General features: G+C 37.9%; 3 protein-coding genes across 4 annotated transcripts in view; all 3 read right to left on the minus strand.

Annotated features, from left to right (window-relative positions):
- Positions 1-6,883: 6,883 nt before the first annotated feature.
- On the minus strand, positions 6,884-15,621 carry Cavin4 (caveolae associated protein 4). The gene is made up of 2 exons (XM_076843245.2): positions 15,102-15,621; positions 6,884-9,292 (listed from the first exon to the last, which is right to left on the minus strand). The coding sequence occupies exons 1-2, from the start codon at positions 15,507-15,509 to the stop codon at positions 8,609-8,611; spliced, it is 1,092 nt and encodes a 363-aa protein (XP_076699360.2). The 5' UTR covers positions 15,510-15,621; the 3' UTR covers positions 6,884-8,608.
- Positions 15,622-16,048: 427 nt separating this feature from the next.
- Positions 16,049-108,386, minus strand: Tmeff1 (transmembrane protein with EGF like and two follistatin like domains 1). The gene is made up of 10 exons (XM_076845750.2): positions 108,118-108,386; positions 86,368-86,477; positions 75,864-75,993; positions 66,041-66,067; positions 62,625-62,721; positions 42,173-42,321; positions 40,330-40,395; positions 29,636-29,759; positions 21,028-21,186; positions 16,049-17,134 (listed from the first exon to the last, which is right to left on the minus strand). The coding sequence occupies exons 1-10, from the start codon at positions 108,311-108,313 to the stop codon at positions 17,050-17,052; spliced, it is 1,143 nt and encodes a 380-aa protein (XP_076701865.1). The 5' UTR covers positions 108,314-108,386; the 3' UTR covers positions 16,049-17,049.
- Positions 108,387-125,099: 16,713 nt separating this feature from the next.
- The window catches only part of Msantd3 (Myb/SANT DNA binding domain containing 3), a 24,732-nt gene continuing 5,652 nt past the window's right edge, over positions 125,100-144,179 (minus strand). Inside the window, exons 2-3 of one of the 2 annotated variants that reach the window (XM_076845752.2) lie at positions 137,009-137,459; positions 125,100-130,124 (exon numbers count right to left, since the gene is read on the minus strand). In XM_076845752.2, the coding sequence (XP_076701867.1) occupies positions 129,715-130,124; positions 137,009-137,426 (828 nt within the window). In that variant the 5' untranslated portion in view covers positions 137,427-137,459 and the 3' untranslated portion in view covers positions 125,100-129,714. The remainder of the gene's footprint in view (positions 130,125-137,008; positions 137,460-144,179) is intronic. The other variant, XM_076845751.2, reaches the window with a different exon arrangement.

Here is a 144,179-nt window from a genome sequence, read left to right on the forward strand (position 1 = left end):
AAGGTTACTTGTGTTTCCTCTCAATAGTAAAACCTGTTATTATTTGCATACCACATGCTAGTATTATCAAGTTGTTTTGCATAAATTAACTGATTTAGTAAACATCTTTATGAAGTGGATATTAGAAACAGAGAGTATAACTAACCCAGGTTCTCTTAGTTAATGAAGGCAGACGTTCAATTGTAAAGCTAGAGATCTTGATTACTACACTGAAATGTTCCATCTATGCTTTGGGAAACAACTGACTTCAAGTGACTGTATTTCCCAATGTCTTGAATTTCTTCCCACTCCACCCCCACCTTTCATAAATCAGAGGCAACCTGACTCAAGCCCAGATTCAGAGCATGCACACCCTTAGACACCATCTACAAATGACAGACTACCTTTTGAGGGTCACCCCTAGAACCAAGGCACTTCTTTCTGGTTGATCCAACCCAATGCTCATTTGCTATCCCCTACACTACCAGCCCATGATTTTGATGTCCCCATCTCCTGGCAGTTGAGCCCACCAGCTCTAAACAACTAAATGCTAAAGAAATACAAACACCTGAATATGGGCCAAAAAGGAATGAGGCAAATCCACAGAAATCTCCTCCAAAGAAAACTATGATCATTTTATCATCCCAGGTTTGGTTTTCTATGCCAGTGTGTGCCCTCAATTCCTAACCAAGAGCTGGTATAGTCCAAACTGCAAGTGTAGAAACAATTATGTACATGTCCACTAGGTGTCAGCCTTGAGCTGCAGTGGTGTTTGTTAGACCACAGCCAGGTAAACTATTAAGGCATAAGCCCAGACTCTCTTAATGGCAAACACTTGGAGTCTGGGTGATTTCCTTTGCAGTGTGAACCAAGAGAACTATAGTTATCTCTTTGTATGCAAGGCATGATTTTATTTTTCAACAAGTAAAAATGCCATAAAGTTGAGCATGTCCCTCTGCTCAACATACTCCAGTGAGTCCCCTTCTCATTCAGAAGAAAATCCTTGCAATAGCCTAAACACTGGCATCCTCCCACTTTTCCTTCACTTCAGCCATGCTGTCTCCTGAAACACCCGCATGGTTAACTCCTTAGATTCAAGATGTGTGACCACCTTATCAGAGGGGCCTTCTAGACGCCCTTTCTAAAAGAGCAGTAGCCTTCTCTGCCCTGCCACAACACTTTACTCATCTCCCTCAGTTCTCTTCACAACACTTAACATCATTCACTATTATCATATTCATTTACCAATTGTCACTCTGGAATTCTCAGAAAACAGGGACTGTCTGCTTTAGTCTTAGAACAGTACCAGACTCATACGTGTTCAATAAATACCCATCAAAAAACAAATGACCTCAATCAAAGATACTCAGAGGTCAGAATTCAGAGACATTTGTTTTTATTCAGTAAATACTTATATTTAATATTAAATTAACTCCTAATATTAAAAGACATTGAACTGTGGGAGGTACAAGAGATGCCACCTTGCTGATGAGAAATGCAGCTTTTAAGTCCCTTCCACATAATTCAAAGTATCGCAGAGAAAGAACACACAATAGAATCAAATGCTTTACATAAAGAGCTATGTGAGTATGAGTCATAGTTGCACATCATGAAAAACAATGGAACAAAAGATATGATGCATGCATTCATCCCTAGACACTTCATTTATTACCTGCCTCCAAAAAGAAGATTGTGCAATTCTTAAAACCTCCCTGGAAAGATGTTTCTGTAGAGTAGGAGCCTTTGAATCCCTTCTCCTGCATTTGAAACCCATTTTCTTTTGATAGTCCCCAGTGACAAGAGACCACTCCATTACTCTTCTCCAGATTCCTCAGTGTGCACTATTTAAAATATTCCTGGCTTTGATCCTTAATTCACTATGAGAGGTTTTTTTTTTTTTTCCCTATAAGACTTATGATTAAGTTTCATGATATCCATTCCATTCCCTCATTCCTACACCTCATGCCACTGGTAAGAAAAAAAAATGTGATAGTCATATTTTCTGTATAAAATTTTGAGAAAAATTCAGGAAAAATAATCCAATAAATGCACACAGCTTAGTTTTCATCAAACCACAGGAGTGAACCACAGGCTCCTTTGGACTCTAACCAATTGTAGACTCTCTCCAGCGACTCTAACCTCACAGGTGCCATCAGCCTAGAAGGAAAAGGAAAAGGGGTGGGGAGAGATGCTTAAGCAGATTATTACTGGAAGACAACTTCTTTTAATATGGGAGAATAACTAGTAAATCTTAGGTGAATGTATTATCTAACACAGATTTCTGTGATTTCTCTGTGAAAAATGATGCATGAATTTCAAGCAAGAATATTTTGGTATATTTCCCTCATGAATTTACAATCTATGATTTATTTGGATATTTCTCTCCTGTTAAAAGAAAATTTAGTCCTATATTTTGACAGTTGACAAGCATATCAGTGCTTCCTTCTGAAATCTTCTCTATTGCTTTGAACTAGAACCAAGCACATTCCATGCATAATTCACTTAATTTATTTCTTCTCCTTATGGGAATGTTCTAAATAAATTGGCCACTTGAAAGGTGCTAACATAATTGACACATTCATTTCAATAGATTTTTATTTTACCCTAAAAAAAAAAAATAACCAGGGTTTGGGAATTTGAATCTTGTTCAGATAATAGATCTAATGAGACCCTGATAATTTATAAATACTGGCCTATGAGAAATTATTGGGATAACTTGGCTGCTTCACATTATGCTGTGGGCAAATTTCAGCCAGGACTGAAATAATACTTTAATGGACTCACAGCAAGAAACCGAGCCAAAACCTACAGACTATGGTGCTCATTCTTGAAAATTCTTCTTGAAAGGACAATAAAAACTATTCAAAAGAAAAGCTTAATTTGCAAGTTAGGCAGCTGTAAAATCTTTACTAACTGGATCCTTCTAACTGCTGTAATTTCTCTTGAAAACCCACATATCACATATTTATATTTTAACAAGTTGCATATTCTGCCCTCTCTCCTGGATTGTCATCTGTAATGACCAACTTGCCTTCCCACTTCCATTGGTCCTCGTGGAAAATTGGCACCTCACCTCTGTGCCAAACAGGTCTCGGAAGCAACAGCCAAGTTCACTGGGCTACATTTAACTCTGCACAAGTCCTCAAAAGCACAAAATAGGCAGCCTTCAAATTGGATCTTATATCCTAGTGGTATGGATTTTTCTGGCCCAGGGCCCTGACCCCTCTACCTCCTATCTCTTACTACATGCCCACTTAAGTTGGGAGTCACTTAAGAGGGGAGGCCCCCAATGCCACTGCCCTCCCTGGCTGAATGAGGCAGGCCTGTGGGCATCCCTGCCAGCTGATGAAAGGAATTGTGCTTCTGCGTGGAACCATGCTCTTCCCTGCTGCCACACCAGGACATGCAGGTCCCAGGGACAAGAGAGGATCTATCCTGTCTTGGCTCTATAGAGAATTTGCCTGATGCCCTATATTTGGGGGATTTATTGGACATTTACCCAATCCTGTATGCAATCCTGTATGAAGCCTCCATCAGTCAAAATGTTGGAGGGGCAGAAGAATGGTTGCTCCAAACCCATCCTGAATGCCTAAAACATTTTTGATGTTGTGACTCAGAACCAATATGACAGACACTTGAAGGGATCACATATGAAAACAAAGAACCCATGAGGAGCTGGAGGCTCTTGCTGCAAAGCATGGCAGCTGATTTGAGTAGCAACCTGTATCTGGGCAACTGGCCTTCACTGATGTAGCAGGTTATAGAAGCTCGTATTGTGGTGACAGCTGAAATAAAGAACAGCTTGGGTTGGAGTTCTCAGGTGCTCATAAATAGTTAGAGAAAAAAAAACACAATCCATTCTAAAAACCAGCAGTAGTTTTCTTTTTGGACCACACTATGAGCAAGCAGAACTCTGGCCTTGGGTAAAGAAAGAGATGGGGGAGAAGCTCTTAATGGCCTACAAGGACAGTTCTGTTTCTCAAGGACTCGGACGTCCAGGAGATGGAGGGGGAGGGCGGGGTGCTTATTAGAGCCAGGAAGGGAGCTCTTGGATGCAGGGCTGCTGCCAGGGTAGGGAGAGCCACCATGGCTGCAGGGAGCACACCTCTAGCATAGGAGATCTGAGCACAGGCTCAGCTACACTGAGGGACAAAAAAACCAAGGCTCAGAGCGGAGGAGCATCAGGAACGTGCCTAAAGTCACAGAACCTGGCCTTTCCTGTGTCACCGACTGGCACAGCTATGTGTCCAAGTCAAAAGCCAGCAATCCCTTACTTCCCATCATAACCCAGGCCCAAGTTTACCCCCTCCACAATCTCAGTTCCAGTACTGCTCTCCCAACTAGAAAAATGGTCTCTGCCCCTGGTGTGTTAAGGGTCTTCTTTCTGAAATAGCCTCTATATCACTCCTTGACTTAAAAATCTCTCCATGGCTCTCTATGGCCCTTGATATAAAACTCCAAACACCATACAACCTCAGTAGCTGCATCCTGTCTAGAATTCCATGTTACTTGGCTTCAGATTGGTCTTCGAAGTGTCTCATCTTAAACAGTACTTTCTCTAGCTGTTCCTGACAGCCTTCTGTGAAGTGTTCCCTCAGCTCCCCATCATCCTATCTTGAATCTGAGCATGACACATCTATCTCCTTCACCAGGAGAAAACTTCCTTAGGCACAGCGACCACATGACTCTCATCTGTAGATTCAGGATACAGTTCACCAACACATAGGAGGCTCTCCGAGTGCTGGTGACCCAAAGATGAGCAGACACAGTTCCTATCCTTGAGAAGCAGTCTAGTTTAGAAGACAGTTACACAAATAAACCACAGTGCACTGCACGTGCTAGGGCAGATGATCAAAATGCTCTATAAATACCCCCCATCTCTACAGTTCCACCGTCTTATACATAGCACTAGTCACATTGCTCAATTATTGCTGGATTTTCTGCCAGAACACTGCAAGTTCCAAAACTAAGGATTGGAAAGGAGATGATGAGATTCCTATTGTCTTTGAATCCTTAGTTCCTCACACAGAATCTGACACATAGATGCTAAATATACTCAATACATGGAGTAATTAAGCATGCCTTCCCTAGGGGATGACCACAAAACTAAAACAAGGACACTGACATTACTGCTGAACTTCAAAGTCATATCCCAGAATCAAAGGGAAAAGTGACCCTCCAGGCAAGACATACAGCCTAAGTATCAAGTAGCACAGCAATGAACAGAGGGGTAGGAGTGGGTGATGAGCACAGCTGATTTTAGGAAAACATACAAAAGTAAATACAAAGCCAAAAGATATTCTGCTACTCTATTCTATACTCAGTCCTAATAGACTCACAGTGGAGCAGCTGTTATCCTAGACCTCCTATCCACGACTCAAGAAGCACACTGATAGATTCTGACTTGGAAAGGAAGGCTATAAATCCCCCTCAGCATGACATAACTCAGAGATGATCCATAGAATGACACGAAATTTTACATGAAGCTGTTTCATTGTTCATTCACTACAGACCAGATACTATCACACCTCAAATTCAAACAGATCTAAGATAAAAACCTAACAGTTTCATTCCCCTTACTTGGGGATTGGAATCTATCCAATTGGAATTTTCTTTGCAGGGTTCAATAAAAGCAGCTATAGAAATGTCTCAGCAGAAGAAAAAAAAAACAGACCCATGATTTTATCTAATGGAATTGCACAGTTAACAATGGCCCTGAGAAATATTTTACCTAACACAATCCATGTTTTTTAGTTGATAAGAATTACAATGAACTTTGGGCCTTGTTCTAAACCAAATCCTTTAATGTGCATGGAAGGCAAAGAATGAAGTTAGAATGGTTTGCACTTTCATTCTGGTTTTATTTTCCATTTTTGGGGAGCTCACAGGACTCCCCACATAATACACTCTCAGAACGCTCAATTTTCATGTACTTTATTTCACTTCTGCCCTGTTTCTCTAACCTATAATGCCACTATCCATTGACAAGGAAAACACCTGCATTATCACATACAGGAGACAGACTTGCACTTCCCTTCCCTCCTCTGTCCACGCCAGAGTGGGCTCCATGTTCCTGTGTGAGTGTTGTACTGCTCTGCCTCGTACCCGTACCAAGAAAGGAGACAAATGTTGCTAATGATTTCATCCAAATAAACTGTTTAAAGTCTGTTATATATAATTTCTAAAAGAGATAAGTACATCAGTAATCTGTTCTGTGTTGTTTTAAGCTTTTAAAACAAGATATTGCCTGGAATATCCCTTACATTAAATAAGATGCATGATTTTGCAAATTATCATCTTTATACCAAGAAAACAGGGTGAGAGTAGAAGAAATTATCAATGTGGAATTTAGGAATGCCCTAAATATAAAAAGTGTCAAGAGACAGAAGAAACATGGAAAACCTGAGCAGCAAGAAAGCAGTACAGGATTACTATGAACCGTCAGCGACATGAAATTGTTTTAGTGGTTTCCAGGGTTGCACTAAATCTAACATGAAGAAGAGCTGACCGGTTTATAACTACTTCCTCATCAAAATTCAAATGCACCTATATGAGAAATGTCCCATAAAATGTCAAGTCTGCTTATATAATGGTCAGTAAGCAAAATTCCCTGACAGTAACATTTACAAAAAAAAAAATTGTTTTAACCCAACTGATAAATATTCTACCTAGTGATAGAAAAAAACTTGCCACTGCTTTACATTAACTTCTTTACATTCTTCCTTAGAAACGTACATGCTACAACAAGGTTACTACATCAGACTTTGTTTGCATGTTGTTGTTTGATTAGTAAAAAATATAACTAGGACACTGACAACAAACTTTGCAGTATGTCTTTTCAAATTCAAATTTATTATGGCTCTTAAGAAAATGTATGATTAAGGCATCCAAGCTCCTTTTAAGCTGTAATAAAAATGTTTTCAGATTTGTTCTTTCAAAGTTTTATTCAATGTTGTATATACTTTAGTTTTCAATATAAAAAGATAATGAGATGAACAATTTATGATTTTATGTATTCAGGCAGAATGAAGAGAAATCATGCTGAATCAAACTCCCAAACTCAAACATCTGGGTAACTGAGTCAAATATTTTAAGGCTGATTTGTGTGTGCCTGTGTGTACATGTCTATGTTTATTATTTTTAACTCTACATGATTATCTAAAAGTGATCTGAGTGAGGGAAATTAGTATAGCCAATTATTGTCAAACTCTTCAAATTCTAACAATTTCATCATTTCTTTCATAACAACAAAAAAAAAAAAAAAAGCAGAAGTTTTAAAATGCTGTAAGTACAGAACCAGATGACCCTTTCTTTCTTTAGCAAAAAAAGCTAACTTTCTGACTACACAGATCTAAAGCTAACAGCTAAGTGGAATCTGGTTTCCCCAAAGCAGCTATGATGAACGCCTGTAAACCCGTTTTAGACAGCTGGGCCCTGAAGGGCTCACTCTGGGAAACAGAAATCTTGGAGGTCATTTCCAAATCCACTGCATCACAGCTGACTTTAGAAAGGCCACTTGACAACAGAGCCACATTCTTACATCTCATGCTCTTCATACCAAAGTTGCTGTATGAGCTGGGGATGTGGTTCCATGGTAGAGCACTTGCCTGGCGTACGTGAGTGCTCTGGGTTGGATCCCCAGAACAGGGGTGGTGGGGGTGCTGCTACAGTCCACCACAGATCTAAATCCAAAAAAAATTAGAAAAGGATTTTCCGGGGAACATTATAAGACCCACCTAAAACCCAAAGTTTTGTTTAGGTCTTTGGTGAAAAAAAAAAAAAATGGTCATTTATTTTTCACTCTTGATTCTGTGAAGACTCCTGAAGACCAACTTTACTTTCTGTCCAACCGAGGCCTGCAGTGCCTGGTGCTCAGGGCTTCTTCAGAAGGTCTAAGTATTTGATTCTGGTTTTGAGGGAAGAGTGTGGTTTCTATTTCTCTGGATGTGTTTCTTGTTTCCCTAGAATGTGTAACATTTCCCCTGATCTCACAACAGCCCTCTGAGAAGAGTAGGACAGACAAACCCTTTCCATGTCTATCAATGAGATTCAGCAGATGACTCACCAGGTGTCTCACCATTAATAAAGCTATGACACTAAAACCAAATATTCCAGTTCAGAACTTCAATTTTTTTTAACGCAAAAGCTTCAAAAAGGGGTGTGACTCTTTACTTACAAAATAACCTGTTGATTCAAACATCTGGATTAGTTATAGTCTCCCCTTTGAGACTGGCTACAACATTAATCTAGACCAAAATTTAGAATTCACTAGGAAATGATGGGCACAAATTTGTCCTTCATTTATTTTGGATGCCCAAACATCTACCTGGCCTGAGTTAGGCAACCACTTTCCTGATGTCCAAGAGAAAGGTTAAACTTAAAAAGCCACCACTGCCATGAGAAAGAATGATGTAAGAGAAAAAGCTGCTGGAATCATACAGGCTCAGGGGAAACAGAATTCCCAAGGAAGTAACAAACAAAAGTATGCAACATTTATATGATCTTCAAGATTTTAAACATAAGAAATGAAATAGCCCTACCATTTTTTTTCCTACACAGCATAAAAATAAATAACTATTCAAACTAAAAATGCATGATTAAGGAGAGTAGACTGACTCTGAATTCTTCTTTATGAAGACTGCTTTAAATCTAACAAAAGAGACTCATCATCCTCCACTCTCACTTGAGGTTTAAAAGTAACCTTTAAAGGCTCTGGGGTTGGGATGTCCCCGCCTTCTCGGGGAGCATACCCCACCCTGGTGGCCTCCTGTTCTGTGTCACTGGGCTCATCAGTGTGCAGCTCATGGACAGGGCCCAGAGATGGGCTCCCTGCAATGATATCCACACCCATCTCCCTGTCCCCATCCAGACCTTGGGTCACTGTGGGGTCCTTTGCTTTCCTCAGGCTACGCATCTTAAAAGCTTCCTTTGAGGGAGCAGCATTAGAAATAGACTTCTTAAATCTCTCCCCTGACTGTTTCAGCCTCTCCCCTGACTGCCTCAACCTCTCCCCCGACTGCCTTAACCTTTCTCGCCTCTCTGGAGTCACTATTCTAGTTCTAATTCTGTTCACTTTCTTGTCAAAATTCTGTCGTGTCTTCTGCATGTTTTCTTTGGAAAATGCCTTTTTGATGTTATCAATGCGCTCCATGCCTGACTTTCTAAGCCTGGCAGATCTGCTTTCTTCAACATAATATTCTTCATCCGAAGAGAGATCTATTGGGGGATCAAAGGCTTCATCTTCCTCCTCCTGATTCTCAGTTAGGTTTCTGTCTTTAACAATAGACAGAGATGTTGGACACCGAATCTCTTCCTGAAGGACAGAAAAAAACAAAGCATATTAGTGCTTCATTTGTAGTAAAAAAACTCTTACCTATGGTCAACCTGCAGACCTCCTCCATAATCCTTTCTCTGCTGCTCCTTAAAATAGACTCCTATAGTGCAAGAATTAAAATCAAGAATCAATAAATGGGATGGATTCAAACTAAAAAGTTTCTTCTCAGCAAAAGAAATAATTAGTAAGGTGAATAAAGAGCCTACATCTTGGGAGCAAATTTTTACCCTGCACACATCAGATAGAGCACTAATCTCTAGGGTATACAAAGAACTCAAAAAGCTAAACACCCAAAACACAAATAGCCCAAAATAAATGGCCAAGGACCTGAACAGACAATTCTCAGAAGATGATAAATCAATCAACAAATATGTGAAAAATGTTCAATATCTGTAGCAATTAGAGAAATGAAAATCAAAACTACTCTAAGATTTCATCTCACTCCAGTCAGAATGGCAGCTATTAAGAATACAAACAACAATAAGTGTTGTCGAGGATGTGAGAGAAAAGGCTCACTCATACATTGCTGGTGGACTGCAAACTGGTGCAGCCAATATGGAAAGCAGTATGGAGATTCCTTGGAAAACTGGGAATGGAACCACAATTTGACCCAGCTATCCTTCCCCTCAGTCTATACCCAAAGGACTTAAAAACAGCATTACCAGGGACACAGCCACATCAATGTTTACAGCAGCACAATTCACAATAGCTAAACTGTGGAACCAACCTAGATGCCCTTCAGTAGGTGAATGGATTAAAAAAATGTGCTATATACACACAATGGAATATTACTCAGCAATAAAAGAGAATAAAATCACAGCATTTGCAGGTAAATGGATGGAGTTGGAGAATATAATGCTAAGTGAAATTAGCCAATCCCAAAAAACCAAATGCCAAATGTTTTCTCTGATATAAGGAGGTGTATTCATAGTGGGGTAGGGAGGGGGGTGTGCATGGGAGGGCAGAGGGGTGTGGGGGGAGGCATGAGGTTAGAAATGATGGTGGGATGAGATGGACATCATTATCCAAAACACATGTATAAAGACATGAATGGTACGAATATACTTTGTATACAACCAGAGATACGAAAAACTGTGCTCTATAATGTGTAATATGAATTGTAATGCATTCCACTGTCATATAACAAATTGGAATTAAAAATATTATTTTTAATTGGCCTTTCTCAGGTTTCTCACTCGTTGTCCCTTTTCTCACACTTTATCTTCACTTTCCCCCTTCTCCTAAGATGAAGACCCATCTAAACGATGATCAGACTGCTCCACCCGGATATAACACAGACACCTCAAACTGAGCAAGTCCAAAAATCAACACCCACCCACCATCCTCTCCACTTGCACTTTTCCTGTACCTCCCAGCACCAATAACCATCCACGTGCTACAGAAGACAGAAACCTCAGAATTGTCACATCAAAGTTTCCTCTTCTTGCCCCACATTCAACAGTTTGCCAAGTACTGTCACTAACTGTGTGTGATAACTCACCTAGTCCCCTCTCCCTTCACACTTTTCTACCAATGTCTTAATTCAGGTCCTTGTCATCTGAGGCCTGAACCTGTGCACTAATTCCTTACTTCTACCTCTTCAGTTTGAGCTGACCCTACTTTTCCACTTCTCCAGACCAGCAACACACAATACTCTCAATTCCTCCAGCACCAACAATGCCAGATATGTCAAAAGAATGAGAATTGAACTGGAAAACGTAACACACACGGATGGCCTTGAGAGTTAGACCAGACCTCAGATATAAAGAAACCCAACTCAATACTTACGGATCACTTCTAAAAATAAACAGGCAAAACTTAAAGACCATGAGGTTTATACACCATGAATGACAGTTTTCTAAAGAAACTGTTCCTACTTGAGATTAATTCTATTCAATTAAAAAAAAGAGAGAGAGAGAGAGAGAGCTGGGTTGTGCAAGCAGTAGTACAGTGCTTGCCTGGCCCATGTGAGACACTGAGTTTGATACTCAGCACCACATAAAGATGGATAAATAAAATAAAGGTATTTTATGTCCATCTACAATAACAAAAAACAATTTAAGATATAATAAGTACACTAGAGGGATTGGGGTTATGGTTAGCGGTAGAACGCTCACCTCGCACGTGCGAGACCCTGATATCAATCCTTAGCACCACATAAAAAATAAATAAATGAACAAGTGAAAGGTGTTGTGTCCAACTACAACTAAAATATAAATTTTTAAAAAAATATATAATAAATACACTAGAAACACATATACACATATTCTAAAACTTAGCCTGTCAGGAAGGAATCCCTGGAACCTTATTTCTTTGAATACTTACTTCAAATTAAATTCTTTGGCTACAGGATTGCAGTGTCTATGAGCTTAAAAAAAAAAAAAAGCAGAGGTGGGCGTATCATAACTCTCTGATGAATCAGAGGCAGCAAAAGTAGTCTCCCCCACCTCCTTCCTGACACCTGCTGCAGGGAGTAGCTTCAGCAACACAGTGTGGGTTGGGTTGGTCTGGCCTAAAAAAGGTATAATTAGAAAAGGAAGGAGCGGAAAAGTAATTACTGCTTGGTAGGGAAAAAACCCTCACAATCTTGCTATGAAAACTTCAGATATAGCTTGCCTCTGAAATCACACACTCCTCTCCTCAACTACACAACAAATAGTATAAAATCAGGCTTAAAACCAAAGCAAAATGCCAGGGACGGAGGTGTATGCCTGTAATCCCAGTGGCCTGGGAGAGGCTGAGACAGGAGGATCACAAATTCAAACTTAGCCTCAGTAACTTACTCAAAGTAAAAAATAAAAAGGGCTGGGGATATAGCTTGGTGGTTAAGCATCTCTGGGTTCAAACCCTGGTACCCCCACCTCCAGCCCCCAAATAAAAGTAAAACAGATGCAGAGTCAGAAAAAGTAGTTGCTATGGAAACTCTGTTACAACTCATTCTGAGTTAGCAAAACCATGAGTTAATGGGAAGAATCAAAGATTGTAGTTGATCTTCAATTATATTTGTTTATAAAAGTCTAGATTAAAAAAAATTGTAACATGTTTTTGACTCAAGAGTCAGAGTAAGCTAAATTTGACGGAACATCCATTTATCCAGGGGATTTTAGGAACATATAAGAATCTAAGGGAATAGTCAAATATCTCCCTTGGCCATTTATGTTTCTGATACCACAAGTTCAAGAAGATATAGTACAATTCCTAGCTTGCAGGATGAGAGGGGTCATGATGAAAATGTGTTCACATCGTAACTGTTTAAGAAATGCCAGGTATTTTTTAAAATGCCAATATTCAGGATTGGGCAGAAACTTAGCCATACAAAACTATAGGAGATATGAGATCAAAAGATTACAGCCAAGAAAATATTAGTAGAGGGAATGTCTCCACATAATCATTTATACACATTATGAAAATTTTAACTAATAACAACCAACTATGTGCATGTCATATACACTGTTCTAACATTAAATAAATTTATGAATCCAAGTTCTAGGTCCATTGTTAAATGTCAATATCTTTTCTCTATTTGCTTATAGAAGAATGGCAGTTGCTTTTTTTTAACTTTTTCTGGTAGTTGTAGATGGACAGTATGTCTTTATTTTATTTGTGGTGTGTGTGTGTGTGCGTGCGTATTTATGTGATGCTAAGGATGAAACCCAGTGCTCATATTTGCTAGTCAAGCGCTCTGTCACTGAGCTATAGCCCTAGCTCCAGCAATTTTTTTTTTTTTGACAAACTACTGTTTACTCTGAACAACTTAATTCACAAAATCTTAATGATATTATACCTTACAAGAAATGAGATTTGCCTTAAACTAGTATCTCTCAGTTCCTTTAAGTAACCATAGGGGCTCAAAAAAAAAAAAGTATGTTGCTAGTAAGTTATAGGGAATGAACAGGTGAATACAGAAACATAGCAACTTAAAAAAAGGAAATATGTTGATGGACAAACAGTCAGAACTTTTAGGAAACCTCTTCACTGTAAGTTGTGTAAATCTGGGCTAGCACCTGGTCCACTGCTTTGTACTAAAGTCCTCAAGAAAAATATCAGATGCCAAGTGTGTTTCCTGGCAGGCCATGCACAAACAGAGGATGAGATATACCCATTACTACAAATACCCCCAGAAGGAGAATCAAAGAACTGCTATCACATTGTTCAATATCAAATCTAGATCCTCACTACACATACTTAATCCTGGACCTGGCCTCTGAAAGTGATGTAAAAAGTTTCAGCCTGGAGAAGGGCCTCTAGGGACCTGGAAGGAAAGCAAAATGGTAAAGACTGCTAATGGAATAGTCCACTCTGTCCACCTTTGAAATCAGCATCCTTCTCTTTCCTTCCTATTCTTTTCCCTAACTAACCTACAAGCACAAGCTTTTAAAAACAGATCTAAAATACCTCTCTACTAACCTAGTGTAACTCTCATCAGTCAACAGAGGGCTATGGAGAACTGACCAACACATAGAGAATACTGTGCAGAGTTATAGGCCACATCCCTAGTAGTTTGCAAATATAATCCAACTGTCTTCCTATATCATTTTGTTTTTATTCTTCTATGGTTTTTCCCCTATGCACACAGGCATCCATCTTAAAAATATAGTTTTAATATGTATCGGTGAACATTCCTGCACATATTTCTGATGTCATGCTTAGAAAAAATTCTTTGACATGAAATTTTGGAGTTAAAGGTTTGGGTACTTTTAAAGTTTTTAATATATATCACGGAATTGCCCTCAAAAAATGTTGCATCAATTAATACTCCTGCCAGCAGAACATGAAACTGGTTGTTTTCTCCTACACTTAAACTGAGCATATGTTTTAGTAACTGCCAGTGTTTAAATATGTGAAAGATGAATTCTGTTCTTACTTATTTCATCCTTTGTGAGCTGCCAGATAATGACTTTCCTGGTTTTTGTTTTAAACTGTGGGAAGAGAGTTCCAACTTTTCCTTTTCATTTGTAAGAGTTTTAAAAATATATTGTACACATTATGCATTTGCCATGAATATGCTCCTATTTCAAAAATTTTGAGTGTTGAGCACGATTCTGGGAACTTCTCAATGTATTATTATATTAAATAAGCTAAGTAAAGAGACTTTGCAATCAGATAAATAGTAGTTTATGTGACTTCTGTATCTTTGGTATTATAATAACAATGTAAAAATGATTACTTGATTGTTAGGAAATAGATATTGTTTCTTATTATGACAAATGTAAAAATTCCCATAGACAAGTATATATTCTGAAAAGTTTGTATTTTGGGCTTTGTAGACTCTCCATGATGAGAAAAAAGATTATTGTTGGGGTACTGAACTCCAGTTTCTTCATTTTTTGTTGTGCAGCTGATCAAACCCAGAGCCTTGCACATGCTAGGTAAGCATCCCTTCCAGTTTCTTCTTTTTTGCAACAAGGAGGTGTTTTAAACTAGAGATCTCTTAGGTGGTCTAATTCTAACATTCTCAAAGACTACAAGAGGGCATCATGCTAATAAGGCTAATACACTAAAAGAGCTTCAGCAATATTAAATTTCAAAGGGAAGAAATAGCCTAAGCTATGAGCCACACAGTTCACATTACATGAAATGGTTGAGAGCTCAAAATACTGATATGATAGATAGTGCACTAGTTAACATAGAAATGGTTTTGTTCTGAGGTCCCTTCTAATACAGAATTCTACCGCATTAATATATACAATGGCTAAGATGTGACACTGGAAACCTCTGATATGACCTGTTGACAATTAAAGAATATAAGAGATAACAGAAATCAAACTGAACACAAGTGCAAGCTTACCTGGAATATTACCACACGGAATTTATTTTTCTTCATTATTTCCTCTTGCTTGGTTTCAACTTTTGTCACATGAACTTGCTGCTTCTCCACCCGGGCCTTCACATCTTTAATGTGAGCACTGACTTTTCGAGTTTTCTCAAACAGCTTGTTAATGACATAGCCTGTATTGCTATGTGACTGTGAAAGCTTCAACAGGTCAATCTGAACAGATTTTATGGCATTTTCCATCTCCCTGTGTCTTTCTTCTATTCTCTTCTGGCTTGCCTGCACAGTGTCCACAATGGTGGCTACCTTGTCCAGCACAGTCACAATGGTAAGAGCAGCATCTTGGTCTTCATCCTCAGTAATACTTGACAGGCGATTCTGGGGGATTTTATCAGCATTTGAAGCAGACCCATTCTGTTCCATTTTATTTATTTCTTAGTGAAAGATGTCCTACTGCAATCAATTCAGACACCTGGAGCACAAAGCCAGCTCAATAACAGGCAACAGAATTGCTGAAAGGGCTGGAAACCCCACCCCTGGAGAACGGTCAAGTATTTATAACGACAAATACCCATACGTGACTGTTCTGCAATATGAGCCCTTGCAAAGGACCCGGGACTGTTCCAAACATGCTTGCTGACTGACTAAGGGACTCAAATAGGACTGTGTGGGTAGAAGAGGAAAGCTTTTTTAAAAAGTTCACTAAAGCCACCATGTTACTAATATTAAGCCTTGAAGCCAAGTAATAAAGCAAATTCCAAATACTGGCTGAAGCTTTTGTCTTTAGATAATTTCAAGCAGTATTTGTAAAACCAAAGGGGTTTTATGAACTGAAATCTGCTTTTCCTACTAACTTTTTCTATTTTATACACTGATATATCAGTATCAAAGAATACTGTAAATAAACACACCGAAAGAGGCCATATAGTGAAAACATTATATTATAACATGCTTTTCCAAACCAAATATTAAAATTAATAATTTCAGTCATTATTCTTTAAATTCTACATGCATATTTTTGAGCATCTAAACTACACATTAAACAGCTCAATACAGTCTACTCACATTTCAGACCTTTAAACACTAACAATATACTAATATAGCTATGACTACAGGACAAATTTGGATAGAGGTCTTAGGTCATTTTTAAGCTCACTTTAAGAGCACCAATCAGTAACAATCATTTTTGTATTGTATTTACAAACACTGGTACAATTTGTTTATGCATGTTAAAACAAATATTTTGTTTAAAAATGAATGTGTACTAAAGTAGTTTCACTGACAGTGTAGGCTTTATTCCAATCTGTTTGTTAAAAGCCTATTTTAACAACACCTAAATCTACTTTTCAGTGATCTGTCGCATCATTACTACCAGGTACTTTTTCAAATTATGAGAATTATTTTTTCAAAGAGAGGAATAAGCAAATTCCAGTCCATACATCTTATAAATATTTCACATCTAACACACACAGCTTTACAGTTCATGCGGTAGGCAGTGTCTAAAAAAATCAGGTACTAAATCTCAAAAACATTTAAATATCTATTTAAACACAGTGTCTTCTAGAATTTTTTTTTTTGTAAGAAAAGTAATCTGTAAACATCTTTAATTTTAGTTCATGCTTGGTCATTTGCTGTGGTTATTGTAGAAGAAGTGAGTATGACTTTATAACCATTTGTGAAGTGGGTCCATTTTTGCAAAAATATTACATTCCATGGGTAAAGAACTAGTCTTGGAATTACCATGTGGTACAAATTTGTTAAATCAATTTCTGCATTTAAAAACATAAAACAAAGACTTCTAAACAGTCCAAAACTGTTGTAGCTGAATATTCTAAATACAGGCCAACAGTACTACACTAAAAATGTCCAAAAATAAGGCCTCTGAAATAAATATTCCCATTCTTTAAAAAAAGACATAATAAGTGTACATCACATGGTCAGTGTACATATAAAAGTCATGAATTTAAACCATTCTGGATGAAGTATCTGAAGTAAAATGACCTAGGTTTTGCTTCTGTCGACGTCCTCTATTGTTTTTGGGACATTTTCTGTTGCATCAAGGAAAAAAAAAAGGAAGAAAAAGACAATTTTGAGCATTTTGTTAAGGATATTTCAAACGTTTCCAAAGTAGCACACACTTCACACATAAAGCCCCACTGCATGCAATCACATGACAAGCAAACAAGAAGCTATTTGGTGCCAAGATAAGATGAGGGCAAACACAATGTCAGGTTGCTACCTTCCCCCAAAAGCAGGACACTGGAAGGATCAGACATATGGTTAGGGCCAGACACAAACAGAACTCATTCCCAGTGTCCATCCTACTGCATCTGTACCCCTGAGGGAATGCCCTTCCTGGCAACTCCCCAGTCACATAGATTGATAACATGAAATCAGTAACAGCAAAAAGGGCCTTGACTGTGTACTTCCCTGAGCATTGTGGCACCTTCAAAATGATTTTTAAAACAAGCTTAAATGAAGGAAGATATCAGGAAAAGTAAGCTTTTTAGCTTCAGATATGAATTACTCTACATGTTACTTTATTTTTATTTTTTTTAATAGTACTACGGATTGAACCCCGCTCTTTACACATGCTGGGAAATCACTTACACCATTGAGCTACATCCCCAGCCTGAATGCCTACTGATTTTAGAAAAAGACCCAAAAGGAGATGTTTCACACTGTGCTGGGCACACCACAGAACCCCTTGGGAACTGGGACCCCAAGGATAAGGGATATTCCTGGATTCTGCTCTCATTTTACTGTGATTTTTCTCTATGGCATTGTAACTGCTCTTATGCCTGCCTGCTAGATTGGAAACAGCTCCTGCTGTGCATAGGTGCCATATTATGTAGAATAGAATAAAGGGGCTGGGATGAATTCTGGTAATTTGGGGTTTAGACTTTGCTACTAACTTGCTATGCAATCTCAATTTTCCTCTATGTGAAATATTAGGAGTTAGACTAACCTCTATAATCTCTGGTTATAAAGGAATTCATAATCTGATGAAAAGTCCTATAACAACCAGTGTTCCTACTCTCACATTCCATACTTTTACTCAATTTCAAAGAGTTGCTTTGCCTTGACTTGAAAGCCTTAATGATAATACTTCCATTTTATGTACAGTTTTCAAAAGTTTCATCTTGCTAATCCTCAAAATTACTTTGAGATAAACAAAGCTGGAATCATCTCCATTTCATAAATTAGGAAACTGGTAGATCTGTTCAATCAGCACTAATTCACTAGGACCTTGTGCTGGAAAAGTTCCAACTTCCTGGGGCCACGGTTTTTCTTCTACAAAATAAGGGGAGTTTGGCTAGGATGACACTGAAGGTCCCTGCCAATCTGTTATTCTGTGAGTCTAAAAACATAAAAGATAATTTCAAGCATGAAAGAAAGGATGGCTCATGCAGTCTTGGTTAAGTTGGTCAGTGGGAACATTCTTTTAAAGGAAGATTCATCACAAGCAACACCATGTGATATGTGGACAGCTGTCCCACAATGGACTGTGTGGAAGAGGCACTCCTTAAAAATTCAATGGAGATAAGTTCAAGCATAATTATAACATTCCAAATCCAAGACTGCAAGACATTCTAGGGGAGATGTCACAACCAAAAAAACAAGGAAAAATATGTGATAAAAGCCAATGAGGGCTGGGGTTGTGGCTCAGTGGTAGACCCTTTGCCTGGTATGGGGCACTGGATTTGATCCTCAGCACCACTTAGAGAAATAAATAAAATAAAGGTATTGTGTCCATCTAAAACTAAAAATATTTTTTAAAAAAAGCCAAAGAGATGATTCTTTGGTTGTAGAGACAGTGAGCAGTGAAGACTGTGGTGTCCAAGTGGGCAGGAAGGCAGCAAATGGACGTGGTCATAAACTCGAGGGTACCAACTTAACAAGTACCCACTAGGTAATTTTAATTTAGGAATTGAAGATTACAGCACACTGAGAGTAGAATCACAGAGTAGGGCAAAGGTGAATTAGGGGTTACAAAAGGACTAAACTAATTCTATGACCTTGAAAAAGGTACTTCTCAACTCAGAGTTTAGTTTCCTCACTTTTCCAAAGGAAGAGGTTATCTCTAAGCCATTTCTCGGTATCTCCAACATCCGTTGATCCTCTTAAGTTGGCCTACCATCTGGCCTCAAAAATCTTTCCTTCCCTTTATTCCTTCTTTCATCTTCCAAATCACATACTCCCCCACTCCTGCTTTTACTCCAATGTTAATACCCTAAGGCATAATCCCCCCCACCCAATATCAGATATCTTCTCTATTCCAATGAAGTTTGCACATGACCCTTTGACTAATGCTTTGGAAAATGGTTTATACTAAACCCTTCTCTGCTGAAAAACCCTAGACTATTATAAAATCAAGTTTGAACCCAGCTCTCATGCAATAGGCATGCCTAACAAATCTATTTCCCAGCATGACTGCCATGGACCTTACTCTTGATGGTTCAGCAGAAGATGAACAATTTGGGAATCGACAGCACTGAATCCAAACCAAGACACTTCTATTTACTAGTTACTGGATGACTACAGGCAAACTAGTTAATCTCTGAGCCTATATTAAATGGCCACAGTTAGCCTGCTTTTATGTGGTTTTTCCCTATCTTTTCTTCCTATTGTCACTATTAGTATGTCTTTGTGTCCCCGCTTTGATCTACTGCCCAATTTTATACTCAGTAGTCTTGCCTAAGGGAAGATCGTCTGTTCTATGGAATGAAGTGCATTGACTTTAGTACCTGATTTTATGAAAAATATCTGTTACTCAGAGAACATTTTTTAATCATTTCTAGATTTATCATTTTAGCTCCAGATGGCTGAGACTACTGAAGGGCTGGCTTCTATTCAGATTTTAGTTAGAAGGGCCATAAATCCGATATGGACTGCCAATATCTGTACTTGATGTGCACCAATCCCCTTTCCAAAAAATGGAGGAAAGTATAAAAATGAGGTTTATCTGTGCCAAGCCTTAAAGGAGACAGAATGAGGTGAGCAAGAAGAAAGACAGGGGCTGGAGTTGTGGCTCAGTGGTAGAGTTTTTGCCTAGCATGTGTGAGGCTCTGGGTTCGATTCTAAGCACTGCATATAAATAAATAAAGTTCACTGACAACTAAAAAAATTAAAAAAGAAAGGAGACTGGGAAGTACAAGGACATTTTCTCTGACATTTCTCAGGTCTAGTTCAGTTTGACATACTCAGTTTGGAAAACACTCATTCATGCCAATTGTGCTCCAAATAAGTCCTTTAATTTATGATAAATGGTTTAATTTATGATGCAGATTTAAAGCCTATTACTTATCACTGTAATCTAGAGTATGAAACAATGTTAAGACAATGATGTAATAAGAAAAGTAGTTATGTTTAACCTCTGATTTCTTCTTTTGTTATTACAGTACTATAGATAAAGCATATTCTCAGGGCATAAAACACATTGTGGCCCATAGGGCTTAAAACATTTATGCATGGCTCTTCTGTATATCTACAGAACATTTTAGAAATTCTACTACTATTATTATTGTCCCTGAATACACTGCTCAAGTACACAGTTCCAAGATCCCTAAATTCCTTTATTTCACAGACTGTTCTCATAGTCTCTCTGCCTATAACCCTGATAATGAGTTCTGACCCATGTATTAAAAAAGCAAGACAGAGAGAGGGCAAACCCACATGGAAATATCAAGGAATGGACCCCTAGGCTTTTCCCTAATATACTGAAGCAAACTTAAAACATCTATCATGAAGGTTTGCTTCAAAGTTTTTCTGTATCTTAACAGCCACCAACCTCCAATTTTAGGGAGTCTGATGTTGTTTGGGTGCTGGAAACTGAGCCCAGGGCCTTGTGCATGCCAAACAGAGCCTACCACTGAGGTTCAGCCCCAGCCTACAGCTCACCCTGCAGATGAGAGCTGACATTTCTTACATCATTACCTACCTTGTTATGCACATGACAATCGCTACTATGATGGCAATCTGCACAGCTCCAATAATGGCTGCAATAAGAACATGAGTGAGCTTCTGCCTACTTGGCACTACATAGAGAATACTAAAGTCTGTCTTTTCACAGTGCTGTCCAGTGTAACCAGATTCACATCTGAAAGGGGAACAAAAGGAATTCCAATGAGAATTGCAAATCCTTATGTTGTCAAGTTTCTAAATTAAAAGACATAATAAAATTTAAACAGGAATAGAAAGTCACTTTCCTATCACCTGAAAAAAAAAAAAGCCATCTGTATATTTTCCTATAGTCTTTTTGACATGCCTATTTTACATAGTGCCTTTTTTATTTATTTTAAATCAGATTAATTTGAAGTTGCTATATTGTATAGTCTTTGTTACCATCATTTCAAAATAAAATTACAATACTCCCTTCAGTGACTACAACGCAGTTAACTGATCTGCTCCTCATTCTAAGACTTATCAGTAGCTTTGGACTTTTTGCAATTATAAAATAAGTATGGTAAGCACCTTGTGAAAGTGACTTTCTATGTAGGTATTCCACAGGCTTAGTTAGATAGCTGGGTTACTCAATAAACAGTCATAAACATTTATAGTTCTGTGAACACAATACCAAATTATACTCCTCAAGACTTTTCAGTATACAAAGCACAAACATTTAAGATGCAGGAAGGAGATGAAAATAAGTTATTAATGACAAACACAGCAAAGCAGTCAAGTAGGCACTAGGCTTGGAAATCATCTGAACTCTAATTAAAACTAAATACAGGAGCTGGGGTTGTGGCTCAGTGGTTTAGTACTTGCCTAGCATGTGTGAACACTGGGTTCGATTCTCAGCACCACATATAAATAAATAAATAAATCTAAAGGTTCGTTGACAACTAAAAAAACTTTAAAAAAAGTAAATACAAAGGCAACATCATTGGCTGATACTTTAAAAGGGGGGAATATTTAAGTTATTGAACAGAAAATTCACATTGGTAAGTTGACAGAAGTGAAGCGTATAAATTAGCCAAGCTTCCGTTTGAACTGATTAATAAAATATGTGATGTGTAAGGACAGTGTGTGTATTTATTGATGTCCCAGACCTTGTTAGAAAAGGATTTGAGGCAGCTTAGCCTAAAGCCCACATTACAATACCAGAAACAAAAGAAAACAAGGAAAGCCAGGGTGATATGAATTTACCAGCCCAGTCCCTGAGGTTCCTGGACACCTGTCAGGAAGATTCACATTGGGCTCTAAGCTTCCAAGCAGACAGACAGACAACAGGAGTGAGACAGACACACAGCTGAGACAGTAGAACTGACTACCCAGAAATAAAGCTGCAAATCTATAGCCAACTGATTTTTGACAAGAATACTAACACAATGCAATGGGGAAAGAAGGATGCTGGGACAATTGGATACTCACATGGAAAAGAACAAAGCCTCCTCCTCCCAACATACACAAAAACTGAGTCAAAATGGACCATAAATCTAAATCTAAGAGTTAAAGCTATAAAATGTCTAGAAGAAAATATAGGGGTAAATCTTTGTGACCTCAGATCGGACAGTAATTTCTCATATGTGACACCAAAAGCAACAGCAACAATAACAAAGATAAATTGGACTAAATTAAAATTAAGATCTTCTGTGCTTAAGGAAACTATCAAGAAAATGTAAATATAACCCACAAAGTCAGAAAAAAATTGCAAATTATATATCTGATAACAGACTTATCCTCAGAACATATAAAGAATAATAAGAAGACCAAAAAAACAAAAACAAACAAAAAACTTAATCGATTAAAAAATGGGCAAAGGGACTGCGGTTGTTGCTCAGGGGTAAAGCACTTGCCTGGTATGTGTGAGGCCCTGGGTTAGATCCTCAGTACCGCATATAAATAAATAAAATACAAGATCCACTGACAACCAAAAAATATTGAAAAAAAAAAAAGAAAGAAATAGGCAAAAGATCTATACAAACATTTCTCCAGAGAAGACATACAAATGACCAATAAGCACAAGATATCCACCATCATTAGTCATTGTGGAAATGCAAATCAAACCCACAATAAGATATCTTTTTGTACTCATAGTATGGGGCCTGAATCTAAAAGTCAGATGATCACAAATGTTAGTAAGGAAGAACACTGTAGGGAATATAAAATGGTGCAGTTATTATGGGAAAAAAAAGTCTGGCTTTCCTTACTTAGGAAGTTAAATGCAGAGTTTACTATTTGGCCTGACAATTCTACTCCTAGGCATCTACCCAAGTGAAATTAAAACATATGTCCACACAAAAACTTGCAAACAATTGCTCACAACAGCATTATTCCTAAGAGCCAAAATGTGTAAACAACCCAAACATTCAACTGGGGAGTGGATTTTTTTAAATGTGGTATTCCCCACAGATTATTCAGCCATAAAAAGGAACAAAGTGCTCAGACATAGTACAATATGGATAAAGCTTAAAACCATCAACTAAGTAAAAGAAATGATACAGAAATGTTCAGAATAAGTAATCCATTAAACAGATCAGGGGCTGTCTAGGACTGGCATAAATAGGAAGAGTTGAGAGCAACAGCTAAAGGAAATGGGATTTCTTTCTGAGGTGATGAAAATGTTCTAAAATCAAGGGAAGGAGGAGGCAGAGAGGTTGGCCACTGAAACAAAAAGTAATTTCCATAAAATAAAAGCAAACAAGTCATTTCAAATAAGCACATTTACAACCGTTATTAAACTCAAGGGAATTTCCTCTCATTTGGTCCTCATTTAAAGACAGCACCTTCTAATATAGAGAACAGTAACCTCAATGACATAGCTACAGTAAATTCAATAACATAATGAAGTCTTGGGATTTTAAAAATAATGCCCTTCATGGTAGGCTAATGGCCAAGAGTCAAAGCTCAGTAAAATCAAAATAGTTCCACAGAGAGCTATAACCATGTCCTAGATATGCAGCTCTCAGATGGATTAGTTCAGTCCAAAGATTAAAATCAGTATCAAAAAGAATCATTAGGCCGGATATCATTCAAGTAATCCTCCCTGGATATTATTTTCCATAACTGACTTTCAGCCACACTCTCTAATATCTAGAGTATTAAGTTCTAAGTAATTATTTCTTCTTCTGTCATTAAGAGCAGATCGGGGGTTCAGTCCTCTACCCTCTACTTCTTGCATTCCACATAACCTCCACAGGTACTCTCATTCAGTGGCCCCACATGCTGACTCACACACCCATCTGACACATTTATTGAGTACCTGTTAGGTGCTGGGCACTATTATAGTGAGTACATGGGATATAGCAGTGAAGGAGAGAAAGACAGCTGTCCTGCTTACTCTGTGGTGGGAGGAAGTGGGTCAATCAACATAATAAGTAAACTAATAGGTTATGTTAAAAAGGTTTTGTGTGTGTGTGTTTGTGTGTGTGTGTGAGAGAGAGAGAGAGAGAGAAACTGAGTGCTGTGTTTGGGCCAGAAAGGGAGGACTGCTATTTTAAATAAGGGGTTAGGCTTTATTCATTAAGAAGGTGAGATGTGAGTAAAGACAGTGAGGGGGAAGTGAGGGACTTTACCAACATTGGGAGGAGAGCAACCAGGCAAAGGAAGAACCAGAGGGAGCTCCCTAAAATGGGAGCATCCATGCATGTTGTGTCCAAGAACAGTAAGTGTGGCTGGAGTGAAGTGGCAGGAGAGAGAGGAACAAGACAGAGAGGTGAAGGAGCCAAACTGTGTAGGGTCTTCTGCACTAAGTGAGGTGGGAGAGGCACTGGAAGGGTCTTAGCAGAGGAATGGCATCAACTGACTTATTTTAAAAGGCTCACTCTGACTGCTGTGTTCAATATGGCCTATAGGATACCTCAAGGAGGCTGCTAAAATAATCCCAGAGGGAGAAAATGTTTGGCCTGGACTGGGAATAGCAGTAGACAATGGTGAGAGGTAATCAAGTTCTGGATATATTCTGAAACAGAAAAGCAAACAGGACGGGGCTGGGGATGAGGCTCAAGCAGTAAGACGCTCGACTGGCATGCATGCGGCCCGGGTTCGATCCTCAGCACCACATACAAACAAAGAGGTTGTGTCCACCGAAAACTAAATATTAAAAATTCTCTCTCTCTCTCTAAAAAAAAAAAAGAAAGAAAAGAAAACAGGATTTCCCAGCTCATTAGATATGGGTACATGAGAAAGAGAAGTCAAAGATGTAACAGAGATGTTCTATCTGAGCAACTAAAGAGATGGAGTTGGCATCAACTGAGATGGAAAAGGTTGCCTGGAATGACTGCCTGCAATGACTGCAGGTAGAACAGGTTTAGAGGAGGGGAAGCAGATCAGGAGATCAGCTTTAGTCCTGCTGAGATTGAGGTGTCAGACATTCATGTGAAAATGTAAAGGAGGCAGATGGATCCAAGTCTCAAATTCTCAGAAGAGAGCTTTGGGATTTATGTAAATCGAAAGCCATCATCATATGTCATCTAAAGCCCTGTGGCAGGATGGATTCACTAAGGGAGAACCAGGACTGAACACTGGAGCACTACAACCTGAGGAAGTCAGGAAGCAAAGGAGGAACCAGCCAAGAAGACTGAAATGTCCAGCAAACTACAGAAACCAAGAAAGAATATAACCCTAGAAGTCAAATAAAGAGTGCATCACATAGGAGGAAGCAATCAATCAGCTGTGCCAAATGCTACTGACCCTTCAAAAGTAATTTAAGATGAAGAATCAGTGACTGATTTTAGCAGTGAGAATGGTCTCCAGGCAGTACTAGGAACAAAAGCTTACTGGGGTGAGTTCAAGAAGAGATGGGAAGTGAGGAACTGAAGACAGATTATAGACAACTCTCAAGTTCTTCTACAAGAGAAAGGAATGTAGCTAATGGAAATGAGATGGTTATTTTCAAGATGGAAGAAACACAACTATTTGTAAATATTTGTAGCAAGATATATGATATGGAAGAAAAGGTAACAAATTGCTGGCAGGTGACAGTAATAGCCTGTGGAAGCTCTCTTCATACTGCTTCAGGTTTCTGAGTGAACTTGGAGACAAGATCATTTGTTGAAAGTAAGGATGAGAAAGGAGGTACAGTTTGAGGAGAGATGTGAGGGTATAAAGCAGCCATCCAGGAGAGCAGAATAAATGGATTGCAGTCACAAAATGACTGCCTGGAAGCATGAAGGGCCCACTTGGAGACTTACAGGCACACCCATCAGTGAGTAAGTTAACCTGGTGGTGTGCCTTTCAACAGCAGCAATTTTCAGTAGCACAGGTATCAGCATGCAGTGGGTGGGAAGCCGGAATGAATGAGAACTAGCTTTGTCAAGTGAATACGATGAACAAAAGAGGGATAAGGCACACACAGGGGATCAACTCAATGAATGATCATGAGGACCATCCAATGGGTGAAGGACATAGAACAGGTGACAGGATCAATAAACTGGAGGCCATCAGGATGGAATACTGCCAGGCAGAAACAAAAGGGTACATGCTAGAGATGAAATCATGCTCAAATATACATCTTCAACCCACATCTATCATGGGTTCTTAAAACAAAATACATTCAGCAGCCTACCAGACATCCACAAGTAGACATCCCACAGGCACCTTAGGCCAAGCATGTTAAACTGAACACATTCTTCTTCCAAACCTCTTCACTCTTCCCAGTCTATGTCCTGCTCAGTTTTTCTCTAGACTGAAACCCAGGAGACTAACCTCTTTATCCTCCTACCCTCCACCAAGCCCCCCATGTTTTCATCCTCATATCTAATCAGTATCTGCAGATTCAACTACTTCATTTTTCTGTCTCCAACCTATCTACTAATCTCAGGCCCAATACAACCCCATGACTTAATTCAGGCTGTTGCTTCTTTCAGTTTTCCTTCCTTCCTTCCATTCCTCCTTCTTTCCTTCTTTCTTTCCTTTTACTAGGGATTAAACTCAGAGTCTTGTGCATAATAGGAAAGCACTCTATCACTGAGCTATATCCCCAGCCTTTTATTTTATTTAATTTTGAGTTTTGAAACAGGGTCTTACTAAGTTACCCAGGCTGTCCTCAAACTCGTGATCCTCCTGCCTCAGTCTCCAGAGTAACTGAGATTATAGGCATGCACCACCACACCAGGCTAACTTTCAGGCTTCTAATCCATTTTCCAAGATAATACTTGAGTGCCTTTCCTATATGATCAAAACAAAGATATGTAAAGTAATAGTTTCTCACTGTCTTTAAAATAAAAGCCATGCCTGTAATCCCAGCTGCTCAGGAGGCTGAGGCAGGAAGACTGCGAGTTCAAAGCCAGCCTCAGCAATTTAGCAAGGCCCTAAGCAACTCAGCAAGACCCTGTCTCTAAATGAAATATAAAAAGGACTGGGAATGTGGTTCAGTGGTTAAGTACCCCTGGGTTTGATCCTTGGTACCAAAATAAACAAATAAATAGAAGCCACATTCCTGGGATGACACAAATATTCCTGTGAAACCTGATCCCTCCTTTAAAAATGTACTCTACCCCCTTTCAGACTGAAGTGTCTTTTGAGGTCCCCAAACACCTCATATATATGATAGCATTTACCAAATTATATTTTAGTTATTTATTATTTGTCAGTGTCTGCCACTGGACTACATGGTCTTGGAAGGTAAGATCCTGAGATCCAGGCTGGGGTTATGGCTCAGTGGTAGAGTGCTTGCCTAGCACATGTAAAGTAGTGGATTCAATCCTCAGCACCATATGAAAATAAATAAAATAAAGGTATTGTGTCCATCTACAACTAAAAAAAATTTTTTAATTAAAAAAAAATCCCGAAAACCTTGTTATATTCAAATTTAACACCCTAGTGCCAGAAAGAATTCAATACCAAGTAATCAATACACTGTAAACACTCAGGCAAAACAAAATTATCAGCTGCTTTTTAGTAATAAGTGTTTAGGAAAGAGATTCTCTAGCATTTAAGAAATTCCTATAGAGAAGAAGCAAAGTTGATAACCATCACATGTCATTCAAAAAATATTTACTGACTATCTACCATAGCCAAACCTATAGCCCCTGAGGTAATGGGCTTACAGTCTCATAATATCAATTTGTTATTTATGAAATACATCCTATATACCAGATACTATGTGTTAAGCACTTTATATATATGATCTTGTTTAATTTTAACAAGAGTATGAGACAATATGCTATTACCATTATGACTTTAGAAATGAGGAAATAAGACAGACAGCTTAAGTATCTCCCAAAGAACATAAAGCCAGTAACTGGCCAACTCAGTATATCTGATTCCAAAGTCTTAAATCAGCATACCATTCAATCCTCTTACAATCAATCATTAAAATACTAGAGAGTGGCCTGGTATCATGTCATTATCAGAATGTAATTTTCTCTCCTCCTTCATGTAGACATCTAGAAAGATGCCTCAAGGACATCAGGATAACAACTTCTTGAAGTATCTATGCCACCATGAGACAAGTATGAGGAATCCACTGTAGAACTGGTTTAAAACCTGGCTTGTTCTGTCTTATATGGCTATACGTTTTTAATGTTTAGAAAAAAGAGGAGGGGAAGGCTAGCTTCTTCAAAGACAAGGAGAACTTTCAATCAGGAAAGAACCAAAGGCTTTAACAAAGAACTATTAAACCATTAACAGTTTATAGTGCTTTGTTTTGTTTTGTTGTTTTTAAGCAAGAGAGGAAAATAACAATCGGGAGCAGAGAGCTAAAGCAGTAAAGGAACACAGGAGATGTGATGTCCAGCAGTTTGCTTTTACTTCTTGGGAAGACTCGCTGCCTTCTGGGATGAAAGAACAAAAGCAAAGTATAATCTCTCTCCACGTTTTGATGTTTTGATTAAGCGAGGAAAAAAAGATCCTGGCGCAGCTCCCAGAGGCAGGGGGAGCAGAATGAGAGCCATCTCCCCATGTCTACAGAAACCTGGCCTGGCTACGCAGGCCACATTGAGACAGAGGGTGAGCTCCTGGCAGCAGCAGCAGGAAATGCCATCAGTCGCCAGGCACAGAGCAGCAAAAGGCACTAAGATCATTAGGCTGAGTATCGGGAAATCTGAGATCTAGCTTTTTCCCAGTTCTATTTCTAACCTGCTCTAACCTGCTGTTAACCTTGAACAAGTTGCGTAACTTCTCTGGAATCAGGGAGTTGGATTTACACCCTTTCCATTTCCATCTCTCAACTCACACCTGATTCTTCATTCCCACTCCCTTATTTTTAGAAATCTATTTTAGCATATATTTTATTTGAGTTACATATTCTCTATTCTTAATATATTCTACAGTCCCTCAACCACTCCATGACAGATTGCCTAAAGACAAAAAAAGAACTGGAATATGACATATTTATTTTTTGTATTAAAAAATATGTAACATTATCTTAAAAATGATAAGCCCATAATCTCAGAACCTAAATAAACCATGTTTTTTTGTTTTTTGCATATTTCTTTCCAGGGTATTTTTTATTATTCTGCTGTGGTTTGTTGTTATTGTTACTGCTCTATTACAGATAAACACTACTTTTTGGTAATATTTAGTTCACATTTCACTGCCTTCTATAAAACAGTGACCACAGATGGAAAAAATTTCCCACGGCTGCTCTGGAGGCACTGACTTACCTACAAGAAGCCTTCCGAGTAGAATAGATGAATTCACATTTCCCATGGATGCAGTAACCATTGAGGTTTTCGGGGCAAGGCATGTGGTTTCCAATATAAACATCTTCTCTTTGATCACTAGCATCTTAAAAGAACACAAACCAGTCACTGAGCAGTGAAAAACAAACTGAAAAATATGGACTTTTCAAAGGTTCTGAAAAAGCAAATAAATTCACCCCTTGTCAGCCACCTGCTAGGCAATTTGGAAAGGAGATTTATCAAATGGGGGTTGGATGAGATCCAAGGTCCCTTCCTATTCCCATTACGCCACAAACACAGCAGGTAGACTGTTTAGATTCAATGTATTTAAAAATACCTGCAGGATGTGACTACTATGTGCTACTATTGTATAAGAACAATGTGCCAAAGAAAACTAAACACCATTAGTTTTCTTTTCGTCTAAAGAAATAATAATGCTAGGTCTAGAAGTTCACTTCTGTGCAAGAAAGATGGCATACATTACTTGCCCTAGGGGAGTGAAGTTATTTATTTACTTGGGGCCTATGAAACAGAGACCATCTAAGAACAATGAAATGGCAGAAAGCAAGTTATGGCATTCTAAATTTTTAAGGTAAAAAGTTTATTTTTGGAATAAAAGATCATACTGCTTTTTTTAAATGAAAATAATTTTGCTGTGTCTTCATAAAATTTTTCTTAGCAGATGTTCATTGTAAAAACAAGCCAAATAACATAGAGAACAAATTAAGATGAATTTAAAATCACTGACAGACCTCTATCAAAAGAGAACCACTCTGCAAACATTTTGAACGTCTGTTCATATTTAGGTAGAATGATATGAACTGAGCTGAGCTGAGCAGAGTTTACGTGAAGAAAATGAAGCAAGGTGAGTAATGCCACTGTCAGAAAGGGGACAGAGTCAGAGGGAGACAAACAAAGCAGGAAAGAGGACATTCTCCCCATCACCACCACCTCTCTTTTCTCTTTCCCCTCCATCTTAAAATAATTTTTTAAATCTCTTTTTTAGCATATACACCAATATAGCTATCCTCAGTTACATGGACCCAGAGTTCCACAATGGCTTGTCCATGTGCAGGAAAAATCACCAGGCCTCCTGCCATCTCTCTTAGGGTTACAGCTTACAAATTTTGTGCCCATTGGCTATGTGACCTTGAGCATACCACCCTAAGATTCTATAATCATAAAATCAAAATAACAGGACCTATACTTCATACAGTTTTTGAGAGGATCATGTAAGATAAATAATGCATGTACCATATGAGTAACATAACCAGTTATATATACTGCATACAATATAATGGCAAAGGGTTCATCTCTCAAACACAAATAAAGGCGTTAAGGAAATCTGAAGAATATTAATGGAAACAAATTTAAAAGAGAGAAATAGAGGCTTCTGTATATATGTATGGATGGGGAAGAGGAAGACCCAGGGAAAGGTGGGAAGAGAGGTTCAAAAAACTGAGAACTCAAAATACAGACGTTCTCGTGCTCAAAATTTATATATAAACAGGAAGGAAAACTTCAGTGAGGATTAAGCTCAATGATACAGTAACTAATGTGGAGATATCATGTCACCACTGCCAAGACCAAAGACATGCAATATTACCTTGATTTATATATTCATATTGTACTAATTTAAGTTAAGCCTAGAAAGAGAACTGAACTAGAAGCCAGGGAATCCAAGATACAAATTCTTAATTCTTTCTTTCTGCCTGTCTATCTATCTATCTACCTATTTATTTATTTGTTTATGATGCCAGGGATTGAACCCAGGGGTACTTAACCACTGAGCCACAACTCCAGCCCATTTTTTTTATTTTGAGACAGCCTCGCTAAGTTGCTAAGTCTAGCTTTGAACTTGTGATTCTCAGCCTCCCCCAAACTGCTGGGATTATAGGCATGCACCATCATACCCAGCTAAATTCTTAATTTTAAAAATGTCCTTGCTTGGTCAAGTCAGGTCTTCTCCTGAAGGGAGGTGAATGAGTTTAGCACTGTCCAACAGACACATGAAACTTGTTCTTACATAACAGTAGCTTATAGTGGTCACATCCTGCAGATGTACTTTTATATCTTCTAGAGTCCAAATTTTAAAAAGTAAAAAGAAACAGGCAAGTTAATTTTAATCATATACTTTAACCCGACATATCCAGTAAAGAATATCATTTATTGATATTATTTATTTATTTATTATTATTATTGTTTATTTATTAATTTATTTTTTATATTATATAAAAAAGTATTTTACATCCTTTTTTAAATAAGACTCAAAATCTGACACTTTACACTCACAACACATCTGAATTCTCAGTAGACACATTTTCAAGGGCTCTGTGGCCATCTGTGGCTCGTAATCACCATAGTAAACAGCACAAAATAGATGACCAATTTGTTGATCTTCTATTAATCACCTTCCACATGCCAAGTACTTTGCTAGGTGCTGGGAATATAAAGAAGACATATCCTGACCTTAAAGGGCTTCACGGTCTCCTCTAGCAGCCATGGCAAAAGAAACCAAGCATTCTTTGCCTGGCTGTGACCCTGAGCATTCACCCCTCTGTGGACACTCATGAAACTGTGGTTCAGCTGTGTGGGTTTTGAAATCATTCTCTGCCATGAGACTGTGAGCTCCCTTAAAGAGTATTGACATTCATGTCATCCCTGTCTATATAACTCCTTACACTTGGAACATAACTTAGAACTTAGACAGCTCTAGAGTCAGTCTGCCTAGGTCTGAATACAACCTGGGTTTGGCTAGCTACAACACCTAGTGGCTACATGACCTAAAGACATTTATTTAGCTGTTCGTGGCCCTCAAGTTTCCTCATTTGAGAAATGGAGATAAAAACAGTGTCCACTTCTCACAGTACTGTTTCAAAAACTAATAAGACAATATATTTAGTGTATTAATGTATATAAGATCTTATAGAACTCAGAATTGTGCATGGAAAACCATAAGCCCTTAATAAATATTACCAAGTATTATTCCATGCTCAATAAATGTTACATGAATGGATTCTAATTTCTACTTGTTGAAAAGCTGTACTATAAAAATATTCTTCTATTTTATGGACTAGGAGGATAGCTCAATGATAGAATGCTTGACTAGCATATATGAGGCCTTGGGTTCATTCCCTAGTAGCACAAAGAGGAAAAAAACTTCAGTTTTGCACTTTAATCTTTCATTGGAGGAAAAATAAATTATAAATTGACAAAATTATTATCCACATAGAGAGTCCACCTTGAATATTTCCTTAAACTGAACTGCTTTTAGCAGTCCTGGTTCCATGTTTCACAACAAATTAAAACTTAATTTTAACAGATCTTTTATTAATAAATACTTGTGATCAAACCAGACTTTCCTCATGCAATTACCATTCATTGACAAGAAATAGTGTAATAGAAATCAACAACAACAACAACAAAAATTTACTTTTCTTACAATGGCTTCAAACTAAAAATGCCATCTTCCATTCCTAGTCAAGCCATGAGGGACTTGAGGAAGCAATCACCGTGCTACATCATGGCACATCTCAGAATTTGTTTCTTTCACAGTGGGACACCATAAAAGTATGTAATCAGGGGACTGCAGAGAGTGAGATCATGTTCAGCTAAGCTACAGAGGACATAAAGAAAAAACATACATGGTCCTTGCCCTCAAGAAACTTATAATCACTGTAGACAATCACCACACACACACATACACACACATACACACACACACACACACACACACAAAGCCGAACCAAACAAAGAAATAGGGCCCCTCATGGCAGTTTACAATTGAACGCCACTAGGTGCTGTGGAAGTTCACATTCAAAGAAATCAATAGGCAAATTACTCAGAAAGGACTTATATAGATAGGGTAGGACTCAAGTTAGGCCCCATATTCTAAATAGCTTTAGATAGAGAAATGGAAGCCAAAGGGAAGATATAATGCACACTGAAGGAACGGATCAACCTACTAAGAAGAGTTAATGAGATGGGAAGTATGTAAATAAAGTCGGAAATGCAAGCTGAAAGCACTGAATTCTGGGTAAGACATGTTTTCTTAATCATAGATAAGGAAAATACTGAAGGTCTTCTAAGAACAACATAAGGTAAGCTCTGTTTTATGTAAAATTTAATTGACAATGGTTGCCTGGGGTTGTTGGTTAGGAGGATTAGACAGTGACTGGCTGGTAATGGATATGAAGTTTCTTTTGGGGGTGATGAAAATGCTCTAAAATTAGATTATGATCAAGTTTGGTGAACTCTGTAGGTATACTAAAAATCATGTGAACTTCATAGTATGTAAATTATATCCCAATAAAGGTGCTAAAATAGTTGGATACCAACATACCAGATAAAGTGGCAAAGGGACTAGGAAGACATGTAGCCAAGTAGAAAGTAAACAGAGCATACTCCAAACTAATGGCAGTGAAAAGCTAAGCTAGTGCTCAGCAGGAGGAATAAATACTAGGACATAGAAAATAAACAAATACAGTCTGAAGGTATCCGGAAAGTGAATGAGCTGAGAAACTTGGACTTGAAAGGCTCCATGGGAGCCATCTGGTCTGATGAAGGAATCCCTTTAAATTAACCCTGAGGGTCTGTTTCTACTTGAACAATTCCAGAGACAACAAACTCATCAAAATACAATAAATTCCAATACCATCAACAGATTTCATAATGTTGAATGTAATTTCTATCTTTATATAGATTTTCTACAGTCTATTCACACTCTTCCCCCTACCCACCAATCTTTTATTCCGATAGCCAAACTTCCCATTTCCATCCCTACTTGACTAAGCTTAGTGTGCAACCCAGTACATTTAGTAAGAACAGAACCGCCGTCTTTATTAAAAGGGAATGATGTAAAAATGGGAATGCTCTTAAAAGGGAATGATGTAAAAATGACTGTAAACATGAGCCTAATGATAGGTGGTCCAGGATATAGAATGTACTAAGCTGGGTTCAGATTTACATCTCATCATCCACTAAGTATTTGTTAAACTATTACATTCTAAGCACTATAATAGCTCCTAGAGTTGAGGCTACAGAAGAGCAGAGAGTAAGTACAGACTCACTAGGGAACTAAAATGTCAAACTAGTGCTCAGAGAAAGATGAGGCTAGGGAACAAACATGAAAGCTCACCAAAGTAACAGTGCCAAGTAGAATAAATATTCTGAAGGAGATTCAGAAAGAAAGCAAATGGACAGAACAGAATTCTGGAATAGCTGTGATTTAAAGAAAAGGGCTTAGGATCAGCAAGTCTAAACTCCAGTCTTTGAGCTGCCATTGTACATGAGCAACAGACACTCATAGTTTCGGTTTCTTCACCTGTAAAGTGAGGATAGCATGTTGTTATGAGGATTAAATAATAACACCAATATATGAAAGCACCTGGCATACAGTAGGATACTTAATTGATACTTGTTAAAAAATGGATGAATGTCCAACTGATGTCACTCCATCAGCCATAACACAAAATAGCAAGATAGGCAAACTCAACAACAGTGAGATAGGTCGACAACAGTAAAACTAGGAGACAAAAAGTATCACCAATAGCCATAATAACATCAATAATGAATTCAATAATCTGGTGTTTGTTATTCAGAGTGACCCTGGGCCATAAATATTACTGCCCCCATTTTGTGGATGGGATCATCAAAGCTCAGAGAAATCAAGCCACACAGCTTTTAAGTGTGGACCAAGTCTGACTCCAAAGGGCAAGAGTGTGGCCATTCTACTATCATCTCATCAAGCTACTGTGGAGATGTGTTAAGAATGTCTGAGCGCCTGCTTTCTAGACCAGATAAATTAGACAACTTCAAAATGGAAAGATAGAAAGCTTTTGGAGATGCAAAGAAGAATATGTGAGGTCCTAGCTTTGATCACCAGCAACCACTCCCTCAAAAAAAAAAAAAAAGCAATAATGCATAGTTTTAGAAACCAACACAGAAATGTGCCCTTCACACAGGAAGAACTCACCACAGAACAATCCTGTCTAAACAATGCCCTGGGGCAAGTGGTGACAGGCTCCACAAATAGCTGCAACTGCTAGTGCCTGAACAATGCTTCCATGTGTGCAATATACAAAGTGCATTTGGTCACCCAGTGGGTCCTTCTGTCCACAGATGTTTTCACAGACAAATCTGTCACCATCAGCAGTGTTTCCAAACACAAAGGTTCGCATGGTCCTAAGTGATGATGTTATGAGAAAACCTAGGACCAGGGGGCTAATCTGCCAAGGCATGCTGTCCTGGCTATCTGTCCCATCAGGGAACAATCCACACAAAGCATGAAGAGTTGCTGTCAGCAGCTGAGACATGCACCTAGAAGGTAAAGCGCTGAGGCAGAAACTACAGCAACACTGCATCAGAAACTCTAAAGCTCAGTATTTCTACAAATCCCTCGAGTGAAAAAACTCAAAACACTGTCTGGCTTCCCATAAACTACTGTGCATACCTACTTTCACCACTAATATCTCTCTCCACACATGCTTCCTTTTCCAATCCCAGTCTCCTAGGACCCCATTAAGGGGTCATCATTCCTACCTACTCTCCAATACCTCCCAGCCTCTCATTTCTAAACTTGGCTATTCTTCACCCCAGCCCTGACTGTTCTTTTTCCCACTCTGCCAGTGAAACACCTTTTCTAAGAAGTGAATAAATTCATCTATCTTCTCAACTATTCCCTTAGAAAATACTCCTTTCATCTTCCTGAAGTTCCAAGACCAAACTGCTTCCTCGATCTCTTTTCCTTCCACACCTCCCCGTAATGTGCTTACCAAGGTCACTTCCAGGCTAGCCTTTCACTCACATGCCCAGCCTCTCAGGAGACCTGAAACCACCCTCATCACGATGCTCCATCACACACAATCAGGCCTCCTTCAATGAGTTCAGCATCTCTGGCTTTGATCACCAGCAATCACCCCCTCAAAAAAAGGTATATCAAAAAGCTGCATTGAAATATATAAGCAACAGTCACCAAGAAATGGGACCCATGATACTAACATCTTGCTAATTATGGTATCCTTGGCCAGCAGTAGCATTCTTGAGCAGGCTCAAGAATGAGGTCAATCATGACACGAGGGTTGGGATGATGTGATCCTCAGAATGAAATGAGAATGTCTTTGTAGGAAAAGGCCATTTAGGTCTTAGGCTGCATGAAAATATCTTTTTTTAAAAAAAAAAAAAAAAAGAGAGAGAAAGAGAAGGAGAGAGAGAGAGAGAGAGAGAGTTTTTTTAATATTTATTTTTTCAGTTTTCGGTGGATAAAACATCTTTATTTTATTTTTATGTGGTGCTGAGGATCGAACCCAGTGCCCCATGCATGCCAGGCAAGCGCGTTACCACTTGAGCCACATCCCCAGCCCATATAAAAATATCTTTGGATTAAAATGTCTATACCACAAAGAAACTTCCCAGGTAGATGGACATGTTATCAACTTTGGTAAGTTGTGATGCACATAGAGTACATCCTTTTGTCAAAACTGGCACTTATTGCTGGGTGCAATGGTGTACACCTGTAATCCCAGCAGCTTGGGAGGCAGAGGCAGGAAGATCATGAGTTCAAAGCCAGCCTCAGCAACTTAGTGAGGTCCTAAAGCAACTCAGTGAGACCCTGTCTCTAAATAAAATATAACCACTGATGTGGCTCAGTGGTTAAGTGCCCCTGGTATCCCCAGTACCAAAAACAAAAACAAAAAATTTTAAAAACTGACACATGTAAGATTTGTGCATTTCTATATTGCAAATTATGCCTCAAAAGAAAAAAAAATCTACAAAATGAGAATAATGAAAATAATGTGGGTGAAGGTAAACAGACAAAACAAGAACAACAATGTTGATAAATACTGAAGGTGAGTTCTGGGTACATGGGGGTTCGTTCATTATTCTGTTTACATTATCTCTGAAATTTTCTATAATAAAGTTTTTTTAATGTCAAGCACCCATTTCCTATATACCTGATATTCAGTCATCACATCCTTAATGACTTCAACATCTGCAACAGAACCAGTAACACTCCTACTTCAATATTTACCACAGGATCCCAACAGCCCAAGATGAATCTAAATCAGCCACTATTTCAGACATTTGAGTGCCCAGTTTAACAACACTCTTTTCTAAGAATTCCACTCTCAAAGCTTTCTCTCACTGAGTACTCCTTCTCAATCTGTCTGCCTTCTTGCTGGTGCAAAGTTCCTGCTTGTCACTTTGGGGACCCATCCTAGGTCCTGTCTATGTACACAGTCTTGGCTATGTATTGCAGATGCAAATATTTACTGAGGGCTCCTATAACTGTTGTGAGAGGCGGGTAAAAAAAAGCAAATGAAGTTTTTAAAAATACAACCAAATAAATCTTTTGACCTCTATCTCCTTACTGTTGGAACACTTATTAAGTCTTTCACTGTTTGGATTTCATCTTTCTAACTATAGAAACTCTCTGGCCCAAGACTTTAACGATTCCATTTGCCTTCAAATTCAAGGCGGAGGATAACACTGTCTATTGCACATCATTACCCATCTTTTCCCCATGGCTTCTGTACCACAGAAAAGGTTGCCTTCCTCTTAATCCTTAATCCTGTCTGCTTCTTCCCAGGCTGGGTCTTCTTTCCTTTCTAAGTAAATACTGTCCAATAAAACTTTCTACAACTCCAGAAATATTCCATACCTGTGCTAAACACTGTGGCAGCCACATGTCACAAGTGGCTACTGAACACCTGAAACAGGACTAGAATTTCATTTTAATTCAAGAGCCACATGTGGACAGTGGCTACTGTACTAGACAGTGTAGTGCTAGAAACTCTCTCATTCATTCTCATGGCTTCCATTATCATATCTCTATATCCAAGGACTGCCTCTCAGATTTATGCTAAACAGTCACCTGGATGAATTCCACAAACACCTGAAACTCCAAAATGCAATTAATCACCTACACCATCAACTTTTTTCTTACCTTACCCCAAACACCTTTCCCTTCCCAGCATCCTTAGTCCTAAAAGAAGAATCCACGAACTCAGTCACCTGAGCTTAAGTCTTGGTGACTTTTAGCTCTTTGTCTTGAGTGTAAGCAGATGCCTATTCTGAGTCCACCCAAAGGTTTTCATTTCAATATATATAATAAGCAAAATGTTCCTGCCAAGTATCATTCATTCAAGTGGTTAACTTTGTAGGTTTGTTTTCAAATATATTAATGATTCCCTACTGCCCATAAATAAATTCTAAATATCCCAGGGTAGCAGATCTCACCCCTAGCTCTTTCTAGTCTGGCCTCTTTCTCTCTCCAAAGTCCTGTAATCCAGCCAAAAAGGATTCCTTACCATTCTCCAACACATTCTACCATAATGTTTATGTCCACAACTCTGTTCCTGCTCTTCCGTCCTCCTTAAATACCCTTTGACTCCTGTTCAAATTCTAATACTCCTTTCAACATTCACTCAAATTCTACCTCCTTCATGATATTTCTCAGACTTTCATTTTCTCCCACCAAAGAGTAATCTTATCTTTTCTGAATTCCCAATTCACTTCTTTACTACATTTTATGACTATAATCAATTTCTACTTCATTACAAATTAGTTAGATGCATTTTTTTTACTATAGCACAAACTCTATAAAGATGTAGAGATTATGTACTAGATATCTTTCTACCCACAGGTAATGTCTAGTAAGATGAATAGTACAAATTAGGTATATAATAAACTTAGTTCTAGATCAATATGCTGGGATCAAACCCAGGATCTAGTGCATGCTAGACAAGCACTCTATCACTTTTGGCTATATCCTCAGCCATTTTTATTTATTTATTTTGAGATAGGGTCTCACTAATTTGCCCAGGCTGGCCTCCAACTTGCAATCCTCCCGTCTCAGCCTTCCATGTAGCTGAAATTAGAGATATGCATCACGGCACCCAGCTAACGTTATAGATCATGTATAAAAAATACTAAATTATCAACATACAGTCATATTATTAAGTGATTTTATTAACAACCATCAAGTGTTTGAGGCACATACAGTTCCCCAGACTGCCTTAAATAAGAGCTACTAAATATTGAAAAATGGCCTTCCTGTTCTGGTCATGTTTTATCAGTATAGAGAATAAAACTGGAATAATCTATTATGACCCCTCTGGGAATACAGAAGATTTTCTATTTCAAATATAGTACTTTGTATCATCGTGGGAAACTGGTATTTCAGGGGCTCATGGATTATAACAGGTTCAGGCTTAAAAATTCAAGTAAAGGAAGTAATAAATTATTCAGTACAATAATACTTACCATTTATTGAGTACTCAGTAAGCAGGCCAGACACTATTCTAAGCATTTGATGTGTATAATCTCATTTAATTTTAAGATAGGTGCTGTTTTACTTTCTTTAAGATAGTTGCTATTTTACTTTTTTTTAAATTAGGTATATGAGGTGGCTTACATACATATCCTAACTGTCCATTAGGATAACCAAACAAATTAGTAGAAGATGCACTGATAATAGGACTATTATATGGAAGTCCTAATCAAGGAGTCCAAAATCCAGGTGGTCTTCAGTTAACTGGATCTAACACCACTGAGTCTCAGTGTTCCTGTGGGTATAAGGCTCTTCTCACTAGAGCAGCAGTAAGAATCAAATAAAATAATGCATGTGAGCATACAGAGCATTGGACTTATGGCTAAGGATAATCATGATTTGGTACCTTTCACATCTGGTCGATATTGTAGTCCATCATCTTTCTTTCCCAGTAGACTAGTATCATCTGTGTCTATAAGAGAATACAGTTTTTCAAATTAACATACGATATTGAAGTCATACCATGGAAAACTCAATTATTCCTAATGCTCCAGGTCCTTGTTAACTTTGTACAATTATCCTGCTTATATTTCTCACCATTCTCACTCTCTCCCTCTCTCTCTCTGACATATAACACTATGTATATTTATTGTATACAAAATGATGCTTTGAAACATATAACATTGTGAAATGGCTTTTACCTTCCTCTTTGTCAACTGTCCCTTTTCTGCCTCAGGCCTCAAGGGAGCACAGGTATATATGCTCTTTACTTCATGAACTGTAATTTCATTTGGACTTTAGCTCAAATATCATCTACTTTTTAAAAAATCCTTCCTGTGCAAACTAAAACAACACATACCATAAGGAGAAAGAATTTACACTCTCTCCAAGGAACAATGATCTAAAGATTTATCTTCTACCAGTTTTCCTGGAAAACTCAGAATAAAATTATTTTGGAATCTCAATTGTGTTATCAAACATTTTCTAAGGGGGAAAAAAAACACTTGATTTATGAGCTGCATATGAACTAGGAGACTGAATAAGAACCATAAATACCTGCTAGCACATAAGAGCTTTGGATCTCAATACATAGCCGGGGAGATAATAAAAAGGCACAGTTAGGCTTGACTGGAAAATTACTGAAGGGGCTAAAATAAAACTTAAAGCCCAATCATTCCAAAGTAGTCTAAAATCTGCATGAATTTCAATTTAAATTCTCAAGTTTGGTCAAATGCTCTGAATGTGCTATTCCAGGGACTACCAATCAGATACCAGGTTCCTCAGAGAAGATACTCTTTCTCTGAGCTATTCTTCTTACCTAAGCTCTCAATACTACCCAATGAATAAAAGAATTCATACTTCAAGATTAAAGTCAAGAAGAATATCTATCTGCAGGAGATCTTTGTCAGGAAATGCCTCTTTCTATCATACCCAAAACCATACATCTGTAAATCCTCTGATGAGCTTCTTGAGTATTTTTTGATACTGCAATCAGTTGGGAAGTATGTCACAAAGATTTATTCAAGATAAGGCAGCAAACTTTGGCATACAATCTTTTTCTTTTAGCTCAGTTAATAGCACACTCCTAAAGTACCCCTTAAGTAAGCCCAAAAAAGGAAGGAGTATGGGTAGGAAGTGGATCTAGTAAGCAGAAAAGATGTACAGTCCTCATCCATAAGAATGTGCTTCTCCCATATATGCTACTGAGGAAGTGCTCCAACACCCCAGCTCATATGAGTACTAGTGAGGAAAAATGATTTGAGAACCTCTGGCTTCAATGACTGTCACTATTTCTCACAGGGGTGGAAAACAAAACAAACCAAACAAACAAAATCATTCTTATACGGTATCTTATAACAAAAGTGAGAATGGCAAACAATTTTAAACCAAAGGGTATCATTTCTTTCTATTCTGTAACTTCACGCCAAAATCTTTAATTGTACATATAACACATAATGGGGCAAAAACTACATAGAGATAATATATTTAAAATCACCTTAGAACTATAAATGTAAATCTTAATCTCCATGCCAGGATCAGCTCGGTAACTAAATAAACCATCAAGCATCGTGATTTATGTCTTAAGAAGACAAAAATAAGTGAAAAAAATATCTAAGTAACAGGAAATTCTGAAAGATGTAAAAAAAGATAAAAAACTTTCAAGGAATTTCTCATTTTACAAATGTGGAACAATACCAAGTAAGATTATAGGCATGTAATACTAAAGACAGGTCTCCATGTGATCTTACCTGTGCAATGGCCAAGGTGCCTTATATCAATTTGTTCTTGCTTTATACAAGATGCTTCTCGAACAAAACAAGGATTGTTATATGAACTCCCATCAGAGGCACACACAGGATTAAAACTGTATCCACTGCAATCTATATTACATACACACCTGTTGGAAAAGACAATAATTACCTGTTTTACAACGATAGTACCTCAAAATCCTACAACAGCAAAAAAGAACATTTCTCAACTTTTTCACTGCTTTCTAAAACATAAGTCAATATATTTTATGTTTTATGTCACTGCAGAAACCTTAAGCAAACTGAATGCAGGGCTATAATTTTATACAGATATTATTATTTCAGTAGTTTCTCTTGAATTTTCATATTTAGATCAAAAATAATCAGGAGACATCAAATGTTAACATTGAAATTTTTGGCAAGATGACAAAGTGAAAAGAAAACTAAATTATGTTATAAATACAAAGTCAAGAATCTAAATCCTAGTCCTACTCATAGCCACAAGATATATATTCAGATTCTTCCTCAAAGTCTTAGTTTACCAATTTGTAAAACACAGATAATAAAAATATATCCCCTTCACCAAACAACTGAGATTTTAAAATAGAAAAGATATGCAATACAAAACCTCAAAGAATACAAACCCTCAAAGTGCTTCCTAACTACACAACTACTTGTGTGGCTGGATGTTCAAACAATAAAGTCTACGTGGGAATTGGGAAAAAGGGCCAGATTCCATTTCTAGCAACATGTTGTACCAAGAACCTTTACTGACCCTCCTGCTGAAAATAATAGAAAATATTGGATAAACCATTTTAAATGCACTCATTAGTTAGTAAGAAAGCCAGGAATATTCAGGGCAAAAGTTAAATGAAGAACAGAAAAAGTCAAATGAGCTCTCTATAGCTGATTTTCACCCTAAAGGATTTGCCAAAGTGTGGTAAACTCAATTACCAACTTTTTTGTTTTGACCCACCTAAAGTGGGGGTGGGGGCGGGTCCGGGACTCAAAAAGCTACAATCCTCAGCATGAGATTGCCTTACTCCAAGTGAGTTGCATGTTCCAATGGGACTTTTGAAAAAATAAGAAGAAAAGAAAAAGCACTGCCCTGGGCCATGGCATTGAAGAGAGGCAAGAAAACATTTCTCTTGGGAATTCAAAACCACAAACCAGACCTCACAAGGGTAATTACAATTTAAAATTCCATTTGGTTGTTCTGAAAAACCTCAAGCTCAGAATTCATTTTAAGAGGTCAAGAACTGGAAGGGGTCCTAGGCAAATAACAAAATAATGCTCTATTCTTCTCTGGAGAAACCCAACTTTCAATGATTCTCCACAGTTACGGAGAAAAATAAATTTTCTGAGAAAAATAAGCATTAATCGCTCACGTCCACACAAATAAAATAAATAACAAAATAAACACCATATAGCAGAACAAACGAATTTTCAAAAGAACCAAACAGAATTCCATGAATAAACAATGTATTACTAAAAACAAAAAATGTCAAGGGCAGATTTAACAGCAGATTAGACAAATTAAAAGAGAATTAGTGAACTGAAAGACAAAGGAAATTGCTCAAACCAAAGTAGTCAAGGAGGTTGGACATATGAACAAAAGGTTAAGAGGCATAGAAAACAGTATAAAGAGCTCATAAAAATCCAGAGTTGTATAGTCATTATGAGAAATAAGAAGCAAAATATTTTTGGCAATTTCTCTTCAAACTATAAAACTTAAAAAAAAAATAGTAATCTAAGTTTCTAAAAAGCCCAACAAATCTAAAACAGAATTAAAAAAAAAATCTAAACACTGAAATATCATAGTGAAATTTTATACCAAAAGAAGAGAATATTTTAAAAGTGACCAGAGAGATAACCTTCAAAAAAAGTAAGAAGGAAAGCTACAACTGAATTTTAAAAGCAATACTGAAGCCAAATTATTTATAGTCAAAAAATAGTGAAATAATACCTGCAATGTGCTAGATAAAATAGAATTTTATATAAAGAGAAATGTCAATCTGTGGTGACACAAAAAAGTGGGAAAAGGCATAAATATGTGGGTAATGTTAACAAAACACTCACAAAGACAATGATAGCACTCTGAGTAATTAGCTCTTTTAAAACAGGAAATTAAATGCATTACAATGATAGTATACAAGAGGGGTTGAAATTAAAATGTTTAAATAAAACAGACATTAATGAACTTAACACTGTGCTAATTTGAACATACATGATAAATTATTGAGATTATCTTGAAAAGCAGAATCTATCATTTTGAAACTAATAGGGAAAATGATTTTTTTTAGGCAAAAAAGGAGAAAAATATAAGACAAAAGCACAAAATGTTAGGAAAAAATCAAAATGCATCATTCATTATTCATGATATATTTAAAGAACTAATTTTTATACTTGAAATTACAAAAATAGGCTAGGTAAAGTTATAGAAGCCAGCTATATGATGCTTATAAGACACATGTTAAGATGTAATAATATAAAAAATTGAAAATAAAAGCATAATTAGAAATACCACAGCTAGTATGGTTATATTAAATATCAGATATAAGAGACTTCAAGGCAAAAAGAATAAGGAGAAATAAAGACAGTTCCTTCATAATAGTAAAACATTATATTCACCAGAAAAATAATTCTAAACATTTTAGAGTTAATTAAACAATGAACATTGACAAAATAACAATGAAATACCTCTCTAACTCATCAAATAGATAAAATATCAGTAAAACTGAAATCTCTGCAGGTTAAATAATTTGATGCTGAGATCTGCTTAAAATACTTCCCCCCCCCCAAAAAAAAAAAAGAAGTGAAGAGGGGAAAAAAAGATGAAAAATTGAACTTTTTGAAGATGAGTGATAGATATATGGGGAAGGGTCTACTTGATCTTATTTTCCTTTTCTATGTCTTTGAAGACTTCTTTAACTTTTCATAAAATAAAAGTGTAAAAGGCAAAAAGTATAAAGATTTAGGAAAGCAAACATAAGAGACTGATTGACTTTGAAATAAAGAATGTCTCATACAGAATATAAACACAAGCTACAAACAAAAAGTAATTATAGCCCATATAACCAAAAAATTATCCATAATACATAAATATAAATCAGTTTTTAAAAGAAGATGTAATCAAAAGGGAAAGGGGGAGGATAAGAAATAATCAGGAATAAAAGAAGCATTTAAGAAGAATGTATATGAAAAGATCTACTCATTAATAATTAAGAAAATGAAAATTAAAAACCACAAAGAAATGTATCCAGACTCACCAAACTGGCAAAAATTGAGAACAAGGACAATAAGTGTTGACAAGGATAAGGAGCAGAGGTGGATTCCTACTCTCTACTGGTACAACCACTTTGGAAAACAGGCATTACCATGAAGTAAGGTAAACCATACTTGCTCAACAACTGCAGGGTCAGACAAGGCCCTTGAAATTCTCTTATACAGTAAGATTATTCATGAGAACAAAAGACTGGAAACAATCTAAAAATCCATCTATAGTAAATGGACTGTAAAAGTATGTGGCCCAAACAACTAAATTCAACAAGAAGTAAAAGTGAATGGGTCACAGCTATGGGCTTCAACATAAACAAATCTCAAAAAACCTAACACTGTGCTAAAAAGGTAAAAAAGAATGCAGTAATATGCTTCTTTTTATCCAAAATTTAAAGTCAATCAAAGCCAAACACTATTTTATTAAGGGATCTATCTTAATATAAACACATTAAAACTATAGGGTAAAACTATAAAGATAACAAGGAAATTATTTGTAGAATATTGGTGGGTGAGAGAAAAGAACAAGGAAGAGCCTAATGTATTGATAAAATTTTATTTCTTGGCTTAGAAGGCAGGATTTACATCTAAGTCTGTTTTGTATATTAAACCAAACATAAGTTTTCATACAGTTTTGAACATCTGCTATGTTTTACAATTAAAATTTTCAAGCACCAGAAAAAAAAATTTAGTTTATAAGAATAACTTATTATAACATTGTACCAAAAGTTTAATTTCTAGAAAACAAGAGGAAAAAGAGGAGCCAGAGATCATAGTTCGAAGTCAGCTAATCAGCTAATCTGGTGAGTTCAGATTAAGAGAAAGGGGCAAAGGCAGATTGAAAAAATAACCAACTATGTGTGGGTGAAAACATACATACAAATATTTAGGAGTTCAGAAAAGGAGTTTAGAAAGTCATTTATTCCAATCTTGCATCCCATGCAGGGTTCCCCTGAGCAATCTCTATAACTACACTAATAACCCCTGCCAAAGCATGTAGTGATGGGTAGCTGGATATCTCATCAAGGCAGGACATATTTCATGGTTGATTTAAGCTGTTCCCTGGGGCTAAGCCCTAAATCTGCATCCTAATGACTTTCATCCATTGACTCTGATTCTGGCCTCTGAATCCACATGTAAAAAGTATCTTCCAGGACTGCCTTTTAAATATTCAGAGATGATCATCATTTTGCACATAGATTTTCGCTTCTCAGGACCAGTTTTCCCAGATTATTCAGTGATTCATTGTTTGTTGTAGTGTCCAAACCCCTCCATTCTGTTTACCCTCCACCTTCAGTATCTCATAATACATGAGGCAAGGACAAAATGCTACCACAGTACAGGAAAACTATTCCCTTAATTGTTCTGGATATGCTAGCTTTCCTGGTAACCACACAAATTTAGGCTCACTTTGAGGTTTTTCAAACATACTCAAATTTGTAAATATGGTCTGCAAAACATAACCACTCTACTTGGGAACTTGAGATACATGCACCTCTGTCAAACTTTAGATTGTTTCAGTATATTCAATCTTTTGAGCTCCAGTTCTGTCATTTAACATCTCTCCTAGATTGATATATTTGTAATTTTGACAAGACTACCTCATAGTTTTATCTAAGTCATCAATAAAAGCACTGAACAGAAGAGGATAAAGACAGGGCCATATATCATGTCATTAGAAACCTAATATCAACATTTCTAAAAAAATTAAGCCATCACTGAACATGTTTTAAGAAAAACTGGGGCTGGGAGTGTGGTTTCCATAGTAGAGGGCTTGCCTAGCATATATAAGACCCTGGGTTCAAGCCCCAGCACCACAGTAAAAATAAATACATACATACATATATACAAATAGACATACATACAAATGAACAAAATGCTATTACCCAGCTAGAAATGTTAATATTTGACCTGATGTACGCCAAACCAATTTGATGAATATCTTGCTTAGATTCATAGATACTATAATTAAAGCTCAGCTCTGCTACAGTAAATCTTATTTCACCATCAAAAAAGAAAATGAGGGCTTCAGGGTGTAGCTCAGTGGTAGTGTTTGCCTAGCATATGTGAGGTCCTGGGTTCAATCCCGAGCATTGCAGGAAAAAGAAAAAGAAAAACAAAGCACGATTTGTTCTTGGTAACCCCATGCTGTTACCAGAAACTTCAGTATGTGCTCAGAAACAGAGCCAATAAAACAGAAGACTTGAAAGAAATGTAATGATGAAAGGTCACTGGGGTTCAAAGATCACGACTTGTGGAGCACCAAATTTAATAATAATGCTTTTTGTATTAAATGTCCAAAGGTCTTTCCCATTACTTGAACAAAGCTTGAAGTATTAAGTTAATTATGAAACCTCCTGGCTTACAATTTACCAAGGAAAGGTCCCACTTCTCCTTTTTTGTTGTTTTTCTACTTTTCCAGTTTCTTCTCTTCAAGGATTAGTGTAAGTGGGGTGGGGGTGTCCACATGATAATGACTTGCATTTACAAACTTTCCTGAGTCCTATAATACAATGCAAGATCAATATTAAAAAAAAAATGATACTGCTACTAAAAAATGGGCTTCCTAAGATTCAATCTACTTTTTGCACTAAGGGACAGTATTTGAGAGTGTCTATATGGGGTCTTAATATACACATATTAAGGTTTCATTTCTGAAATGCCACATTTGTAGCACAAATAAAAATAACCTGATCTATACACCGACTGTTATATTTTATAGAGCCCATGCTCATTTTCATTTAGAAAATAGTAAATTAATATATCAAAATAATACAAGGTTTCTAATTACCGCCCAAATCTCCAAAATTACTTTACTGAACATCAAGTCTAAAAATGTTTGTGCATTAAAGATTAATATTGCTGGGCACAGTGGCACACACCTGTAAGCCCAGCAGCTCACACCTATAAACCCAGCAGCAGCTCAGGAGGCTGAGGCAGGAGGAGGCTCATGAGTTCAAAGCCAGCCTCAGCAAAAGTGCCAACTTAGTGAGACCCGGTCTCTAAATAAAATACAAAATAGGACAGGGGATGTGGCTCAGTGGTCAGTGCCCCTGAGTTCAATCCCAGGTATCCAAACCAAGACTAACACCAACAATGGTTATTCTAGTGGCCTGTGAGCAGGCTGCTGTGAACTTGTAAAATGAGACTAGCAGAAGAGAGGAGATTAAGCAAAGTAACAGACAAAATTAACTACGAAAAGCAATCTAGTAAAGTTAACAGATTTTTCTGGTAAATTCTTCAGAGAAAGGTAACCAAAGGAATGATGCAGAAAAGGAAAGTTCTTCTTTACTTTCAACATGCCTCAAGGAATGGGAAATTTTTTAATGATACAATCAAGTAATTGAGGGAAGAGGATAAAACCAAAGGCTTTATGAAGTAAAACAAACTTCTTGTTTGTAGAAAATCAACGGAGAACATGGATAGAAAACCAAAATCAAGGGAAAACCTGGACAGAAAACCAAAAGGTGAAGAATATGGAGAAACAACAAAAGAAAAAGGAGTTTCAAAGATGTAACAGGGGAGAAAGAATAAAGCTCAATCCAAAATAAAGGCATCGGTATTTAAAAATATTGATGGGTGGTTTAAGGTGGGGGCTGGCAAACTACAGCAGTGTGTCAACACAGACCAAGGCCTAGTTTCGTATACCTCTAAGCTAAAAATGAGTTTTATGTTTTTTAAAGGGGGCAGGTTTAACAGAGACCACATATGGGATGCATAGCCTAAAGGTTGTGCCATCTGACCCTTTACAAAACATTTGTCTGGCTTAAGAGTGAGTAGTAGGCAAAACTGGGGATAGCAATCTAATAGAAATGATGGCTAGTGAAAGAATTGCAGAATGATTTCAGGACCAAGAAAGGGCTCTGTAACAAAGAGAAGATACTGTCACTCTGGTAAGGAGAAACAATACACACTTGTTTTAAAAAACGGCACTGTTTGTAGTGGGCACTGAGCTCAGCGAGAAAAAGCCTTGAATAAAAGTGTGAGAAAGACTGCTCCTGGGTGGGATGGCACCCCTGCGTCTCGTTCTAAGAACTGTGTGAACCAACCACCACCACTGCTTCCTATGGCATCTGAGGAAAGGTAATTAAATTGGCATCTTAAGTAAAGTCCAGTTCAGGGACACATTGAGCACGGAGGAAAATACTACTCTGCAGAGACCACAGATATTACTGATTACGGTGATTACAGGTGTCTGCAGACTGGCAACATTGGCAACGGGCAGGATGCTCACAACACAGAAAGGTGCACTCAAGTGAAAGGAAATCACTCTAGTATAAATAAGACAGATCCAAAACATTTAACAACGACCCTGCACCTACTGTGTGGGTATAGTCACATTGGCCTCATTTAATACTGACGACTACAAATTATCAGTAGGGAAAATGAACATGAAAAAAGTTTCAAAGCCCAAGATCAAAAGCCAGTGATTGGCTGGGACTGTATTTTCTCTATTCATTACAACTGTGACCAAACACCTGAACATGAGAATCACCAAATGGTTATATTAAGAAAAATCCTTCCCCTAATCTGCCTTATCTTTTCTCTCCAATCACCAGGTACACTCACCTCAGGGATTCTTCCTCTCTTCCCACAGTTTCCCCAGATGTCTATCTGATTCAATACCTCACCTGTGTCTTCTCTCAAATTTTACAAGAATGGCTGAAAAGTAAATCACTGTTAGAAAAAGAACAATGGGAAAAAAAAATCCAATGAAAACAGAAGGAAAAATATATATCAGCAGAAATAAAAATGGTTACAACAGAAAAGATCAATAATGTCTATTGAACAAAGACTCAAATCAACAAAGCAGAATGAAAAGAAAAAAAGAAAAGGGTAGAGAAAAAAAACATCAGAAAGGAATTAAAAATTCAATGAAGATTCCAATTTAAAAGATAATAAAAGATTATCAAAAATCAACTTTATGGGCTGGGGATGTGGCTCAAGCAGTAGCACACTCGCCTGGCATTCATGCAGCCCGGGTTCAATCCTCAGCACCACATACAAACAAAGATGTTGTGTCCGCCGGAAAAAAAACCTAAAAAATAAATATTAAAAACTCTCTCTCTCTCAAAAAAAAAAAAAAATTATAAAAAAAATCAACTTTATTCTACCAAGCTTGAAAACCTATGTGAAATGAGTAACTTTATAAATATATTATTATTTGACCAAATATATTTGACCAAAAGAAGAAATAGAGCACCGGCGCACACCTATAACCCCAACAGCTCAGGAGGCTGAGAAAGGAGATCACAAGTTCAAAGACAGCCTCAGCAACTTAGCAGGATCCTAAGTAAATTAGTGAGACTTTGTCTCAAAAAATAAAAGGGGCAGGGGAGGTGGCTCAGCAGTTAAGCACCTCTGGGTTCAATCCCCAGTACAAAAAAAAAAAAAAAAAACCATGAAGAAGAAGAAGAAATGAAATTGAATGGTACTACAGTCCTTAAAGAAATTAAATTAGTTGTTTAAAAAAGGTCCCTTTGTTAGGCAACAGGCAGATGTGGATGGTGGGAATATGAGGTTAAGGAAATAATTTAATAAAATGGGCCCACTGTGCTGATTCCCACATGCTTCCTTTTCTAAGAAGCAATTTACCTGCATCCCTGCCCCACCAAGGTGGACAGGATATGTCACATTCCTAAGGAAACTACCTGTTCACTGCAGGAGAAATGCAGGCCCAAGATAATGTTGATAAGAGGAACCCAAGTTACTCTGAAGGAGAAGACTTTTGTGACCCCATCCTGAAACTCTGGGAGGTAATTACGAATAGTTCCTCCTAACCATAAAAAATTCAGTTAGAACCAGTCAGCCTGGACCAAGGTGACCTGGCCTTGCCATGACAGTGGGGACTTAAAAATCTGATGTCACTCTCCTGTCAGTCAAAAGTCAAGAGGTGGAGCTGGGAAGGCCTCTCTGGAAACTTCTCTGGGATCCCCAATAAAATTGGAGTGCAGGAGAAGCATGTTGTCCCTCTCCTCTATGAGAGAACCCACTCTCTCCTCCCATGACAGTGTCCCCTTTTCCTTTTCCCTAGCCCTTCAATAAACTCATTCCTATTACCAGTCAGAAGTCTTTCTGACATGATCACAAGAATCGGGGTTTGAAGAGGGGTCTTCATGGTGCCTCAGTTTCTTGGAAGGCCACAGCTACGTAACTCCATAAAGATAGATAGCATCAGGCCCAGGCAGTTTTTAAAAAACAATTCATGAACACATTCATTCCAATCATTCCATATGTAGATAAAATTTATTCTATCCTTACAAAAATCATCCAGAGACTAGAAAGAAATATTCCCTGACTCTTTTTAAAAGATCACATAATATTAAAAAATTAAAATTACAAATTATAACACTGAATAAAAGCAACTAAAAGACACCCATGAGTCCAAAAGTAGGAAAACAAAAAAAAAGTCATTACTATAGAATAAATAACACAGAAAAATAGGATGCTATAAAAAATGAGAACTCAGAACAGAAATGAGCTTTTAGAAATTAAAAATTACAACAGAAATTAAAAACTCAAAAAGAAATGGAAAATAAAGCTGAGAAATATCTTTCAAATAGTACAACAAAAATTTTGTAAAATAGAAATTAGGAGAAAAAAGATAGGCGAGTTAGAAGTCTACTCCGGGATGTCCAACATCCCAAGAAGAGGAGAACCAGGAACAGAAAGGAAAGAAAATCATCAAAGAACTAATGGCTACAGGGATGTAACTCAGTCATGGAGCACTTGCCTAGCAAGTGCACAGCCCTGAGTTCAATCCCGTACTGAAGAACAACCCCCGCCCCGCAAAAAAAAAAAAAAAAAAAAAAAAAGAAAGAAAGAAAGAAAGAAAGAAAAGGAGAGGAGAGGAGAGGAAAAGAAAAAACTAACGAAAGAAAATTCCTAAAAACAGAAGTCAATTAAGGACCTAGAGAAGGGTATACTACTATGACATTTCATTACACTGAGGACCAAAAGATTTTCTATACTTCAGGAAAACAGATAGGGAAAAACCAAATTATACACAAAGAATCAGAAATCATAATGGCTTCAGACTTCAACAGCAACAACAGAAGGAAAATAGAAATGCTTTCTCAATGCTGAAAAAAATCATCTCACCCAGAATCATGCTCTTGCCAAGTTATAATCAAGCATTAGTAGAACATAAACATGTTCACACATACAAAAACGCTTTCAAACATTTGGTCTCTAAAGTTTTTAAATTCTGTAACTTTTCTCAAGAAGCTACTAGAAGAGGTAATAAAATGGGAGGGTAAAAAAAAAAAAAAAAACACAGAATCCTACCACCCTAAGAGAGAAGTAAAGGAATTTCTGGGATGATACTTGTGTTACAATAGAGTCTGTCTTCCTAGTTCCTGGCATAGAGCTCTGAAAACCCTTGGAATTACCTGAGTGATAGAAGAATCTTGAAGTCAGACTTTTCTAAGTGCTGGACCCAGGGCCTCTGGTATACAGGTATATTAGGTATCCCTTAAATTGCATATATGTTTTAAACAATTCTGTAGCTATGTACATTTTATAATAAAAAATTTAAATAAAATACAAAACTGAAGATGAATTGTGCTATGGTTACTTTTTAAAAAGAAAAGAAAGAATATATGTACATATATGCTTGCAAATGCATAAAATCCTCCTAAGGAGATTAAACAAGAAAGATCACAATGACTGCCTCTGTGAAGATGAGTGAGTGCCTGGGAACAGGGTGGGAGAGAGACCTTTCACTGTACTAAAGGAACAAAGCTAAATGAATAAAGCTTTTCAATATCTAACTGTGAATTTCAAAAGCATAAGTACATACATACATAAGTAAATAAATGAAATTGCTTCTATTATTGAGCTTTATGATTTTGGCAAATCATAAGGAAAATACCTTATAACACTACTAACAGAATTAAGACTTCTAAAATGCCATTTGAAATATATTAAATACTCTGCACAACTGGAAGGTATTGTGATTACTGAAAAACATCCATACATTCTCCTCCCTTCCTTTCTTCTTATTCTACATAGAAAGTACCATTTTTTCCCTCAGTTTATTTAGCAGTTAGGAAAACATTAGCCTAAGCTAATTCATTCGGAACTATTTAGATTTAACAAACTTCTAATGAAACCTGCAAAAAGTTCAATATAATACTATCTCTTTTTCATTAATATCAAATTGTACTGAGCAGCTCTAAATGAGTAAAACCCAATTTTTAATTGTCACTAATTTAACAAAGACATATAAGGGAGCCCACCCCTAGTAAGTTCACCCAATACAGAAATCAGCAAGACAAAGTGCCTACCCTCAGGGAGCCTGGTCTGTTTAGTGAGGCCAACAGTATATAACAAATGCCACGCAGAAGTTATTTACCAAGATCAAGGAAGAACAAAGAATGTAGTCCTGATGACCACAGAAGAAAGCAAGATAGGCTTCCCCCTCTTGGATGTAAGTCATACTGCATCTAAGTCTAGAAGGAAAAGGAGTTGAACAAGCAAATAAAGAGGGATGAAACTCCAGGGAAAGAAAATATCATTGCAAAGTGGCCACATAGGTTACAGTGCATTCAGAAAACTGCAGGAGGTTGTGGGGATGTAGAATTTTACATTTTAAAGACAAATCTCAAAAGAAATCTTTACTGAGCAGGGCATGACCCACACCAGTAATCTCAGAGACTCAGGAGGCTGAGGAGCAGAGAATCTCAAGTTCAAGGCCAGCCTGTGCAACTCAGTAAGACCCTATCTCAAAAAAAAAAAAAAAAAATTTAAAAAGTGGACTGGGGATATAGCTCAGTGGTAAAGTGCCCTGGGTCAATCAATTCCCAGTACAAAAAGGAGGAGAAGGAGAAGAAGAAAAAAGAAATCTTTACTGGCATCTGTCATGAACTACAGAACTTATTTCTGGACAAAAGTGATTACTGTCATTACTAAGAAACATCCAGATTATACTTTGGACAAAATAATGTTTAATAGTGTTTATTTTCTGTTCTCAGAAAAATACAAAATTATTTTTCCATTATAATCTAAGCAGCCACAGAAGGAAATCATTAAACCTAAATAATTTTAAAAGCCTATTATTATATGTATCTAGAATAAGGCAATACTAAATAACAATTACTGTCACTCCTGATTAGAAAAAATAGAGCAGAAAGAATAGAAAATGATAGAGAAGGTACTGCTTTGGTTCTTTTTAAGCATATAAAGCTTCCAAAAAGAAGGATATTTTGTAGGATACAAATGTGTTGCATTAGTCTTGTTTTAACAAGGGAAAGAATTTTATTGGAACTTTCAGGTGGTGATTCATCAGACTGTAATACTGTCCAGGAATCTGTCAAAAACAGAAAATGGCATCACAAATGACAAAGATGCCCAGCAGGTGAATTAAGCTGCTATCAATGTTGTCTGTTACACTGCATACCTATATGATTCTCAGATATTTATATCGCTCGGGGAGGAAAAAAGGGAACAGCAGCTCCAAAGAGGAGATGACATCAAAGAGGCAGAACAGCAGAGCCCATTTCCATAAAGCGCACCACAAAGTTCAAAAGGAATAATTGGAGGGTTTTTATAACTCACCTGTACTGGCATTATGCCTGATGGTTCTACAGACTCCTCAAACCATTCCTGGGCAGGGATTTAGGTCAGGTATATAAAAGATACTGATGTGAAGGAGTCCTATGATTATGTGGCCCCACTGTCCAGAGAAACAGCTGGTGGCTATCTTGCAGCAATAACTTCTGCCTTGGACAGATTAGAAATACTGTTTAGAAAAAGTGGGGTATGGTACTAAGGACATATGGTTTAAAAAATATAAAGTGCTGGATGGGAGGAGCTCTTTTCAAGTTTCAAGACTTAGTAGAAAGTCTATTCACTATACTTCACCATGGACAAGAGTCATATTTCTTGGAACTGTACCTACCTACTTCTAAATATAAATCTGAAAGGTAAGTAGTTATGGATACAGCTGTTCTAAGCCTACAACACCACTAGAGAAACAGTATGCTTCAGGAAGGAACAGGGAGAAACCTCATAGAAACAAAAATAAAATAAATTATAAGTGAACGAAAATAATCACCAAGTGGACAAAAGTGATAAATTATGTGCAACAAAGTTCATGCACTTAGCTGGTTGCAGTGACACACACCTGTAATCCCAGCAGCTCAGGAGGCTGAGGCAGAAGGATCCTGAGTTCAAAGCCAGCCTCAGGAACTTAATGGGGCCCTGAGTAACTTATCAAGACCCTATCTCCAAATAAAAAATTAAAAAGGCTAGGGATGTGGCTCTGTGGTTGAGTGCCTCTAGGTTCAATTCCAGTACCCATCCACCCCCCCAAAAAAAGTTCATGCACTTGGCTCCTAAGAAACCACAGAGTCTCATTTAACATTTATAACTTATTTCTTCATTAGATGTAGTTATTACAAGTCTACAGTTTCCTATTCAAAGGCAGAAAAGCAAATAAAAAGTTGGGGGCATCTAGAGTCAGGTTCACTGACAACACACACTGTCAACACCCAGAAGCAGCAACTATGAGTCTGACACAGTAGCAACACAAAATTATTTTTAAAAAACAGATGTGAGAATTCAAAACACAAAGCAGAATGGCTTCAGTACAGTAATGAAACAACCACACCAGGAGCCTCTGAGAACATCACCATATTACACATATGTGCTTGACACAATGGGTGCTCTGGTCCTCCTGTTTAACAGGAAGGCATTCAGGCTCTCCTGAGCTTACCTTAACCTGTAAAATCAAGATAATACTTCTTTACCTACCTACCAGACAGACCTGTCAGCAAGAGTGGGGAGGGGGCCACGAAAAAAATGCTCTGAGAACTATAATACACTTTACAAATTTTAACATTAAGCAAGTTCAAGGTCAACCTCAGCAACTTAGTGAGAACCTGTCTCAAAAAATAAAAAGGGGTGGAGAATTAGCTCAGTGGTAAATGTTCCTAGGCTTAACCCCAAAGTACAAAAGAAAAGAATATGTTAAAATGTAACCAAGTGTGGTGGTGTACACCCATAATCCCAGTGACTCAGAAGGCTAAGGCAGGAGGATCACAAGGTTCAAGGCCCATCTCAGTGAGACCTTGTTCTAAAAATAAAAAAACAAAAAGGACTGAGGATGTAGCTCAGTGGTAATGCATCCCTGGGTTCAATCCCTAACACCCCTGCCAAAAATTGTACATATGCATATATATGTATATTAGAATATGATATAAATATATTTAATAAGGCAAGAAAGCACATAATATATTTAAATCAAATTTCATTAAAATAGCTAAATGAAAAATATGGTATTAGTCTTTTTTAGTACACATGATAGTAGAGTGTATTTTGAAATATTTTACATACATGGAATACAACTTATTCTAATTAGGACCCCATTCTTATGGTTGTACATAATGAGCGGCACTACTCTTAATAACAAAAAATTAATTTACATGGCACCCAAAATGCTGAAGTTTTTTAAAACTTAATTATTAAGGACAAAAACTTTAAATCAAGAGAAAAGTATAAGTTTCTCTTTGGAAACTAGATGGGTTATATAGCTTTTCTTCTGATAGGAAGAATTTTTTTTTTTTCAAAATGAGAAAATACAAAATATTTTTAGTGGATGTACCCATATACAAAAATCTAGTCGGGCACGATGGTACAAACCTGTAATTCCAACAGCTTGGGCAGCTAAGGCAGGAAGATCACAAGTTCAAAGCCAGCCTCAGCAACTTAGCATCTCAAAATAAAAAATAAAAGGGGCTGAGGATGTGGCTCAGTGGTTAAGTGCCCCTGGGTTCAATCCTCAGCACCAAAAAAAAATCATATGCAAAAATCTAACATGATGTGTGTGTGTGTGTGTGTGTGTGTGTGTGTACACACACACACACACACACACCCTAATGTAGTTACATTCTAGAGCACTATTTTATAAACCATCGGTGATAATCACTAGTGGATTATGAAGTCAATTTAGTGGATCACTATGACCTTTTTTATCTTGCATGGTACTAGGGATCAAACCCAAGACCTTGAGCATACCAGCCAAATACTCTACTACTAAACTACATCCCCAGCTCTTTTTATTTTATTTTGAGACAGGGTCTTAATAAGTTGTCCAGGCTGACCTCAAACCTCAATTCTCCTACCTCAGCCTCCTAAGTAGTTGGAATTACAGGTGTGTACCATGGAGACCGGCTTCTACAAACATTTTTTAAGAAAATAGGAAAGGAAATATTCAAGTGCACTGTATTTAGTAAAGGTATCAATCCACAGAATTTTGTTGTTCTTAACACATATTAGCACTATGTGTATATGTACAAAAGTGCTGGGTAATAAGGTCAATGCCTTTCTTACATGAGGCATAGTCAAAAAGTCTGAAAGTTACTGATAAGAAAATCGATAGTCATTTGGATTCTAGATGGCAGCTGAGGACTATGAAAAGTGCTAGTTCTTAGCATGACCAGGAGACAGGAAGTTAAAAACCTCACAGCTAGGATCAGGTCAGCTCAATGGAGAGGAGGGCAATGTTGTTTTTAAAATTTCTTCAGGCATTCTGGTACTTGTTATTCATCCTCATTCCAGCCCCCATTCTCTATGCTTGTGTTCTACAGCACAGCAGAGTGACTAAGTGCTTAATAATCTATTATATATGTCACAAAAAATTAGAAGAGGGGAGCTCAAGGCTCCAAACATAAAAAATGCTAAGGAGATAGGAATGCTAATTACCCTGATTTGATCAATACACACTGCGTCCATTTACTGAAGTATTATACTACACCCTATAAATATGCACAATTATTACGCATTAATTTAAAGTTAGCAATTTTTAAAAAAGAGAGCGAGATCACTAACTGGCTACTCACTACTGGGGGAGTAGAAGAGGAAGACAAAAGTCAAGAGTGATTCAGTGTGAGGAGGATTCAATCTACCATTGCCGGCTTTGAAGATGGAAGGGACCACAAACCAAAACATAAGGGCTGCTTCTAGAAGCTAGAAAGATTAAAGGCACAGATTCTCCCTGAGAGTCTTAAGAAAAGAATGTAGTGCTGCTGATATTTTGATCCTAGCTCAGATACCAACCTGTGTCAGATTTCTACTCTACAGAACTGTAAAGCAATAATGCAGTTATTTTAAGCCAAAACACACAAAGCAACCCCTCGCAAAAAAAAAAAAAAAAAAAAAATTAATCAGGAAGCTACCGTGAAGAAAGAAAGAAGCATTCTTTTCAGTAATAAAAAAAGACAACTTATGCAAATGAGGTCCAAAAAAACATTGTCCTAAGTTTATAAAAGATAGGAGAATCCACTCCATCAAAACCCTGGTTTTGGTCCTATTTCCTCATCTGTAAAATAAGAAGATCAAACTAAAAGATCCTACCCAACCTTAAAAATGACTCTGATAGCATTTATAATAATTCATGACAAGAGTGCTTAGCTTATAATAATAAAAAAATTTTAAAACAAAAAGTTTGCCTTTTATATGACAATAAATAACATCTTAAGTAATAGGTTTACATAAGAATATTTGAGTCTTAATGGCTAATGTCATATTTCTGCACACCTAAAAAGTCTAGCTAGCTAGGTAAAAATTATCCTTAGGTGATGATGTTACTTTTCACCTGGTGCCAATCGTGGATAGCACAATGAAAGTACCTTGAAGGAGTTATATAACCTCCATATATCTTTCTTGTTGCTACGGTTCATTTAAAAGTTAAATTTTTAAAAATGATTGTTGAGATATATTTACATTGTTAAATTAACTGCAATCAAAATGTTTTATAGACTAAAAGGTTCAATATTCTTAAAATTTCCTTTTAAGATACAAAAGGAAATTCTATAGTAGAATTTAGTTTCATCCTTTATTTTCTAGATAAAGATATCAATTACTTCCTCAAGCTTTTTTGACTATTGTGTGGTCTTGACTGCGATCCCAGTCTCTGTGCTCCTTCCCTGATGGTAAGACCTATATGTTCCTTACTATCAGTAAGCCTTTCCTGGTCTATGCCCACTCCCTTGTGCTTAGGGCCTGCATGTACAAGAATGAGAGCTACAGTTCTAAGATACACAGAACTTAATGTATGTGTTATTTTTTTTTTTTTAAAGAAAGAGTGAGAGAGAGAGAGAGAATTTTTTAATATTTATTTTTTAGTACTTGGCGGACACAACATCTTTGTTTGTATGTGGTGCTGAGGATCAAACCCCGGACCACACGCATGCCAGGCAGGCGCGCTACCACTTGAGCCACATCCCCAGCCCCTGTATGTGTTATTTTAAGCCAAAACACATATATTATTAGTACCTAAAACAGAGTTGCTCTGGTTGAAAATATGATACATTTTATGAGGCATTTATTCAAATAAAGATGTGTATTTTGTCATACAGATATCATATTTAGGGCTACCTTTGCAACGAGCTGGAATCTGTTTTACTTCTAAGTAAAAGACCTCTAGCTCCTTCTATTTAGGAATGAAAAATGACAGCAGAGAAATATATAAAATAAGGCTGAATAGAGGTACTGTCAAAGGAATAAAAACAAATCAACAGAGCCAGCCAATCAATCATTGATAGCTATACTGTAGACTCCATACACACACATATACACACACATGGGTGTTTCATCATGCCATGAGTATAAATCAAGAGGAAGATATCTTTCATCTTTTCTTTCTTTTCATTCTAAAAGTCCATATTGCCCATCATCTCTCTTGCTCTACTGGCTAGTATCTACTTGGGAAATTTTCTCCCAAATCAAATCACTCTGGTTGAACTGAGCAGACACAGGTCAGTCCAAATGACCCAAGGACAGAAATATAGTAAATTCAGGTCTTACTGAATTCACTTCTCACTGAACTTGCTTATCTTTTGCCAAGTTTCACCTACACTGAACTATCAGGCACTTAATTTTACCAAATGCCATCCAAATAGTTGATGTTGTACCATAAATACTGAAAATGGAATGATCTTGATTTTTAATACTCCCTTTGGGCATTAATGCTAATTAGATCTAATTACTATCCTCTACTATCCCCCCTCCCCTCCATTTCCAAGCAATTTCCCTTTTCTCTCCCTTTCCCTCCCACTTCATGACTCTGCTTAATGTTAATCTTTTCCTCCTGCTCTTCCTCCCTGCTCTGTTCTTGGTTGCTCTCATTATATCAAAGAAGACATTTGGCATTTGTTTTTTAGGGATTGGCTAGCTTCACTTAGCATAATCTGCTCTAGTGCCATTCATTTCCCTGCAAATTCCATGATTTTGTCATTTCTTAGTGCTGCGTAGTACTCCATTGTGTATAAATGCCACATTTTTTTTTATCCATTCATCTATTGAGGGGCATCGGGGTTGGTTCCACAGTCTAGCTACTGTGAATTGTGCTGCTATGAACATCGATGTGGCAGTATCCCTGTAGTACGCTCTTTTGAGGTCTTCAGGGAATAGTCCGAGAAGGGCAATAGCTGGGTCAAATGGTGGTTCCATTCCCAGCTTTCCCAGGAATCTCCATACTGCTTTCCAAATTGGCCTCACCATTTTGCAGTCCCACCAGCAATGTATAAGAGTACCCTTTTCCCCACATCCTCGCCAGCACTTGTTATTGTTCGACTTCATAATGGCTGCCAATCTTACTGGAGTGAGATGGTATCTTAGGGTGGTTTTGATTTGCATTTCTCTGACTGCTAGAGATGGTGAGCATTTTTTCATGTACTTGTTGATTGATTGTATGTCCTCCTCTGAGAAGTGTCTGTTCAGGTCTTTGGCCCATTTGTTGATTGGGTTATTTGTTTTCTTATTGTTTAATTTTTTGAGTTCTTTGTATACTCTGGATATTAGGGCTCTATCTGAAGTGTGAGGAGTAAAAATTTGTTCCCATGATGTAGGCTCCCTATTTACCTCTCTTATTGTTTCTCTTGCTGAGAAAAAACTTTTTAGTTTAAGTAAGTCCCATTTGTTGATTCTTGTTTTTAACTCTTGTGCTATGGGTGTCCTATTAAGGAATTTGGAGCCCGACCCCACAATATGTAGATCGGAGCCAACCTTTTCATCTATCAGACGCATAGTCTCTGATTTGATATCAAGGTCCTTGATCCATTTTGAGTTAACTTTTGTGCATGGTGAAAGGAGGGGATTCAGTTTCATTTTATTGCATATGGATTTCCAGTTTTCCCAGCACCATTTGTTGAAGATGCATGCTTTTAGCCCCTTTATCGAATATAAGGAAAGGTAGCAGAATACAACAGTTACTATTATGGTATTATGTAAAAATGTGGATGTGTAACCGATGTGATTCTGAAATCTTTGTAATGTTTTGAATAACCAATAAAAAAATTAAAAAAAAAAAAAAGATCTAATTACTACTATTTTGTGAAAGGCACTCAAGGGCTGAATAAAAGATGGGACTGGAAAATACACACCAAAAATATGTAAAAGTAAGGAAAAGAAAGTGCAAATCTCTGTAAAATAAGCATTTTGAAATATGCACTAAGGGGAAACGGAGGAAGTGAACAAGATCTATTTGTGCAATCAGGTCTTAAGGTCAGCAAACTTTTAAAATCAAACAAGCATAAAGCAGGCACTGTAGGAAAATGAAAGAAGGATGAAACTGGAAACAAGTGAACAGAATACTGATGAAAGGGAAACCAAACATGACTGTTGATAAATGTCTACATTATCACTATTCTACCAGAGAACCCCTATCTTCCAGGGAGGAAGCGGGAAACTGGACAATGCGTCTAGTCATTTTGTTCAGCCTTAGTGAAGGCTGATCATGAGAAAAACAAAAATGTCAGCGAGGATTTGTAGAAACAATTTTTTTACTTAACACACTGAAAATATGAAAAGATTTCTGTATAAAACTGAAAGGGAAGAAAAAGAGAAGTTTTTTTGTTATAGATACTAATTAAAAGTGTAATAAGATAATTCAAAATTGCAGTTTGGGTTAACAAAATTAGCAGCTAGTATAAAATTATCAATGAAAAAAACCACAAGTAATATCCAAAAACTATAAATGGATTTTCTGTCTAAAATATAACAAACTTATTTACATATCATATCAACTTAAGAGAAAAGTCATTAAGACTAGTGTTAAACTTAACAAATACATAAAGCACAAAATACACAGAACCAGGCAAATGATACCTTTCTATACATATAGTCATGCTGAGGACCAACCTCTAAGTTTATCCCTTACCCGCAGTCAACTCACCCAACATTTTCTGCATCTTCATCACACTCAGCTTTATATTTGCAAGGTCCACACTTGGAGTGTTTTCTGTGAGCTTCTGCCCCTGACCCCTCCTCTTCTGTTTAAAAAGAGAAATTAAACTTTCAACCAAAAGTTGGGATACTTTCCAGATACATTTCATGTTTTCATTACCCATTATCCTGTTTCTGGGGAAACAATAGCCCCAGCTCTTTCAAAGAGACACTTCCAAAATCTATCAATGCTAGAGTCCCAAAATGCTGTTAATAATGAATACAATATAACCTGTAACACAAGTATTGTTGCTAGCAAAATAGATTTTTGCTTTTAAAAGAATTATTGCTTTTAAAAGAATTACCATGTGGGCTGGAATTGTGGCTCAGGGGTAGAGTGCTTGCCTAGCGTGAGTGAGGCACTGGGCTCGATTCTCAGCACCACATATAAATAAATAAAATAAAGTCCACTGACAACTAAAAATGACAACTAAAAAAATATTTTTTAAAAAATTACCATGTAGGCTGGGGCTGTAGCTCAGTGGCAGAGGGCTTGCCTAGCATGTGTGAGGTACTGGGTTCAATCCTTAGCAACACATACAAATAAACAAAACAAAGGCACGGTGTCCATGTACAACCAAAAAAATTTAAAAAAAAATTACTGTGTAACACTGAGTAAGAGAGAGGATTAAAAAGTAATTCTGGGTTTCATTCCTAACACACAATCCCCCAAAAGGCAATAAATTCAGTTCTGTAATTACCCTTCTATTGAAATAAATCTGTATAATGCTGGTTAGCAGAACAATGCTTGAAGACCACAGAATTTAATTTCCACCCTATTACTCACATTAGTTTCATACCTGCCTTTCTAACTACATAAAAACTAATTCCAGAATTAAAACAAATATCTGTCTCCAAATTTTGAAAAGGAAAGGGGTCTTTTTATAAAGAACCTTTTTTCCCTTTGCCTACTTGGTCCCTTGGCACCTATGACCCAGCACAAAAAACAGCAGAAATACTAGCACTCAGCTCACGTCCCACACCTGAGGAGATCCTACATACATGGGTCTAACCTCAGTGGATCCATATCATGATAATCTCAGACTAGGCAGGGAATCAGCACTGAGGCCAATTTAACAATTTCAGTTCACTCAAGAGATTTCTCAATTTTCTTCAGGAAAGAATACAATTCAAATGATATCAATCAGTAAATAAGGTTTAAAAGGAAGCCAGGAATTGTGGTGCATGCCTGTGATCCCACCTGCTTGAGAGGTTGAGGCAGGAGGATGGCAAGTTCAAAGTCCAGCCTGGACAACTCAAATTAAAACTTAAAAAGATCTGGGGGTGTGGCTCAGTGCCAGAGTGCTTGCTGAGCAGGCACAAGGCCCTGGGAGAGAAGGGAAAAAAGAAAGGAAGAATAGGAAGAACAGAAGGGAGGAAAGGAGAAATTTTTAAAGGAAATACCATGCTAAGTATAAATACTTCCAGTCTTCCAATTTGGTGTGTTTGCCTGCACTCTAAGTAGAAATATTTCCAGGAAGATTTCAGAGATCATAATCCTAAGTAATTCTGAGGATTCAAAACATTATGAAAATCTAGTACCACCAATAGCTCACTAAGGTTTATATATTAATTTAAGTAAACTACTAATCTTTCTAATTCATACTCCTAAAAAGGACCAACTTACCTCCTTAGAGTAAGATATCCAATACCATTTCATATTAGTGATTCCTGAATAAAAACTTCTTTTATCACAGGAACAAGAACAACTTTTTGACTGAATATCTGACCACAGGATCTAGACCTGATCTCTTAAAATCCTTTCTAGCTCTAAGATCTAGAAGTTATGGGCTGATCCTTCACACATTATAAAGCTTCTGCTTGAATATGTCCATTTATCTAGCTGAGGACAGGGGCAAACGCCTGTAACCCACCCCAGCAGCTCGGGAGGCTGAGGCAGGAGGTTTGGGAGTTCAAAGCCAGCCCCAACAACTTAGCAAGGCACTAAGCAACTTGGCAAGACCCTGTCTCTAAAAATACCAAAAAAAGGGCTAGGGGTTTGGCTCAGTGGTTCAGTGTCCCTGAGTTCAATCCCTGGTACCCAAAAAAGTAAAAATAAAAATAAATCAAATTCATAGTTCAACAGCTTTAATCGCTTTCTTTTTGGCTGAAGCTGCTATTCTTGAACTTCTTCATGATTGTTCTGTTCTCTAGATAACCTTCCAAGTCCTTTCCAATTCTTGAATTTTAGAAATCTATGAAATACAGAGTAAGGTGTACTCTGGAATAGGGTTTCATGTGGTGTTGAATGATCATAACTGTAGCTTACATTTGGAGCAAATTTTCCCAGTATGAGTGTTCTTTTACTGTATCCTCATAGTACTTCAAACATTATTTTTCATACAATAGATAGAATTAAAACCTCACTAGACTATGAAATAGTTTAGTCATTCTTTTTAATTTTTTTTGTTGCTGACCTTTATTATGTGGTGCTGAGAATCTAACCTAGTGCCTCACATACACTAAGCAAGTGCTCTACCACTGAGCTACAACTCCAACCCCTAATTTAGTCATTCTTAATTCTGACCATTTAAACTCTATTATTTGCTACTGCCAAATATTAATTTGCTCATATATTTGTAAAATAAAAATTAAAACTTTAGAAAATTTTAAGGGTTTAAACTCTAAATTTCACTGGAACTATTCTATAAGTTCTCCCTTTTCTATACAAAACTGACTCTGAGTATTATGACCCTGTACCTTAAAAATTCCTAATGATAGAGCTGGGCGCAGTGACACATGCCTGTAATCCCAGTGGTTCAGAAGGCTGAGGAAAGAGCACTGTGAGTTCAGAGCCAGCCTTAGCAACTCAGAGAGGCCCTAAGCCACTTGGCAAGACCCTGTCTCTAAACAAAATATATAAAAGGGCTGAGGATATGGCTCAGCATGAAGCACCCATGGGTTCAATCCCTGGTACACACCCCCCAAAAAAAATTCCTTATGATCAAAATTTTGGAAGCAAGAAATAGGAGAGGTCACAAATACTCAGACCCACGCTAAACTCCTTTGTGTGGATGATCTCAAGAAGAAGTAGTTTTGTGCAGCCTCAATTTAACAGGGGCTACAGCATTTTCCTCTTAGTCTGACAACATACCTTCAGTGAAAAATGCATGAAACTAGGGAATGGCTGGGGCCAAGGGCCATACAGTGGTGAGGGATAATGGCTAAGGGGCAAATGGTTTTGTTCTAGATATGAAATATTCTAAAATTAATTGTAGTGAAATGTACAACTCTGTGAATATACTAAAAGTCACCAAGTTGTACACTTTAAACAGGTGAACCAAGTGGTATCTGATTACATCTCAAAGCTGTTAAAAAGAAAAGAAGAACAAAACAAATGCCCTTTAAGAAGTACTTAAAACTTACCTCCTTCTCCAGATCCAGAACCATTATCTGAAAAGAGAAACAATAAATACAAACACTTTTACTGGAAATTTAATGCTTTCAAATAGTAAAATTTCTTTTAAAAAATAAAACTGTAATATTCATTATCATAACAGTCCCTTTCTTATATTTTGATATCAGTTTTTTGCTATCTAACATATTTTATGCCTCTCTCAAATGTGACTTGGATACATAATTATCTGTAGCTCAAATTTTTTTAACCCATTCAGAAAATGTCCAGGTACAACAGAGTGAAGACCAATAAATATTACAAATAGTTAAATATAAATAACTAATTTTAATTCACTCGTTTAAAAGGTAAAAGAATATTTAATTTTTTTTAAACTTGAGAGGAATAATGAAAAAGCTGCTTCATCAAAAAGGCAGGAAAAGAGCTTTGAGTCTTGCTCCATAAATCTTCTTAGTGAAATCTGTGGGTAACGAACAAAAGCCAACAGGTGGCGAGAGGAGAGGAAAGCCCAGAGATTTGGAAGCAAAGCAGCTAGCGTTTCATATTTCTGATGAAATTAACTATTACTTCTAGAAAATCTTATCAGGAGGAATCTCAGAAAATAGCCACTCTAAAATGAAATTAGTGTAAAATATGTATTTTATAATTCTAAAAGAACCAACATACAACAAAATCACATTGAAAAGTGGGCACCACTGTGGCATAATCAGCATGGAGTTGTTAAAAACACACACACACACAGAGAGAATGTAAGTGAAGAATATCACACAGCACTTTACAAGAGAGAGAATACCCTTATTCTAGAGAATCCATACTTCAAATAGTTCTCTGGAGTGAAAGAAAACACCCAGCTCCCTTCCCTTCAATCTCCTTTAGACAACAAATTCCCAGATATGGTAAAAACAGGAAAAATGAGAAAAACATAGATTGTATGCAGTACTGATTGCAAAATTTTCATGGGCTTTTGTGGAAATGTCTTCAGTTGAGTTCAATTTTGATTAATTAGCCATAAAGTGACATCTTCCCTAAGTGATGAGGAAAAGAAAGAGTAAATCAACAGGGAAAAAAAAAAAAAAAACCAAGGAAGGGAATTAATTGAACATTGTTCTTAGACCAAATTTTCTTAGGAAAACACTTCCTTATTCCTTCTATTCCATATCCACCAACTGGTGCATATTCAGTCCTAGACACCATGACACATGCTAGGAATAAAATGATAAATAAGACATGTTCCCAGTTCATGAGACACTTACTCCCAACCTCTTTTTCAACCCATGTCTAATTTTAATAAATATAAAAATATCATGCCTTCCTTGGTCATTTCAAATTTCTAAATAAACACTATGACTACTCATAATGAAGTAGAACAATTCTAGATTATATCTGTAGTCAATACACACACCTTCTCCAGCCCATATCACTCCATCCTAACCCTGAGATTATGTTATACCTCCCTAGGCAGGACAATAGCATCCTGAGGTTGAGAAATCACTGATCTGGCTGGAAGCAGACATGTAAGATACATAAAATACAGTATGTTATATGCGTAGATATATATAAAGTGTGAACAAACAGACTAGAGATATCACAGAAGAAAGATTTCAGAGAAAAGGCTTAAGCACACTAACCTGCGCTGGACCCAGTCTCAGAGTAGGCCCAGGTCCATCCCACCACCTGCAGACACCCAACGGACCTGCAGCACAGGACCACCTCTTCCAACCAGCAAACCACTGTGAGAGCTCAGACTCAGCCCAGATCCGCCCACAAGAACATAGACCCAGGCCCAGGGTAGGTCCAAATCCGCCACCCCGACCTCCACCTGGAAGCCCAAGCCTAACCCACTTCGGACATCACTATAGCCATCCCCATGCGGTAGCCTCTACTTTTTGACAAAATACAGGGCCTAGATAGAAGCAGCTGCATCTCAGAGCAGGCATCCCAAAGACAGTGTAAGGCCAACCCTTTCAGCCCCATCTGTGTAAAACACTGCATCCATCTTGGGGCACCTCCACTATTATCTCGAGTAATCTTGGCTACTGCTACCGCCACCTTTAGTTGCAGTAGCACACACTGAGGGACACCAGCAGGGTATGAAGCCTAACGTCAAGGTGAGGTGTAGACAATCTGCACAGACACTATAAGAATATAGAGTAGAAACTGAAATATCTCAGATCCTTGTTGCAAGAAAGGAAGACACATAGACTACATGAAAAAAAGGGGAGGAAAGTGCCCCCAAACAAACCAGGATACTACAATAACAGAACCCAAGCACAGCGAAGTTGATAAAATTCCAGAAAAGGAGTTCAGAATATTCATAATTGAAATGATCTCTGAATTAAAGAATGACCTAAATGAGTAAATACAGGCAAAAATTGATCACTCCTGTTGAGAGTCACAGCGGCCCCAGCAACATCTAGCTGATTGGCTCCTCTGCGGTGATGCTCATTGGGCTGTTTCCCTGCCCTTTCAGACCACGGAGCTGCTCATTCGGGGACTTTTTTGGCTCCGCCCATGTGACCCAGCCAATCGGCCTCAAGAGCAGGAGGATTGTGGGAGTGGAGTGGCTTGTGGGAAGCCGGTGGTGGCAGTTGGGCTCTGAGGGTTTTTCCTGAGGAGCTGTTTTGTTTGGTGTGTGTGGTTCTAAAAATAAAGTTAAGTTTCTTTTGACAAGTGGCTCCTGAATTGTGCCCAGCCAGACTGCGGCAACTCCAACAAAGAGATAAGACATCAAATACAGGCAATCATTGACAATACCAATAAACAGATAAGGGAGCAAATACAGGCATCCATTGATCACACCAACAAAGAGATAAGGGAGCAAATATAGGCAGCAAAAGATTACTTCAAGAAAGGGATGAGATTCTTAAAAAAAAAAAAAAAAAAAAGTCAGCAATCCTTGAAATGAAGTAAACAATAAGCCAAATAAAAAAACTTAATAGAAAGCATCACCAACAGATTAGATCACCTGGAAGACAGAACATCAGATAATAAAGACAAAGTATACAATCTGGAAAATAAAGTTGACCACACAAGATGGTAAGGAAACATGAGCAGAACATCCAAGAAATATGGGACAGCATCAAAAGACCAAATCTAAGAGTTATTGGGATACAGGAAGGTGCAGAGTTTCAAACCAAAGGAATGCATAATCTCATCAATGAAATAATATCAGAAAATTTCCAAAACATGAAGAATGAATTGGAAAACCAAATACAAGAGGGTTACAGTACAGCAAATGTACAAAATTACAACAGATCTACACCAAGGCATATTATAATGAAAATGTCTAGTTCAGAATATTCAGAATAAGGATAGAATCTTACAAGCTGCAGGAGAGAGGAATCAGATTATACATAGAGGAAGACCAATTCTTATCTCAGCAGATTTTTCAACCAAGACAACTCAAAACCAGGAAATCATGGACAACATATACCAAGCTCTGAAAATGGATGCCAATCAAGAATCTTATATCCAGCAAAATTAAGCTTTAGATTTGATGATGAAATAAAAACTTTCCATGATAAACAAAAGTTAAAAGAATTTACAACTAGAAAGCCTGCACTACAGAACATCCTCAGCAAAATAATCCAAAAAGAGGAAATAAAAAACAATGATAAAAATCAGCAAAGCAAGGGATTACACTAAAGGAAAATCTAATCAGAGGAGAAACCAAGTCACCTTAAATATCAAAAATTTTAAAAAAATGGCTGGGAATACAAATCATGTCTCAATAATAACCCTGAATGTTAATGACCTAAATTCACCAATCAAAAGACACAGATTAGCAGAATGGATTTTTAAAAAGACCCAAAATATGCTGCCTCCAAGAAACTCATCTCATAAGAATAGACATCAACAGAACAGACTCACATGGAATGAGAAAGTAAGCAGGAGTTTCTATCATCATATCAAATAAAGTAGACTTCAAATAAAGTAGCTAAAGTTAATCTAAAGGAATAAAGAAGGACACTACATACTGCTCAAGGGAAACAAACCCCAACAAGACTTAACAATTATAAATATATATGCCCCAAACAATGGAGCATCTACGTTCAACAAACACTTTTCAAATACAAGAGTCAAACAGACCACAACACAATAATTCTGGGTGACTTTAACACACTTCTTTCACCACTGGAGAGATCTTCCAAACAAAAGCTGAACAAAGAAACTACAGAACTCAATAATACAATCAATAACTTAGACTTAACTGACATATATATTTCATCCTTCAACAAGCAAATATACTTTCTTCTAAGCAGCACATGGATCCTTCTCTAAAATAGACCATATATTATGCCACAAAGCAACTCTTAGCAAATAAAAAAAGTCGAGATACTACCCTGGGTTCTATCAGATCATAATGGATTGAAATTAGAAATCAATGATAAAATAAGAAATAAAAGCTACTCCAACACCTGGAGACTAAATAACATGCTACTGAATGAACATGGGTTGCAAGAAGACATCAAGGAGGAGATAAGAAAAATTTTAGAGGTGAATGAGAACACAGATAAAACATATCGAAATCTCTGGGACACTATGAAGGCAGTTCTAAAAGGAAAGTTCATTGCATGGAGTTCATTCCTTAAAAGAAGAAAAAGTCAACAAATAAATGACTTAACATTAAAACTCAAAGCCCTAGAAAAAGAATAACAAATCAACACCAAAAGCAGAAGACAGAAAATAATTAAAATCAAACCTAAAATCAATGAAATTGAAACCAAAAAAAAATTGAAAAATTTGACAAAACAAAAAGTTGGTTCATTGAAAAAAATACGTAATTTACAGACCCTTAACTATGTTAATGAAGAGAAGGAGAGAGAAAACAAATCATTAACATACATGATGAAAAAGAAAATATCAAAACAGATGCTACAGAAATAAAGAAGATAATCAGAAATTATTTTGAAAACTTGTACTCCAATATAATAGAAAACACTGAAGGCATCGACAAATTTCTAGAGTCATATTTTGCCCAAACTGAATCCAGGATGAGATACACAAATTTAAACACATCAACTTCAAGTGATGAAATAGAAGACACCCATCAGAAGCCTACCAATCAAGAAAATCCCAGGACCAGATGAATACATAGCCAAGTTCTACAAGATCTTTAAAGAAGAACTAATGCCAATACTCTTCAATTTATTTCAGAAAATAGAAAAAAGACTTCCAAAGTCATTCTATGAAGCCAATACCACCCTGATTCCAAAATCAGGCAAAGACACATCAAAAAAAGAAAACTTCAGACCAATCTCTCTAATGAACATTGGTGCAAAAATTCTCAATAAGATTCTGACAAATTGTATACATAAACATATCAAAAACATAGCACATCATGATCAAGTGGGCTTCATACAGGGATGCAAGGTTGGTTCAACATACGGAAATCAAAAGATGCAATTCATATCGATAGACTTAAAGAACCATATGATCATCTCAACAGATGCATAAAAAGCACTTGACAAAATACAATACCTTTTCATATTCAAAATACTAGAAAAACTAGGGATAACAGGAACATATTTCAACATCATAAAAGTTATTTATGCTAAGCCCCCGACCAACATCTTTCTAAATGGAGAAAAATTGAAAACATTCCCACTAAAAACTGGAACAAGACAGGATTACCCTCTTTCACCACTTCTACTTAACACAGTTCTTGAAACACTGGCCAAAGCAATTATACAAACGAAAGTTATTAAAGGGATATGGATAAGTAAAGAAGAACTCAAATTGGCACTATTTCCTGACAATATGATTCAATCCCACCAGAAAACTTCTAGAATAAATGAATTCAGCAAAGTAGCAGGATACAAAATCAAAACCCATAAAACAAAGGCATTTCTGTATATCAGTGACAAATGCTCTGAAAGGAAAACTACCTCATTCATAATAGCATCAAAAAATAGGGGCTTCGACTGTAGCTCAGCAGTAGAGCACTCACCTAGCATGTGTGAGGCCCTGGGTTTGAGCCTCAGAACCAGATAAAAATAAATAAGTAAAGGTATTAAATAAATAAATAAATAAAATACAATACTTGGGAATCAACAAAAGCGGTAAAAGACCTCTACAACGAAAACTACAGAACGATAAAGAAAGAAATTAAAGAAGACTTTAGAAGATGGAGACTTTAGAAGATAGAAAGCTCTACCTCGTTCTTGGATAGACAGAATTAATATTGTCAAAATGAATATACTATCAAAAGCACTCTACAGATTTAATGCAATTCCAATCAAAATCCCAATGACATTCTTCATAGAAATAGAAAAAGCAGTCATGAAATTCATCTGGAAAAATGAGAGATCCAGAATAGCTAAAGCAAACCTTAGTAAGAAGAATGAAGCAGGTGGCATCACCACACCAGACCTTAAACTATACTACAGAGCAACAGTAAAAAAAAAAAAAAAACAGCATGGTATTGGCACCAAAATAGACTTGTAGACCAATGGTACAGAATAGGACAGAGACTATCCCACATAATTACAGTTATCTTATATTTGATAAAGGCGCCAAAACCATACCATTGGAGAAAAGACAGTTTCTTCAACAAATGGTGCTAGGAAAACTGGAAATCCATATGCAACAAAATGAAATTAAGCCCCTATCTCTCACCTGCACAAAACTCAATTCAAAGTGGATCAAGAACCTAGGAATTAAACCAGAAACACTACATCTGTTAGAAGAAAAAAGTAGGCCCAAATCTCCATTGCATCAACTTCCTTAATAAGACTCCTATAGCATAAGAATTAATATCAAGAATCAATAAATGGGATGGATTCAAACTAAAAAGCTTCTTCTCAGCAATAGAAACAATCAGTGAGGTGAATAGAGAACCTACTAATTGGGAACAAATTCTTACTACACGCATGTCAGATAGAGCATTAATCTCAAATATATAAAGAACTCAAAAATCTTTCATGTATGTATTATATGTCAAAATACATTCTGCTGTCATGTATGACTAAAAAAAATAAAAAAATAAAAATAAAAATAAATCATATGGCAAAAAAAAAAAGAACTCAAAAATCTTAACACCAAAAAAACAAATAACCCAATCAATAAATGGGCCAAGGAACTGAACACACACTTCTAAGAGGATATATAATCAATCAAGCAATTAGAGAAATCCAAATCAAAACTACTCAAAATTGCATCTCATTCCAGTCAGAATGGCAGCTATTAAGAATACAAACAACAATAAATGTTGGCGAGGATGTGAGGAAAAAGGTACACTCATACACTGCTGGTGGGACAGCAAATTGGTGCAGCCAATATGGAAAGCAGTATGGAGAATCTTTGGAAAACTGGGAATGGAACAACCATTTAACCCAACTATCCCACTCCTTGATCTATACCCAAAGGACTTAAAAACAGCATACTAGAGGCTGGGATTGTGGCTCAGCGGTAGAGCGCTTGCTTAGCACGGGCGGGACCTGGGTTCGATCCTCAGCACCACATAAAAATAAAGGCATTGTGGTGTGTCCATCTATACCTAAAAAATAAATATTTTTTTTAAAAAAGCAGCATACTAAAGGGACACAGCCATATCGATGTTTACAGCAGCACAATTCACAATAGCTAAACTGTGGAACCAACCTAGATGCCCTTCTGTAGATGAATGGATAAAGAAAATGTGATATATATATATACACATACACACAATGGATTATTATTCAGCATTAAAAGAGAATAAAATCATGGCATTTTCAGGTAAATGGATGGAGCAGGAGAACATAATACTAAATGAAATTAGCCAATCCCCAAAAACCAAATGCCAAATGATTTCTCTGATTTAAGGATACTGATCCATAATATGCTGTAGGGGGGCGGGCAGGATGGGAGAATAAAATGAACTCTATAGGGCAAAAGGGAAAAGGGGAGGAAGGGAACGGAGCGGGCTTGGGGTAGGAAAGACAGTGGAATGAGATGGTCATCATTACTGCAAGTACATGTATGAAGACACAAATGATGTGACTCTACTTGTGTACAACCAGAGATATAAAAAAGTGTGCTCTATATGGGTAATATGAATTGTAATGCATTCTGTTGTAATATATAATAAATTAAAATTTTTTTAAAAAAAGAAAAGGCTTAAGTCCAATCTTAAAGCATAAGAAAAAGATTTTTCAAGTAAGGAAAGGAGAATGAAAATTCACATTCCTGAAAAAGGACCTATTAAAAACCAAATGATAAAACACTGGCTCACTCAGCAAATAACAAAATCAATATACCACCTCATAATTAGTTCGTTCAATCATTACTTAACAATCCCAGCAGATAATATCTGTTTAACAATTTAAGAAATTGGGGCTTAGAAAAGGTAAGGTTATATGAAAAATAAGAGTTGGGATAACTTTAACTTAGTTCAGTGCTCTATCCAATCTATCACTGTGGCTCCTAATATTTAACATTCACTACCCATTCAAAGCACTTGGTGTCTTATACACATGCTCCTCATAAATGATGCACAACTAATTTGGGATTAGAAATCCATAATCCTCCTTAGTTTCTAGACTAAATCTGTAAAAAAAAAAAAAAAAAACATAATTAAGAGAAGTATATAAAAACTACACCAAACGGTAGTCTCCTAGCCTAAGATCATAATAATTGCTTTAAGCACCTAATTAGTGAAAAACTATGGCCTTGTCCAAAGAGAGGTCTGGCCTTTACCCTTGCCTTCCAATCTATGTCTCTTCTAGGGGAAGATGGCACATCAAGACTCAGTGTGGGGCCAGACACATCTAGTAGTCTTGAGTGTGGCTGTCCACACTAGAAAGACCAGCCATACAATTTAGTGTCGGGGATTTGAGTCACGTGGTATTAGCAAACTTAGAGTCTCAGATAAAACACATGAACAATCAATGACACTTATTTAATGGAGCCTCAATAAAAACCAAACACTGAGGCTTGGCAAGCTTTCCTGGTTGACAATATTCCACACATAGTATCACACAGTGAGGCCAATAGTTAATACAGTTCAAGACTCTATGGGGAGAGTACAGCCACAAGCCCCATGTTTGGAACACTCCTGAGTCTGCCCTGTGCATCTCTTCCTTTGACTGATTTTTATATGCCTTCTTGCCTTCAATAAATCATAACCATGAGTATAATGACTCTTGGTAAGTTCTAGCAAATAACTGTGCCTGAGGGTGGTCTGGGGAACCTCTTGAACTTGGTGTCGAAAGTGAGGGTAGGATTGGGGTCTGGGTCTTAGCTGGCCCTAAAAATCTTTACCTTTACTAAAATGGAGAACTTTAACATAATAGGAAAAGAAAGTAAATGGGGATAACATTAGTCTCCACCCTTCCCAGTCATTTCATATTACAATTTTAATAACAATACCTCCCCTGCATCCCTACCCTCAATAAAAACAGCAGAGAGAAGCTAACATTAATACTTCCCAAAATCAACTACCACCAATTCCAGAAAGAGGAAGTAAATATACACAGCTTGGCAGCAAGGGGTAGCAAAGACAAAGGGAAGAGCTGGAAAAGACATACAACCTAAACCTAAAATGTTTCTCATGGTTTTTTACAGATACTCCCCCCCCAACAAAAATGAAAAATTTTAAAAGCCCATCAACAAGACACATTTCATGTCTGTCTAAGGTTCAAACCCTAGGGCAAAGGATGTGCAAAGTTTTCACAAAAAAAAACCTCAAGCCATAAAACTGGAGAAGTTACACACTAAGGTTAAAAAGCAATGATGTGAATGGGGGTGAAAAAGAGCTCCCCACAATTTTAGGAATCTCTCTCTGGAAGGAATTTTCCTTTTGGCAAATAGAATGGAACCAGTTCTAACATTTACTCAGAAGAATGTCATACATACCAGAATAACATGGTCCTCTTGCTACTACTGTTATCTCTTTCTGGTGCTTACAAGCAGCCCTTCTGAGAAAGCATTCATTTTGATAAGTGTCCCCATTTGATCCACAGACGGGAATGTAATTCGTATGGCACTGCAAATGAAACAAGAATGAACACTCAGAACTAGGCATGAACATTAATAGTTTATTTCTCATTCATGAATGCAATACCATAGTAGTATGACAGTCTACTACTGAATAGTTTGTTCTTTTACTTGAGTTTTTTAAAAAAGAAAAATTATGCTACTTCTTCATACCTTTTTCACATTCATAATGAAAATACCAACTATCTGTGAAAATGAGGCTGAGAATCCTTATGCTATCTACTTCATGAACTTGCCATGAAAAGCCACTGAGATAATAAGAGGACATTCTTGACAATGTTTGTAAAGAGCGATAGTTAGGTAATGCCATTTTAGTATTACCAAAATTCATTTCTTTAATACTTCTATAGTAGGGAAGTTCCAAACTGAATGCTACAGAAGACACAAAGAACCATAACATGATTTCTGTTCCCAGAGACCTTATACTCAATAGAGTCATAAAAATATGAGAGAGAATGCTGCACAGCTAAATCATAACCCAAATCCATAGGATATACAAATAGAATATACATCTTTATTTTCATGTATACCTGGTAGGAAACTGCTTCAGATTCTTTTAATCCAAACATTTATCATAAGCAAATAGAAGTATCTGACTGCTGTGCTATCTTCCTTCTAGTATAATCATCTGCATTCATTTACATGTTTGCCTAGTGTTGTAAGCTAGAGCACTCAAAAAAAAAAAAAAAAAAAAAAAAAAAACCCTCCTCAGAGAAAGTGAAATGTGAACTGGGCCTTGAAGGATGGGTAGAAATAAGAAAGATTAAGAAGAAAAAGGATGGGCTGGGGTTGTAGCTCAGTAGTAGAGCGCCTGCCTTGCACGTGTGAGACACGGGGTTCAGTCCTCAGCACCGCATAAAAAATAAATAAATACAGATATTTTGTCCAGGCTGGGGATGTGGCTCAAGCGGTAGCGCGCTCGCCTGGCATGCGTGCAGCCGGGGTTTGATCCTCAGCACCACATACAAACAAAGATGTTGTCTGCCGAAAACAAATATTAAAATTCTCTCTCTCTCTCTTTAAAAAAAAAAAAAAAGGATATTTTGTCCATTTACAACTAAAAAAAATTTTTTTAAAAAAGAAGAAGAAAAGGGGTAAGATAGGTTTGAGAAATGTCAACGGATCTGCATATTTTTAAAAAACTTTAAAACTAGCCAGGCATGGTGGTGCATGCCTGTCATCCCAGCAGGTCAAGAGGCTGATGCAGAAAGATCACATGTTCAAGTTCAGCCTCAGCAACCTAGTGAGGTCCTACAGCAACTTAGCAAGATCCTGTCTCAAAATAAAAAGTAAAAAGGGCTGGATATGTGGCTCAGGAATTTATAGTTATTAAACTAAGTTTAATCCTTGATACAAAAAAAACTTTAAAATTTCTATATTGTCAAAAATATCATAAATGAGCTGGGCATGGTGATGCACAACTATAATCCCAAAAGTTCAGGAGGCTGAAGCAGGAGGATGCAAGTTCAAAACCAGCCTCAACAACTTAGGGAAGCCATGAGTTAGGGAGACCCTGCTTCAAAATAAAAAATAAAAAGAGCTGAAATGTGGTTTAGTGATTAAGCACCATGGGTTCAAACCCCAGTAAACTCCCCCCCCCCCCGACACACACACACACACAAAAAGTCTAAATGAATAGTTTTAAAATCTGAGGGAAAAATATGATGCAAGTTTTAATTACTTAAAAAAAGAGAAAATACAAATTAATAAAGCAACAGAAATTGGTGCGGCCAATATGGAAAGCAGTATAGAGATTCCTGGGAAAGCTGGGAATGGAACCACCATTTGACCCAGCTATTGCCCTTCTCGGACTATTCCCTGAAGACCTTAAAAGAGAGTACTACAAGGATACTGCCACATCGATGTTCATAGCAGCACAATTCACAATAGCTAGACTGTGGAACCAACCCCGATGCCCCTCAATAGATGAATGGATAAAAAAAATGTGGCATTTATACACAATGGAGTACTACGCAGCACTAAAAAATGACAAAATCATAGAATTTGCAGGGAAATGGATGGCATTAGAGCAGATTATGCTAAGTGAAGCTAGCCAATCCCTAAAGAACAAATGCCAAATGTCTTCTTTGATATAATGAGAGCAACTAAGAACAGAGCAGGGAGGAAGAGCAGGAGGAAAAGATTAACATTGAACAGAGATAGGAGGTGGGAGGGAAAGGGAGAGAAAAGGGAAATTGCAAGGAAATGGAAGGAGACGCTCATTGTTATACAAAATTACATAGAAGAGGTTGTGAGGGGAAAGGGAAAAAAAAACAAGGGAGAGAATTAAATTACAGCAGATGGGATAGAGAAGATGGGAGGGGAGGGGACGGGGGATAGTAGAGGATAGGAAAGGTAGCAGAATACAACAGTTACTAATATGGCATTATGTAAAAATGTGGATGTGTAACCGATGTGATTGTGCAATCTTTGTAATGTTTTGAATAACCAATAAAAAAAAATGATGAAGTGTGCCTGTAGGATAGAAAAGTATATAGTCATTAAAACTACTAACTATGAAGACCATAAAACGATTATAGTATGTTACAGAAAAGTAGTTACTGTACTATCATAATCACAGCAATCCAAAATGTGTATACATAGAAGAGCTGATATTAAAAACAGTTATTGTGCTGTCAAAAAAATAAATAAAAAATAAAGCAACAGACCAGAGAAATGAAGTAAAATTCATAGAAAAAATACAAAATAGCCAGTTAATGTACAAAAAAGCACTAACATTCACTTGCAATCAGAGTTATATACTAAAAGTGAAACATTATTTTTAACTTAATGTCTTTAATACTATTTAAAAATTTTTCAACTATGTGAGCATTCCAATACACCAATTATAGTCATCTAAATTGGTTCAACTTTGGGGGAACATCATCTAACAATATGTTTCAAAAGTTCTAAAATGAGAATGCAGTTTTTGTTCCAGAATTACACATTTAAGAATCTATCTAGGGTTGGGGATGTGGTTCAAGCAGTAGCGCGCTTGCTTGGCATGTGCAGGGCACTGGGTTCGATCCTCAACACCACATAAAAATAAAGATATTGTGTCCACCTAAAACTTAAAAAATAAATTAAAAAAAAAAAAGAATCTATCTAGGGGCTGGGATTGTGGCTCAGCGGTAGAGCGCTCGCCTAGCACGGGCGGGACCTGGGTTCGATCCTCAGCACCACATAAAAATAAAGGCATTGTGTTAAAAAAAAAAAAAAAAAGAATCTATCTGAACGAAACTTGTAGACAAATATTTATTACAATCTTTTCAAACAGAAATTTGTAGTATCCAACCTAAGTGTCGAATAGAGCAAAGTTTAATTAAAACATTGTATTTGTTCAAGAATACTGAAGTTATGAAGATTTAACTTTTAAAAATACTGTGTGACAGAAAAAGCTAATATCAGGTTAGGTGAAAAACATATATATAACTTCTGGGAATTTTGTGCCATTTTTAAAAGTATTATCTATCTGTGAAACTAAGTGCAAAATTCTAAAAATAATATACTAATATAAAATAGAAAATAGCAAGAAACTAAATCACATATCTTTCAATTTAGAAAAGTTGAATGTTTAAAATAAATTCTGGAAGAAAATATCAACAGTTTTTTCACAGTATGTCTTTATGTTTTATTTCTCAATTTTTCTGCAATTAAGATTTACTATTTTTTTTAATTTATCAGAGATTTATTTATGAAACATAAATACAGCATAATATCACAGGTCAAGCACTGGTAAAAATAATTTCTAACTAATAAAATATTTTAAAACCAAGTTGATTTTGTACACATTCAATATCAGCAGAATCCTACATCAACTTTTATTAAAAGTTATTTATTGTTATTATTTCAGAGTCATTAAGTATTTGCCCAGAGTCACAGCTAATAAGTGAAAGAGCCACAATTCCTCATACGTCATATACTTTAACCACTACATCCTCAAGTTAGCCAGCGAGATCTCACCACAGAGCTCTTGGAGATAATGAGCAGGGGACTTAATGTCCCTGAAATATAACTTCACAAGCATTTCCCTAGGGTGAGCCCGAGATGGCAGAAGCAGACCTGCTATTCTTGGGTCATTCTAGTTTCTAGGAGTCATTCTTGGTGATCTCTCAGTATACTTGTGAACAAATGAGAAGAGATCTGGGAACTTCTGATTTCTGCACAGGTGTTGGAACCTATCTCTTAGGTTCCTCCTTGTTGGGGGGAAGAACCCTCCTCCATCACTTCTCTTTAGCCAGAAGAGCATGATGATACTGCCAGCTATGTAAAGTAGTTTAGAAAGATGCAGCAGTACCCAAGTCTACAGAATCAAGTCACTCAAGCATTTATTGTGTACCTACTATGGAATGAAATTATGCTGCATGTAATCAAAACATAATAACAAGATTATTATGTTTATTATTAATTATTATTATTATTATTATTATTATTATGCTGCCTAGATTATCTGGGCACAGTGGCTCAAGCCTGTAATCTTAGCTATTCGGAGGACTGTAAGTTCAAGGCCAGCACTGACAACTTTAAGAGACCCTGTCTCGAATTAAAATTTAAAAGTGGGTTGGTGGGGCTAGGGATATAGCTCAGTTGATAGAGTGCTTGCCTCACATACACCATGCCCTGGGTTTGATCATAGCATCACCAAAAAAAAAAAAAAAAAAAAAAGTGGGTTGCAGATATAGTTCAGTGGTAGAGTGCTTGCCTAGCATGTGTGAGGCCCCTAGATTGATTCTCCACAAGGACCACAAAAAAATGAATAAATAAAATCGTAGATGGTGACAGGTAATTTCATACGTCAACTTGACTGGGCCTCAGGGTGCCCAGATTCAAAATTATTTCTGATGTAACTGTGAAGGTACTTTCAGATGTTATTACCATTTGAATCAGTGCACCAAATAAAGCAGACTGCATTATGGGTAAGTATTATCCAATCTGTTGAGGACCCAAAAAGAACAAAGTGGCAGAGAAAGGGAGAATTCTCTCTGCTTGGCTGCTTAAGCTAAGAACATTGGTCTTCTGGTTCTCAGGCCTTCAGTCTCAGACAGGGATTTATATCATTGGATTTTTTGGGTCTGCAACGTGCAGATGACAGATTGTATAACTTCAACCTCCATGATCAAATAAAACAGATCTTTGTAGTCTCTTTCTCTCACTGTCTCTCACATTTCTCGTCTGTGTGCGCATACACATAAAACTCCGGCTAATACAAAGGTCTAAAAAGAGGACATGGCTTTCAGCAAGAACAGACACTGATAAATTCAGGAAGAAAGACACATAGTCCAGAGAACTGTGTATAGAAGAACAAAGAGAAGAAAGTCATAGGTGATAAGTTTTCAGGAGAAGATGCAGTATTGATCATTTTTCTTTGTATAAAAATCATATAAAAATGATCATTTTTCTTTGTATAAACATGGCTTTGTTTGGGTATGTGGTAAGATAACAGCTGTTATTAGCAGACTGAAAACAATTTTAGACTTTTACATACAATTTTGTCATTACCTGTTAAAATGTATTTCAATCCTGTCCCAGAAAGTTTTTATCAGCACCAAAAGCATGCTAAGTCATGAGTTGAAAGTACCCAGCAGAAAGAAATGTTTAATGTGCACACTAAGTCATTGTTTTGAAGCTGGCAATACCTAAAGTCTAGCTTGAACAGATTTATAAACTATGGGAAGGCACTGTGGCCAAAAGAAGGCTTTCTCAGCAAGAAGATCAAACTATGGATATAAGCCCTGAGGCAATGTGCTCCTACAACCAAGAACCTGCCTTTAAATATCTTTACATCTAGTCTAGGACCCAGAATAAAGTAAACATTCAATAAACACCCACTAATCCCAACTCCTAACTTATATTTCCCTTTCCTGCTCTGCCACAAGAATGCAAATGATTCGAACATGGGCTGGGGATGTGGCTTAAGCGGTAGTTGCGCTCGCCTGGCATGACTCGGTGCTGGGTTCAATCCTCAGCACCACATACAAATAAAGATATTATGTCCACCGAAAACTAAAAAGTAAATATTAAAAAATTCCCTCTCTCTCTCTCTCTCTCTCTCTCTTTAAAAAAAAAATGATTTGAACAGCTTCTGGGAGGATTTTCTCTATTCAAATTTGTTTTTAAAAAAAAGGCTATTTCTTTATTAATCTGAAAACTTTCAGCCAGGCACAATGGTGCAAGCCTATAATCCCAGCTACTCAGAAGGCTAAGGCAGGAGGACCTAAAGTTTGAGCCAGCCTCTGCAACTTAGCAAGACCTTGTCTCAAAAAATATAAAAAGGGTTAGGGATGGAGCTTGGTGGTAGAGCACCTTGGGTTCAATCCCCAGTACAAAAAAAAAAAAAAAAAAGAAGTTTCAGAGAAAGACTTTCAAAAAATGAAGAAAATCAGAACCATAAAGACAAAAACACAAAGATAAATATAATTTTCACAGAAAAATTCATACTTCTTTATGTCAAAAAAGTAAACAAGATAAAAATAAAACAATTATTATTTGTCAGCTAAAAGTGAATCATTTTTAAAAAGAAAAAAGCAGAAAATAAAACTAGGATAACTTCTTTAAAATATGGAATCTTTTTTTTTTTTTTACAACCTAAATAAACTGAACTGGAACAGTCTCTAAGGTAAATATTATTCAGTAACTTACATACTTAAAAGGGGAACTAAAATCACATATGTTTGTATAAACACAAAAAGATAGCAGCCAATGTTACCTCTAAGAAGAGCAACTGATACTCTAGAATGGAGACTTTTTTTCCATTATCTGTCTTCTTACATTGTTCACGTTGTTTACTATGGGTAATATGACTCTTTTTAAAAACACATCAAAACGGTTGGTTGGTTCTCATGAGGGTTTCTGAATTAATGGATACAAAATGCTCAAGCACAATAAGCAATATAGAAGTATTTAAATTCTGTATTTTGTATAGCATGTACATGTACATTCACACATATATACATTATGTTTTTACAAATTAACACAAGGGAAAAAGAAAATATTACAAAAAATAAGCAAAGAAAGCCGGGTACAGTGATGCATACCTGTAATCCCAGCAGCTCGGGAGGCTGAGGCAAGAGGATCAAGAGTTCAAAGCCAGCCTCAGCAATGGCGAGGCGCTTAGCAACTCAGTGAGACCCTGTCTCTAAATAAAATACAAAATAGGGCTGGGGATGTGGCTCAGTGGTTGGGTGCTCCTGAGTTCAATCCCCGGTACCAAAAAATAAAAATAAAAAATAAGCAAAGAATTTGAAACATTAATTCATGGAAAAAATGGTCAATAAATAAGTGGCACGTTTTCAACTTCTCTCATAGACAAATGCAAATAAAAAATTGGCGGGAGGCTCGGGAGGGGCTTTCAAATTTACAAAATTTAAAAGGACTGACAAAATCAAGAAGCTGAGGGGAGAATGAAGGAACTTTGGTTTGTGTGGAGGGGAGTGAAGAGAAGGGAGGGGGCTATGGAGGTGGGAAGGACAGCAGAAAGAGACAGACATTATTCCCCTATTCACATGCATGATTACACTACTGGAGTGATTCTGCACCATGGACAGCTAGAGGAATGAGAAGTTGTGCTCCATTTGTGTACAATATGTCCAAATGCATGCTATTGTAAAATAAATAAATTTTTTTAAAAAAGAAGCAGCAGCAGCTGAGGGGGAGACAGGAACTCATATATTGTTAATTGGTGAAAATGTTAATCCTCTCATGAACATCCCACTGGTCCATTAAATCCATACCAAATTTAACCCAAGTAAATACTTAAGACAAATAAGAGGAATAGCCCCAGTCTTAGGAATGTAAAATAGCTAAAACTGCAACAAAAAATACCTGAAATTTTTCTGGTTTCACAAACCAGAGAATAGAGTTTGGGGTAGCCAAAGCTACTAGAAAATAAAAGGGAAATCCCAGGAAGTCTCAGATTCTCTGCATAAACTCAGAGTTTACCAACTCAGAGCTTGGCCAACACTGAACCATAAACGGACAAACAGCTATGTAGTTCCACTAATGCTAAAAGAAATGATAGTTTGTATTGCTACCTACCACAGGAAGGACAGAATCTGCAGTTGGAGATCAATCAAGTCAACTACTTCAAAAATAACAATACTAAGGACTGGGATGTAACTCACTGGTAGAGCACAGCTCACCCAGCATATATAAGGCCCTGGGTTCAATCCCCAGTAAGGCAAAAAATAAATAAGTAAGTAAATATATAAAAAATTCTCAAAAAAAAAAAAACCAGAATTGAGACATCTAAATTACATCATTTGTAATGTGCAGAATAAATTTAAAAGTAGTCTAACACGAACACACAGCAAAACACTATCCATTGTCAAATGAAAAAGAAGGAAAAATCTAGAGAGATAATACATAAGATGTCCTTGATATTGATTTTAGCAGGAAAAAAAAAATTTAAAGCAGCCTGTAACATCTAGGCTCAAGTAAAATGTCTGTAATGAATGAAAAGATCAGAAATCCCAGCAGATAAGAAAAACTATACATTCTGGAATTTAAAAGTCTGAAATTAAAAATTCACCATACAGCAAAAGTAGAGATAACAAAATCAAGTGTTATGGAACCTGAAGACAGATTCATAAAAATTATCCAGCGTGAAAAACAGAAAGCAAAAAACTGGGAAATAAGATAAACAGAGTGCCTCTGGGGCCTTGAGACAGAACCAAAAGATCTAACATAAATCACTAAAATCCCAGATCAGAAGACAGAATGGACAGAAAAAAAGTATTTTAAGAGTAATGACCAAATACTTCCCAAAGTTAATGAATAACAGAAATTTATACATTTCAGAAACTCAGCCAACTCCAAGCAAGATAAATTAAAAGGAAAACAAACCTAAGCACTTCATACTCAAACTGATAAAAAAAAAAAAAAAAAAAAAAAAACTAGAGAGAAAATGTTGAAGGCAGTCATGAATATTACCTATAGGGGGAGAACGGTTTGAATTACCACTGATATCTTGTCTGGTTCTAGAAAAAGCCAGCTTCCACGTTGAGGAGCCCAGGACAAAGAACCAGCATGTCGGGCCAACAGGCAGGCCAACAAGGATCTGAAGCCAGACACAGCTACCATAAGCTTGGAAGAAGGTGTCTATTGCAAAAATGCCCAAGAGAAACCCTCTTAACACTCTGCAAAACTGAATGTGAAGTCTATTTTGACCATGAAGAACCTGTTGGACAGTACACGCACCTATCCTTCCCCTTTCCTTAAACTCTCTAAGTTCTTTAATGAAAATAAACATGACCTGTAATTCCAGCAGCTCTGGAGACTGAGGCAGGAGGATCACAACTTCAAAGCCAGATTCAGCAAAAGCAAGGCACTAAGCAAACTCAGTGAGACCCTATCTCTAAATAAAATACAAAATAATGCTGGGGATGTGGTTCAGTGGCTGGGTGTCCCTGAGTTCAATCCTGGTACCAAAAAGAAAATGAACATGATAGTTTACTTTCTGAAGAGAGGTCATACACAATTCTTACCAATTTAAAGATTCTTATTACAATATCGTAAGAAAGATAGGAAATGTGCCTTCTCTTTTCAAGTGGAATTTTCAATTGATGTGAAGGAAATTACCTAAGATCAGGCAAATTTAACTGAGGTCATGAGGTTACTGGAAATACTAACACTCCTATGCTTCTATTACTAATTTCCAAATCTTTACCTCCCCCTCAAAATTCAAAATGGTTAAGTACATTTAGAATTAGACCATAAGTGAAAAGAAAATACTAGTTCCTTCTTTGTCTCATCTCAAATCCTAAATCAGAAACCATCTTATGAAAAACATTCAGAAACCCTGCAATTTAATTACAGAATAGATAGAAAAAGAAAGGCTTGAAAGCAGCACACTTCATTTCCTTTCTTTTACTTTTTCAGACACCAGAATCACAACATTTAATTTGAGGTTCCACTTCCTAGTCCCTCTCTATTCCTGACTTACCCTGAGGTTCCAAGTCAATCAAATTCTTTGGCCTAAAAAAATGAGACAGCAAAAAATGAGAATGGGAAGGGAAAGAGATATACTAACAGAAGAAAAGAAAAAAAGATGCCTACATGTTAGAAAGAGGTTCTATTGCAACCTGCACCTTATTTCCCTTCAGTGACAATTATATCTTAAATTTGAATAGGACTTTAAAAGTTTTTCAAAGCATTTTCATATCTATTATTGCCAGTCTGTCCTCTTTCATTCTAAAAAAGAAGAATGAAAGGTACAAATAACAGGGCTTCGTTTGACAATGAAGTACTAGTAGGCTAAGAACTCAATCTTCTCAGGGGGTCAACGTGTTATAAGCTTTCTAATTTGTAAAATGTATAATTATAAAATATGACAAATATAAAAAATTTTTAAGTTTGATTTCCTTACCTGAAATTGGCATGCACATTTCAAACCATCTCCATCTTCTTTACAGACTCCTCCATATTTACACGATGATTCATCACAAACTCTTACATCAGACTCCCTCACATTTAATTCTGCAAGAAAGGAAAAAATTGTTTTATATGTATATATTTGGCTTTTTTTTTAAAATCCAGATGTTCATAAACAAAAGAGCAAAGCCTTAAAATGTGTTGGGCATCCCATTCACAAGTATAACAATTAGACAATACACAAAAAGCAAGTTCTATAGAATGCAAAATGTTCAGTACACCCCAGAGAAGCTTAATGACATATCAAAAAGACACCCACCCCAAACTTGAAATTTCAGGATTTAACATAATCCCCAAAGGTAAATCTATGGAATATTTCTATTTTGGCTGCCAACTCCTTACAATAATCTTCTTACTATTGTTTTAATATTTTCGATTATTTTTCTAGTGAGTAACTTAAAGGATAACAAATAAAAACAATTAGAAACAATCTTCTCTTGGTAGTGAAAATAAATTTAAATGATCATTCTAGACAAATTAACAATTTTAACTATGAATTATGAAGTGAACTTGGGTTTTGTAATATGTATATATACACATATGTATATATAGAGAGAACATTTATGTACACAGAAAAGATTTAAAATCTTCATATACTTAAAACTTAAATGCCTGATTTAAATTTGCTTTACCACAGGAAGCAAGTCAAATCAAAATCACACATCACTCTATGATGATTTTATTCCTGCTCCAATACTGTCAGTCCTGCACTGAAAGCATCATATTAAGTTTTCTCTGAAAGCAAATAAATTGCTTCAGGGTTAGTGCTAAGTTGCCAATCACATGGAATTGGATGAAAATCTCTACAATGCCATTTTCATATCCTCCTATTAGGAATTTGAGCCACAACAACAAATGCACTTATGCAAAGAAAAAACAAATGATTTTGTTGTTGCTGTTGTTGTTTTAAATCCCACTACAGTTGTGATAACATGGATCTGGGAGCAGGGAGGCCCAATTCACCTGAGACTACTGGTCAGCAGCTGAGTAACTCTGAAAAGTACAAGGTCTCCTGCATTCTAGGTCATCATGAAGGTCTAGCAAACATTTCACAGAGTATCCCCAAGATATCCCCCATCCATGGTTATTTTCTATTTCTAGATTTCAAAGTAGGACTCAAGAAATGGGTCAAGTAGAGTCCAGTGTCTAGGGACATCTACCCTAGTGACATTTCATTGACCTCACTGATTCATTGGTTCTCACTGCTCTGCAATGGCGTCTTGGGTCTGCCACTCCTAGGAACTGACAGTCAAGTACCTAAATACACAAGGAATTGACCGGCAACCATAGTCATGTGTGAACCAACCACCCTGAACCAAGCACTACACTAGAGTAAGCACAATTTACCTAACTGTGGGTTGCAAGGGTTTTTTTGTTTTGTTTTCTTTCTTTTTCTTAAATGGATCTCAAGTGCACAGAATTGGATTACTCTAAGTTCAAGCATCTGCACTTAAAACAAGAGCTAGCTTATACAGCTGTTTTGTTATTCTGTTTCACAAACCATTCTAGGTACAGGAGATGCTCTCTTAATTTCTTCTGGCTCTGGCTATGAAAGTGTTAGGCCCTTGGTCCTCTCTCAATACTTGCTCATTGTCCTGTTTCCCTCTTGACCATATGCTTTAGCTATTGAGGCTCCTGAGGCTCCATCCTAAGCATAGGGGTTTTTTCCTATCTACTCACACTCCTGCTAGGAATTTATACAAGATCCAGTTCCAAACACTATCAAATAAACAGTTTCAGACTCAAGGAAAGTAACTAAATATTAATTAAAGGGCTGGGGATGTGGCTCAAGCGGTAGCACGCTCGCCTGGCATGCGTGTGGCCCAGATTCAATCCTCAGCACCACATACAAACAAAAGATGTTGTGTCCGCCGAAATCTAAAAAATAAATAAATATTAAATAAATATTAATTAAAGATCTACCCTAGAAAAGAGCATAAAAGTGCATAATATCTTTGCTCAACTACTGATTTAACCAAGTTCAAAGGCCACAGAAATAAGAATTGCACAATTTAACAAATAAAACTTAGTGTATTAACTCTTCTTTCCTTCCTTTAGAGGCCTAAAATTCACACTGGGTTCAATTACAATCTATAACACAATTAGATATAAAAGAAAAAACAAGAATAACTGAAGTTTTTAATATTGTCTCTGAGTCAAGATGGAGCTGAATCATACATTGCTACCTTAGCTTAAGATTCTTTTGAGCTATAATATGTTCTTTATGCTTTTATTTCATAGTATAGTGGATTGCATGCTAGAGAGGACCCAAACCATCCCTGCCACTAAGATTCACACATTTAGTGACCTCTCAAGATGGCCAGGCAAATGTTTGCCTGAAGGACTAAGGAATATTTCAGGAGAATGATCTTCCTCACCAAAGTGAAGCAGAAAAGCTTGGTCCAATAAACAAAGTCTTGAACAGAGGCAGGGATCTGAAGCACAGTGTGGCATCTATCACTTAGACTGCTCACCCAGATCAGACCAGATTCGTTGGAACCTAATTCCTCAGGGCAGTCTAGTGGGAGGTGTCTGACTCATGGGGAGGGAGCCACATGAATGAATAATGCCTTTCTGAAAGAAATGGACTAGCTATGTCAGAAATTAAATCCCTTTTCTTTTTTCTGCACATGCTCACATGCCTGTCTGCTTTCTACCATGAGGTAGTACAAGGCCCTCACCAAATGAAACAGCCAAATTTCTCAGCCTTTAGAACCATGAGCCAAAATAAACATTTTCTTTATAATATACACAATCTCAGGTATTCTGATATAGCAACAGAAATGAACTAAGACAAGGTACTATTATCAATAAGGGTAAAAGTTATGAAATTCTGATTACTCTGGCTACTAGTTATATCTTATTTTATGTCTATCTTGCAATCAAATACTGTTATTTTCACGTGTTCATGTGTTAAATATGATTAATTGATCAGAAAGAATTTAGTAAGCATCTACTATGTACCTAATTACTATACTAAGAATTTGGAATACACAGAAAAAAATATATAACAGGAGGCTTATGATCCTGCTACCATATGGAACAATTAGTGATGACTTCAATATAGTGAATAATTAAGGGGATAAATGGGTAGTACTGTCTATAATTGCTCTAGGAGTTTCAAGAAGTTGAGGATAAAAAGGGATTTGAAGCATAGGGTGCAGAGACAAAAAAGGCGAGAACTTGCATTGACCTTGAAATTTTAACAAGGCTTTTTTTTCTGATAATAAAACATAATTATAAAGAACTTAGAAAAGATGTTTAAAAAGAAAATCATCTTAATTGCCCACAACATGTAATATTAAGATAGAAAAGAGAATTTTTTTAATGTACAAAAATTATGTAAGTGAAAGTAGAGACAAAGTAATTTAATAGTATGCAAAAATAGTATTAATGCTGTGGTTCTCAAACCATGTTCCTTGGGAAAACTGTTGTCCTAGACTAGGATGTAAACTTCATTAAAATCAAGAGTTTTATTTGCTCATTTGCAATAAGAAAAAAGCAATGGATTACATATGAATACACATCCAGTATAGCTCCATGTAATGTACAATCACAAGAATGGGAAGTTATGCTCCATGTATGTATAATATATCAAAATATACTCTGCTGTCATGTATAACTAAAAAGAACAAATAAATTGATTTTTTTTAAAGCACTGGAAAAAAATGGTCTCATTTCAAGGAAGTTTTTATTTCACTTTTATTTCTTAAACCTTCAACAGCTGATAATACCTCTTTACCAGCTATCAATAAAATGTTCAACAAATAAAGAATATTTCAGAAAAATTCCAACAGTTTTATAAGAACAAGGTCATGAATATACATCTTAAATTCTTAAGTTGTTTTATACTTGTGGCCACCACTAATTACCCTCCTTTTTTTTTTTTTTTTTTTTTTTTTTTTTTGGTGCTGGAGATTTAACCAGGAGCACTTCACCACTGAGCTATATTCCCAGCACTTTTTGTTTTTTAATTTGAGACAAGGTCTTATCAAGTTGCTTAGTCCTTCAATAAATTGCTGAGGATAAACTTCAACTTGTGATCCTCCTATTGTGAGCCAGGATTACAGGCATGCACCACCACACCCCACTATTCGCCTCCCTTGAATCTATCCTCCCCATCTTTCTGAGTAAGGAAACCCAGCTAACTAATCTGTACTTCTCAGCCTCCCTAACTCTGTGCCACAGCTCATATATAAGCAGTGTCCCATCTCTTTCATTCTTCATTTTTTTTCCTGACAGAACATACCTACAATGCTAAGATTGGAATAGATGGAAGCTAGAGATCAAGATGATAGTTCAGAAAGACAGGAGCAAGAGGGTAGGAGAAGAATCATGGAATCACCATACCTACTGTGGACTCAATCCTCCAAAATTATTGTTGTAGGAAATAAATGAATGATAACATAAAACAATAAAGCCATCATCGTATAAGCCACTGTTGGTCAGGCTGCCCTGATGCAGTGAAACACAATCCACTTATAATAAACGCACACAGATTTAATTAAGACAAACATTTCTAAGCAAGAGTTGACAGAACTTATGCTACACTGAAATCCACATTTATGAATTCATCAAGAGATTTCCTGGTACTCTGTCTCCCAACAACTGTGAGAACCAATACCTTAGCTCAAACTCACTACAGAAGAAATCTATTCAGGGATCATCTTCTGAATGTTTCAAGTATTCTGTACAATACCAGGAATCCAGAGGGCACTCTGCTATCTGTCCATGATGACGATTACATACCTGTCTTCTACAGCCAAAAACAGAAATTCAGCAAAATGGACAAGCCATTTCTAAGACCCTCAAAAATCAATTCTCCAAATAGAAATATTTTACACAAAGAAGCACCCAGAAGAGTGGCTCAAAACAAAAATATTTTGCTCTGGTTGCAAAATCTGTCCATCAAGCAATTCTCAAAATGCAAAATTTGTCTCAAATTTTATTAACATTTTAAAGCTCGGAAACAATGCACACTAGGAGAAGGAACCCTGCTGACTGAATCTGAGCTGCCAAAATTCCCAAGGTTTGGCACCATTCACTGGGTTCAGGATGCCATTCAAACTAATACCCAGCAGCCCTCCAGCATGGTATGACTTTCTACCACCTTTCCAGTACACAGAAGGTGGTTCTGTTTAGCTGACACTCACTCAGAGCCAAAAGAGAAAAGACATGTTACAAGAGAATGCAGGGCTTCTCAATCTGAGCACCATAGACATTTGGGGTCAGATAATTCTTTGTCACAGGTCTTCTCTTTGTGCACTAGAGAATTCTGAACATCCCTGGCCTATACCCTGGCCTCTACCCACTAGCTAACACAGTAGAACCACACCAGCTGTGACAAACAAAAATGTCTCCAGACATTACATTATTAACTGGATCACCTCCAGTTGAGAACCACTGCAAAAACTGAAACCAAAGGCTTCATATGTTTGATGCCCTAAGACAATCATTATAAGGAGTCAAATAAGAAGCAATTTGCAAAATCTCAGCATATTTCTATAGCTATTTTCCATTTCAGTGGTGGTATCTAAATATACTGACTTCAAGTTTATGTCAAGCCAAGGTTCAAAGTAGAGGCCCCAGCTATAATGATGCCTTAACTGCAAATAAGCCTGGCTTCCTCTCTCTCTTCCTATCAAGACCTCATGGTCAACAAGGACCTCCTATTCTAAAAGTCCAACACTTTTTTAAGTCTTCAAACTTTTCCTTTTATACATTTTCCAACTCTCTTCTTGCTCTTTCTATAGTAGAACACATTCAATAATATGCCCCCCCCCAATACACACACACACACACACACACACACACACACACACTCTGACTTCTTGTTGGCTCATTCTTTTTCCTCTCCTACTGGTCCAGTCCCTGACTAAAGAACTCTTAGAGGTTGTCTTCAGTTTAAGCAACTTTTTTTTTTTTTTTTTTACTATTTATTTTTTAGTTTTAGGTGGACACAATATCTTATTTTATTTTTATGTGGTGCTAAGAATCGAACCCAGTGCCTCATGCATGCTAAGCGAGCTACCACTGAGCCACATCCCCAGCCCTGTTTAAGCAACTCTTGAGATTAACCAAAGTGTGCCACCCACAGACAAATGTTTCCAGCACAAGGAATCCTCACTCTCTAGAACAACCATGAGCACTTTAACTCCAACCAGAGTTAACTGTTCTTGAGCTTCAATCTAAGTCATACAGCCTAGCTATATACATTGATTGTATCTGTTGCCATAATTACATGATGTCAACATTTCATAAAGAGTGAAAATAAATTGTTTCTATGAAAACTAAAACTGAAGACGTGGAAAAGGTGAGCTGCTTTAAAGAAAACTGCAGTTACATTTAGAAATCTTCATTTTAGAAGTCTTCAAGTTCAATTTTTTAAAAGATCAAAACTGGAATTTGTAAATTAATGCCAAATGTGTTTTAGCTCAGTGGTAGAGCACTTGCCTAGCACATGTGAAGCATTGAGTTTGATCCTCAACCCACATAAAAATAAATAAAATAAAGGTATTGTGTCCATCTACTACAACTAAAAAAATATTTTTTAAAAAAATGTGTTTTAAGGGCTGTGAATATGGCTCAGTGGAAGAGTGCTTGCTAGCATGCATAAGGCTCTGGGTTTGATCCTCATTACTAGGAGGAAAATACATGTACATGTACATTTTGTTCAAAAAGAAGAAACAATTCAAGAAATAATTCTGCGGCCTCTTTCAAAATATAATTTATTAGATAACTGCTTATGCCTGGCACAGTGGTGCACACCTATAATCCCAGCTGCTCTGGAGGCTGTTGCAGAAGGATTAAGAGTTCAAAATCAACCTCAGCAACTTATCAAGGCCTTAAGCCTATCTCTAAATAAAGTGTGAAAAAGGGCTAGAGATGTGGCCAGTGTAGTTAAGCGCCTCTGGGTTCAATTCCAGGTACCCCCCCCCAAAAAAGTTTATTTTTAAATCAAAATAAAATGCCACATGCATTTATAAATCATTTTTGTGACTCCCCACTTAACTTTCTCAACCAACTATCAAGAATCTTAAGGGCCAGGCATGGTGGCACACACCTGTAATCCCAGAGGCTTGGGAGGCCGAAGCAGGAGGATTGCGAGTTCAAAGTCACCCTCAGCAACTTAGTGAGGTCTTGAGCAACTTGTCAAGACTTGATTCAAAATAAAATACAAAATAGGGCTGGGGATGTGGCTCAGAGGGCAAGTGCCCCTGAGTTCTATCCCCCATAACCATCCCCCCGACAGAAAAAAATAATCTATGGAACCATGACAAGAGGGCTCCTACTGTACATAAAATGTTCTGCCCTCAGCTGCCCATCATGCCATCAACCCATCTTGGTGCTCTCACCGAATTCTCATGCACCCACTACTTCAAGTGTTTAACCTGGCTTCCCCACTCTTATTAAAGCCATGTCATCTGCTTTTGCCAGTGCTGTTTCTAGTCTTCAGAGCACTGCTAGGGAAAGTCCTATAAATTAATACTCTCTAATGTGGAAATCACCTCTAGTTGACTTCTTACTGTCTCCCCATAAGACATATTTTTTTATTTTGTTCTTAAATACAAAATTTCAATGAGTTTATACTCACTGTCTAGATATTAAAAATTTCTGGGGAACCATCCCCTTTTCAGAAAAGGACACCAATCTAACCCAGCAGGACCAATGCTGAATGATTCCACACTCAAAACAAGCCCAGCTCATTCCTGAACTTGTATCCAATCAGACAAACCAATTCTATGATCTCTATACTAAAAACAGCAAAAATATTTTAAATATTTAAACATTTACAATATCCCTCACCAGGAAATGGTGTGGTATAGCCATGGAATATTATACAGCAAGTTAAAGATATGTATCATGACATATAATATTATGAAGATATCAGTGTTAAAAATGAAGACAAAAACATAAATATACATACCTGCAATTAGACATAAAAAACACATGTAAGAAAATCCAGCCCCGAAAAAACAAAAATAGAAACAGCAACTGTATTAATACCAGTTGAACAGCAGGTGATTTTTTTCCTCTTTTCAAGTTTATATGTTGGTTATTATTTTTAATGGAGGGGGTGTGATTTCAAATCACTGGTGAGACAGTCTGTTATGTAACACATGCTAGGTCTTCACCTTTTAGGTAATCACTTTCCCTTAGTATTATAATGTTTTAAGGACATAATGTACTTAGAATATGTATGATGCATAACAAAGAATCACTTTCTTTTCCTCATTTATGACTACAACTCCCAACCAATCTAAAGAGAAGCTTTAAGGACAAGAATCACTGAAAATATAATTTGGGGTAAAATGAAGCAAAAGATGTTATAAATATTGGCTTCAAGTTCCAGCAAATCAAAGAATTAAAAATTAAATTTTCTTGAGCTGGGGTATAACTCAGATGCATGAGGCTCTGTGTTCAATTCCCAGCACACACAAATTAAATTTTCTTTAACTTGCTGATTAAATTAACCATATTATAGTATTTACCTTCTATAAAGATGTGAGGGAGAAAATAAACTTTATTTAATATTTCATGATACAAAATCAAAAGCAGTTTACATTAATATTAAAAGCATCAACAGCAGTGGTAACTAAAAATTCTCAGCTATATTTAAGGAAAGAAATTTTACATACACCACACAATTGTGACTCCGATATTTTTTATTCCATTCTACGTGCTACTGCCAAACTACCCTTTGTTAAACAACACTTTGATCCTGTCAATCCTCCACCCCCACACCTGCTTTCCCTGCTGCCTACACTTCAATTCTAAATGCCTTGTCAGGATGCTTCAGGCAAGGTGACAGAGAGGACAGCTACTGCAGGATCAGATGCAAGAACAGACCTGGATCCCAGATGGAATATTAAAGGCACCCAGGATGGTTCCAGATGTCTCCAGTCCTAGGGAAAGCCCCAGAAAACAGTGATCATCTCTCCTTCCCTCCCTCTGGTTCGGAACTCAGGTTCTAACACTAGCTTAGCAAACCTGTAACATGTTTCCTTCTCAATAGATCAATACTGAATCTCTTATGTTATTAAAAATAATCACCAAAAAATCCATTTTCTGATATGATACATTGAGATTTTTAAAAGGCAGTATTTTTCATAATATACAACACAAACTTTTTAATGCCCATAAAAAATCTGAAAGATAAATAGATGGATAGATATCTCACAGGGAATGTAGCTCAGTGGTAGAGTATTTGCCAAGCCTTAACCATAAGGCCCTGGTTTTATTTCATTATTATCATTTGCAGTACTTTTCCCCAGTACTGCAAATGATAATAATAATTTGGACTTTTCTTCATTATTCTGTATTTTTCTGAATTCACTTTTATGATGATCTTGTAGTACTTTTAAAATTAGATAAACAATTACATGCTGTAGCATGTAAGAAGCTTCAAAGTACTATGCTAAGGAAAGAAGTCAGGCACAAAAAGTCCACACATTTTCTGATTCTATTTATATAAAACGCCCAGAAGAGGTAAAGCTTTAGACAGCAGTCTCTACGTGATTTCCAGGGGATAGGGAAGAAGGGTAGGACTGATGGTTAGTAGTGACAAGAGATTTTTTCTGGAGTGATGGAAATGTTCTGTAATTAGATAGCACACAGTGATGACAGTTGTGCAAGAGAATGAATGTACCAAAATCAATGAATTATACTTTAAAATGATGAATTTTACACTATGTGAATTATCTCAACTAAAAATAATTTTTTTAAAAAATCAGACAAAACAATCACACTATTTATATTTAGGTAAAATTTAACAACAAATAAAGAAGCTTTATAATTTTGTGTTGAAGAGGCTACCCTGGTTCTCTCACTTACCATCTGTGTAATCTTAATAATTTACCACTTCTGGGCCCATAGTAACAATACTTCTCTCATAATGCTAATAGAGGATCAAATGAAAATATGAAGGTATTTAGAGCAGTCGGTGACATATAATAAGTGCTACAATAAGTGTTGGCACTGTTTTTTTTTTTTTATTAATATCAATGTTGGGAAAAGGTGTGGAAAAACGAGCACTTGAACCCACTGTGAGTGTACATATTGGCAAACCTCTCATGTGACCATATGTATTGCAATTTTAGTTATCTTTATCCTTTTACCCAACTGTTCTATTTCTAAGAAATGATGATGAAGATAAAAGAAAAAAATACCAAAAACTATACATAAGACTGTTAACATGAACACTTTTCATAACAGCAAAGGAAAAACAGGAAACCAACCTAAGTGTCCATGTGTTAGGAAGAAATTAAACAAATTATTGATAAAATACTACATAGATATTAAAGTGTAGAAATACATGTAGGGATATGAAATGGAGAGAAGACTAAGACCCACTGTGAAAGTGAACAAAAGGTTATTAAATTATACATACATGTTACATATATATTTTAGGATTTTTGCAAGTACATTCAACAGGCTTCCTTAATCAACCATTTTTAAAAATTAATAAATGTACCTAAACAAAAGAAGAATGCCTTTTAGGGAGGAAAGAAGAGAAGGAATGGGATTGTACTGGGAATTGGAATAGAGAAAACTACGCTGTATGCATTTCATGAATATGTCAAAATAAACTCCACTATTATGTGTAACTATAATGCACTAAACATTTTTTAAAATTTTTTAAAAAGAAAAAAAGGGCTGGGGCTGTAGCTCAGTGGCAGAGTGCTTGCCTAAGCACATGTAAGGCACTGGGTTCAACCCTTACCACAACATAAAAATAAATAAATAAAGCAAAGCATGCTATCCATCTACAACTATTTAAAAAAAAAAAAAAAAAAAAAAAAGAATGCCTTCACTTCTATTTCTGACCACTTTTCCTTAGTGTCTGCAAGACTAATAGAACAGGGCCAGAACTCAAGGAACTCACCCACAGAGACAAAAGACCATAAAACAACTGGCAAATTGGCACTGGAGAACTTTTTCCTAGAGTAAAAATTGGTGTAATAATCTCTCATCAGACCACATAAATGACGCTCATACAAAATAGCATTGAGAAACCGTAAAAGATATTTCTTCCTCCTTGGCTGAAACTACCAAAAATCAAACTTAAAGACATTAGTACAACCTTAAGCCCCAGCAAACTGTAGTAGTAGAGTTAAAAAAGAAAGAAAAAATGCCTAGATTTAATTAAATCGTAATTTAGGAAGTGCTTATGCTTAAACTTAAAGAAGCAAATAATAAAAGGTAATACCATCATCAGTACTATCTAAAAATTTTCTCAAATTTAAAGAGGTAGGCAGGAGAGAAGCTATGAAAAATGAACAGACACTAAATAAATAAATAAATGGACAGATGTAAGACTGAGCTGACTTGTGAACAAAAGAGAATCTAAAGATATCAATTAGGCTGTGAACAACAAAATTGTTAACAGGAACATCAGCAGTTTAGTTTTACTTGCAAACAATATTAGATGAAAACTGATACATTTTGAACTTCAAAATCCCAAAAGAAGATGTAACCTCTAACAGTAGGTCCAGTACAAGTAGGAAAAAAAAAAATCAAAGCAAACAACTAATATTTTTTAAGAAAGCAAAATTTTTCTGTTATCAAATGAATTTCAGCATAAACATTAAGAGATTACAGAATAATAATCTGAGCCACTTGGGAAACTGAGGGCTGAAGGATCACAAGTTCAAGGCCACCCTGGCTAGGTCCTTTAGCAACTGTCTCAAAATAAAAAATAAAAAGAGCTCAGGATGCAGCTCAGTGGTAGCATACCAAAGGATTCAATCCCTAGTACCACAAAAGAAAGAGAAAGAGACACATTACAGAAGAAAATGGCAATTATAGATTGTTTTATATTTTTCCATATTCCTCAATTTTTCTACATAGATTATATACTGGTCTTTTAACAAAAAAAAAAAAAAAGAAGAAGAAGAAGAAAAAAGTGTATGTTCCCCCTCACACACTTTTTTTCAACCACAGAGAAGAATGAATATTTGCATAAAAAGTGAGAGAAATGGAGTTAAGAGAATGTGATTGAAAATATAATACCTTCCCAAAGTTTCTGAAGGCAGAATAGAATGTTAAGAGCTTGACAACCTTAACTGACTTTTGAAAAAATGATGGGGTAACTGATCCATGGAAAATATATGACAGTTTTTAAAAATAAATGGACTTGAATAGTAACAAAGGATTTACAATAAATGAAGTCACCTAATAAAAGTATACACTAGGAGGATTTTAAGATTTAAACAGAATTTTAAAATACATGAAAAGTATGCCAAGTTCCTCATACCTCATTTCTCCCATGAGAGAAGCTAATAATAGAATTAATAAAGGAATAATGAAAATAGTTCTGTTAAAACAATGTTTCTAACGATGTGAAAAAGGAGGGGGGAAGAATAAATGCTTGAAGTGACCTAACCCAGCTTAAAAGAAATCGAGATTTAAATTCCATTAAAGAACCACAGAAGAGCCAGCCATGGTGGTGTCTGCCTGCAATCCCAACAACTCAGGAAGCTGAGGCAGAAGAACCACAAGTTCAGGGCCAGCCTCAGCAACTTAGTGAGGCCCTGTCTCAAAATTAAAAATAAAAAGGAGCCTGGCAGTAGAGCATACCTGTAATCTCAGTGGCTTGGGAGGCTGAGGCAGGACGATTGCAAGTTCAAAACCAGCCTTAGCAACTTAACGAGACAGTCTCTAAACAAAATATAAAAAGGGTTGGGGATGTGGTTCAGTGTTTAAGCACCCCTGGGTTCAATCCCTGGTACCAAAAATAAAAATATAAAGGGCTAGGGATGTAGCTCAGTGGTTAAGCAGCAAACTGGTTAAATCTCCAGTACCTCAAACCCCCCCAAAATAAGGAAAATTAATAGCAAATATGAATTTAAATAAAAATGGTTGGTTATAATTTTGGAAGACAGTAGCAAATGTTGGTGAGGCTATAGAAGAGAGACCACACATACATGACTGGTGAAAACATAATATGGTGCCACCATCCTGAAAAACAATCAGGCAGTTCTGCAAAATGCTCAAGTTACCATGTGACCCAGAAATTCTACTCCAAGGTGTATTACCCAAGAAAAAAAAATAAACAAACCTAGCTTTATTTGCTCTTAGTTGACTTAAAAATCATTTTGGCATTTATACACAATGGAGTATTACTCTGCATTAAAAAATGACAAAATCATAGAATTTGCAGGGAAATGGATGGCATTAGAGCAGATTATGCTAAGTGAAGCTAGCCAATCCCTTAAAAACAAATGCCAAATGTCTTCTTTGATATTGTAACTAAGAACAGAGTAGGAACGAAGATCATGAGAAGAAGATTAACATTAAACAGGGATGAGAGGTGGGAGGGAAAGGGAGAGAGAAGGGAAATTGCATGGAAATGGAAGGAGACCCTCAGGGGTATACAAAATTACATACAAGAGGAAGTGAGGGGAAAGGGGGAAAAATATAAGGGGGAGAAATGAATTACAGTAGAGGGGGTAGAGAGAGAAGAGGGAAGGGGAGGGGGGAGGGGGGATAGTAGAGGATAAGAAAGGCAGCAGAATACAACAGACACTAGTATGCCAATATGTAAATCAATGAAGGTGCAACTGATGTGATTCTGCAATCTGTATACGGGGTAAAAATCGGAGTTCATATCCCACTTGAATCAAAGTGTGAAATATGATATATCAAGAACTATGTAATGTTTTGAACAACCAACAATAAAAATTAATTAAAAAAATAAAATAAAATGTAATTAGAAATAAAAAAAATCATTTTGGAGATCACACAGCTGAGCAATATATTATTACTCTCCCACTAGCTTTGCTGTAGATAACACCTCTGCATGTGGGTTATGATGATAATGGTTGCCTAGGCTACTTCCCAGGGACATCAAGGCTGCTTTTGCTGAAGACACTACCTCTTCATTTGGGCCTGCAGACATCCAACAGGATGACTAGACAAGAGAAACAGGCCTGGCATTTCTGTCTTCATACTGTGTCTGTCTCCTTTGTGGCCCAGGCTTTAGACGCCTACAGCCACCATGACCAGAAACAGAAGACCATAAAAGAAGTGAAAACAGGTGGCACCTGAGTTCCTAGAGGATAACTATTCCTAAAACAGGCATAAATAATCCTCCCCTTTATTAGCCTATCTCCATCCTGGTTATTCTTACCCCATATATCTGTAACTCCTTAACTCCCAGAGTTGAGAAGCTGTTTTGCAAGCACTATTGCTTCTCCATTCTTTGGCTACTACTGAATAAAGCTCTTTCTTCTCCTCTCACTTGTCACACTCTGGAGTCACTGGCCTTATAAAGCAGCAGCCAAACTGGACTTTTTCTTGGTTTCAGGCATATACATGCCCAAGAGAACTGAAAACATATGTCCATACAAAAATCTGTATATGACTGTTCAGAGTAGCACCATCTATAATAGCCAAAAAGTGCAACAATGCAAATGAAATAAAATGCGATATTATCCACACAATGGATTATTATTCAGAAAAAGAACAGAGTGCAATGGAAGTTACAAATATAGGCAGGAAAGGAGTTCAGACAGGTAGGACAAGGCACTACAGAAATAAAGATTTGTATGAACTTGGCAACTATGAATAACAGGAATGAGAGAAGGAATGTTCATTTACTCCAAACAGGCTCTCCATTCCAAATTAAGAGCATCACAGTTCACCCAACCTATACAGCAGCAGAAGCTAAGGCAGAAAAAAGTGAAGGAAACAGATCAGTTGGATGAGGGCCATCAGAGTAAAGAAGTGGTGACTCTAGTTCATTCTGGCTATGTGGAAAGAACACCTAAAGCTTCTGGAAAGTCCAAGTTTTACAAGAGAAAGCAGAAATCCAGTCTTTAAAGTGAAACCTCTATTTTTTTAATTTTTTTTTTTTATTTTTGGTACTGGGGATTGAACCCAGAGGCACTTTACCACTGAGCCATATCCCCAGGCCCTTTTTATTTTTTGAGACAGGGTTTCCCTAAGTTGCTTAGGGCCTCACTAAATTGCTGAGGCTGTCCCAGAACTTGCAACCCTCCTGTCTTAACCTCCTTAATCGCTGGGATTACAGGAGCCCCAGTTGTGTAGATTTTTAATGGTTAACAACCAATGCAACTTTTTCAAACACTGCCTAGGCCAACAGTTCTCTTAATTTTCCCCATGTCCATTATTATTTTTCACCATGATTCCAGTTCCTTCACAATTCCATCTTCCCCAATTACAGACTATTTCTAAAATCACAATGTCCAACCCTTTAAAAGCCTACCTTTCTCTTGAGAACAAATGCCAAACTTTCACATTAGCCTTAAAAGCCCTTCCACTAATGGTGGCAACTTGTACTGCATCTCCTGCCTTCATTCCTGCCCCCTCGCCCCAGGGCAATATTCCCAAAATATTGTCTTCACTTTCCCACCTTCAAGACTTGCCATTTCCTCGGCCTAGAATACCCTTCCCAACTCTTCTCAGTTGCTATGTTCATTCTGTCTTTAATCCATCCCACAAATAAATATCCAATGGGCAATTAACTGTGCCAGACACTATGCTACACACTGTCTATACAACACTATACCAAACAGGCAAAAATCCCCACCCTTCAAGGAGCTATATAAAGGAAACAGATAATAAGTAAAATGTGTAGTAAGTCACACAGGAAAAGGTACTTTGATGTTAAGAAAAAGGCCTGAAGGAAGATTAAGATGGGAGAGAAGAAGACGGGATGGGAGGTGCAAAAAGTTGCATTTTTTTATTGCTTTTTTAATTTTTTAGTTATAGTTGGACACAATCCTTTTATTTATTTTTATGTGGTACTGAGGATCAAACCCCAGGGCCCTGCATGTGCTAAGCAAGTGCTCTACCTCTGAGCCACAACCTCAGTCCCCAAAAAGTTGCAATTTTAAGGAATCATTTTGAAGGTGATATTAGAGCAAAGACTGAAGAAGATGAAGGGATAAATAACTGGAACAAGAAAGTCCCAGGCAAAAGGAATATCAACAGCAAAGGCCTCAGAGGCAAAAGTGTTTCAAGCTATCATCCAACTCTGTCTTAAAACCCAACTCAAGTGCCACTTACTCTAGGAAACTACTTTTAATTTCTAGAATCAGAATTATTCATTTCCCCAACACTGTATCTGTTCCTTCCTTCAGGCACCTTGTACAGTGGAAACCTTCCTTTTGAGCATAAAGAATGTTCACTGATCAATCAAAAGTCAGTTAAAGCAGAAAATTATTCACAAACAATACATATTTTAACCATTTTAACTTCAAATATATACCTTTTCTTTGAGCATGAGTATGCTAAATGCCGTTGCCCACTTTCTTAGATAAACTACCATTGTCTATGATGTCCCTTGCCTTTAAGTAAAACAGGGACTTAGAAATAATTGAGATGTTTTTCTGGGAAATTCATTTAAAAACTGACAGGGCTCTCTCACAGTGTAAGTTTTCTTGATCACAAATGCAATTTGCTCAAAGGCAGTTCTTTTCAGCACCATGCCTTCATCAAGTCTTTCCAAAGCATTTCATAAAAATAACTTTGTATCCATATGTCTTGATTTGTGTAATATTTATTAAATTATACTCACAAGTACCAGTGGCATACATAAGTTTGAATATATATAACTAACTCTTAGAGAACAGAAAAATCAAATGATACACATGCCAACTAGAGCAAACCTACCAATGTGAGTGTCTGTATAATAGATGTGGGTATTGCCTAGTATGGTTTACCAAGGAAATGATTAAACCAAGATGTCAAATCAAACCTAACAAAGGATTTGAATAGATACTTCTTCAAACAAGATATACAAAGGCCAATAAGCACATGAATATTTGCTTAACATCATTAGTCACTAAGGAAATGCAAATCAAAATCACAGTAGTATACAACTTCATACCCACTAGAATGGCTATACCAAAAAAAAAAAGCAAGCACAGAATGTGAAGAAATAGAACCCTCAGACATTAATGATGGGAAGCATAAAATGCTTTGGCAATTACTCAAAAATGTTAAACATAGAGTGACCATGTGACCCATCAATTCTACTCTTGTACACCTAAGAGAACTGAAAACATAAGTCTACACAAAACTTGTATATAAATGTTACAGCAGCATTATGCATAATTAAAAAGTAAAAACAACTCAAATATCCATTAATGGAGCAATGGATACACAAAATATAGTATAGCCATACAGCAGAATATTATTATCATAAAAAGAAATGAAGTTCTAATACACGCTACCATATGGATGAACACTAAAAACATTATGATAAGTGAAAGAAATAGACACAAAAGACAACACATTATCTTTATCCAGAATAGGAAAATCCATAGAAACACAAGGTAAATTAGTAGCAGCCAGAGGACAGAGAAAAGTAGAAATGTTGATAGGCATTGGGATTCTTTTGGGGGTGAAGAAAATGTTATGGAATTAGTGTCTAACTTTGTGAATATACTAAAAACCACTAAACTGTACACCTTTAAAGAAATTTCAATGCTACTAATATTCAATAAGTGATTGTTAGTGGAGAGAAGGCAGGCCCAGGTGTACTACTAAGCAGATATTTCCACCAGAATACATTTGTTAGAGGCCAACTACCTCTGTCAGACTCTGGCCCTGGAGGACAGAGATACCTCACATGTATTTACCTTAACACCTAGTGTATCATAGTAAATCAAAGTTCATTAAATTAATTAATATCCAGGAATCTAGAAGAAAAGTGTCCTGATTCAGATTCCACAATAATTAGAAAAACTCACTTTTTTTATCCCCCAAAATTCTAAATTCCCACTAAAATGGCACTTCTCTTAATCTGACATTTATTCTATCCACATTCCACAAGCCATTCTTACCATCATATAACAATCCAGAGGGCCCATGTTTAACTGCTGTGACTTTTTTTTGAAATATTTTTTATTTGTAGATGAATATGAAAACTTTATTTTTTATGCGGTGCTGAGGATCAAACCCAGTGCCTCACTCATGCTAGGCAAGCATTCTACCACTGAACCACAACCCCAGCTTCAGTTCTGTGACATTTTTAAAACCTAGTTCAAATTCTCTACCTTATGTCTATCACCAAATGCTACTTATTGGGTTCTTTGTGTGTTCTTCTGCCGCTTTAGCATATTCCCTAAGATAGAAATGCCTCATATGTTTCACCCCATTTGTTCATCTCAAACACCCTAAAGAAAAAAAAAATTCTAAATTAAAAAATCACTTATTCATGTTACAAGTGGAAAAAAAAAATCCCACATTTTGGGTTACCTGGTCTCCTGAGCTCAAAGTCCACCTTTCCTCATAAATGTCATGTGGTGCCAAACTTTTTTTCTTTGAATGAATAAAGTACTTTCTCATATGTTAGAATTTGAAAGGAAAATAAAAAGATAAAAAATCAAAGGTAATAACCAATAAGCCTGTCCAGAATGAGTGGCATACTGAGGCAAGAAAACAACAAAAAAAGGGCTATTTAGAGCAAGAAGACATAAACAAAGCACCCACTGCTTAGGGAAGATGTTGTAATATCAAAAGATGAAAGGACAATGCAGACCCATTCAGCTTCTTTGCTTGTCTTCATGAAGGAGCCTGATCTTCAAACTGGGAAGGTTAGAATTTTCACAAAAGGGAGCTAACATCTAAGATGAGTAGCTTGGATAGTGGACAGAAATGTTCAAAATTATCTACTTTCTGATCAAATATAACACTGCACAATACTTAAAAAACTTTCACATCTGACAAAAAAAATTACTCTAACCAGTAGTTATTTAAGCTACCTTGACAAGGCAGCAGGAGTCAGAAATGAAAAGAATGCATCCTCAATCTTCAAAAAAGGGGACATGTAAATCCAGAAAAGCATCTATGGGTTTTCTTGACACATATTAGCTGAAAAATTCTAGAATGAGTAAATAACAAGTCTTTGGATACAGTTTATAGAAAGCCACCACGGGGACCTTTACTAAGGCAAGCTCCACACCTTTGCTTTTTGATAGGATTACTAAAATGGAGAAGAAAAAAAAAAAGATGATACAGACATTTACACAACTGATTCTAACAAGACAATCTGACCAAATCTTTTAATGAGTGTATGATAAACAAAATGGAAAATGTTGAACAGCGGTAGCTGGAAAATCTGTTTAACTCAACCAAGAGGATTTATAGCTGGTTGAACATCTCAGTGACTCATGTCTCAACATCAACCAACTTTATAAGAAGTCTCCAGTAAACATCACAGGGTTCCACCCTTTCCCATGATCTACATAACTTCTGTTAATTTAATTAAAAAATTAATAAAGTCATAGACCTATGACTTCACTTTGTACATGCCTCAAAGCTTAGTGGCCCAACATACACAGTCAGACAGAATAAGGCTCCAGAAGAGTCATGGTGGGCTGAAGTGGTGATCCAAAAGCAAAAATGAAAGTCCACAGAAGTCAGGGCCAGCATTTAGATTTTAAAACTCAAATACATGAATAAGTATATAACATCAATTGAAGACACAATCTTCAATTGCATTAACAGATGCTTACATCCAGGCTGTCTCAAATAGTTCTCAAACTTCATCAATTAAAAAAACACGTATTTCCATATGAATTTTTCCCAGTCTTCATCCTTTAACAGTTACAGAAAGAATCTATAAATGTCATTTAGTTAATACTTTAGCTTCAGACCTAGAGTCATTCAAGTGTCTCTTAGGACTAGAAAACGTTTTATTTGATCAGTCTAATTTATTGACATTTTTATCAGTCACAAATATTCCTTTGAAAGAAGGCTCTGATATTATTAAATCGAAGTCTCTCTTATAATAAAAGAAGAAACCAAAAACAAAAAAATTAAATAACCTGCCCCAAGTTACCCAGCTGCTTTTTACCAATGGCCATGACTCCTAGATCCCATGCCCTATTCCCCACATCATGTGGGTTTCCAGTTCTCTATTTCCTTTTTAAAAACAACCTCTGCATTAAAGAGTTAGAAGGCATACAGAAAAAAAAAGAAAAAAGAAAAAAGAAAATCAACCAATACACACCATATTTTGTTAAAGACAACTTTGCTTAGCAAAAACAAATAACCATAGCATATTAGTCTGTAAAATATTTTGACATGTGTGATCACTTGCAAGTTTGATAACCAATATTTGTTTTTTCTAAAAAGGCACTCTAATATACAAATTGCTTTTATTCCTAAATAAAGTATGCTTACTTATTAAAGCCCTATCTCATATCCCACTTACCATTAGAAAAAGTTATTTCATGGATGGAAAGGCTTTTAATGGACATGCCATTGTTAACTGTTCTCAAACCCCCTCCCCCCCTCATAAAACATATCATGTGAAATTATTAAAAGGTTTTAGGCCTTCAAACATAAACAGCAGGCCAAAACCTTAGCCCTGGGCTGAGACCCCTCTTTTGCTCCTTCATCAGCCCTCCCCTCTACTCCAATACAATGCCTCTTCAGAGCCAGAAGGTACAAAGATTGTCTGGCAGGCCGGCCAGCAGATTCCTGGTGGCCTCCTGTCCATCCTTCCTCCCCCTTTCCCTGGGTTTAAAGACTAGTGGTGGATTGAGAACTGATAAAAGGACAAGTTAGTAAGGATTATCTTATAATTAGTAGCATCTACTAGGCCAGCCTCAGGACCAACCCACCCACCCCCACACCGGAAAAGACTTGGATGCCTTTCCTTGCCCCAGGCCTGAATCCTTGGGTTCCTCTGGGACCCCTTTAGAAAGGAAGAGGAAACTTAAATGCCCGGTACCCTCCTCCCCAGTGTCATCCATTAAAGCCCCAGCAAGCTCTTTGTTTCCAACAGCTGTGGGAGGGCAGGCGGCCTTGGAGAGAGGGGAGAGGTCATTCCCTAGCTCCCCTGGCTGCCAATCTCTGGGCTCTCCCTCTGGCAAAACACAGAGACACAGGCACATCACCCTCTCCTTTTTGCACAACCATCTTAATAACCCAGGGTTACGCTTTGCTTCACAGGGGGCACTCTCTGAGGCCTAAATTACCTGTTTCCATACCCCAACCCCACACAAGATGACTCCCTGGCCCCCTCCCTCTGTAAACGGGGTTCACTCTAGGACTCCTATCCCTCCTCCTCAATGCAAACGCCAGGGGGACTACCTGAGCCCCAGGCTTCATCCACACACAACACAAAAAAACACGGGTCACTTTCTGAGCCCTGGGTCTTTCCCCACATCCAAAGACCTGGGGACACTTCAAGACCCCATCCCACCTCTGAACCCCAAGGTGTCTCACACACTCTCTCTACCGCCACCCGCGCCCTCGGGCCACCCGTTCCATTTCCTACAACGAGCCGGAGAGCGCAGGGCACTCCTCTGCCCCTGTGCCTCGCCCCCAGCCCCTCACCATCTCCACCACAGCGCTCTCCCACAGACGCCAGCCTGGGGCCGGCCGCCCTCCCCGGAGCCTTCACAACACAAACACGCGCTCCCGCGAGCACACCCACGACCACGCCGGGAGCCCCGGCCGCCCACCCCGCGGGGTCCAGCGCCGCCGGCTCGCCAGGAGCGGGGCCGCCCTCGCCCAGCCACCCGACATCCACGGACGCACGCAGGCCACTCCCCGTCCCCAACGCCGGTCCCCAAGCCAGGACCGCGCGCTCGCGCAATGCCCTCCGCCCCCGCGCCAGGGTCTTTCCCAGCCCCGCCGCGAGATCCCGGAACGGGGCGACGGCGGAGGGAGGGGCCCCGGGGCGGGCTCCGGCCGGTCCTACCTGAGCAGTTGATGCTCTTGCCTTTGCCACCGGGACAGTCCCCGCCGCCGCCGCTGCCGCCACCCGGGGGCTGGTTGGACGCGCGGCTGCCGGGCAGGGAGAAGGCGAAGAGCAGAAGCACCGACGTGTAGCAGCAGAAGGCGAGCGGGGGCGCGGCAGCCAGCCGGAGCGGCCCCTCAGCGGCCGCGGCGCCCATGGCTGGCGCCCCTGGACGGCGGGAAGTGCAGGGAGCTGCAGGCCGGGGGCATCCAGCCGCGCGCCCAGAGCCCCGCCGCCGCCTCTCTCTGCCTCCTAGCAGCCGCGCCGCTGCACCCGGGAGCAGCCCCTCGGCATCCCCGCCCCACACGCAGCGCCCGCCAGGCCCCGGCCCGCAGCGCTCGGGACGAAGTCGGTGGGTCCCGGCGCGTGCGAGGGTCGCGGGCGCGCGAGGGAGCGCGCGAGGGTGCGAGCCCGCGTGGGGGAGATCGAGACCAGGGGCGCGAGCGGGCGCGCGCGCGGTGGGCGGGGGTCGCGGGGCGGGGGCAGGCCCAGCCCCTCGCTCGTCGGCTCCCTTCCCTTTGTGTCCGCGGCCGTCGCCACCGCGTCACAAAGACCCCGGCCCGCCCGGTGAGGGGCGCGTGACGGAGCCGCCGGCGGGAGGGGTGGCTGCGACCCCGCCCCGCGCACACCCCCAGCGCCCGCGCCGACAGCTCCGCCCCCGCCGGCGGCCGGCAACGCCTCCGGGGCTGCTATTGTTCCTGCGGCGGGGCGGGGGCCGGGCGGGGGGCGCGCACCTCTCCGCCGCTGGGTGGGCTTCGCGGTGCCGAAGTGACCCAGTCGGTCCGGTTTCCCCAACAAACGCCGTCGCCGCCCTTTGTGAGCGTTTTTGAAGCGTTTCCGTCAAACGTTTTGAAACGCTGGGAAAGAGGGGCAGGTGGGCTACCCTCTGTTATCCAGGTGAAGAAACGACCGCGGAGAGGAAAAGGTGACTTGTCCAAGGTCACACACCAAAAAATGGGCAGGATCGGGATTGGAACCCAAGTTCTGACTCCAGCCGTGCAGTTCACAGAGATGAGATGCTACGCGAATGGCTGAATCTCTAGGACCTCACCCCCACCGGGTTCCCAGATGCGCCACACCGACTGAATTTAAAATACTTTGGAAAGTCTGTATTGCTCTCTCCCCCTAATAACAGCCAAGATTTAGAGAGGACTTGCTGGGTCCGAGGCCTGGAGGAAGCTCTCTGCATGCGTTTCTCTCCAGTTCTTCTTTACAGCCTTACACGGGAGTTTTCATTCTCATCTACAGATGAGGAAGTTGGGACCCAGAGACTTCATGATCTGCCTCTCAGACCAGTGTTCTTCAGGCCACATCTTGCTAGGTGATAACCCAGACGTAAGATCCTGGACTGAATTCTTGGAAAGTCTTCTGCCCTCTTCATTCCATTATACTGCCTCCTATCTCAGAAGGAATTTTTAAGTCTCTTTGAAAAACTCACCAGTTTAACTCGTAAAATTAAGAAACGTGTGGGAAAACCACAAAGAAAGCCACATCAGGAAAAATGCCTTCAATGTAAAAATGAGACAAAATATTTACATAAACAGATAATAATAAAAAGCTGACTGGCTTATTCACAAGAAAAGTGTAGACAATAAATATGTGAAAAGAGAATTAAAGCCATTAGTAATAAAAGATAAGATAAAATTCTGTCCCCACCCCAGGATGATTAACTAGAAGTGATAAATCCTCCAGCTGTTAATTTATACTCTTTGGGAGGGCAATCTGACCATGAATGAAAACCTTTAAAATGCATTTACCCTTTAATCTAGCAATCCCACTTATTGGAATTTATCCTATAGAAATCAGAAAAATATATAAATAAGAATGTTTACCAGAGCCTTTTTACAATAGTAAAATATAACCTAACTGTCCACCAGTGGGGACTAGTTAAATATAAAGTATGATACATCTCAGTATGTTGGCCTATAATACAGCTTTAACAGCAATGACAATTAGGTTAATGTTTACTGACATGGAAAAAAGCAGTAATGAGGGTGTATAAGAAAATCCTATTTTTCTAAAATGTACATGTGTACACATCCATAGGAAAAAAGTCAAGATGACTATACAGCAATGGTTATCTCTGAGAAATAGCTTATGAGAAATAGTTCCTTGTCCTTTATGTTTTTCTGTATGATCTGAACTTTTTTTGGAAGCAGGGTTTTAAACTCAGGGTACTCTACCACTGAGCCACATCTTCAGCCCTTTGATATTTTGAGACAGGGTCTCACTAAGTTGCTTAGAGCTTGGCCAAATTGCTGAGGCTGTCCTCAAACTTGCAGTCCTCCTGCCTCAGCCTCCTGAGCTGCTGGGATTACAGGTGTGGGCCATTGCACCTGGCTATGATCTGAATTTTTTCAGTGAAAATTTCTTATCGTTAAAATTTTAAAAAATTATTTCCTTTTAAATTATGTCTTCATTTTGCTATTTACATAAATAAATTTGCAGTTTTTAACATTAAGATTTGCCTCAAACCTCTAAACTGTCAGCAGTGTCATGACAACTGAACTTCAGACTTTCCTGAATTAGGTGTGATCCCAGGTGCCTGACTGCTAAGCCACAGAGGAATGCTCATTCTCAGAGCACTCCTTCAGCAGCTCTTTGAATCTTGACTTCACCTGTGCTACTTCCCTGGCATGTATCTTGGCACTCCCAACCCCAGTATTCTGCCTTAAATTTTTATTCATTGACTGCCCATAGCCCAGGCAGAAATAGTAAGAGTAGATAATACTTAAATAAAAAGGAAACAACACTGGGTTTATAAATCATTATTTAATTTACATCTGTGTCTTTCTCCAAATTAGGTAAGAAAAATTCAACACACATTTCTGAAAAGTTTTCAGAGTGAGCTGGGTGCAGTGGTGCACACCTGTAATCCCAGCAGCTCAGGAAGCTGAGGCAGGAGCAACGCAAGTTCAAAGCTAGCCTCAGCAACTTAGCAAGGCCCTCAGCAACTCAGTGAGACCCTGTCTCTAAATACAATAAAGGGTTGGGGATATGGCTTAGTAGTTAAGTATCCTGGATTCAATATCCCTGGTACAAAAAAAAAAGTTTTCAAATTGAAAAGGATTCTAATTAAGAAAGAGGATTTTTCTGACTTTCACCACACAATCTCAGAAAAAGAGGATCTTGGAGGTTATCTAATAAAACCCCCATCACACTCTAATATTATGTGGCTCCAAAATACCAGATAACAAAATGATATGGGACTTGGTACATAAAATCCACTCTGAGAATTTAAAAGAAATGTAAATTCTGAACATCATTCCAGTCTGGGTGAAGCTCAAGTATCTCATTGCTTTTAAAGTTCTCTAGATAACTCAGTGTCCCGTCATATTTGAAAACCTCTGACCTCATCTTGATCAATCAGCTATTGCTCCATAACAACCATAAATTCTCAGCAGCATGAAATAATAATCATTTCTCTTGGGTCTCATAGGGGTTGTCTGGGACTGGACTGGTCAAGGCGAGGCCTGGCTGTATGGTTCTCAGATCCAACTGGGCTTGGGTCCAGTGCGCAGACTGAGTTCTGGTTCATTCCACCAGTATTCATTCTGAGACCCTGGCTGAAGTGGCAGCAGCTACCAGAAGGAACTATTAGGGATGTGGCAGTGTTGCACAGGGACAGGCCCAACCATGCAAGCACTTTCTACACTGCCATTTGTACATGTCTGCCAACATCCCACAGGCTAAAACTACTCCTGGGTTTGAGCCCAAAGACAAGAGATTAGGAAGTCTATTCTTAAGGAGATAAGTGAGAGGGGTGAATATTTTTGTACAAAAATCTTATCAGAGATCCTATACTTGGACACCATTAGTTATTGCTGTTTTCAAGAATGTTTTCAGTTCTGAGCAACAAAAAAACTGAAATCAGAATTAACCTAAATATAAAGGTGTTTCTTGGCTTAAATGCCAGAGACAGTGCGCCCTTTCCTATGAATTGGTTCTTGTCCTCATTAAAGCTTCACTCATGAAAAACATTGCATTCCTTCAAGAAACTTTTATGAGCATTTGTTGCATGCTAGGCATTACAGTAGCCTCTGGTGGCAAGAGATAATCCTGCCCTAGCTGTGTGGGGATGGTGAGACATCTGAAAATTAACAGTTACAACACAGTGTGATAAATACTAAATATAAATAGAGCGAGGGTAGGGTAGGAGTAAATGGCAGATCCCATCCCATACTCCCAGCCCTGCCAAAATCCTGGCTTTTCTGGAACTCCTGCTGGATGGACTAGCTGAATAATGAAGTCCTGAGAAGCAGTAATAAGACACCTGGGGGCTGACAAATTATCCCGACTGGGGGAGAGTCAGAATGCTCCATCCAGAAACAGGAGAAAGGGTTGATTTATGGTGTAGCACTGGCACAAGCCTGGGACTGACCCCACTTCCTAGAGAGAGGGATATATATATATATATATTAGTTGCAGATGGACACAATATCTTTATTTTATTTGCTTGTTTTTTATGGGGTGCCGGGGATCGAACCCAGTACTTCACACTTGCTAGGCAATCACTCTACCACTGAGCTACAACCCCAGCCCCACCGAGAGAGGGATCTTTAAAAAAAAAAAAAAAAATAGGAGAGTGGATAAAGTCATTCATTCAGCACATTGATAATGAGGGTCTGTTTCTAGTCCATGAGAATTCAGTGGTGTGTCCAACAGACCTGATGTCTGTTCTTACAAAGTTTAAGGTCAAATACTATGTTATACAAAAATAAAAATAAAATTGCAACATTTTTAAATGTTACAAAGATGAAATTCAGAGGTTTCTCTGAAGATGTGATGCTTGTGCTAAGATTAGAGGATAAATGGGAGTTAACCAGGAGACAGGGGAGCACTCCAAGCAAGCCAAGGACCAGTAAGAGAGTCTGAATGCCAGCCAGAATAGGAAGGACCTGAGACAGCAAGGTCCCCTTGTTTAGAATGTCATTGATTCAACAAGTATTTAATGGACATCCACTATGATCTAGGCACTGTTGTAGATACACAGAAACAGCAATGAACAAAACAATGTCCCTGTTTTTCATAGAGCTTAAACTCTAGTAAAGGAGATGTTGTTGGTGGGAGAGAATACTTGTTGGATCACATGAATTAATAATAACTTAAAATTCTCTGAGGACATGCTGGGTTAATTCACTGAGGACCTCCAAGGTATTGTCAGACACTGTATTTGTTATCAGTAATCTTTCTACCCCCCTTGTTGGAAGGTATTGTTTCCATTTTATGAATTAGGAAACAAAGGCCTAATGAAGTTAAGTACTAAGGCTACAAATGCTAGGAAGTTGGAGTCATCTGGTTCACTCTCATCCAAAAGCCCTCCGCATCACAAGCATTTGAGAAATGGAGGAACATCAGATACAAGATTGAGCAACGATTGGGACTGTCATGACTGCAGTCAGACTACTCACAATAACCAAGATACAGAATCAACCTAGGTGCCCACCAACAGGTGAATGGATAAAGAAAATGTGATCTATATGTACAATGGGGCATTATTCAACCATAAAGAAGAATGGATCCCATCATTTGCAGCAAAAATGGATGGAATTAGAGGACATTATACTAAGTAACATAAGTCAGAAAGATTAGTAGTGCATGTGGATGCCAAAAAAAGTCAACCTGAAAAGTAGAAAACTAATTACTAGGAATTTGGAAGGAGCTGGAGTAGGGGCAAGGAGAGGGTAGAGAGGGATGGTTAGATATGATCAATGCATACTGTTTGCAAGTATAAAAATACCACACTGCACCCCATATGTACAATTAATATTAATTGAAAAACTGACCACAGTCAAGGGCTGGGGAATGTAGTTCAGTGGTAGAGCACATACTTAATATAGTGGAGGCCCTGTTCAATCTCCAGCACCAAAAAAAAAAAAAAAAAAAAAAAAATCTGCAGCTGCTGAGAGTATGCACAAGGCATCCTGAGCACCTGCAAGAGTGTCAGAAGATTTTGTTGGGGCTTCTTATGATAATGATACAGGGATTCTTGTGAGTACATTGTCAAGGACTCTGGTTGAAGGCACTATTATTCCTACCCACATTCCCATAATGTGCATGGTGGGCAGAAGGCAAGGAGGCATTTATAGATATCTGAACAAAACATGCAATGGAAACCCAGAGAACAGCCTCCCCACTATAATTTTGTCAGTTTGGAAGTCTTCTCACCCAAACAGTCCCTGTGAGTGGGCAGAGAGAGTGAGGAGGCATCTCTGGGTTTTTCCTGCAGGTCTTTTTATCATACAATTGTTTAGCACTGCTCTGAATACAGAATTAAGATTTTTCTTGATCTTTCAGCAAATGGAAAATTTCAGCTGCAATTCAAAAATTTCTCCAAGGGTTTTAACTCATAAAGGATTGTACCAAAGAAATAGCTTTCCTGACAAAGACAATCACATATAAATGGAAGTAGGAGGTAGAACAGAATAATCAAGAGTGTAAGCTCTGGAACCAAACCATCTGGGTTTGTGTCTTAGCTCTGTCACTTGCTGGTTCTATGACCCTAGGCAAGTTATTTCTCTATGCTTCAGTTCCATGATCTACTCAGTTCCATTTTTATCTACTTCATAGGGTTTGTTGTAAGGATAAATAGGTCCTTAGAGGGTTGGGGGTATAACTTAGTGGTAGCATGCACACTAGCATGCAAGAGACCCTGGGTTGCAAAGAAAAGGGGAGGGGACATATATTTAAAGTACTCAGAACTGAATTTAGTACATCAAAAGTATTCAACAAATAATTAGCTAAAGGTAGTAGTGGCTTAGTAAGCATTGATAAATGTTATTATTTTTGGTTTTTTTTGGGACTTGTTTGTTTGTTTTTGCAGTACTGGATTAGACTCAGGGGGTCTGCTACTGAGCTATATATCCAACAACCCCCACCCCTTTTTTAAAATTTTGAGACAAGGTGTCTCTAAGTTGTTCAGAGAGGCCTTGAGCTTGCAATTCTCCTGCCTCAGCATCTCATCAAACTGGGACTACAGGCATGTGCCACATCATCAGCAAATGTTACTTATTTTCAGTGACAGTTGTCGAGTACACTTATATACTAGGATGAAAGTTCCATATGTATTACCCAATATATACTACTAAAAACATAAAAGATGTTAATATTATCTTCATTCTCTAGATTAGAAAACAGGTTTAACAAGGTTAAGTCATTTTTCCCAAGGTTACATAGTCAGTGGGCAACAAGGCTGAGACCAGGTCTATGTAATGTCACAATTAGTACTCCAGATCAAAACCCAAAGGGTTAAATTCAACAATCAAAAAAGGTCATTTGGGCTGGCTGCCTATTGAAGAAACCTGCAGAAGGGAAACCTGGTGACTGGAGGGGCAGCCAACTGCTGTGAGGAAAAGTTGGACAAATAGCCAGGTGGGTCAAAGGGAAAGACAAGAGGTTACAACCAAGAGCCCAGGAACTTGAGAATGGCATCTGCTGAGCTAGAATCGTGAGAGACAAAGCAAGGAGCTAGGCACATGGATGAATTAGAGAGATTCAAAGGAACTAAATAATTATATCTTACCACTGAATGTGTTTAAGTATGTCAGCTTGTCTCTGTATGTATACATATGTACTGAGCATATGTCATTTGCCTATGTGTATACATATGTAATGAGTATATCAGCTTGCCTCTGTACATATGCATAAGTGCCAAGCATATGCCATTTTACTCCCTGTGTACATATGTAAGGAATGAGTATATATCAGGTTGCCTCTGTGAGAGTGTGCATGCATGTATATTTGAGAGTGACAGCCAGGCCCTGTGTTTATACATGTACATTTACATGTGTATACTCAAGCATATATTACTGTATGTATCAACTCAACTGTATATGTACATATGAACTTGAATTGAGTCCATAATTTTTTAATTCTTCTTCCTTGTTTCAGAGTTGAAAATTATTCCCTAAAATCTAATGGCTTGGCAGCTTTGCACTGGGGTCAATATAGTTGGACTCAGCACTTAGTCTGGATTCCCAGCTGAGTTGCAAAGGTAAAACAGCAAGATCACATTCTGAGGCTGTTTCTCTCAGCACAAAACAATAGTGATAAGACATAAGGCAACTTTGGCAGTGGTGACCTCAACAAGGATGAGAGCAGGGAGTAGGGCAGGTCAGGGAGCACAGTGACAATAGCCCCATTCATTCAGCAGTATTTAGAGATTGCTATTATGTGCCAGGCAACTGTGTAAGGCAGTGAGGACACTGAGATGAACAAAACAGGCACAGTCCCTCTCCTGTAGTGTGGTAGGGATGTCAGACTTTAAACAACCACAACTATGAAGGGTTTGCAAAGGCATCCAGCCCCTGATGTACCAGGAGCTGGAGGTATCAAGGAAAGCTTTCCAGAAATGCCATTCAGGCTAAAGCTAGATGACAAAGAAGAATTAGAAGAAGGTAAGAGGGAAGAGTATTCTATGAAGAAACCACATCATTAAAAATGAAATAAAAGATATGGCAAATTCAAGAAACAAAAGCAAATACCACGTGATCTCTTGTGCAGAATCCAAAAAAAGTTGATCTCAGATAAATAGAGAGTAGAATAGTGGTTCCAAGACTCAGGAATTTAGAAGTTGGGAATTTGGTCAAAGGATACATAATTACAGTTAGATAAAAGGAATAAGCCAAGCATAGTGGCACCCTTGTAATCTCAGCAACATGGGAATCTAAAGCAAGAGAACCACAGGTTCAAAGCCAGCCTCAACAACTTAGCAAGATTCTGTCTCAAAATAAAAATAATAAAAAGGGCTGGCGATGGCAAAGTGGTTAAACACTGAATTCAATCCTCAGTACTGCCCCCTCTCAAAAAAAAAAAAAACATAGAAGAGGGCCAGGGTTGTGGCTCAGTGGTATAGCACTTGCCTAGCATGCGTGGGGCACTGGGTTCGATCCCTGGCACCACATAAAAAATAAAATAAAGGTAAAAAATATAGGGAATATATATGGTCTATTATATGATACAATAGATCAAGAGATCTGATACACAGTATGGTCACTGTTTCATGATATATTTCTTTGCATGTGTGCTGTGTATTCAACTCAGGGCTCTGCACATGCTAAGCACATGCACTACCATATACTGTTTTCTTGAAAAAATGCAAAACAAGTGGATGTAAAATATTTTCACCATAAAGATGATAACTATGTGTGAGGAGATCCATTTGTTATTTAGCTAGTTGTAATCATTCTGTATGTATAATTTAAAACATCATGTTGTGCACCATAAATACATATAACTTTATCTGCCTGGTTTGTTGTGTTTTTGTTTTTGTTTTTTTAAGAAACAGTCTGGAGAGTGAATGACACAGAATAAAGTTGGAGATGTCAGGGAGCAAGGGGGCAGATCATGTAGACCTAATAAGCCAGAATAAGGATGCAGATTTGAATTTAAGTTTATAAGCAGGGAATAACCTGCTTAGATTTGTGTTTGAAAAAGATCACTTGGCTAAAGGGTAAACTGTACTAACGTCTCAGTTTAGCTAACATCTCAGTTCAGCTGGGGATACAATTCAGTGGCAGAATGCTTGCCTAGCATGCATGAGGCCCTGGATTCAACACCCAGCACTGCACAAAAGAAAAGAAAAAATTCAATGAATCTGTTAAACCAGAAATCATGTGGGCTGCAGAGTGCAGCATGGAGTGAAATGACAAAATGTACGCAAAGAAAACCATCTATTAAACATGATGGTCACTGTACTTAATGATATAGTGTATTCTTTATGATGGTCCAAGTAAGTGATGATGGTGACTTGGACCAGGTAAGATGGGGACAAGTACGGCTGGGGTTGTGGCTCAGTGTAGAGCACTTGCCTAGTACATGTGAGGCACTGGGTTCAATTCTCGGCACCACATAAATATAAATAAGTAAATAAAGGTATTGTGTCCACTTACAACTAAAAAAAAATTTAAGATGGGGACAAGTATATAGATTGGACAGTTTTAGCAAATAAAATCATGAATAGATGTGGGAGGTAAGAGAGAGAAAATGTCAAGTGACAGTTACCCCCAGTTCAGTAGCATTTATAAAATGACCCACTCTTGAGGAAAAGCAGGTTTGAAGAGAGGAAAATTGAATTCAGTGGTAGGCACAATGAGTTTGAGGTGCAGTGAGGTATCAGCTTGGAAGCCTCCAATAGTAGTTGAATTTGTAAGTCTGGTGCTCCTAAGAGAGGTTTACACTGGGCATCAGAGGATTTAAAAAGTCATGGAAGTGAGTCTGAGGACTTAATGAGATAAAAGTACAAGAGAAGAGGGACCCACACTGGAGCTAAGGAACTCCAATGGAGGGAACTGAGTAGGAACTGTCAGAAAATTAAGAGGAAAACCAGGAAAGAACAATGACCAAGTAACAAATGAGTTTCCAGAGCAGGATGTGGCCAACTGGTCAAATGCTGCTGAGAGGTCAATCAAGATTAGTATTGAATAGTGTCCAATGGGTACAGCCACTTGAAGCCACCAGTAATCTTAGCAAGGGCTACTTGGTAAATTGGTAGGGGAAAAATCCAGATTAGAGTTTAATGAGACATGAATAAGAAATAGGAAGAGGAGACAGAACATTTAGACAGCTCGGCTGTGAAGGGAAGAAGAGAAACAGGCAGGATGTGCCTACAGGTAGAGGAAGGACTTTTTTTTTTTTTTTTAAGAGAGAATGAGAGAAAGAGAATTTTTTTTAATATTTATTTTTTAGTTTTCGGCGGACACAACATCTTTGTTTGTATATGGTGCTGAGGATCCAACCCGGACCTCACACATGCCAGGCGAGCGCACTACTGCTTGAGCCACATCCCCAGCCCGAAGAAGGACTTTTTAAGATGAGACTATAGAACATTTAAATGATGGTGATAAAGGCCCAGTAAAGGGAGAAAGGGAGACCTGAATAGACAAGACAGAGAAAAGGATATTCAGTTGTGTAAGATTCTTGAGAAGACAGAAGAGGAAATTCAAAGCACAGGTGGAAGGAATGGCTTTTGAAAGCAGATATTTTCTTTGTAATGAGGAGGAAGGAGAGAATGGAGGCTGAGACAACTGGGCTTATAGACAAGGTATTGAGACTCTGAGTAAATGCCTGGAGCATGGCTTCTGTGCTCTCCGAAGGGGAAGAGTGGGCAGGGCAGAATGGGGATAAGGGTTGAGGGGAGTGGCTGCATCAAACCACCAAGCTCTCCAACAGCTCTCTCTCAGCCTCTGCACCCCAGTCTTCATCACCATCTTTGATGTGAGCAATTGCATTTTCTCAATCTTATGTAAAATCTTACTTTTTAAAAAACCTGATCTATGATATACAGTCTATATAATAGACACCACTCCAAGACAAGCACCCTGGTCTCTCCCTTCCAATCAGATAGCTGCCCCAGTCCATGCCACACAGATATTCTGGGTCAGATTTGGAAAGGGTGGGGAAAAAATTGAAGTGGCCACTGAAGATAATGGGAGAGAAAGCATATGATTTTCTCCAGCAGAGTGCAGGAGAGATGGATCATGCCAGGCAGACACCAGGGAGGCAATCTGGAGCCAGGATGCTCAGAAGAAGGAAGTTGGGAGCCTTTTCTCTTAGGTAGGCATTTGCTGGCATTGGGGGGAGATCTATCCCTAGTATTCCCTACATCCAGCAAAGGAATTCTAAGGGAGACGCCCTCTTAAAAAAAGATGAAGAAAAGTGAGTAGCCGGTGTGACTTGAGGTGACCTAAAGTAGAGTTTTGTCAAACCCAGCACACCTTTATCCACATGAATGCTGACAAATTGCAAGGCTAATGTAATCACCATTTTGCAATCCTCAGTGAAATAACAGATTCTGGTAAGAGTCATCAGTGGATGCTAAAAATCACTGGGTGAAAGATTATGAGGGGATATTCACAGAATCTTAAAGGATCACCCCACAGATAACTTAATATGAGCAAAAGAATTTATAATGGTGAGATTTTGCAAATAATATCAACCTTCAACAGGTAATCAAATTTAGCATCATCAGTGATGAGACAATTCACCAAGATGTGCCCCCTGTGAGGATGGCAATGAGAGATATGCAACATTTATCTATGTGATAGTCATACGGAAAATATTTAACCTAAATCTAATCACAAGGATGGAATCACATTGATCCAGAATGTGGGGCACTTTACAAGGCCTGGATTTTAAAAGAAATTAATGTCATGAAAAAAATAAAAAAAAAAGAAGAAAGCTTTGTTCTAGATTATATAGAGACAGAACAACCAAATGCAGTAAACTTGATTGGATTTGAGAAAACAGCAATAAAAGACATTAGGATTACTGGAGAAATTTAAATCACAGACTTCATATTAGATATTACCAAATTAATGTTGATTTTCTTAGGTGTGGTAATGTGATTGTGGTAACATTGGAGAATATTCTTATGCTTATAACATGCATGCTGAAGTACTTAGGGATGAAGTTTCATGATGTCTGAAACTTTCTGGCAAATGATTGAAAGAAAGACAATGAAAAGCAATCAGTAAGTCTAGGTGAAAGGTGAAAAAACAAAGATTAAAAAATCTCAAGGCAGTCTATTTCTTAATTACTTCACCAAACATTTTCTTTTTGTCATGACCTTGGATAGCTTTATGCTCATAAGCATAAACTGTGCTGCTTAATGTGCTAAATTAGATTGAAATCTTTAAAGGCATCACAGCAAGAAAACTGCTCTGCAAAGCTTTTTAGACATAAAAGAACTTCTAATTTGTGTAGGAGTATAAGTAAAGATATGGTAAAGTGGGAGAGCAAGCCACAAAATAATAAAAAGAACGCTTTCTTTGGGGCCAGAAAACCTTTGGTCCAGAATATAATGATTGCAGATATCAGTTTCCTTATCTGCCAAGTGGGGCTAACAATCATCTCTGTCAACCTGATGTATAGGTACAAAAGAATACACGAAAGCCCTTTCTAAACTGGAAATGGAAAAGCAAATGATTTTTATTTAGTGCCACATGATGATATCTTATTAGCTGTGGTTCTCAAATGTTATACATAACAAGCAACTGGGAAGCTTGTTAAATGTGTGGGATTTCAATTCCATCCTCAGAGATCATGACTCAGTAGGTCTGGGATAAGGCCCACAAGTGGTCTGAAACCCACACCTGGTGAGCCACCTTGGAGGAGGTTATTGTGACCTAAGTCCTTTCTACTTAAGGTTTGGTCCATGGACCAGAAACAATCCCCATCACTTAGGAGCTTATCAGGAATACAAAATCTGACCCCACACCAGTCTTACTGAGTCAAAACATGTATTTTTAACAAGCTGTCAGGTATTTCCTGTGTGTATTCATGTCTAAGAAACACAATAAAAATGGCAGCACTGATAAGAAATCTCTCTTTTTTGGCTCGATCACTGATTCTCAGCTTGCTTTAAGACAGAATTGGGGCCTGTCACCCTGGCTGTTGCTGACACCTTTAACCTCATTTAGCTCTTCTCTCTGCTTTTCTTTGTTTCTGGCTCTTAGTGTCCTGGCAGATCTTTGATAAATAAAACCAGCCCATCGAGTGCCGTGCTCCCGTGCCATGAACACACACTGACCAAAGCATACTGACTTGGCATCTAAATCTAATTAACTTACTTCTTAAGTATGTGTTTTTTAATTGGGGTGAAATATAAAATTTTCCATTTTAACCATTTTTAAGCATATGGTTCAGTGGTACAAAGTACATTCACACAATTGTGTCATCATCACCACTATCCATCTCCAGAACTTTTAGCACATGATTTTGAAAAATCAACCTCTTAAAGCTACATTTCCTTATCTATGGGTAATATTATCTACACCTGCAAAATATTTGAAGCATTAAATGAAATAATACATGAATATGTCTAGAGCCCATAGATATTCAATAAATAATGAAAACCTTCCTTCCATTTAAAGTAGGTTTTCAAACAGCTCTCTTTTACAAGAGATATTGCCTTTAGAAGTCCACTGAAAAGAATTTTTAAAAGTATACAAAATCTACATGTTCTGGGCACATTATTGCCTTAGAACACTGAAATCTGTAAAATAGAAGTATCCTATAAGCTATAAAATTGGACAATTTGAAACAGTTAAACTGCAGCCAATTACATTTTGCTGGGAAAATTACATTTTGGGAAGCACCAACCCTTGTGTTCCCACTATATAGAAATTCTTGTATGGTCTATATTTAGATTATGTTATTAACAGTTTAAGTACAATCATTATCCTAATATCAATAACATTCACAAATGTTGCTTTCAACCTTGGGGCTTATCCACTTGGATATAGTATTTGAATTCCATTAATGTACACATTATCTTTTAAGGAGAATGCAAAATTGCAAACTTGGGTTACATGTAGTAAACTGAAAAGATTATTTTAACTTCAGAATGAGACTAATTAGAACACAGGGAGGGAATTTAGAGATCTTCTTTTTCTAACACACTTATTTTATATACAAGGAGATGAATATCTGGAAAGATCTAATAAGTTGCCCACAATCACATGATGAGTTACCAGCAAAGCTGGGACCAAAGCCCAGGTTCCAGGAGGGCGTCCTGGTATTCACTGGACCTTGAGGAATGGGCAACACTGCAGCAGCATAGGTTACATGAAGGGACCATAGAGGGGTGGAGAGCCTGCCAAGTAAGGGCTCAACAGAAGTGATTTCATAGAGCCTGGCTATTCAACTGAGCAACTCAGTGATTATGTCCAGGGAGAGTCATAAAGAGGGGGGACTGGGAAGAGAAATTAAAATGAGGCTTTGTGATGAAAGGAGAGATCTTCTAAGACTGTATTGTAACACAAAAGGCCAAAAGATCTAGGAAATTCTTGTTTTTGATTTCACAATTTACAAGCTCTTCCATATTTATATTCTCTTGTGATCACTATAGCAATCATGAGAAGTTGGTATTTTGCAGATGATAATCTAATACTCAGGAAGTCAACGTTCTTTGCAAAGCTAAGATTTAATAGAGACCCCCATATACACGTAGAAAGTCTGTGTTATGATTCTTAAAAACATGAGCTCTGGAGCCAGATTCCTTAGATTCAAACCTTTCCATGTAGAGGCCATGTAGAGGCCATATGACTTTGAGAAAATAAAGGGACTAAAATTTACAGTGTTTATTATGTGTCAGGCACTGTTCTAAATACACATGCAGACCACCTCTGACTTACAATGGTTTGACTAATAATTTTTGACTCTGTGATGATGCAAACATAAGCATCCAGTAGAAACTGTACTTTGACTTTTGATATTTTCCCAGTCTACAAGGAACAGTAGGATACTCTCTTGTGATGATGGGCAAGACAGACAGCTGCAGCTCCCAGGCAGTCCCCTGGCAGCCACCTTGGCAGTCACCTCGCCAACTTACCTGTACTGTACAATGCACTGTTGCTATCATGTTCTATAGTGTTTAAATGAATTTTTGATATTTCCAACTTACTATAAATTTATCAGGATGTGACTCCATTGTACATATTGGCAAATCTATACTATTCATTAATTTTAACAACCCAAAGAAGCATATTCTATTATCATCACCATTTTAAATCCCTTCTACCTGCCGAAAATTTAAAGGAAGGAAAGAAGGAAGATGTGTCTAAGGAGAAAATGAGAAAGGTGTTTCTCTCCTAGATTCCCTGTTCCTTAATTTATAAGGTAATCTCAACTCCTTAGTATCCCACTAGCTCACTTACTCCCTGTAATATTATCTTAGATTAAATTATTTTTCAAAAATATTCACTTTCTCTTCTCTCCCTCGTAGGAGGAGTCTACTTCCCCTCCCTGGACATCAGGTTCAGCCATGTGAATTGCTTTGATCAAGGAGAGGTTTAGCAGACAAACAAACTTGAAATGTCCTACAATTGGATTTTCTCTCTTTTTCTTCTTCCCTAAGAAGAGCTTCCTCAGGAGAGCTATGGCTCCTTTGGCCTGGGATTCAGAGAGACTACAGATCTGCACCAGCCACCAAATGTTCCAAAGGCTGAGTGCCTCCAATCCTACAAAAAGTATAATACTAGCCCATTTGGTAGACTGTGGATTGGAGAATGGGAAAATAGCTCAGTAGTAGAGTGTGTACCAAACATATATAAAGCCCTGGGTTCCATCCCAGCACACACACAAAAAAGAGTCTAGATCCATGTGTACCTTACCAGCAGAGCACCTGCTCTGACCTAAGCTGCTGCAAGTTGAACCAGATGATTAAATAGAAAAGGAACTGTAACCTTCTACTGCTACTCACAGTATTTTCACTACAATAAGTATTCTTTTAATTTAAAAGAACCAAACTGTTAAGTAACACGATTTAGAATTTTTACCCCAGCAAACACACAGAAGAGAAAACTAAGAACAGAACTTAATAAAATCTCTTAGCAGTCACCAGGAATTTAGAAAGTAGGACCATGATACCAGCTAGAGACCTCCTCACTCTCTCAGCCCTCTAGAGAATATACATGATTAGTCCTTTCTCCCTATACCATCAGTGATATAAGGACGTTCTACAAGACTAGAGTCTTGGATCCTCTCATTCACAAGTAGCTGGATCACCCTTTTGTCCACCTCAATCAGTGCCAACAGTGAGGGAAATTTCACACACATTCGGGGCATCTAGATAATGAAGATACAAAAGTTTTCCACCTAATGATGATAAAGTGCACCATTAAGTTAATAATCAGCTTGTAAGCCCAACAATTATATTGAATAATAGAGGTTCAGGAGATGTGTTCTTTTAAAATTTTGCATAAATCACACTTCTATAAATTGAATCTCATTGTAAATGCACCAATGTACTATTTAAAGAAATGCCAACATTAAGGAATGTTGAAAATCTTTCATAAAGAAAATCACTGCACTCTCGTATTTGTTATAGAAGTTTTACACACTGGGTATTCCTAAACCATGGAACATCTGGAGTACTTCCCCTGCAGGGGGCAACCCTATCCCAATGACAACAATAATGTTAAAATGCTTGACATCATTTTTTATTTTAAGAGTTCTTTACCAACATATACTAATCTTCACAACATTCAAGGGAGGTAGATAAGTATTACAACACTTTCACAGATGGAGAAACTGAGACAGAGATTAGTAGATTGTATTGAAGGGCATAATATATGGCACAACTGGAAAAAGAATCTGTTGCAGTCACAGGTCACTGATGACCTTTCCCACATTCTGAGTCCCACTAACACAAAAGTATCAGGTGGAGCATGGAAATGAGTCATCCATGATTTGGCTAGCTAATTCTGAAAGTTACCTTGTTGATACTGGATGCTGACCATGCTGTCCTTTGGCAAGCATTCCCCACACATTCTCACATGCTTCCACCTCCAAATGGGAGAGGGGAAGATGCTCTAAGTACAGGAGGGGCTAAAGAAACAGGGTGGGGAAGTAAGACAGAAGAGAAAACCCAGACTGATGTCAAAGCAAGGGAGAAGAACAATAGGACCAACTGGGAACCAGTCCAACAGAAAGGAAAGCCACAGTAGAAATGAAGTGTCATTCGTCTGAAAAGCTCAGGCATCCAGAAATGCTATTAAAAGGGTCATTCTTAGCAATGACATTACAGAGCCATTCCTCGTGGCTTTGCCAAATATAATTATCAGGTCGTTCTGACATTCCCAGGAGGCAAAATCATTCCTTTCCTCTGGTCCAGACCAAGTGCTGATATAATTGACCTGACACTGCAGAAACTGTTGACAACTCAAATGCACTCTCCCACTATGCCACCTCTCTTCCTCTGCTCTGCTAGTCTCTTCTGAAACAAAATGAAAACACATCTTAAGATTCTCCATGCAAAATCCTAAGATATTTCCTAAATCTTTGATGCATCATAGTGTAGGATTCCATGTTAGATTTTTGTAAAGAGGCTGTGAGAAGCATACACAGGAATACCAACCCCTCCCAGCCAATGCTCCTTGGTACCTTTTCTGATTGTTCTAGCATGGAGCCAGTCTAAGAGATGGTGAATGGCATACCACCAACTGCAATGGAAGTATTGATGGCAGAGGCAGTGTTAAATGAGAGGGGTGACCCAGGACCCAGCAGGGAGGGGCTAGTATCATATGAACAGGTGGAAAGTGGCAACACAACACAGGCAGATGGAGAGGCAAACATCAGAGCAAAGATTTGATAGCCCAAGAAAATATGGGTGGAGGCTGAGAGGCCAGCAGTAGCATTAGTTTGTCTAGGCCTTTCCTAGGTCAGAGCCCAAATACCATTCCTCCCTGTATTTCAATCACAGCATCATTTTTTCAGGCATCTAGCTTTAACACCTTGCCCTTCATTACCCCAAAAAGCAATTACAACCACCAAGCCTTATTGATTCCACTTCAGCAATACCCTTCACATTGTTCTCTCTAGGTTTTATTACACCCTTCTCTGGGTCCTCCTCTCATCTCATCCTAACCAGGACCAAACCCTCCTACCTGACATCCCCGACTCCAGTCTTCTCTCACAGTTTCATCTTCTAATCTTCCTCCTGGAGTTCAGTTCTGATCACGGTACTGCCCAACTTGGAAATTCCTATGCCTTCATTGCCTCCCATTTATGTGTCTCATCTTGAATCTTCAACTGGACCTTACATCTAGTGAAATTCCTATGCTTTTCCACCTGCCAAAATGGCAACCCTAAAAACTTATTGCAAATGCCACCTCCTTCACGAGGTCTTCCTTCAAGCTTCTTAGATCCCTGCTCTCATCTACAAGTGTGCTTGAAGACATACACTGACCAACTATGTGAGAGCTCTCTATAAGCCTTACCTCCTAACTGGGCTGTGCCCATGATTTGCCCTAGTAGGGGATAGTGAACTGTGTCTTAACATTTATCTGTCTATTCCCTACAATACCTGCAAAGAAATGGTTATTGCATTTCCATATCAGGTAATGAACAGCTCAAAAATGAAATGAGTTGGGATGTTCTGTACTTGTTCATAAATGAATGCTATAAGAAGTATCCTAATGTGATCTGACTTGGGATAAAACAAATCCATGATGTAGCTCCAAGGGAAGGGCTGAAGGCAGGCAGGTGGGATTTAAAAGACCTGGGGCTGAGGCTCTGCTTTGCACTTACTAGCTGTAGGCTTGGTGCCAGGTCGTTCTCAGGGCATCATTTTCTTTTGCAGGATTTCACAGGATTAAGAATCAAATGAGACACATTTGTGAACTCTACGCAAGTGGTTCTCAATCCCAATTATGCACCATAAATACCTATAAGGCTCCCCAAAACTACAGAGTACCAGGCCCCGACCCAGGTGAACTAAATCAGAATCCTCTGGAAGTGGGACCCAGTGGGATTAATTATTTATAAAATACTGCTTCTAATGCATAGTCAACATTGCAAACTACTGTTATAAAGTCATAAATACCATTAACAGTAGAGCAAGGTGCTTTAGGCTGCTGGCTTAATTATCCTTTATTTGTTCAGTTAGAAATTAGCTCAGTGCTTTTATAGTTCAATTAAAATATACTACTGTATGCCAACATTTTGTGTGTTGTTCTACATTGTTGTTTGTGTGTCTAAGTCATAAGTTCTTACAGCAAACACAATAACCAGCCCACCACTGTACTGCCCCCCACCTCCTTTTTTTTTTAAGATTGATAAATTAAAACTTCATAGGGTCTTCTAACCCTTGCTACTCAGAAGTGTGTTAACCAGTCAAGCAGAACTGGTATAACCTGGGAGCCTGTTAGAAATGCAAAATCTCAGTCCTCACTCCAGAATGTGCATACTAACAAGATGAATTAATAGGTGAAACAAAGGCAATCTTTTCTCAGTTCCTATCTGTGTTTAGGACCTGCTGTTCCCTATCCTAATCCTGAAGGCATGGATGTGGAGGAGGATGTGGAGAAGGTCTTTCACAGACCACTTAAGCTTGAGACTTTAGGATGCTTCATTCTCTAAAGGGTCCATTTGATTAATTAAGGACAGAAATCCTTATAAAAGTATCCTTCCTCTTTTAATCTTCTAGTCTTTCATTATAGGATCTAAAATAATTAACCAATTCTTCTAAGATATTTAAAATATGATGCATTGTATAAAGTAAATTGATACCCATTTACCTTCCATCCAGAGCACAAATCACAGTCCAGATGTACCTTACAGAACTTATAGTCCCCAGGACTCAAATTTTAAAAAATTATCAAGGACAGCAGCTTAGCCATTGCAGGAGACGATTGTTCCCCACTGACCCAAGCTTTCCAGGCAATCGTGATGTAGGCTGATACTCATCCAAATTACACAAACCAAATCATGGCCAAGGAGTTGAAGCAGACTCCAAACACTGTCTAGCCCAGCTCCCTTGTTCTGTGGACAGGAAACGCCACACCAAGAACTTAAGGTCAAGTAGCAGCTTAAGGCAGAGACATGGTTAGGACTTAGACCCCGACTCCTAGCCCTACCCTACCTTATAAAGCCCCTGCTGCATCTACTCCTCCTTCCCCACCACAAGGCCTTGAAATTTCATTATCAGAGATAAATGATCTGCTCCGCACTGAAATGTCACTTTGTGCCCTTAGGACTGCTCCCCCTACTCCTCTTAGGACTGTTTTTACTACTAGGTTACAGGAGCAGCTGCACACAACTCAATCAAAATATCCATTTATCAATCCATACTTCTACATATGTTGATAATGGAATCTTAGAAAGGCAAGGTTAACCATGTAATGGCAACTCCACAGCATTACTATTCTCTAGCACCATGAGCATGGGGAGGGAAGAGCTTTTTCTTGGGAGACTGTAAGCAAGGTGACCAGGAACTCAGTAGCACAAAGTTGGGAGGAAGGAGAGAGACAGGACAAAAAACAGGGGCTCAGTTGAGAAGGTAGCACCTTTAAAAAACATACACAGTGTGACTATAAAATTCCAAGTCTTTTTTTAATAAAACAAACATAACAGTGTAGAAACCTAAATAAACATTTCTCCCTCAAAGTTGTTACATCCTTAGTTCCCAACAAAACTCTCTACTATTGGAGACAGTATTTGGAATTCCTCTTTTGGGAAGAGCCTTAAAAGGCAGTTTATGAACCACATTAGAAACTATCCTTTCAAATGCTGGGCTTTTTGGAAACAGAAAATCCACACTCAGAGGATGACACTGGAAAAAATGAAAGAGGTGCTGCAGCTCTTGCAGAAATTCCTTAAAGACCTCTAGCAAGTTCTGAGCAATAACACAGTCACTGGAGAAATGTGTGGGCACCCTGGACAGCCACTTTCAATGGGGAAAGCATTCATTTGATAGAAAAATTCTGTTGTCTGCTTAAAAAAAGAAAAAAATCAGCCACACTCCTTTATAGTCACACTTGCATTTGATTAAAAAAAAGATACAACACTCACACATGGTTCTTATATGAATTCTAATTAAGAGACAATACATTCAGAATTATAGCACTCAGAGATAATTTTCAGAAACTATAACAGCTTCGTTGCCACTTAAGGGGTACATAGGGTGCAGCTGTTTACCTGAATGTATTCTTAAATAAGTGACTACTACCACTCTAATTTTCCTAGTTGTAGCTCTGTTACAGGTTACTGACCGCAAGTTCATGTTCCAGATTTCCTTTGCCAACACAGATTAATTACAAGGGAGCCACCCCCAAAGTCTTAGGGTGAATTGGGAAAGGGCCGGTTAAATGAAGAAACAGGCCATTCCTTGGTAAAAGTTTGTAGTTTTCTTTCCCAATACATCTTCTTTTTATTGAGAACTTCCATTTTTATCCTGTGTTCCTCCTCTGCCATCTCACACTCTCGCTCTATCTGCTGGATTTTGGCCACATGCACCTCATTCATTTGTATCAGCTGCAGTTGTAAGATGGACATTTGTTGATGGTGTTCTTCCTCATGCATCTTTTTTAAAGCACCTTCCTGAGAGGTTTTGCTCCTGTAGTTTTTATTGGCTGTTATTCTGACAGCTGAACACGAGGGTTCAGGTTGAGAGGTCCCCTCACATACTGGAAAATGTATGAACTCTTTCTCATCATCGCACAGTTCTCTATTTGAAACAGCAAATGATTCTGAAAAACAGTAGCAGAAAACATGTTCAAAGATTTTACAGGCAGAGAAAAAAGTCAATCCTAGCTCAAATGATAGGGTGCCTCATTACAGGATGGGTCTAAAATAGTGCCTACTTTGGCTTTCATGTCTATAGGAACCTGGCCACACCTGACTTTTTAAAAACCCCAGGAATCAAAAGCAATTTCCCCTTAATAATGATAAAGGGTTTTGTTATGTTATTTCTAGAACTGCAAACTGTGGGCACAGTGGTCGAGAAAGTACTTATCAAGAATCAGAGAGCTTGTGATGATGATACAGATCCTAAACTGAAATGTGCACAACTCTGAGGAGGAGACCACAGTACAGGGCCAACCATGTGGGTCTTCAGATGAAGTTCTCTATTAGTCTGATCACCTTTTGCCAGTTTCTCATTCAGCTACAACACTTCTGCTACATCTCCTCAAAAGCATGGTTGCTGGTTGCTACTTCCTGTTCACAGGCATTAGCCCTCATGGACATCTTACGAATGCTCTTCCTAGAAAGAAGAGTCTATATTCTTGGCTTAGCTCCCTCCCACACCATTTCTCTTCCATCTCCTGCACCTGACTGTTACCACTGCACTGCTATATGGGGCCAATATTCAGATCCCAAGGACACTTGTCAATGTCCCCCTTACTTAGCCTCTTCCTTGGCACTCGACAATTCTTGAAATTTCTTTCTTCCATTGGCTTCTGGAGCACCGCTCTCTCCTTGGCATCTTTCTAGTCTCCTTCCTCTCCAACTGCTGCTCAAGTCTCCTGGATGTACTGAGACTCCTCTCTACCCACCTGTTACCATTTCATATTCCCCTAAGGTTCCCATCTCTGATTTTCTTCTCCATCCACCCTTAGTAATCTCAAAATCTGGTTCCAACCTCCTTTTATCATTCTTGCTTTACTCTTCAAAATACTTTGTGCACCCTTTAACCCTACCAAAAACTCACATTCTTGAAAAAGTCATGCTGCTTTTCATAATTCTGTCTCACTATACCCTCAGCTTGAAGTTGGGCTCACTGCCCCCCGGCCCCCACCCCATTCCTTTTTCAACTCCTGCTAATTCCTACTCATTCAGGACCAATGCTGCTTGCTCTGTGAAGCCTCAGATCTTTCCTTTCTTTATAGGTACTCCTCCTACAGCACTCAACATGCACCAGGCTTTAGTCATCTCTTTTATCATTGGGCACAAATTACTTTCCAGGACACAGTAGATGCCTAGTAATGTTTATTGTGATGAACCCTTGAATACAAAAGGAAAAGAGCACATGGATGCAAAGGATGCTACTTTTGGTAGGTGCCATGTTTGCACTGATATTTTTATAGGATAATGACATTAGTGTTAATTAGAGAATTTCAATAGGGAAACCACTAATTCCACTAACCCATGGAGTTGTCTAGCTGTGACTCCAAGGCTTTCTTGAGAAGCTTTACATTTCCAATAATGAGAATCTTCTCCTTAGAGAAAAGTAATACCAATTTATTAAGAGTTGATTACATTATTATGTCCACTCCATTATTCTGGAAGACAGGATGCTGGGAATGTTAATGGCTACTGGGGGAAACCTAATTCGTGATACTCTGTTAATAAAAGTAAAATGGATACTGTTTAGATTATTTCACTCCAAGGGGTAAGGTAACAACTATAACTAGTTCCTAATTAAGATTAAAGAACAGGTAAAAATCTTACTTTTGGAAGATTAGTTTTAAAAATGAGAGAGAGAACTTCTGTGCCAGAGATAATGAAAGGTCTCCCTAGGACTCTTTTCCAACTCCAACAGCTCTGGCCTCAATTCAATCCCCTTCCTTTATGTTCCCACTGCCTTCTGGGCTCTCCTCTGATCCAGAGATGGTTTAGCTACCTACCCTTCAGGTTTCTAAATACTCTGAGTCTATTACTCAGGGAGAACCTAGCACAGAGTCTGGGACAGTGCTGGGCATGTAAGAAATGCATGCAGGTTGAACTGGCTGCAGCAGATCATGTCCCTCCCCGCAACACAACTATGGAGAAAGAACAGTGCTCCAGAGCGGTGACTGAAGCACAGGACAAAGGAATGGGAGAGGGCTGACAGGGAGGACAGAGGACCTGGGGTATAAGCATTAACCACAAAGTCTTACCTCACCCATTTTCCTTCTAGTCTTCAATCTGAAAATATTTTTTTGAAGACTGGACACATTAGACATTTTCTGATATCTCTACCCTTGTGGCTTTTAAATTTCATTCCAGAGGATAGTTCTAGGTATTCCTTTGAGTCCTTAAAGTTCATCCTCTCACAATGCTGCTGTTGCTACTAATTTCTAAATGCTCACTTTCATCTCAGCAATTCTAGGCTTTGGGGACATGAGGAGGAAGGGGAGAAGGAAGAGGAGGGGGAGGACGACTACCATTTTCTGAATGGTGAAACAGGTATGGAGTAGTGTTTTACAACATTTCCTTATCTAATCCTTACAACACCACTCAGAGGGAGGTATTATTATAGAAAATCAAATACAATTTCCAAGGTCATTTGGCTAATTGAAAGAGCCAGGATCCTAATGCAAATCTACATGACTTCAAAATCTAAGCTCAACCTCTTCAACTCAGCCTCCCACGACTCTGCTTGCTCAGTTGATCACTTACATACTATAAAATACAGCCCCAAACTTGTATCCACTACAAAGCCATCTATTACTAAGAATATCAGTATGTATTCCAAATTTTGATTTCCAAAAGTTCTCTCTGAACATTCAAACAGTATATTCATATCTGGAAGCAAACAAATAACTACTTTAAGACTATTCTTTAAAATGAGCACTAACAAACATATTTTCAAGAAAGATAGGCCTCTTGAGAAGGCTAGCATAGATAGGAATTAAAGTAGGAAACCCAACTTTCAAACATGTTAGCTCCAATTAATAAAAGCTAGTGTTCAGATAGGAAGAATATTCCCCTAATTGGAAAAAGGCTAGCCTGGGAATAGCAACCTGCTACAAACACCACATAATAATCTCTTTCCCAAGTAAAACCAAACCAACCAAAGTAGAAAACAACTTAATTTTATGCAAAAAGGTTAGGAAAGCTTTTCTGGGACTGAGAACACAGCCAAGAGGGTGTTCTTTCACTTGAGCTTTGAGTAAATTTAGCATTAGCTGGAAAAGCCTACACAGCAGTGAAAGGCTATGAGGAAACTGTGTACCGGCCAATCTGCAATTCTCAACAGAACAAAGGAAACCAGATTATGGAGAAATGGATAAATGAGATAGGATGGATACATATTATGAGAGATAATGCCATAACTAAAAGAAATGATTCAATTCGTATACATTGAGAATAGATCTTAAAAACATTATCCTAAGTGGAAAATGCAAAAGCAGAGATATCTACAATTTTTCATCTATGTAGGTTAAAAATATATGCATACAAAATACATGTGAAATAATACTCAAGCAGACTAGACTAATTTGGGTATAGGAGAAGAGAATGAAAGTAGGGAATGGAGATGAAAAGGGGATGAACACATAACTAATACAAAAGAGGGGGTTTTCACAGACCAATAATGTAGTTGTACCTCGACTGGAAATGAAACTCAGCCCTCTGTACCTGAGTCCCCAAAAGAATGGGATTGGATTAAACAGTGATGATGATAATTGAATTTATTTAAAAATATTCTCTTTATTTAATTATAATAGAGAAAATAAATACATTTGTAATTAAATATAAATTATCCTAAGATACCTCAGAGGCTTAGTTTCCTTAAATGTACTGGACTATCATCTTACTTCCCAGTCACTCCTAGCAAATTTGGATGGCTCCCTTAGTTTATTCTCCACATCTGATCCCCAAAGATAATGGAAAATAAGTTTCAAGGCCATATTATCACAGATCACAAAATGTGCAGGGTGTAAACTGTTTAATATGTTATGGAAAAAAATACTTTTATTTTTATTTTTATTTTTTTACATTCCTATTTTTCTTAAACTTTAAAGTCACTGTGTTCAAACTGCATTTGGACATTTTGTACAATTTGGACATTTTGTATAATTTGTACATTTTAAGAAAGTCCTTGGCAAAGCTAAGAATATCCAGGGGACAGTGATCAAGATGACACAGTTCATACTGTCTCATATTGAAACACAGTTGGAGGGAGGCCCCTAGTGGAATACTGCTAGGCTCCATCCTGCCTCACATTTTTATAATAAATTCCAGCAAATCTCTGAGCCCCTAATTCTGTTAAGAGGCAACCCTGTAAGATGTTATAATAGAACTGTCAATAGAAATAGAATATGTTACATAATTGATTTTAAATTAATTTTAAATTCTAATTTCTGTAATATTAATCCAATGTATCTAAAATATTATCATTTAAATATGTCACCAATCTAAAATTTAATGAGATAGTCAACATTCTTTTTGTAGTACTGTTTTCAAAATGTGTGTACTATTATGGCACATCTGAGTTTGGTCTACCAACTCATCAGGTGCTTATGAGCCTCCTGCAGCTTGTGGCTACTGTACTGGACAGTGCAGTGTTAGAGATAACACAGGTAAAACAAACACACACACATAGTCCATATGTCAAAACACACAGGAGGCCAGGAGGGCCATAACCATATATAGCAGATTTTCAACCTTTTCTCCACCAAGTCCCAGAAGGGATGATTGACAATTCTAATCTTTTATTTTTTGTTCTTTCTTTCTTGAAAATAAATCGAAACACAAATGGGTGGAATAACCTCACAGCTGTTTTAATGTGTAGAAAGAATTCTAACACCTTAATTAATAGTACTAAGAGATGACTTTGGGGACACTTCCCAACGGACTAACCACTAAGGTTCTCCACTGTGAAACAGGAGTAGACAGGATTTGGCTGGGCGCCATGGAACCAGTGACCCAGGTGCCATGGTACAGACCTGTAATCCCCGCAACTCAGAAGGCTGAGTCAGAAGGATCACAAATTGAAGTCCACCCTGAACAATTTTGTGAGACCCTGTCTTAAAATTTAAAAAGGGCTGGAGATGTAGCTCAGTAATCGAGCCCTCCTAGATTCAATCCCCAGTACTGGGTGGAAAAAAAGCAGGAGCAAAGAAAAGTCTCCAGTGTTACATAGGTATAAGCATCTAATTTAAAATAAATTTATTTTACAAGTGATCTTAGCAAACATCACGACAGGAAGGACATTAAGAACCTATATTCATTCTCTTCTTGCTGAAAATTTATAGAGTGCATTATGAATAAATGAATTACATAATTTCTTCTCAAAAAAAAAAGGAGGGGCTAGGGCTGGGGCTCAGTGGTAGGGCACTCACCTAGCATGCGTGAGGCACTGGGTTCGAGCCTCAGCACCACATAAAAACAAAATAATGTGTCCGCCTAAAATAAAGATACATAAATAATTTTAAAAAAAAAAAAAAAAAGGAAAAAAAAATTGTGGATGAACTTTCTAGATCCTATCCCAGATTCTGAAAATGTGGACATAAGACTGTCCCCTAAGGATGACCCTATAAAATCAATACACCAGAATCTAGAATACAGATTTGCAAAATAAACTGAAGGCAGTTCACCCCAGCATCTTCCTCAGCAACAGAGCCCAGGGGACACAAGCAATGTGGAAAGCCAGAAAATCACTTAAGCTGATTCGCTTTCTCCACCACCTCAGCACTACTTCCTATGCTGCCTTGCAGAGGCTAAACAGCTTTGAGGCCAGCAAGAGGGAGAAAGATCAGCTGAAGATAGAAGCATCTACAAAGCAAGAACCCTGTCATTCAGCAGGCCCAAAGAAACAGCAGGGAGGGAAAAGAGAGTTAGTAGAGTCTATGAAAACACTGTCTGCTAAGGAGCCAGCCTGGCTTGGGAACCCAAGAATCAAAACCGAGGCACTAGGCGCCTGCAGTGGAAAATGATGCAAGAGGGCCATTACATTAACCACTGTGGTTACCTAACTGGCTCCCTGAACTTAACCTCAGCCAAATGTTCACAAGCAAACTTTTGATCATAGTTTAGCTTCCCAGTGTGATCTGCCTACAGAAGAGGAAGAAAAAAAAAAAAAAAAAGAAGTGCTAATCAAAAGCATGTATTTGGTTCACTTGGTAATTACTTTTTTCACTCTACACAGATTACATTCTTGGTTTCAGATAGTTTCTGGTAACTTTTAATTAACAGAAGTCGTCCCTCAGAGCTCAATCTACTCTGGGGACACTGACAAGTGAATTTCTGATCCTGCAAGCCAAGAACCAGATTTTCTGGGGCAAGTACTTGCTGGGTCCTTGGAATACCTTATGAGTAACACCCAGAAACATTCCTCTGCTTCATAGTGACTTTTGCAAATTGCAGTGAACAGGTCAATTCATATATAATCTTCAATTATATTATTTTCCTTTACTGGAATTATGTATCTCATATTTGCTTTTGTCAACAGAAGCATATTAAAATAAAAATGTTTTTTCAAAATCCCTAAAGTGCTACAAATTAGAACTTTAGATCACAATATTATAGTGGATAGAAACATGGGATTTTAATTTGGATGAATGCCAAATGGATGTTTGCTATATTATACTAATCTCTGTACTTTGTCTTTTAAGTCAGAATTGAGAGGCTTACCACACTGGTTTGTTCATAACAGGTCCTCAAAATATACTGTTTGAGAAAATAGTGAGTGAATGAATATAAACCCTCATCAAATTCTCTTTAATATATTGGAAATGGGTTGACATAAGCAACTGATATTTCTCATTAATAACAGCTCTATTAATGTAGTCCCTAATTTTTCCTTATGTTTAAGTGATAATAAAATCTCTAAGAGAGACGGCAGAAGGATTTAAACAAATACTTTGTTTTATGCACTATATGACTTGCATGTCAACACATTCCTCCCGTTTTCAATTACAAGCGGTACCTGGGGCTGCGGCATCAGGATGGTACTCGGGCTCCTCCTCGGGCGGGCTCTGCAGAAAGTACAGCTGCTCAGGCAGCATGCTGGCGATCTTCTCCTTCCCCAGGACGTGGGTGCTCAGCAGTGGGCTGACGCTTCGCTTCACTTTCTCTCTCCTTTCGTGGGCCATAATTTTTTTGGTCCGAGCCTTGATGTTCTCCCAGCACTTCTTGAGCTGTTTGAAATCCCGCAGCGACACGCTGGGCTGAGAGTTGTATTCGTGGGCAAGCGCTTGCCAGGTCCGCTGCTTGAGGGCGATAGTTCGGGCATCGCTTTTCTTGCACTCCAGCACATATTTGTACTTTTCTACCAAAGCAAGCAAGATGCTCTTTTCCAACTCTGAGAAGTATTTGGCAGGTTTTATAATTTCGTTGTTTTGCATTTTCCACTCTGTTTCTCTGGGCTGTTAGCTATCCTGTAAAGGGAAGTTCGAAGCAAAAATTACCAACTCTGCAATAAAAGTGCTGGCAAATCACTTAAGCTTAATTCCTGACTTGATTCTCTTGTTTGGAAGAGGATCAGTACTTTCTTTTCCATTAATGTTGAATAACAAGATTCACAGGAGAATATTCAGAAATTTACTAGGAACTGGATTTTAGACGTTCCAAGATTTTCTAGTAGGTGCTTTGTCTTAGTCATACTATGAATATTTTGTAACAGAAAAAAAGAAAAGTTGAACAACTAAGTGGCACTTTGATTTCTTAATTTATTTCTGCTTAATGTGAGGGAATTGATTATTCCCCTCAAATCTTAATGTCAGACAGCTTTGGTACTAAATGGCTTTTTCAAGTTTTTGTCACAGATGAACATAAGAGAAGTCATTGTGCAATCAAACAGAAGGGAAGATGTAAATACTATGAAGATTTCAGAATGTAAAGAAATTACTCCAAAGATCTGATATTTCCATCACTATATCTGTGACCTTAGGTCATGCTCCCAGAGCAAACTGAGATTCATCTTTAAAATAAGGGGGTGGAGCTGGGCGGGTGGTGCACACCTGTAATCCCAGCAACTTGGGAGGCTGAGACAGGAGGATTGCAAGTTCAAAGTCAGCCTCAGCAACTTAGCAAGGCCCTAAGCAACTTAGCAAGATCCTGTATCAACATAAAACATAAAAAGGACTGTGAATGTGGCTCAGTAGTAAAGTTCAATCCCTGGTATCAAAAAAAAAGAAAGAAAAAAAAAATAAGGGTAGAATCTGTGATCCCTCAAGTCTGAGGGTCAATTTTAAAAGCATATAAACCATTTCTATAATTTAAGTATAATTTATTATGCAAACTACTTCTATAATTTAAGAAGTGAAAAGGTCCTGCACACCTAGAGACTGAATCTACTGTCCCACCTTAAACTGAAGGAGCCAAGGGCTAGAAAGAAACAGGAGATTGCGCAAGATCATAAAGATGGTGACTTGGAAAGTCCAGAACCTTTTTTGTCCCAGTAGTCTGGTGTTCTTAACATCATTCTACAGCTATCTTTTGGGTTCTTGCCTTGAATGGCTCCAAATCTTTTAACCCCTGAGGCCACCCTGCCATTCCCCTACAGAGATGAGTCAGCATCTTTCACACACAAGGTGCATTGTAAAGGTCCACTAAGTCTGAGACCTGTGTGTGTGTCCCACATCTTCTAATCAGAGGAGGCTCCTATAAGCTCAAACTCTCCACTGGGATAGAAACAGGTAGCTAAACAGTGCTGATGGCAGCAGTAGAGTGAGCACTGTCTGTCCCTTTGCTGGAAAGGGCCAACCTTCTCCCAAACCTTCCTATGTTTCCAAAGCCTCAATCTTTCAGAGTAACAGGCAAGCATGGAGATAATGACGTGGTCCATTCAAAACTGGCCAGTCCATATCTAAAGAATTAGGAAACAACTTGAAAGGAGTCCTTCTAGCTAAAAGTAGGACATTTGGAACAAGAGTGGTAAGTACACCAAAATTCATTATTTTCTCCACTTTTGAGTATGTTTGAGAATTTCTACAATAAAGAGTCAGAGTGAGGGGAAGCTGTGGCTTTTAAATGTATGGTACACTGATTTAAAATCACACTAGTATATGCCAGCTGTTCACACACTCTACCTGAGAAGTTACTGTAATTGGATCAGACTGAGGCTGCAGAGGACCAGGCCAGATCAGAGTTTTGAAATTGGGGTCAAGAATGTGGACTTTGACACTAGGGCAACAAAATTTATCAAGGTTTCTCATGATGAGCTGCCTCATCCCAAAAGTTAAGGTTGGAATGAAGTTTTAATGTGATCAGGGTCTCCACCTACCAGGCACCCCTCTTCCCAGTCACACTGGGTACATTGGATATTAAAAATTGAGATATTTAAACACATGTCAAAGGCAGGTTGGCCCTAGATCCTAAGCAATGCTAAATGAAAGGACATTTATCTTTGGGGATGTGTCCCTATACCCTTAAATTCCCAACATGTGTTTTGATCACATTACTCTAATTTCCCTACAACAAGACCCCAATGCAGGCCCCTTCTTCCTGAAAGATCCTAAATTCATTTTTCACCTTTGTCAATTCTTCCATTCAACAAAGAAATGTTTCCCAAACTGAAATTTATTAATGCATGCCCTACACAATCTATCTCTTCTATAAAGTTTCTATGTTTCAAAATGTCCATGTTCAACTTACTTTCTGTAGTTTTTATTATGAAATCAAAGGGTACACTGAATGTTCTTAAACCACAAAGCTTCAAGAGCAAATTCTAACCTGATTCCCGATCCCAACTCCTCTACCACAGAAATATCAATATGACAATTTTCTCATGCCCCAACTCTTTAAGAATTTGCTACTAAGGATTCAGAAAGCTCTGATCCACAGGGGGAAAAGCGATTACTCTCTATTTTGTTTTATTATATATAAAATGCTATTTTATATGTACTTTATATATGTGTGTATGTGTACATATATATTACATATACTTTTGAAATAAATCTTTTTCCTATTTCAATGATTTCTTCAAGAAAAATTCCTAGAAAGGGAAGGGTTGCCATGGAAGATGAAAATATCAAATATTTTGTGATAACCATCAATTTGTCCTTGTAAAATTTTGTACCAACTTACATTCATACTAACAGCACGAAAGCATATCTGTCTCCCTATTTCAATTACTCTTTTGGTGTTTGGTTTGTTTGTTTGTCTTTAGTACCAGGGATTGAAATCAGATGTGCTTAATCATGTCCCCAGGACTTTTTATTTTTTATTTTGAGACAGAGTCTCATTTAAGTTGTTTTTGATCTCACTAAGCTGCTGAGACTGACTCTGAACTTGTGATCCTCCTGCCTCAGCCTCCCAAACCACTGGGATTATAAGTATGCTTTGCTCTTAAGGTTAACACATTTTTTTAAATTCTATGCTATCTGCAGAGGTAAAAACTATCACTTTACTGTCTAATATTATATGGATTGCAGCTCTCAAGCAAATAAGCCACATTCTTAGGCAAACCCCTGTGATACTTGATAGAATTGAAACTACGCAGAATTAATATCAAGCAATTTAATAATTTTTCCTCAAAATGTGTGCAGTACCACTAGCTGCTATCTGGCAGTGGTGAACTTGGGGGGAATCTCAACTTCACAAAGGATTTTGCCTTAAGTGTGGCCAATGGGGTGTGCCTGATAATGGCAATGATGTAATAGTAGATAACTTTTATTGAGCTCTTACTGTGGATTACATGCTATATCACATACTTTATATCATACAATTCTCCCAAAAATAGCTCAAGAGCATCATTTGTTACACCTCAGTTTTTTTGCTTAAAAAAAAATACAGTACCAGAAGAAATTATGCAACTGCTCTCAAAAGCAAATACTAAGAATTACCAAAACCTGGGGACCATTAATAGTCTATTAACTAAACTGTTATTTAATCACTAGGTAAATCCAGACTTACCAATTTACTTCGTTTAATTTCTTAGGACAGCAGTCCTCCCTGGGCCCTGTGGTTGCATTCCATAGGACTATAAAGGGATTCTAGTACAAGCCAATATAACCCAAAGGTTCCCTATAGATTCTCAGCAATCTTATAAATAGGTTGTTTATCTCTACTAGCCAATGATTATTTCCATTTCTCAGAGAAGAAACCTGAGGCTCAGTAACTTGCCACAGTAAGCTGCAAGACTAGGATCCTCAGGTCTGAGCCCAATGCCCATGCTCCTCCGCTTAGTTCGCTTATTTCAGACCTAGTGACAGCCTCTACTCCCTTTCTCAAATTATGTCAATTAATTAGCAATTTAGTTGTCAGTTGGCAGAGGTCTGGGTAGGGCAACTTAGGGAGTGGTGCCTGCTCTGCCCATCTCCATTTGTTGGCTCTTCTCCTCCCTGCCCCTTCCCCACCTGGTTATTCCTCTTGTCTTCTTCATCTCCTCCCTCCATCTCTCAAACCCAGGCCCCAACAGCCCCTGCACAGGGTACCTCACTCACTCCAGAGTTCCAAAACAATTTCTGCTGTTGATTTGGCAAGAACCATGTCTGTAAAGTAACTGTAGAGATCTCATGGAGCTTGAAAATGGCCCACACCCCAGGGAAACTCTAGCATTCTGCTTGAGCACCCAAAGGACAATCCTCAGTACAATAGTGCTTCCCAAGGTAAGAGCTCTCACCAGCAAAGTTTATTAATACTAACTTCCAGGCTGGAAATCCTATTTTAGCTTTAAAACTATTCAGCAATGTCCACGAGCATTTCCTGCTGCATCAGTTTTTATTAGAGATAAACTAGTCTTCCCTGCCCTCTAATTCTGCTCAGTAGCAATTCTTTTACACCTGCTATTCAGCTAGATAATACATTACCTTTTCCTGTGCATGGTTGTGGTCCAACAAGCAGCTCAGTGACCCTCACAAAGTGGACAATCAATAAACATTTAATGAATGCTTACATTTTTACACAGGTGTAAAACTGCCTATCGTGTGTAAACTATCACACCCAAAAACAGAGTACACTAAAAGCTGCATTCAGTTAAAAATGGTCAATAAAATAACAAAATCCAAATACAATGAAAGTTTCCCTTGGATTTGGCAAAGAAAGAAAGACCCATAGACAGGTTTAAATAAAACTGCACAATTCTTTTTTTTTTTTTTTTTTTTTTTAAGAGAGAGTGGGGGAGAGAGAGAGAGAGAGAGAGAGAGAGAGAGAGAGAGAGAGAGAAATTTTTAATATTTATTTTTTAGTTCTCGGCAGACACAACATCTTTGTATGTGGTGCTGAGGATCGAACCCGGGCCGCACGCACACCAGGCGAGCGCGCTACCGCTAGAGCCACATCCCCAGCCCCTAAAACTGCACAATTCTAACATCATAAAAGAATAAGGAGGAAGTGACTAGTACAATCCCCAAAACACTAACACTGAGTAAACTACCAGAAGATTGTAATAGGTACATTTAATATTATACCTTAAGGCAAAAACCCAGGTGTGTAAGCACTGAATTTTTGTGTGCTCCCAAAATTCAAACACAGCCCCAGTGTGACTGTATTTATAGACTGAAAACTGTAGGAAGTAGTTAAGGTTAAATTAAGTCGTAAGTTTGGGGCCATAGTCCTATGGGATTAGTAAATGCTAATAAGTGTTAAGAAGCACTTATAAGAAAAAACACCAATTGTGTGGTAGCATAATCTCAGTAACTTGGGACACTGAAGCAGAAGGGTCTCCAGTTCAAGGCAAACTCAGCTATTTAGTGAGATCCTAAGCAATTTACCAAGAATAAAATAAAATAAAAGGGCTGGGAATGTAGTTCAGTGGTAAAGAATCCCTAGATTCAATCCCTAGTAACCCCCCCCCAAAAGAAGAGAGATCTCTCTTTCTCTCTCTGCACATAAAAGAGGTCACTTGAGCACACAGTGAGAAGGCAACCACCCCCAAGCCAAGAGAAAGGTCTCAAACAAAACCTATCTTGTTGGCACCTTTACGGTGGACTTCTCATCCTCTGAAACTATGAGAAATGAAACATGCAATCTGTGACATTTTGTCATGGCAGCCTGAGAAGACTAGGTATGCTCTCTAATGATTTTTTAGTCAGCCAAGGGTGAAACCAAATCTTGAAGTCTGAGCAAAGACTAGAGAAATTTGGCAAAGATTTTGCTTCTACTTCCTTTGGTAGAAAAAGAAGTTCTTTAAAGTTAATGGGCATTATAACTGAAGAGCTGTGGCCCCTTGGCTTAGGCAGTTGTCAAGATATTCATGAACTAGGGCTCCTAAAGTAAACTAGATGCAGAAAATCTGGGTTCAGTTCTGGCTTTCAGCACCCACTTGACTGTGTAACTTTAAATGAGCCAGTAATCCTCCAATGCTTCATTTGTAAAATGGATTTTATGCCCCCCAACCTGTCCTACTCCCTGAGCACCAGTCTTTCAATGCAAGTGAAAAACAAGCATAGATTAGAGCTTCAATAAATTGTAGTTCTTTTCCCACCTCCCACACATATCAGACTGTTTCCAAAAGTAGAACAGTGGTCTATATGCCATATATATATATATATATATATATATATATATATATATATATAAACCATATACTTATGGGCTTTTTATTTCATATACACACAATTCAACAAATATTGAATGCATGCCTGCCAAAGGCTGAGCGCTGCCCTTAAATACATGAGAGATAAAAGCCAGCTGAATCCTGCAGCCTAGGAAGAGCACTGGCGTGCAGAAACCAACATCTACAGCCAGCAAGAGGCAGGTTGAAGCAGACAACCTAACAGAGGACCACACGCCTTGGGTGAAAAGGCAGGAGAGGGAAGAGGTGAATCTGCCTTCTTCATGAACAAGAGGACATTGTGCTAGACCTGTAAAAATGAACAGGAGATGAGCAGGAAGAGTAGAAGGAGATACTTCAGAAAAAAAAAAAAAAAATGGATAAGAAAGGGCCTGGGGCTGGGATTGTGGCTCAGTGGTAGAATGCTCACCTAGCACGGGTGGGACCCGGGTTCGATTCTCAGCACCACATAAAAATAAAGGCATTGTGTTGTGTCCATCTACAAAAAAGACTCTCTCTCTCTCTCTCTCTCTCTCTCTGAAAGAAAGAAAGAAAGAAAGAAAGAAAGAAAGGAAGGCCTGGACTCTGAGTGGGACAACGGTAATGGAGAGGAGGTACATGCCAAGGACTGTTATAAAGGAAAGAATGACCAGGATTGTGT

Source organism: Callospermophilus lateralis, chromosome 2 (assembly GCF_048772815.1).
Source record: "Callospermophilus lateralis isolate mCalLat2 chromosome 2, mCalLat2.hap1, whole genome shotgun sequence".
Lineage (NCBI taxonomy): Eukaryota > Metazoa > Chordata > Mammalia > Rodentia > Sciuridae > Callospermophilus > Callospermophilus lateralis.

What these genes read in the sequence shown, in the direction of transcription:
- Cavin4 (XM_076843245.2), bottom strand. Translation starts at nt 15,509, where the DNA reads ATGGAACAGAATGGGTCTGCTTCAAATGCTGATAAAATCCCCCAGAAT. An exon ending in TCCGTGTGGTAATATTCCAG is followed by an intron (nt 9,293 to 15,101) that starts GTAAGCTTGCAC and finishes TCTGTCCTTCAG; the next exon opens with GAAGAGATTCGGTGTCCAAC.
- Tmeff1 (XM_076845750.2), bottom strand. Translation starts at nt 108,313, where the DNA reads ATGGGCGCCGCGGCCGCTGAGGGGCCGCTCCGGCTGGCTGCCGCGCCC. An exon ending in AATGTGCATGCCAATTTCAG is followed by an intron (nt 75,994 to 86,367) that starts GTAAGGAAATCA and finishes TTTCATTTGCAG; the next exon opens with TGCCATACGAATTACATTCC. An exon ending in TTCTGGATCTGGAGAAGGAG is followed by an intron (nt 62,722 to 66,040) that starts GTAAGTTTTAAG and finishes CTTTTTAAACAG; the next exon opens with AAGAGGAGGGGTCAGGGGCA.